The following is a 144179-nucleotide window of genomic DNA, read 5'->3' as shown; positions in this document are numbered from 1 at the left end:
TCCTGACTAATAGGGTCGCCAGTTCGCAATTGTGACAAATAGAGACATGACACAAACGTGACAAGCAGAATACCGGCATAAGCAGTGCCACCGCTAGCTTTTAAGTATGCCCAGGCGTATAAGCAATTGTTGTTTTGCTTTTGCAAAGCTGTAAGCAAAATCCACGCTGAATATTTCCACTTTACGCTATGGCCGAGAGGAGATTAAATGACTGGCGTGTTATGATATGCGTAAAGACATTTGCATGCAAATACTCGTGTCAATACAAGCGTGCCTAGTAGGAAAACTCGAGCGCTAATCTGTGTGTGTGTATCTGTCCGTAAGGGATTTGTGTAGAATTGTGGCGATGGTGGTATACGAACATATTTACATCCATACATATGTATACATGTATGTAAATGCATCAATATATGATTTGAGATATTTTGAAAAGAAAATTATTTAAAACAAGATTCACCAAATTCGTACTAAATTTCTAAAAAATCTCTGAATTTGGGGTCGCTGATTCCGAATCCGAGGTCCATTTAACCCCATCAGATCTGAGTTTTGACATAACCAAAGACAACCAATATGGCGGACAGAGTTTTTAAAATTCATCAGATTCGCTTGAAACTCGCTACTCGAGGGTTTTCCTGGTCACGGCGAATTTTTAAAATTGGTTCACATCTTGAATTTTTAAAAAGTGACAAGTAAACAGCATCCCCGAGAACCCCCGAGTAACGAGTTTCAAGGGTTTCCGATAAAATTTTCAAAAAAGCGTCCACCATATTGGATCCGCCATTTAGAATTTTGAAAAACCGATACGGGATTCGTAATTCGTGACCCCTAAAACCCCCAAGTGCTATCCGCCATATTTGTTTTCTAGGGTTATGTCAAAACCCTGATCTGATGGGGTCCTCGGATTCGGATTCAGCGACTCCAAAAACATATGACATATATAGTAAGACCACCAGGTCATAAGAAAAAAAAACAAGTATGAAAAAACTTGAAGTTTCAAAATATTCTCCTCGTTTTGCATAGAGGTGTATTTTTCAGATATATCGATCGGTCCATACAACCTTAAAAAATTAAGGAAACTATAAATATTTAAAATTCTAAAATAAAAAATAATAAAGACAACCATTACTACGTATTACTAACACCATCCTGGGTCCAATTGAGTTGAAGACCGCCTATTTCTTGATATGATATACAAGATCGAAAAGCAAATGAAAATTAAAAACAAGTAAGGAAGGGCTAAGTTCGGGTGTAACCGAACATTTCATACTCTCGCAATTTATATATTTAACTTTATTTATATTATATAATACACAATTTGATCCACATATTCGTCATATATATTGTTTAAAGTCCATTGAAAGTTGGAAACCATAATATTAGGTTAGAAGCACCGAGGTCCTCGTGTTCGATATATGGGGCCTTAAAAACCTATGGTCCGATTTCGGCGATTTTTAGAATGGGGCTGCCACACGTATTTGTGCAAAATTCTGCACTGATATCTTCACTAGTGCTTACTTTATATATTGTAAAGTAAACGATTCAGACCGTCTTCAAGGTTCTGGTATATAGGAAGTAGGCGCGGTTGTGAAGCGATTTGGCCTATTTTCACAACATATCATTGGGATGCAAGGAAACTATTACAAACCAAGTTTCATTGAAATCGGTCGAGTAGTTCCTGAGATATGGTTTTTGACCCATAAGTGGGCGACGCCACGCCCATTTTCCATTTTGTAAAAAAATCTGAGTGCAGCTTTCATCTGCCATTTCTTATGTGAAATTTAGTGTTTCTGACGTTTTTGGTTAGTGAGCTAACCCACTTTAAGTAATTTTCAACCTAACCTTTGTATGGGAGGGGGGCGTGGTTAATATCCGATTTCTGTCATTTTTGGACCGTATTAGGAGGTGGCTAAAAAAAACGACTGCAGAAAGTTTGGTTTACATAGCTCTATTGGTTTGCGAGATATATACAAAAAACTTAGTAGGGGCGGGGCCACGCCCACTTCCCCAAAAAAAGTACATCCAAATATGCCCCTTCATAGTGAGATCCTTCATATCAAATTTTATTTCCATAGCTTTATTTATGGCTTAGTTATGACACTTTATGTGTTTTCGGTTTTCGCCATTTTGTGGGCGTGGCAGTGGACCGATTTTGCTCATTTTCGAAAGCAGCCTTCCTATGGTGCCAAGAAATAAGTGTGCCAAGTTTCATCAAGATATCTTAATTTTTACTCAAGTTACAGCTTGCACAGACGGACGGACGGACGGACGGACGGACAGACAGACATTCGGATTTGAACTCCACTCTTCACCCTGATCACTTTGGTATATATAACCCTATATCTAACTCGTTTAGTTTTGGTTGTTACAAACAACCGTTATGTGAACAAAACTATAATACTCTCTTTAGCAACATTTGTTGCGAGAGTATAAAAATGTCGAGGGAGACAGCAACATCCATTGAACCTAATAGTTAGCAGAGTCAATCATATTTTCCAAGTATTTTACAACCTCACATTTTATTTCGAATTTTGATTTTTCGATGGTCATTTGTAAACATATAAATACATACATACGAGTATGCTTCTCTCTTAATAATTTTGTGGTTTTACAAACAACCGTTATGCGTACAAATATATTACAGTTTCAAGCATCATGTTGCCGACGTATAATGAAATCAATATTTAGCAAATATTTTCCCTTTTTTTTGGTGAATTTGATTGATATGGATATGTTACTCATTCGCAGTGTTGTGCCATGGCAGTATGTGTGGGAATATACTCGTATGTGAAGTGAACCCTTAAGAACTGTTGCTTTTGTGCGAATGATTATTGAATCATGTTTTAAAATTTGTTGAAAACTTGGTGTGGCCAGATTACGCAAATTTGATAAATATTATGGAAAGTGCTACCAAATCGTAAGTAATTTTCAAAACAACATTAGAAAATTTACTTTAAATTAAGTCGAATAAAAGTAGTTAGTAGAAAAAAATCCAAAAAGCAGGTTTTTTTCTTATGAGGCGAAGTTTGCGAAAAACAACTATGTATCAAAATTTGGAAGATCAATAAATATTAAGCTTCTGCTTAGAGCTTTTAAGTATAGATTAAAGGACAACGGATTTGATTTACTTTCTCGGTTTCTGTTTTCTGGTGCCCTACAAATTAAGGTCCTATGATATCAACAAGTTTTAAGCCACTGACGAGACCTTTGTAGACCTTATATATACTGACTAAGGAACCTACCGATTGGTAATCACAACGGTTAGCTTCAATTAAATAAAAAGTGGCAGGCATCCCTTATGTCAGTGGCACCATTTAGACACACAGGCACACATACCTATGTACACAGGTACATAGAACGCTAAACTCATACGAACGCTACAAATTCAATTATTGTTTACAGGCATTCTCCATTGTACGCCGAATAGCAATTTTGTGCTTTATGTATTTTTAATTATCGCTACTGGTATTGATGTTGAAATTGTGAATTGTAATTTGTGTTTGTGCAGCGGCACATTTAACGTGTAGTCTCAACAATTTCGCTAACCTCTACACCATTGACTACTTTTGGGTCTCTCCTCTCTAAATACCAGCTGCCCAAAATTGATGCCGCCGAGTAATCACTGTGAAATGTGCTTGCAACATTATATAAAATCAGCAACATTTCCACAGTGCGCTGGTGTATACTCGCCGGTATTCCGCAAGCATTCATTTGTAAAATTTTGTTATCGTGTGCCTGATTGCTGCATTTGCGTACGTGGAAATTTAATCAATCAGTTGCACATTAGATTTGCGGCCAATTCTGCAACGAAAAATAATCAAATCGGCCAGAGTTAAGTGTTTGCCTCTCTGTTGTAGTATACATGTATGATATATGCAAGTGTGCATGTGAAAACCAATCATGCGTGGAATAATGATTAAAGAATTGCAATTTTTGGCAAATCTCAGCATATAAATTTATCTGTTTATTCCTTTCCTAATTTCGTTGAATGTTTTAATTTCACAAAAATTCTCTGTTTCAGTGCATCTAAATATTGAGAGAGGTCAATAAGAGCTAATAATAATAGATTTAAATTGATACAGTGATTGAATTGAAAGATTAACAAAAAAAAAAAAGATCCACTAATATCTCAATCGTTCGATTCGACTTGCGGAGAAGTGTCTGGATAAAAAATTAGTTACTTGATATCAGCCTGGTTAAGCAATTTTCTGGCTAAATATACTCTGCACGAACTTTAAACTACGTTTTGGTGCCTGACTATCTGAAAATATTTTGTAATCTTATTATGAGTAATTTTAAAGAAAATGGAGATAGCTTTAACTTCTCATAAACCTTTCCGTATGTACGTGTACAAAGTCCATTTGCTACTGTCCGGAAGATTTTAAATCCAACATCCAACAGATTTTACTCTCGAATGTGCCATGAAAAATTCAGATATGCATGGTATATATGTAAGGCAAACAAGGGTATACAAGGAGACTCACACGTGTATTGCATCTTAAATAGTAAAGTCATTTAGACGGAAATATATTTTATTTTAGTGGCTTAAAGTTATAATTTCAATAATATAAAACAAATTAGATTAAGTCTTCAAAATAGTAAAGTCATGTAAGAAAATATATTAGAAATTAATGTTTATGCTCCCGCAACATCACTATTGTAAAGTGTCTAAAACTAAAAGAACAAGATTGCGGAATGTTCGCGGAAATGTTCGTGTCGTGTATTTGGCGCTTTAGTGTTTGTCACTTGTTATGACAAGTTCAAAAAAATAAAATAAAATGAGTTCTTTGAAGAGAAAGTGTTTTTCAATTGAAGAAAAGAGTGCAATATTACACAAATTAGAAGCTGGTGAATCAAACGCGACCCTCGCAAAGTAATTTGGCGTATCTCATTCTTCAATATCAACAATAAAGAAGAATAAATACAAGATCGAGCCGCTATTTAATGCCAATGTTTTGAAAAGCAAACGTGTAAGAACTTCTACTCATGAGCAATTGGATAAGGCATTGTTACAGTGGTTTAAGCGCGACCGGGGAATACCTCTTAATGGACCTCTGCTACAAGAGAAACCAAATTTTTTTGCTAGACAGTTAGACATGCAAAATTTCATATGTTCCATGAGTTGGATAAACCGTTTTAAAGTAAGACACAACATCGTCAGTGGAAAGATTGTTGGCGAATCTTTGTCAGTACAACAGAGTGATGTACACGATTAGTTAGAAAAAGTTTGGCCTACTCTACATGCTCAATTTAGTGATGATGAAATTTTTAATGCAGATGAGACCGGGTTGTTTTATAAATTAACTTCAGACACGACGTTGAAATTTAAAGGTGAAAAATGTACAGGAGGAAAATTATCAAAGGAGCGAATAACAGTGATGGTGGCAGCCAATATGAGTGGCACAGCTAAAAAAAAACTTCTCGTAATCGGCAAATCTCAACGTCCCAGATGTTTTAAAAATGTACGGCATTTGCCAGTGGATTATGAGAGCAATCGAAAAGCCTGGATGACTGGTGACATTTTTACCAAATGGGCACGCGCATGGGATCGTGAACTTATGAAAAAGAATAAGAAAATCCTGCTGTTAGTTAACAACTGTCCTGCACATCCCCATATTGGAGACTTGAAAAGCATAACTCTAGTATTTCTGCCTCCAAACACCACATCAGTGTTGCAACCCATGGATCAAGGGATCATTCGAGCTTTGAAAGCACATTTTCGTAAAAACCTTATTTTAAAAATGATCCAGTTTCTAGATGGCGGATGCAGTAGTGTTGAGTGCACGAAGATCACTGTTCTTGACGCTATTCTAATGATTCAAGATGCCTGGACTCAACTTTAGCAAGGAACAGTTTTTAACTGTTACAAACATGCTGGTTTTTTCCGAAGCAATGTAGAATGTACCATAACTTCAGATGATTTTAACGAAGAAGACGACGTACCGCTGAGCATTTGGACGAAGGCTATTGATAAGCATCAGTTACCCATAACAAATGAGGACTTTGAACAATACGCGCGTGTCGATGATGCTGTCGCCACTTGTGAAGAGCCTTCTGATGAAAACATTGTGGATAATATCATTGCCGACGATGCGAATAGCAAATATAGCGACGGTGATGATGACGAATCAGAGTTTTATCCAACCTTGAGTGTATCTGAAGCTCTGAAGGCTGCGGAAACGCTTAATGTATTTGTTCAGACTAACTTTGATGATGACCATATGAAAACAATGATGTCACGAATTCACAATGCTGTCCGAAGTTCTTACTACCGAACTAAAGTCTGTCAAAAACAAACCCAAATAACAGATTTCCTATGTTAGTGACAGTATTACAGTACAATACATACCTATGTTTGTAATTTGGTATGTACTACTTATTTGTGTAGATATAAGAATAATTAAAATAAACATAAATACCTAAATAGGAAAATCAAACTTGCGCATTTATAATACATAATTACATACATATGTAAATATCCGTTTTATACGTCATCCGGTTAGTACGACATAATACCGCCGGTCCCTTGAAGGTCGTTATATCCGGATTCTACTGTAGTTGATATAAAACACTTATTTCACTAAAAACAAAAATCACGTTAGTCTTAATTAATTTCACAAGTTAAAATAAATGCAGTAGTTTTCCGAAATAACGAACACATTAATTGTCAGGCCTGTTCGCTATATCGAATTTTTCGTTAATTCGAGTACTCACTTAGAGGCATTTTTATCAATAAAAATGAGTTATATATCCGTAAATTGCACTTTAATAAATTGTTTCATTAATTATTTGTTAAAAAAATGAAAAACCATAACAAAACAATTCAAATCCAATAAATTCTTCCAAAATGGACCAATTCTGACACTCATACTTATCAATAATTTTAAGCTTTTTTAAAAAATTCAAAATTTTTTCAATTTGCACATTTCTTTTGAATTTTTTCCAGTTTTATTTTTAATTCTGGTTCGATGTTATTTGATTTTTTCCTCTTTCTTCATATGTCTTCTCCATGTTGTTCGTTAAACCAAGTACTTACAAATCCCCGATGTTCGTTATTTAAGGTACTCAATGTAACAAATTTGCTTGTTCGTTATAAGCGGTTTTCGTTAAAACGAATATTCGTAATTTCGGTAAACTACTGTACCTTCAAAATCCATTAAAAATAATCTTGAAAACCCGGTTTGCAAATAGGAAGTTTGGATAATTAAGAAGATATCTGTATACGTTTTGACAAAAAATCGTGAGATGAATTTTTTGATTTTTGGCCTATAACGGAAAAACTGTGCTGTGGTAAAACTTTTTATAAAAAAATTCATGCAATCTCCAGTAAATGTTAAATAGGAGCTGAAATGAATCTCAGTGTTGAAAATCAAAATAGTCCGACGCTAGAAACTATTATTCGACTTTAATTTAGTTTAAGATTGGCTTTAAATTACACAAAGCTCTTCTGAAGCTTTAAATTATAAAAGGGATCAGTCAGTAACCACATAACAACCTGTCATTATATTCTATGACGTTATTCATATGTGAAATGTATTTGCATACACATTGATGCTTATAAGTACATAAATACATGAATCCTATCAGCTACCTTGGTATTTTTTTGTGTTTTATTGTTATCTCTTGAAACGAAAGTAACCGAAGTAACGCAACTCTAGCGTATGAATATATTAAAAATACAAAGGATGTCAATAAAAATTAATTTCGAGTGTATAAAATGTTCGGTCAAAACCGAACTTAGCACTTCCTTACTTGTTTAAAATAATAAGCTATTCGATCCTATTCAGATCGATCCGATTCAGGATCTGAACTATAACAAGAAGATATCAAAAAGTAGGAATCGGAATCGGAAGAAGAAGGCAATGTGGATTTCGGTCTCTTCGACCGAACAGTTCAACACTAACGATCATATTCAAAACAATATTTTTTTAAAGAAATAGAACAAGATTACTATTCCTTAAGAAAATTAAAGGATTAATATGTTTTACACTTATTACAGACAATATCAGGTAAACATCTAAGTCTCAAAATAAACTGACTACAAAATTAATACTAATGTTATTATGTGGGTTTTTATATAAATAAGATTATCAGCGTCACCTTCACAATATAGTATTACAGAGCATTTATGTATCAGTAAAACATAGACTTATTTTGAAATAAGTGCTCAGGTCAAAATTTTATTATATCTTACTTTTTTTACATACTCGCATGCTTTTTTTCGTTTTTCTGATAAAGGATATGTGTATAGATGTAGCTGTCAGCTTTCCTTGTTGTTGATATTGGCATGTGGAAGTTTTTAGCTTTATTGACATCGCGACCTGTTGCACAGAGTATAATAGTTTTGTTCACATAACGGTTGTTTGTGTCACCAAGAAATATAAGAGTTAGATATGGGGTTATATATACATAAATGATCAGGATGACGAGTGGATTTGAAATCCGAATGTCTGTCTGTCCGTCCGTCCGTCTGTGCAAGCTATAACTTGAGTAAAAATTAAGATATCTTAATGAAACTTGGAACACATGTTCCTTGGCACCCTTGGAGGTTGCTTTCGAAAATGGGCAAAATCGGTAAACTGCCACGCCCACAAAATGGTGGAAACCGAAAACCTATACAGTGTCAAAACTAAGCCATAAATAAAGTTATGAAAATGAAATTTGGAACATAGGCTCCCATTAGGGAGGGACACATTTGGATTTTTTTGGAAAAGTGGGTGTGACCCCACCCCCAAATAGGTTTATTGTATAAGTAAATAGAAACGAAACGTTTATATTTGTTTTAACTTTATTTATTTCCCTACCAAGTAGGGCAGCCGTTCCCGACGATTGAGCACTTAAGACTAATTTTTCGGTGTCTGCACCTAAATGCCTAACACCTACCAAAACTTACTTAGCCAAAGCCTCACGTGGATTGCCTCATGATCTAATTGCTGATTTGGCAATTCCCACGATGTGGACTGCTGGTGTTGACTGCTGGTGTTGTTTACCACTGGCTAAGGTTTCTGACTGTCTGCAACTTGAACCGCGCGTGTTGTTATTATGTGCGCTTCAATCACAGTCATAGCTGCACTTGTGTAGCGCTTTATTGTGATATGTTAACTACTCCCCCGCTAGAAGAGGAGACGTCCACGGATTCCTTAAGAACGTTGCCCAATATTGCAATATTAACTTTGCGTTTTCGGCGCTTGTTGACTATATGCGCTAATACGACAATAACAACAAGGGCAACTGTAGCTGCGTAAACTATGAGACACTGTGATGTTTGTGCTTTCACAAGTCCTCTCAATGATACGATATGTCGCAGGTTTTTTTGGTTAATCTTGTGCAGGTACGGAAGCGATAGGAATGTTGTATGATTAGTCAGGTTCAAAAATTGTGCAGGAGCGGCTTCTGGATAAGCGCGTACCATCTTCCGCCAGTTAGTGTAAGTAGTGCCATTAATAGTAACATTTTCTGTAAATTTTACTACAAACGTTCCATTCAAAATCATTGGATGTGAATTTCCTTCACAAACTTCCACCAATTTATCGTTTATGACTATTAAGCCGTCGTCGATTTCTTCTATCGATTCAATGTGATCCGCGGAAATGGTCTGACAGCTTGTGGGCTGTTGGCTTAGTAAGTTTAGAACGCAAGAACTATTTCTATTTGATATTTCACAAAATGTAGTTGATACAGAATTTTTACAATTAATAAGCTCTTGATATCTATTATTACATTTAGAGACAATACTAGTTTCTAACATAATTACTTTACAATTTTTTATTACAGGCTTTATTCTGATTTTTTTACAAATTTGTTCCACTATTGGATATTTAATTATAAAATAAATGTTGTCATAATTTTGCAAAATTTTTAATTTAGAGACTGTTAATAAATCGCTTATAGTTATGTTTGTAGAGTGCTCATTTGTTAACAATTTATTCACTTCATTACTATTTAACAAAATGGGATTAATTAACTGAACCTTACCCAAAGTGACGGAATATATAGCTGATTCTATTTCATCTATCAATGCTCTGTTTCTAGTTGATATCAAGTCAAACAAATATTCAGTGTCTCGTTCGTGATCTTTTGTTGTGCTAATTATTTTGTTTACGGTGTCAGTCAATTGATTTATTTTTACTTGGAGTTGGCTATTAATATATATCTGTTCGTCATTTGCTTCTAGTAAAGATTCTGTCCGTGTTTGAAGTTGATTGAAGTCGTCAAAATCAGGAGTTCCCGCTATATATTTGAGAGCGGTGCCTATAATATTAATGCTAATGAATGTCGGTGATGAATTCTTAATGAGTCCAATAGTCGTAATATGCGGTCTATGTCCAATTGTAATGTCTTCCTTATATGAGATTTTGGAAAGTTGTCGAGAAGGTCATGCGTTTGTTCGGTGATACTTTCATAGTCGGTTAAATTTAAGTGGTGAATTAAGTGTTTGTATTGGTGGTAAATGGCAACATCTCCCTCCGATACTGGTATATATATTGAATTGGTGTAATTTAAAATTTCCGACTGCGCAAATGCGGTCAGTGTCAAGATCAAGAGCCTAATGAGAGAAAAAAATTACCTTAGATTACTTTTATGGATTTTTTTTGCCGTTAATTAGAACAGTTGTACCCAGATCCTTCTCTACTATTTTTTCAGTGTACAACTTGCTCAATTTGTTGCCCAATCTTCTGTTAGATTTTAGAAAAACTTTTTCACCTGGTTTAAAAATTTTAGTTTGCTTGTTTCTATTATTGTAATTAAGTTCAGAATTTTGTGCTTTTATCAAGCGGTTTTTAATTTCATCCATGTATTCCGATGATGCGGAATGGATTACATCTATAGGTCGTTGCCCTGTTACTGAATGTATTGTCCTGTTATATTTGTAAGCTGCGAGAAGAATAAGGTCGTTTGTGTCGTTGAGACCCTGGCTTAGTTTAATACAACGACCAATCTCGGAAAGAGTTCCATGAAATCTTTCCACCTGTCCATTCGTTGTACTATGATGTGGGGGTGTCGTAAATATTGAAATATTAAAATGATCATAAAGCAAAGTTTTAATCGTTACAGAATTTAGCGACTTTTCATTGTCACAAACGATACTTTTAGTGTCTTTGAAAAAGTTCATAATTCGTATTAAGGGTTCTTTGATGTCGATTATTGACCTTGATGGAATTGATTGAACTATTGAAAATTTGGAAAACTTATCTATACAAGTTAGATAATGTTTACTATCTGTGGAAAAAATATCCACATGCAGAATTTCACCGGGTTTATTAGGTATTGGGGTTTTTCCCATTTCAGGACTTGGTGGGTGACGTTGGTATTTTGCCTCTTGGCAAATCTTACAGTTGAGTATAATTTCTTTTAACATTTTTCGCATATTTGGGAAATAATAATCCCTTAATATTTGCGTAATGTTTTCTTTAAGTGACCGATGAGCTCTATTATGTTCTGTGTGAAGGATTTCTTTTTGATCATTCTCGTTAAAGATGTCAGTGACAAAAATTTTGGTGTGAACGAATTTCACAGCTGGAAAGGTTGTTTTAATTTTATGTTGAATTTTCCCTAACACAGACAAATCGCATAGCAAACCATTTGTAACATTAGGGTTTACAGAGCTCTTTAATAGGTCAATTACTTTGTCAACATTTTGAAAAAATATATGATGCCTGATTCGAGATTTAAAAAGAATTTTTGTTGTTTTTGAATTCGTATCCCCACTTTCGAGAATAATCTGGTTAAAAAATGAATTTATGGGATTTATCACGGTGGATATTACATCTGTGGATGAATTTTCGCTATGAACAGTTTCGTTGTCAGAATTAGACATATCATTGTTTTCTAAATTGTTTATATGTTGCCTGGATAATGCATCTGCGACAACATTTTCCTTGCCGGGTTTGTAGTGGAATTTAGGGGAAAATTCTTCTACGAAGGCTCTCCAACGTTTCAATTTGGCGTTGGGGTTTTTATCAGAAATTGAGAATGTAAGCGGCTGGTGATCTGTGAAGATATTAATGTTGTTTGCTCCATAGAGATAATTTCTGAGTTTCTGAAGAGCCCAAACGATCGCGAGGAGCTCCCTCTCATTTGTTGCATAGTTTTCTTCCGTTTGTGTTAAAGTTCGCGAAATCATAGTTATAGGTCTGCCACCCTGTGAGAGTACTGCCCCCAAGGCATGAGATGACGCATCTGTGGTCAAATCGAAAGGCTTCTCGTAGTCAGGATATAGAAGAAGAATATCTTCTGAAGACAGAATAGCCTTGATTTTTTGGAACGCTTCATGAGCTTCTTTGTCAAATGTAATTTTTATATTCTTGGACATGTTGGTACTGATTGTTCCATTTTCACCCCGTAGATACCTTGTGAGAGGTTTCGCTATCGATGCATAGTCTTTAATAAAGCGTCTGTAGTAGCTAGACAAACCTAAGAAAGAACGCAACGCGCGAAGTGTTTTCGGAACTTCATAGTCGACTATGTCTTTTACCTTATCCTTTGAGGTCTTAATTCCGTCTTTTGAGACAACAAATCCTAGGAATTCAACGTCTGATTTAAAAAATTGGGTTTTTTCTAGGGAAACTCTCATGTTAGCTGAATATAATTTTTCCAAGACTCGGCTGACGTCCTGTAAGTGTGTTTTGTAATCTTTGGAAAATACAATAATGTCATCTATATAAACGTGACATGTATTTCCGATTTCCTCCCTTAGTACGTCATCAATTGCACGTTGAAATATGCTAGGACCATTTTTCAATCCAAATGGTAATCTGCAAAACTCGTATTTCCCGTTGTTCACGGAAAACGCAGTTTTTTCCCTATCTTTTTCTGCAAGCATAATCTGGTGAAATCCAGATTTCAGATCTATTGTGGTAAAAATTGATGATTTTCCTAGATTTGAAAGAATTACGGATGTATCGGGAATTGGATACTTGTCGTTTATAGTTTTTTCGTTTAACTTCTTAAAATCAATTACCATTCGTAATTTTCTTTTTCCTTCATCGTCTGTTCCTTTTTTATTAACAACCCATACAGGACTATTGTATGGCGAGCGAGATGGTCTAATGATTCCATCACGCAGAAGATCATTAACCTCCTTGTTAACAAACTCAGAAGCTGCCATTGGATACGGGTATGATTTAGAATAAACTGGTTCATTGTTAACTGTTCTGACAGTTGCTACAATGTTTGTATTAAACGGTAAAGATTCATTTGGGTCAGAAAATACGGCAGCATATTTCGCTTTTAATCGTTCGATATCTCCTTTAACAATTACGCTATTAACATCGGTACAATGAAAATACATCAATTTTTCAGAACCCCCTGCATAAAATAAAATTCCTTTCTTAATATCTAACTTCGCATCGATTTTGCGTAGAAGGTCATAACCAATGATACCATCAAATGTTTTAAGTGTTGGTAAAATAAAAAAATCAAAATTAGAATTGAAAATATTGACGGTGCATTTTTGGGTAATTTTATCCACACCGTGAATAGAACTTACTAGAAATGTGGAAGGAATATTCTTTATACCCTTCCAGTTTGTTGGTTTTACATAATTCTTTGAAGCACCAGTATCTACCAAAAATTTCAATTGTTTTCCTTGGAATGTCCTGCTAACATACGGTAGCAGGGATCTTCCCCTAAAAAATTAATTTCATCTGAAATTTCATTATTTTTAAAATCACTATTATCATTTACAAAATCATCATATTCATCTTGCTGATAGGAGTAATCGTTCTTGTATCCTTCAGTTGAAGGATATTGATCTAAGTGATTTATACGTTGAACCTTATTATTGAAGCGATCGCTGTCGCGATGTCTTTTCTGCGCTAGCTGACCGGAGCCTCTTGGGTATTGGTTCCCAAAAGCTGTTCTACCAGAGGGAAAAGGTCTGGGATTAAAGGAAGTAGGGTTAGATTGAGTTACCTGCGGCGTGTGATCATTTGATCGATCGTTCCGTTGGGGAACTCGGAATCTGGAGAGACTAGGATCAATATCCATAGGTGTTGGTCGTTGTTGCGGATGTCCGCTTGGTTGCTTAGGGAATGGCACACTGTTTCTAATTAGAGGCATTCTATTCAAATTGCGTGTTTGCATACTATAATCTTGAAATCTGTTATCGGAAAATCTGCAGGCGAACAATGAACGCGCCTGGTTTGACTCTAGCTCCTGTGCTAGTGCTAAAGCTGACGCCATATCCGATGGCCTTGATGAAAACAAAATATCGCAGAGTGGACGATTTAATCCGGATATAAATACTCGTAATGCATCCTGGCGGTACTTTGTGTTTAGTGATTCTAAGACATCCTTATTCTGATAGGACATTAGTGTTTTATTAATAATTGCTGTTAATTTTATTTCGACCTCGTCGTAAAATTCTGTGATTGTCCTCTTTCCTTGGCGGAGAGTGGACATTTCCTGTTCTAATATGTAGACAGGTTTTTTATCTGCATATGTAAAATCAAGTCTGGCTATGATGGCATCAAAATTAAGGATAGTGTTAAAGGAAGACAGGATCGAATCAGCTGATCCCACTATCTTATTCCTAATGATAGCCACCGCCTGATAGTGCTTAGAACTACCTTGAGCATTTTTGAAAATTTTATGAGCAGTATGCGCTGCCTGACGCCACGATACGTATCGCGACTGATCGCCAGTGAATTCCGGTAAGGACTTCACTACGTCCAAGGATTCGTCACACCTAACTGTCGGGTCAATTGTAACTTCGCTATATTGTTCAACTTGAGATGGTCTTTCCATCTGTGTGAGCCTGTCCGTCAGCGAGTCTATTGTCGCTTGAAATTCTCGTCTAGTTTGTTCAGTTGCTGCCCGAACAGCGGCATTCATTAAAGTTCGAATTGTATTTTCTTCCATCTTCGTTAATATTTTTTGATCTAATAAGCTGGTATATTTCTTTCTTGTTCTATATTATCCCTGGTCACTTTGTTACAGTTTACAATCTTTTATTTTTGTATCTTATCACTTTTAATATTCTAGTATTAAGAAGAGCACTCTACTTACAGTTTCATTATTATTATGGTACAATGTGCTGGTTCAAGTTCCTCTGCTAGTTTTGGCTTCCGATGTCTGTCACTGCTTTCTCCGTTGAGGTGGTTAGTGGTGATCCTTCGAATGGTGGAGTTTCAATTATTCTTTCTAATTCACACGAAACTGGACTTGTTCACTTTTAAGTTTTTTTAAGTTTCGATTTAACTTTTGTTTAAGATTTGATTAAAAGCTTTGTATAAGATTCGATTTAAGGTTTTGTTTAAGATTTAATTAAAAGTTTTGTTTAAGATTCGATTTAAGATTTTTTTTAAGATTTGATTAAGAGTTTTGTTTAAGATTCGATTTAAGATTTTGTTTAAGATTTGATTAAAAGTTTTGTTTAAGATTTGATTTAAGGTTTTTTTAAGATTTGATTAAGAGTTTTGTTTAAGATTCGATTTAAGATTTTGTTTAAGATTTGATTAAAAGTTTTGTTTAAGATTTGATTTAAGGTGGGTTCGAACCCATGGCCACTTTAACTAATCCTTTTATAAGGATATTTTCCGTGGCCCCACGTTGGGCGCCAGTAAATAGAAACGAAACGTTTATATTTGTTTTAACTTTATTTATTTCCCTACCAAGTAGGGCAGCCGTTCCCGACGATTGAGCACTTAAGACTAATTTTTCGGTGTCTGCACCTAAATGCCTAACACCTACCAAAACTTACTTAGCCAAAGCCTCACGTGGATTGCCTCATGATCTAATTGCTGATTTGGCAATTCCCACGATGTGGACTGCTGGTGTTGACTGCTGGTGTTGTTTACCACTGGCTAAGGTTTCTGACTGTCTGCAACTTGAACCGCGCGTGTTGTTATTATGTGCGCTTCAATCACAGTCATAGCTGCACTTGTGTAGCGCTTTATTGTGATATGTTAACTTATATAACTCGCAAACCAATAAAGCTATATAAACCAAACTTTCTGCACTGAAAATGAGCGTGGCATCGCCCACTTATGGGTCAAAAACCATATCTCAAGAACTATTCGATCGATTTCAATGAAATTCGGTATATATCACTTTCTTGACACCCTGATGACACGGGTGGAATATGGGCGAAATCGGTTCACACCTACGTCTACTTCCTATATAACTCAATTTTGAATTCTTTTGATTCGTTCACTTTATAATACATATATGCATTACATATTAGCATTAATGAAGATAGCGGAATAAAACATTACACAAATACTGTATTTGAGCTGTGACATCACTTGTGGAAAAATTGTCAAAATGGAACCATAACTTTTCAAAACCCCTGATATCGAACATGAAGAACTCAGTGCCTAAGGGTAATTTTTCACCGAAAATATAGGTAAATCCCTCAGATATTTTTATGTAATTCATTCCCTCTGAATTTTTTTCTTATAACAGTTTCTCTCTGTACCTGAAATGGTAAACATCGGGTCATAACTTCCCCCAGATCCCATATACCTAATTATATGTAATATTAAATTAAGTGAGCGTATAGTCTTCGATACTTTGTATCTTGGTGGTGAAATCGAGTGAAATCGGTTTAGAAATTACCTCAGTCCCCATATACTATTTATGATGATTTTCGTTGTTCTATTGAACTTTATACCGAATATATGGGTCGAATTGTGTTATGTTTATAAAATTACATCAATAAATTGTGAAAGTATAAAATGTTCGGTCACACCCGAACTTAGCCCTTCCTTACTTGTTTAATTTTATTAATATTATATTTATAATACAAAATGGGGGATGGGGTCATATGTAGAAGTTCACGCAAGTGAGGAAAGTTTCTGATTGCCATTCACTTGGGAGTGGCCAGGAACGATTCTTTTGCATATGACTCAAGCAGCTCACGACTTCCGGTTTTAGACCAAGTATCCCCTGGGTAGCTAACAGACATCCGTTTGGAGGCGAACTAAAGTGAGAAGGCGAAGCCCGCTTGTGCGGTTGTGCGTAGGGCTTGGGACCCACCACATAAAAAAAAATCTCCCCAATGAAAACATCGGCTATAATCGCTTAAAGCGGTTCCTACGCCAAATATATATATATATATAATACAAAATTTGACCCACATATTCGTCATATATATTGTATAAAGTCCATTGAAAGTTGGAAACCCTAATATTAGGTTAGAGGCACCGTGGTCCTCATGTACGATATATAGGGGCCTTGAAAACCTATGGTACGATTTCGGCGATTTTTAGAAAGGAACTGTCACACTATAAATGCAGTATTTATGCAGAGTTCTGTTTCGATATCTTCACTAGTGCTTACTTTATATATGGCAAGGTAAGCCATTCAGGTCGACTTCAAAGTTCTGGTATATAGGAAGTAGGCGAGGTTGTGAACCCATTTTACCAGTTTTATATCATAGGAAAGCAAGGAAAATATTACAAACCAAATTTCATTGATACTGGGCGAGTGGTTTTGGAGATATGGTTTTTGAACAATAAGTGGGCGGAGCCACACCCACTTAAAAATGTGTATACCAATTTGGATGGAGCCTTTCTGTACCTTCTTTATAATGAAATTTCAGGTTTCTGGTGTTTTCCCTTACTGAATTAAAGCATTTTTAGTGGTTATCAACATAACCTTTGTATTGGAAGTGGGCTTGGTTATAATCCGATTTTCTCCATTTTGGATTGTATAAGGTAGTACCTAAAAGAAACGACTATACAAAGTTTGGTTGGTATAGCTTTAGTAGTTTGCGAGATATGTACAAAAAACTTATTTGGGGCGGGGCCACGCCCACTTCCCCAAAAAAATTACATTCAAATATGTCCCTTCATAGTGCGATCCTTCATATCAAATTTTATTTCCATAGCTTTATTTATGGCTTAGTTATGGCACTTTATGTGTTTTCGGTTTTCGCCATTTTGTGGGCGTGACAGTGGTCCGATTTTTCTCATTTTCGAAAGCAACCTTCCAATGGTGCCAAGAAATAAGTGTGCCAAGTTTCATCAAGATATCTTAATTTTTACTCAAGTTACAGCTTGCACAGACGGACGGACGGACGGACAGACAGACATTCGGATTTGAACTCCACTCTTCACCCTGATCACTTTGGTATATATAGCCCTATATCTAACTCGTTTAGTTTTAGGTGTTACAAGCAACCGTTATGTGAACAAAACTATAATACTCTCTTTAGAAACATTGTTGCGAGAGTATAAAAATGCATAATCTTGAGGAGATAGATGAGCAGTGCTCAAATATTACAAAAGTCTTTTCTGAAGCACAGAAAATTCCTCTCATTATTTGTTCTCAGAACTCAAGAAATTTCTTAACATATGGGAGTGTATTGAAAGTTATACTCACTCCATTCTAAAAAAGTTATACTCACACACTAAAATTACTTAAATGAAAAACTGTGGAATTCATGCATATTATTTATAAAGAATATTTCCTATGAATGATTGCACTTTAATCCTATTTAGTTATCTTTCTCAAGTACAACAAATAAGCATTCGTTTGTAAAATGCTGTTAATATATATATATACGAATATATGTATTCGTCCGCAGAAGCTAGCGGAATGAATGGTTTATAGCCACCATATTAAATAAACGACTTTTAGAAGCTGTCTTTGACATTTTTATTAAATTTCAACTTCTTCGCCGCAAGTGTACAAAGCAGCGTGTAAGAAGCAATGTCAGAAAGACTTCCGGAAAATGTTTCGCCAGTACTCGCTCAATTTATTGTACTTTTACACAGTTTGTTTGGAGTACACGGTATATATATACTCGTATAGTATGAGTATTTTTGAGAACATATGTATGCAGTGCATACAGAGTACTATTTGAATTGTATCATATATAAAATATATAAATAATTTGTTATTATCGAGTGATCCAAGTATAGGTACTTTTTTTAATAGCCTTTTTTTCAAGCCAAATTCTGTTCAGCCATGAGGCTCATTTCTGGCTCAAACGGGATGTAAACCTTAAGATATTCAAGAGCTGTCATTTCATACAGAAAAAACAAAGGTTTAATGTAGTTTGTGGGCAGGTGGAAACATCGGTCCATATTTCTTCCAAAAAAAATAAACATTCCCCATTAAATTTGAATTTTCTATGATTGTTCTTTAAAAAAGTAGGGACCTCAAAATGGATAATCTTTTATAATCGAAATAATTAAAGGAGAAAAGAAAAGTGTTGCCCTTATGAGGAAAAAAACTTGTATAGGAAATCTTACCTACTTTTCACCAACAGATTTCCCCACAGGGATATACAAACATTATTCATACATCACTCAAGTGCTTTATATATTGTAAAGGGTGATTTTTTAAGAGCTTGATAACTTTAAAAAAAAAAAAAACGCATAAAATTTGCAAAATCTCATCGGTTCTTTATTTGAAACGTTAGATTGGTTCATGACATTTACTTTTTGAAGATAATTTCATTTAAATGTTGACCGCGGCTGCGTCTTAGGTGGTCCATTCGGAAAGTCCAATTTTGGGCAACTTTTTCGAGCATTTCGGCCGGAATAGCCCGAATTTCTTCGGAAATGTTGTCTTCCAAAGCTGGAATAGTTGCTGGCTTATTTCTGTAGACTTTAGACTTGACGTAGCCCCACAAAAAATAGTCTAAAGGCGTTAAATCGCATGATCTTGGTGGCCAACTTACGGGTCCATTTCTTGAGATGAATTGTTCTCCGAAGTTTTCCCTCAAAATGGCCATAGAATCGCGAGCTGTGTGGCATGTAGCGCCATCTTGTTGAAACCACATGTCAACCAAGTTCAGTTCTTCCATTTTTGGCAACAAAAAGTTTGTTAGCATCGAACGATAGCGATCGCCATTCACCGTAACGTTGCGTCCAACAGCATCTTTGAAAAAATACGGTCCAATGATTCCACCAGCGTACAAACCACACCAAACAGTGCATTTTTCGGGATGCATGGGCAGTTCTTGAACGGCTTCTGGTTGCTCTTCACCCCAAATGCGGCAATTTTGCTTATTTACCTAGCCATTCAACCAGAAATGAGCCTCATCGCTGAACAAAATTTGTCGATTTGTCGATTTTTCGATTTGTCGAACCGAACACTGATTTTGGTAATAAAATTCAATGATTTGCAAGCGTTGCTCGTTAGTAAGTCTATTCATGATGAAATGTCAAAGCATACTGAGCATCTTTCTCTTTGACACCATGTCTGAAATCCCACGTGATCTGTCAAATACTAATGCATGAAAATCCTAACCTCAAAAAAATCACCCGTTATATCACATTTGTGTTGAAGTATTGACTTTGATGACAAGACAACCGCACACATTAAATCCATCATTCTACAATCGTTAGGCGAGTGTGTGCGAGCTACTTTATACCGACCAACTTTCATTTCGCGGTAACAAAAATGTTGTAACCGACGCAGAATAGCGCTGTAAATACTCAACTGCTTTTGCTTCGTACAAATCATTTCGTTTTTTCGCACCCACCACTTCACCACCCATGCTCTATTAAAGCAAAAAGAAATTGTAGCAACGACTTATTTTTCTTTTGTGTCTTTCTAACGCATTTTTCTTTTGCCAAAATATTTATATATAAGTAAATAACATAAACAACATGCAATTCCACTGAATGAAATTGACAAATTTGAAGGACAAAAAAAAATAGAAAAAGAAAACATGTAAAAGAAAGAATCTACACACAACGGCACTTTTGTGCCAATGGCAAATAAGAAATGAATTATATAACTAAACAAAAACAACAATAAAAAATACATCTCACTCTGCTAAAGAATGTCTTTAAAGAAGCAGAAGTAGCAAAATCGAAATAGTTACACCGAAAAAGCAACAGGTGTTATAGCATCAAGTAATGATGGCAGTTAACATTTGGCACCAACAGGTATTTAGGTGGCTTTAAAATGAGTAGTGCGTTCGAATAAGTGATGGCTTTGGAGAAATGAAAACCGTTAAATATATGTAATAATAAACATTTATGTTGAAATTATGCAAGGTATATCTAGATATTGGCGGTGTGTTCCAATAAGAATACACTCACCTAGAAATAAAAGAGTTAAATATAGGGTTATATATACAAAAATTATTAAGAAGACGATTAGAGTTGAAATCAGGATGCCTGTCTAACTTATGAGTCAAAGACCATATCTCAGAAACTACTCGACCGATTTCAATGAAATTTGGTACCTAAAATTGGTTCGACATCCAGATGGCACCGATTAAAAGTGGGCGAAATCGGTTCACAACTCAATTTTGAATCCCATCTGATTTCTTCACTTTATAATGTATACATAGGAACCGATGAAGATATCGGAATGAAACTATACACAAATACAGTGTATCGAACGTGAAGAACTCAGTGCCTAAGGGTAATTTTTCATCGAAAATATCGGCAAATCTCTCAGATATTTTAATGGAATTCGGGGGGAATCTTTTTCTTCTAATAGTGCGTCTCTTTAACAAAAATAGTTAAACTCGGGTCATAACTGCCATCAGCTCCCTTACATTGGATAAAGTGTACCTTGGTGGTGAAATTGAGTGAACTATATATGATACTTTTCGTTACTCTAGTGCACTTTTGTTTTTTTTTGCATATCGAATGTAATGAAAATCATACGTTCTTGCCTCGTTATCACGAAGTTTGGAGCTATATCTTGTGGTCAGGTGATTAAAAGTTTCCTCTTTGAATTAATCAAACCAAATAGAAATATGGAAAGAATAATAGAAATCGAACAATATTTATGGTGTACATACATATGTGTACCATACAGCATATTGTACATTAAACAAAGCTGTCGTGGGGTGAGTTTTCACTAGAATAGAAGAAACGTGAAGGTGCAAGAGTAAAGAGCTTGGAACAAATGGACAAAATAAAGTGGACCATAAAAGCATCAGCTTAAGTGGCTCGAAAAAACTAAGAATATAAAAAAACTCAGACAAAATACAGAAATGATTGGCCTAAAAATAGTGGGAAGTGAAATGACTAGAACGAAGGCCAAACGGCGAAGCAGATCAAATCCAAACATTTCCAGTTGTAGTTTGGCACAAGAAGTAGCGGCTGTGGCGAGCGACCATTATCATCATAATTACGTGAGCAGAATAAGCGAGTAAAAACAAACAAAGTTTCTAAAAGCCTCAATCGGAACTATGCGTTAGCGTACGAGCACTTGCGCCGAACTACTTACTACTTGCAACGTGTGTGCTTTGTTGGACCTAACTATAGGTAGCCTTATTGAATGGCTGAATACTAAACACAATAAGTCGGTGTGGTGCTGAAAATGGAGGCGGCCACTGAGATTTGGACGCACCTTGTTAACGACATTGCTACTATAGCAACGAGTATCCGAGTCATATCTACTAGCTGCAGCAATTGAAGGCAGTGACCATGTGCTAATAACAATGGTGTTGACAAAAATGACACTGACAGTGACTGTCCGTCAATCAGGCGCAATCAGTTGGATCCAAAGACAGTGCAGCGCAGTGTGACGTGCAAATGATGATGAAATTGAAATCCATACGAAAAGCGTAGAGTGAAGCGGTGGCATATATGGTTAGATGCACAATAGTGTGTGTATGCCGTCATGCTTGAGTGGTGTTCGAAGTGAATTGAACTTGCTTTGGTTGGGCGGAAACGTGTACTGCATGTGGCCTTGAGTTGAAAAAGTGCTCATAGTTAGTGTTGCTTATAAATGTCAATGCCGTCTTCATACAGACCTGGTTGAATAAATAATTTTCCAAACAATAACACTTCGCGCTAATAACGATTGGCAAAAGAAAATTATAATTGCTATGGATATCGTTATAGTAACTTCTCGCTGCTCACAAGTTGATGCCTTGTCTGTCTTAAAATAGCCATGAACAGTTGTGCATGACAGTTAGCCTTGGTTCAGTTGCTGGAAAATGTTCTTGGAAAGCTCAGCCATTGCTACATTTTCTTCCAAAAATTTCATGCTTAAAGGAGCAATAATTTGTTGTCTGTAGACACTTAGAATTCGATGAAAATTTGTAAGAACTAGGTATTTTCAATTATATATATATATATATATTTGGCGTAGGAACCGCTTTAAGGGATTATAGCCGAATCCACTAGAGCGCGCCACTCATTCCTCCTTTTTGCTTTTTGGCGCCAACTGGAAACACCAAGTGAAGCCAGGTCACTTTGCACTTGGTCTTTCCACCGGAGTGGAGGTCGTCCTCTTCCGCGGCTTCCTCCAGCGGGTACTACATCGAATACTTTCAGAGCTGGAGTGTTTTCTTCCATCCGTACAACATGACCTAGCCAGCGTAGCCGCTGTCTTTTTATTCGCTGAACTATGTCAATGTCGTCGTATAAATCGTACAGCTCATCGTTCCATCGTCTGCGGTATTCGCCGTTGCCAATGTTTAGAGGACCATAAATCTTGCGCAAAACCTTTCGATCGAAAACCCCAAGAGTCGTCTCCTCGGATGTTGTCATCGTCCACGCTTCAGCGCCATACATCAGGACGGGCATAATGAGCGACTTATAGAGTTTGATTTTGGTTCGTCGAGAGAGGACTTTACTTTTCAATTGCCTACTCAGTCCAAAGTAGCACCTGTTCGCAAGAGTGATTCTGTGTTGGATTTCATGGCTGACATTGTTGGTGTTGTTAATGCTGGTTCCCAGATAGACGAAATTATCTACAACTTCAAAGTTATGACTGTCAACAGTGACGTGGGAGCCAAGACGCGAGTGCGCTGACTGTTTGTTTGATGACAGGAGATATTTCGTCTTGTCCTCATTCACCACCAGACCCATACGCTTCACTTCTTTATCTAGTCTGGAAAACGCAGAACAAACGGCGGAGGACGGTTGTTGCTTCCGATGATATCAATATCATCGCCATACGCCAGGAGCTGTACACTCTTGTAGAAGATTGTACCTTCTCTATTTATCTCTGCAGCTCGTATTATTTTTTCCAGTAATAGATTGAAGAAGTCGCACGATAGTGAGTCACCCTGTCTGAAGCCTCGTTTGGTATCAAACGGCTTTTGGTGTTGCTCAACGTCAGTTTACATAGCCGTATTAGTTTTGCAGGGATACCAAATTCAGACACCGCGGCATAAAGGCAGCTCCTTTTCGTGCTATCGAAGGCAGCTTTAAAATCGATGAAAAGATGGCGAGTATCGTTCATTCTCTCTCGGGTCTTTTCCAAGATTTGGCGCATGATGAATATCTGGTCCATTGTCGATTTTCCAGGTCTAAAGCCACACTGATAAGGTCCAATCAGTTCGTTGACGGTGGGCTTTAGTCTTTCACACAATACGCTCGACAAAACCTTATATGCGATAATTGGCGCATATTGTGGGGTCTCCCTTTTTATAGATTGGGCAGAGCACACTGAGATTCCATTCGTCGAGCATGCTTTCCTCCGACCATATTCTACAAAGAAGCTGATGCATGCACCTTATAAATTCTTCGCCGCCGTATTTGAATAGCTCGGCCGGTAGTCCATCGGCCCCCGCCGCTTTGTTGTTATTCAAGCGGGTAATTGCTATTCGAATTTCTTCATGGTCGGGTAATGGAATATCTATTCCATCGTCATCGATTGAGGAATCGGGTTCGCCATCTCCTGGTGTTGTACTTTCACTGCCATTCAGCAGGTCGGAGAAGTGTTCCCTCCATAATCCCAGTATGCTCTGGACATCCGTTACCAGATTACCTCCTCGGTCCCTACATGATAATGCTCCGGTCTTAAAACCTTCTGTAAATCGCCTCATCTTTTCATAAAATTTTCGAGCATTACCCATGTCGGCCAGCTTTTCAAGCTTTTCATACTCACGCATTTCGGCCTCTTTCTTTTTACGTCTGCAAATGCGTCTCGCTTCCCTCTTCAGTTCTCGATATCTATCCCACCCCGAACGTGTTGTGGTCGATCGCAACGTTGCGAGGTAGGCAGTCCGTTTTCTCTCCACTGCAGAACGACAATTCTCATCGTACCAACTGGTTTTTTGGCGTTGCCGGAGACCAATTGTTTCGGCTGCAGCGGTATGCAATGAGTTTGAGATGCCGTTCCGTTCCCTTATATCGAGATGCTGATGAGTGCTCTCAGAGAGCAGGAGTGCAAGTCGAGTAGAAAATCGTTCGGCTGTCGGTTGTGATTGCAGCTTTTCGACGTCGAACCTTCCTTGCTTTGTTGACGGGCGTTCTTTGCTGCACAGAGGCGAGTGCGTATCTTTGCTGCTCCTAGATAATGGTCCGAGTCAATGTTTTGTCCTCGGAGCGTACGCACGTCTAAAACACTGGAGACATGTCTTCCGTCTATCACAACGTGATGAAAAGATTTTAATTGCGCGTGTTTCGATCCGGGGACAGCCAAGTAGCTTGATGAATTTTTTTATGCTGGAATCTGGTACTACAGACGACCATATTTCGGGCCCCAGCGAATTCGATCAGCCTCAGGCCGTTTGGCGATGTTTCGTCATGGAGCCTGAATTTTCCGACTGTTGTGCCAAAGACACCTTCTTTACCCATCCTGGCGTTGAAATCGCCAAGCACGATTTTGACATCGTGGCGGGGGCAGCGCTCATAGGTGCATTCTAGGCGCTCATAGAAAGCATCTTTGGTCACATCGTCCTTCTCTTCCGTTGGGGCGTGGGCGCAAATCAGCGATATGTTGAAGAACCTCGCTTTGATGCGGATTGTGGCAAGACGTTCATCCACCGGGGTGAATGCCAGGACTCGGCGACGTAGTCTCTCTCCCACCACAAATCCAACACCGAATTTGCGCTCCTTTATATGGACGCTGTAGTAGATGTCACAAGGACCCACCTTCTTCCGTCCTTGTCCCGTCCATCGCACTTCTTGGACGGCGGTGATGTCAGCCTTTAGTTGTATGAGGACATCAACCAGCTGGGCAGAGGCACCTTCCCAATTAAGGGTCCGGACATTCCAGGTGCATGCCCTTAAATCATAATCCTTAAAATGTTTGCAGGAGTCGTCATCAGAAGGGCGGTGTCTCATCCGAGGCGCTGTGTTTGTTTTCATTGGGGAGATTTTTTTATGTGGTGGGTCCCAAGACCTACGCACAACCGCAGAAGCGGTCTTCGCCTTGTCACTTTAGCTCGCCTCCAAATGGATGTCTGTTAGCTACCCAGGGGATACTTGGTCTAAAACCGGAAGTCGTGAGCTGCTTGAGTCATATGCAAAAGAATCGTTCCTGGCCACTCCCAAGTGAATGGCAATCAGAAACTTTCCTCACTTGCGTGATATTCTACATATGACCCCATCCCCCATTCTTACAACTGTAAGAACCTAAATAAAAGCCAAGCAACAAATATCGAAAATTTAGTTCTCATCGAGCGTCCAACAGTCTTTCGTAGGCAGCTTGTTCATGTTAAAAATTCCCTCGAATGTTTTGAAAATATGAAAACTCTCTTTTGGATGATGAAGTCCCAGTGCTTGTGGTAATTATCAAACATGCAATCCATCCGGCCATCTCTTTTATCTCTCACTTGAGTCCCGTATAATAATTTCTATAAGTCTACGGGTATTACATTTTTTCGGTATTGATATAGCTAGTGTTTGTGTATCAAATATATTTAAAATATCTAATATAAACACACATAATCCTAGTCATTTTCTGGTTGGCGTGTTCATTGGCCACACCGTATTTACGAACTTTGTGAGCATTTAATTTAAAATATATACGCAAATATTGTAAATGTATTGCTATTTATTGTTGTTTCGAAAAATTATATCTACTAAATACACGTTTACAAATATGAATGTGCAATAGCGTTTAGTGGGTGTTAAAACAATTTGGTTTTCAATATTTAAAGGATTTCGCGCTTATGCAAGCTTAAGCCACCGCCCGTGTGTTGTTTTTGGTTATTTTGAGCGACCGAAATTTGCATATTTTTTCAAATTTGTTTAACTGAATTACTACGTAATGATTTACCCACACAATTTACACGCTCATTATCTACTAACTCGACGCTCATGGCTCATAAATTTCCCTTTCAGTGTTTGCCCATTTACCGTGCAGAGGGTTGCCACACATAATTATGCCGGGCGTAATGTTTCTAAATGAAATTGAACAGCATTAAAAGCTCGTGACACCAACGAAAAGTAAACTAAAATTTATTACCTTCCTTTAATGTAGCTTTCGAAGAAAAATTTATGGAATGAGTTAATAGTGAGATAGTTTATGCCCAAGTGTCTAACTGAGTGGGTTGTCTCTATAAATTGAGTATAGTCTCCCAAACAGAAACCAATACAAAATTTTATTGTTTGTTGGACTGGTTATTTCTTTGCAAAGACGAAATTATAAGAAATGAATTCAGTTGCAAAATTGGCATCTGAAGAGCTTAAATCACTTAAACTTACAAGTTTGGCTGAGATGCTACTAGTTCTCTCCCAGAAACCCGGAAGCCTAGTGAGCGATGCAACGTAATGTCTATATCTATTCACTTGTACTGTGGGGCCTGTTTTGTTTTGAGTGTTCTTCAGAATACGATCAGGCATTATGATAGATTCTCTTGCCTGATTTCTCCTCAAAATATCAAAACTATCATCTTTGCAGACGAAATTCACTAAAAATCAGTTTTTAATAATAACACTTGACTACGGGAAATACCTAAATATTACATATAACTATAAAATCAATTTTTGAACAAGGGTTTAACTAAATATAAGCTGGTATAAAAACAAGATATGTCTCCGGCGCAGAGATTCAGTCTCAGGCTCAGTTAAGAGATTTCTATTTGATTCTAGCGTTCAATTCAGAACAAATTATTGAAATCAAAGCATGAGTTCGAGCTTTGTTCTAAACCATTCCTAATAATATTTGTGTTTTTATTTTATTGCAGATTGACTCGCTGATACTTTTATGTTATGAACTAGAAAAGCTGAACAAAAATCAACATTTGTTAAACATTAAAATCGAATTCAAAAATTACAAGACGGTTGAAAACATATCTCTATTTTTGAAGATTAAAGTAAATTTATTAATATGTTCCAAATCATACCAAAATACAGCCAAAATTTAGTGCAAATATATATATTTTACTAATAAAGATTTACTTGATTGTGTATTTATAAAGCATTTGCACCCAGAATTTATCAGCAATTTATTGTTCAACTGAAATTAATAATCCCAATTAAATTTAAATGCATTTATGAATATTTTTATAACAAAGGTATCACACTGTAGCAACCAAGGAACGCTTAATATCGGTTGAAACCAAATTTTATAATATCAGCGGTTTATATGCCATTTGTATCCAGCATTGTCAATTTTGAAACTTGTAGTTTTATATTCCCCCAGAATATTATATGTATATAGCTTTTGTAATTTTTTAACCGTAAAGGAAATGGTTTCCTAAAGGATGCGCACATCAGAAGTAACATCGGCTGTGGTGATTTATTCAGCAAAAAATATCATTAAAATCAAGTTTTAAAATAATTTTAAATATTTTTTAATGCTGTTCGTAATTAAAAATTGCAAAATGAAAGTTAGTCTGAATTTCGTTCAGAATGATGTAGTAACATCCAATCGTTTGTTCAGATCTCAGCTTATAGTATATACAATTTGCAGTTGTGCAGTTAACAATAAGTTGCAAGCAAAGTGGATAGTGAGAATCTGTCAGATCCTTATAAAAAACCATTAGGGCAATCTAACTAAGCTACCCCAGTGCAACAAGTGTTGTTTGGGTATAAATTAATGTGCGATTTTGAGATTTTTCAAAATAATTAATGCACATAAAATTATTGAAAACCGTCAATACATACATACAACATATGTGCCAAACAAATAAGTAGTATTAATTATGAATAATAATAATAAGTAGCAATAACGGTGCGAACACGACGTGTGTTCAAAAAATAACGGTAGTTTTCGTTAAAAAAGAATACCCATTCAATATTTACTTGTAAAACGATGGCCCTTTTGAGGTTCTCTTTGTTTTTGGAATTAGGAAATAATCACATTGAGTCATGCCCGGCGAATATGGAGACTAGGGCATTGTTATAGTATGGATTTCGGTAAAGTATTTATGATCAAGCAACGAACTATAAGATTTTACGAAAAAGGCAAACTCATTTTTGGCGCCAATTGGAGTGGAGGCTCTTCCTCGGCTTCCACGCGGGTATTGCATCGAACACTTTCAAAGTTGGAGTGCTTTAGTTCGGACAACATGACCTAGCCAGCGCATCCGCTGTCTTTTTATTCGCTGGATTAGGTCAATGTAGTGGTATATCTCATACAGCTCGAAGATTAATCGTCTGCGGTATTCGCCGCTGCCATTGTTCAAAGGATCATAAATCTTCCGCAAAACATTTTTTTTTTTAGAACTCCGAGAGCTGTCTCTTTGGATGTTGACATTATCCGCACTTCTGTATTATAAAGCTTACGGAGCTTTTGATGTTGCTCCATGTCAATTTACACAGCCGACAATTTTATCAAATTCAGACATATCAGCATAGAGGAAGCTCCTTGTCGTGCTGTCGAAAGCTGCTTTACAATCGTCAAATGATGATGTGTATCGATTCTTCTCTCATGCCTTTTCTAAGATTTTGCGCATGGTAAATATTTGGTGAGTTGTAGATTTTCCAGGTCTAAAGCCACACTGCTAAAGTCCAATCAGTTTGTTGACGGTGGGTAATTGCTATTCGGACTTCTTCGATTTCAATTTATCATACTTCAGGGGCATCTATATCAACGTAATAAAATTTTGGGAATTGAACTCTCAAAACCCGTAAAATTTAAAAGTTTACAATTCCCGTTATTTTTTGAACACACCACGCGTGTATGTGTAAAAATAATTAAATGCGATTTAACGCACACATACCAATAAAGAAGCTGAAATGTTATTAATTTAATGCATTTTAATTACGCGTTCTATGCTTTTATTTATTTATTTGTATTTCTACTACGCGAACAATTTGATGAATTGAAACTATTTTTCTTCACTTGTTGGTTTACCCGCGCAGTCACAAAGATGGCAACGACAACAACAATTTCAACGAAAATTGTAAATAGTAATTGCATTCAGGTACAAAATAAAAAAAAGAGATTTAAATTTTCACACACAAAAATACATATGTATATATGTATATAAACATCTATATGTATGTAAAAGCTGTCATTTTGTATTGCTTACCGCATTTATTTGCAATTAAATGTTTCACGGTGCAACAACACCAGCAATAATATACTTTTGTTGCACACAAATTTTAATTCTATGCAACAAAGGCAAATACAATGGTGGTAAAGTACAGTTTGTTGTTTAGTTTTTTTTACGTCCGTCTTCCACTGGTTGCCGAGCGCAAAATATATAAAAACCTCTGTTCTTCCGCCACATCCACTTGTTGCCTGCCCATGCTGCCACTGCTGAACAATGTCAAACTTTCGTAATTAAATTATTTAAGTGCGACGGTGCATTATGCAATTTCGCTGCGACGAGTTAGTGGCCAGTGCAACAGGTGGTTGCGAGGGTAACGTGCATATGTACTATGTATTTACGAGAACAGTGCTGCGAAATAATGAAGCTTTTAAAAGCAAAAAAACACAAACGTTAAATATTATTAAAATATCAGTACTGAAACTTTTATGCTCTCGAACTTTTCGGTGGATAAATTAAAATTTTTGCTAGACAAGAAGAAAAGTATGCCAGAACTATTTCTAAATAAGTTAATACCATCACATCGAACAAAAAGTAGCGTTTATAAGCACTTTTCGAAAGAAAGCTTGACCAGCTGTCAATAGAAGAAGAAACAAATCAGGAAGGAGAACTACAATTTTATAAAATAAACTGATTTCTTGTTAGTTAGAGATGTTTAAAGAATGAAGCTGTTATTACCAACCTGGCTGGTCTTATTTAAGGGCAAACAAATTTCAAATAATAATCATAAAATTGGTAGAAAACAAGGCTGCATAGGAATTACTTGTCACAAGTGAGCTCTTCTCACCTGTCTAGTAAGATGGATGTTAGGGAACTGAGTGATTGTCTTATCTGCTGTAACTGATGTGATATGAGACGGAATGTTGACTTTGTCTCGAAACGATTCTCCACCTGAACTTTCCAGCTTAGTAACCTCCACTACTCTGCCTCGGCTTCCACCAGCGGGTACTGCATCGAACACTTTCAAAGCTGCAGTGCTTTCATCCATACGGACAACATGAGCTGACTAGCGTAACCGCTGTCTTTTTATTTGCTGAACTATGTCAATGTTATCGAATAACTTATACAGTTCGTTCCATCGTTAAAATAACCAAAAATCGTCCGCATAACCTTTGTATCGAAAACTCCTAGTGTCGTCAAGTCGCGAATGCGATTGCCTCTCATCCGAGGCTGTTGCTTCTCTTTCATTGGGAAGGGATTTTATATGTGGTGGGTCGCAAACCCTACGCACAACCGCAGAAGCGGATTCGCCTTTTCACTTTAGCTCGCCTCCAAACGGCTGTTTGTTGGCTACCCAGAGTATACTTAGCCTAAAAACGGAAGTCGTGAGTTGTTTGAGCCCCATGTAAAAGAATCGTTCCTGGCCAGTCCCAAGTGAATGGCACTCCTATCATAGTTTGGAAGAAATTGACGACATAGACGTGCATATTATGTATGCCACGCCTACAAAACCCAATTGAATTTATGTAATAGATTTAGTGTTCAGTTTGAGTATCGGACGAAAATTACTAACTGTGGTCACGTAATCTCTACATAAGTTCCCTTTTTATTTTTCATTTTTTTTTTATCTGAGCTGGCAATGCTTTTAGAAAGCTTGGAGATCTTCTACTGAAATTTAAATTTAAATCATTCTTAATGATATATGAACATATGTATGCACTCGTATACTCCACATGCTTAGGTTGTCCGTCGTCGCTAACAATTAGTGACAATGTAAATGGAAAACGCTTTCAAGCTTGTTGAGCAATTAGACCTCTAATTAAAATTAATATGTAAATTATGGTTGACACGGAAAATAAATTATCGATAGATTGCAAACATGGTCGCAACTGCCTAATAAAACAGAGCGTGGTTAGAAGTTAAGTGTCGAGAGGTTAGGTTAGGCATTGCAACAATAGCGAACCGCTGAATCAACATTTGAATGTGTGCTAATATGAGCAATTATGGGTTAAAGTGGCGAAATAAAAGCATTCAAAATAAACAAATTATCTAATGCGCGGAAGCGTTTGCAGAAGGCGGCTTATGTACGTGCACACATCCACAACATACAGTCACCCTACTCACACACACAGGACCTTGCAGCAGGCCGAGCAGGGTTATGTCGCAGCAGCAGCAAATGTCAGTACGCTGGCAATTTGCATTCACCAAATTCGTTCAAGTCGAAACAAAATAAAGCTTTTGGCGTGCTACTCGACTACCAACGACCGACTGTGGGCCGGGAAAAATGTGTCACATTGGCAAAACACTCTATGCAGTGCAACATATGCACACAGCGTGCAAAGAAACAAAAATAAAGCAAATAGAAAAACAAGAAGCTCACAAAAATAAAACAAAAAGTAGAAAAAAACGTGTGATTCTCTCTCTCTTTCTGTGTGTGTAGTAAAACAACATCCACTTTGTGTTCTCTGTGTGTGTGTTAGTTCGTGTGAAGGATGTCGCAGACATTTGCATTTTAGTCTGTACAGCATTGCAGCAGTCCTTGCCGTTCTGTGCGCTTTTGTGGCTTGATTATTATCCGCCGCCTAAACGCCAGCTTTGTTGCCTCAACGGCGCGCAGGAAGTGGCGTTTTCGTTTGCGTATTGTCCTTACTTCCTTTGTACGCAGTTGGAAGGGTGTGAGGCGTCTACCTTTAGTGCACGGGTTAGCTGAACCGTCGCTGGATTAATGCACATATTTAATTTGTATATTTAAGTTGTCATTAGTCGGCACTGATACCATTCAAGCGGAACTTAAATCTATTGTTGTGTATTTTCGATTTTTGTTTTGCAGAAATTGCATATGGAAGGAAATCCTGCTTGGGTGTTTTATAGGAAATATTGAAAATTTAACCGAAATATATTGTTTAAAATATAGGAGCAGAGGACAAACGAGATTTTATAAATGAAGTGATTTGTAAACTATGATTATACCAAAAACAATTATTAAATATTGCCACGCCCACTTCTTTAATATCGGTTAATTCCAAGTCGTTCTTTCTGAGATTTATACTAACGCGTAAATAAAAGTTCTAACAAGCTTTGGAGTAAGCCTATCAGAAAGATATATTACCTATTTTTAGCATGACGTGAAGAATAGGGTGATCCATTTCGAGGTTTTCTAATTTTTTAAAGAAAAAACATAGAAAATTCAAATTTAATGGAAATTTTTTTGAATGTTGGCCGCGGCTACGATTCATATGGTTCATCGTTCGAGCTTTTCGACAGGTAACTAGCGAATATCATGCGTGACGGGTTGCTCCAAGACCTGAATCGAGGTGGGATTGTCCGATAGGAAACGTGAAATTATCTGTTCACCGATATGTTTTCTCAATAATCTCACCATAGTCGTAAGTGCTTCTGGCGATAATTGCCAACAACATACGTTCCAAGTGAATGGATTAGGTCAGAAGGTAGGTATCACAATCGTTACAAGGAACGGCTTTGCATTGTTATTCCTTACCTACGTGGAATTCTCAATAAACCGCCATGCTATACCGCCATTTTGTTGGCGGTTTATTCTAAAATGCATTCTAATTAGGAAATGATTTCACTTCTCATTTTAATGTGAATTATTTATGCGGAAAAGCTTTGAATGAATGCGTTCATCTCCCAAGCGAAGCAGCTAAAGTTAAATGAGCTCTCTTGAGTTGTGTACTTTGTTGTGCCATTCTGCAGATGTCAGAAATGCTGGTTTAGGGACAACTATGACGCTCAGCCGACACTCGTTCTTTAAAATGAAATTATTTCAGTAGAGAATATAGAAAAAGGTTGCCGCCGATATATAAAGTCCTTGACTGTGATAGTTCTTCCAATCGAAATCTGTCGGCTTAAAGTCCCAACAAATTTCAACCGTCTTCTGAGTTTTACCATCTGCCATTAGTATGTTATATCGAAATATATGTCAACTTGATTGGATCTTATACATGTACAGTTCCGAACTCAGAATATATACCATATTGGAGTCTGCTGAATGATAATTCTTGTCTTTTCTAACTTTTACTGTTTTATTTCATTTCATTCCGTTGAGAATGATCTTGCTATTTGCTGATGTGGTGAGGATAGAATTACTTATCAGTAAGCACTTACCAGATCTGGCTTTGAAGCTTGTGGTAAATAATTAATTAATTCCACTCACAAGATATGGGAGGCATGACTGCTTGTTTACTTAACTGGATACCAAATGTGAAAATTTTTTCGCTTTCTGTGACCTTGATCTTTCAGTTAAGTTATTGCTTTTTTAGGTCAAATACACTTATTTAAGCCTTCTCTTATTCCCCCCAACCTTTTTCGGAGTTTGCATAACGGGTAAATAGCTACATACCTAAAAAACTTGTTTAGGCTTTCGATATAAGATAACTCTTCACTTTCACACCCTGAGCTATGTAATTATAATACAAAAAGCATTAACAATACGGTTGACAACTCTATTAGTCGCCATTGAAAGCATTTATGTGTCCAAATAGTAGATATTATACTCTCGGCTAAATACACACCCACCCGCTAGCCTCAAGGAATCCCCACAACTGTCCGTTACACCCACTTAGTATTTCTTGATAGGTTCGCAGTGTCGTTTGTCACGTCAAGCCCGAGCGTGCATTCGTGCATGAGTCGGTGCATGTGTGAGTGCTTAAAATGATGGGCCATGCACGATTGAATGTTGCGGTAGAGTGCCACCGCAGGAGCTGCAAACAACAAACACTGCGCACTTTCATATGTAGTACAATCAAAAGCAATCACAGGACAGCAGTGGAATTACCTGTTTCCAAGAAACGTTCGTTATGTCATTGTAACAGAGCAGAGTGGAATTATGCCTGAGGGCCGGTTGCTCAGTGTGTTAAAGTAGTTAAATATGCTTAAATGGCATAAGCAAATAAAATTGTATTTAAATTTTTGTTTTGAAAAATGTTTTAATGTCCTTGGGAGAATTTAATTAACTTCACAGGGGTTTGTTAAAATATCGCTAAAGAAGGTGCCGCACACAGGAGGAGAGAATGCAGTACTTAAAAATATAATATTATAGTTAAAAGCCAAAGGACTCAGGAGGGATCTCTCTAACCTAAAATATTATACTCTGTCCAAATTTTACACCTCTAAAATCCGCACAGTGTCACTGTCCCAGTCAGTTCTATGTTTATTTACACCATTTCTCTCGGCCTCAACACTTTCTTAACTGTTTTTGTTCACACTATTTGTTGCGTGTCCCGCACATCTGGTACAGTTTCACTGTTGACACGTTGTTGCGTTTCTCTAATGCTGGCCGTCGCTGCTGCGCTTGAAAAGTTGAAGAACTCTGATGGAATAATGAAATTCTGTGTAAAAAAAAAGTGATATAAAGTGAAGATGATATATTAAGATGGAATAGAAAAATAAAAGGCTACATAGATCGCACTACGCAGTGCGTACTGTAGTACATATACCAACAGTACTCATATTTGTTTTTAAGCGTTTTACACTTTATTTTACTCTCTCATACTCTTCGCCTTTTTAAGATTTTATTATTCATTACTTTCTCGTATTTCAAAGTGTTTTGTGTTATGGAAGCTCACTTTAATGCCAGCTTAATTGGCGTTCCCTTTTTCCTCTCATGTAAATTCGTAGCGCGAAATCTGTGGAGATCTAAGAAATGCGTGTTAAATGTTGACCATTATTTCTTTTTTGAAGACAGTATAGCTTGGAATTACATACTATTATATTACATATTAACTTTTCATTTGAACCATAATTTGTCCATGATTATGGATTATTGACCAGTTGGAAGTGCAGCAGGTCGCTCTCCTTCTTATTCTTCTGCTTCGACCGGCCGGTACTGCCGGTATCGAACACTTTCAAAGCTGGAGTGTTTTTGTCCATTCGCACAACATGACCTAGCCAGCGCAGCCGCTGTCTAGACGGTATACTTCAATGTAATATGTCAAGGATCAATCATATCTCAAGAACTACTCGAAAGATTTCAATGAAATTTGGTACATATTAATTTTGACAACCTCATATTACGCATGGAAGGTGGGCGAAACTCAATTTTGAACTCCACTTGTTTCGTTCACTTTGCAATAGAAAAATTAATATGCAATAAAGATGCCGGAATATCTTTTTGTAAACACTGCATTTGACGTGTGGACACTGAATTTAAAAAATTGTTGAAATCGGACAATAAATTTTCACGGTCCCAGATATCGAACATCGTGACCTTAGTTCTTGCCGAAAATATTGGTAAAATTCTCGGCTAGTTTAAAGAAATTCAAAGGAGATGTGTTTCTTATAATAGTTTGCCTCTGTACTAGGCAAAATTAGGCCTAGAGGTAGTAAGCCACATATACCTCATATTATGATTTTTGAACTTCCGGTAAGCTTTATAACTTTATTATATCTTCCCAAAATTAAGTGAGTTTATAATCTTTGGATATAATGTTGCTTAGTATTAAAGGAGCAAAGAGCTCTATTCCCTTTTGTAATTTGTATAGCGATGGATATCCTTTCGAGCTTTTGTCACATAATTCAAATTTCCGTGAATCCGAATATTGAATCAGCCGGAGTGTCTTTGTTAAAAGCTTCAACCCAAGAAGCTCTGGTTCTCTCACGCCACTTTGGAAAATAGTTTAAAGACTTAAAAGATACCTAACTGAACTCTGTAGAAATGGCTTACTAAAATTTCATGTATTTTAATTGTGTCTGGAGACTGCCGGCGTGTTGCTCCTCAGTGTATGCTCGATTCTCGCTACATTCTGTGTATGCAATGCAAGCCTGCACAAACGCAGTTAAATATATAATAGTTTTGCAAGGGAATTTAGAAAACTCTGCGATATCTCAACTACCAGAAGGCATCATTGGATGAGGAACATTGTTCTTATGACTACAACAGCAGCCAAGGTATGTAGGTATGTATGTGATTGGCGTTCAACCGTTTAGCCGGTTATAGCCGAATCGCTGAGAGCGCGCCACTCCTCTCTTTCCTTCGCAGTTCGGCGCCAGTTAGAGATTCCAAGTGTAACCAGGTCGCCCTCCACCTGGTCCCTCCAACGGAGTGGAGGCCTTCCCCTTAATCGGCTTCCTCCGGCGGGTACTGCATCGAACACTTTCAGGGCTGGAGTGTTTTCGTCCATCCGGACAACATGACCTAGCCAGCGTAGCACTGTCTTTTTATTCGCTGAACTATGTCAATTTCGTCGTATAACTCGTACAGCTCATCGTTCCATCGTCTGCGGTATTTGCCGTTGCCAATGTTCTGAGGTCCGTAAATCTTGCGCAAAATTTTCCTCTCGAAAACTCCTAGTGTAGTCTTATCTGATGTTGACATCGTCCAAGCTTCTGCACCATAAAGCAGGACGGAAATGATAAGCGACTTGTAGAGTTTGATTTTGGTTCGTCGAGAAAGGACTTTACTGTTCAATTGCCTACTCAGTCCAAAATAGCACCTGTTGGCAAGAGTGATTCTGCGCTGGATTTCGAGGCTGACATTGTTGGTGTTGTTGATACTGGTTCCCAGGCATACGAAATTATCTACAACTTCGAAGTTATGACTGTCAACAGTGACGTGGGAGCCAAGACCCGAGTGCGCCGACTGTTTGCTTGATGACAGGAGATATTTCGTCTTGTCCTCATTCACCTCCAGACCCATTAGCTTCGCCTCTTTATCCATGAGGGAAAAAGCAGAACAAACGGCGCGGTTGTTGCTTCCGATGATATCAATATTATCGGCGTACGCCAGCAGCTGTACACTCTTGTAGAAGATTGTACCTTCTCTATTTAGTTCTGCAGCTCGTATTATTTTTTCCAACATCAAGTTAAAGAAGTCGCACGATAGTGAGTCACCTTGTCTGAAACCTCGTTTGGTATCGAACGGTTCGGAGAGGTCCTTCCCAATCATGACGGAGCTTTTGGTGTTGCTCAACGTGGTGTGTGTCGATCCTCTTTTCACGAGTCTTCTCCAAGATTTGGCGCATTGTGAATATCTGGCCCATGGTGGATTTTCCAGGTCTAAAGCCACACTGATAAGGTCCAATCAGTTTGTTGACGGTGGGCTTAAGTCTTTCACACAGTACGCTCGATAGAATCTTATAGGCGATATTTAGGGGGCTTATCCCACGGTAATTGGCGCAGATTGTGGGATCTCCCTTTTTATGGATTGGGCAGAGCACACTGAGATTCTAATCGTCAGGCATGCTTTCTTCCGACCATATTTTGCAAAGAAGCTGATGCATGCACCTTATCAGTTCTTCGCCGCCGTATTTGAATAGCTCAGCCGGTAATCTATCGGCCCCTGCCGCTTTGTTGTTCTTCAGGTGGGTAATTGCTATTCGAATTTCTTCATGGTCGGGTAATGGAACATCTATTCCATCGTCATCGATTGGGGAATCGGGTTCGCCAACTCCTGGTGTTGTATGAGTTTGAGATGCCGTCCCACAGTTAGGTATATAGGTATGCTGAAGAGGTAAATAGTTATGCGTCTTCTAGTTGCAGGAGCACCAGTTGGAACCACCAACGGTGTACAAGTTCTATGGCTGGGTAAATATATCTTATAAGGCTGATAGTGACGTTGCTGGCATACAAGGCACAGCACGTAGTCGCAATTTGAATTTCTTTACAAATATTCTTGACTGCATACAAATGAATAATGCATACATACATACATTTGTAATCGCTTGTGGGTATACTAGGAAATGCACGCTCTCGCTGGATCTAAGCTCTAAACTGTGGCCATCCAGCAGTATTTTTGTTCCAACCCGCCGCTTGACTATTGTTGCAACATATTTGTTGGCTGTCGTCAGTGTTTTGTACTGCTTGTTATTGTATTTTTTTCTTGCTGTTTTTTTTTTTGGCTTGAATCCGTAATATTTGGCTTCAACCCAAACGAAGCCCGAACGCGCTCGACAGTGCCGGTGTACATACATACATACGTGTCCATACATCCATCCATAAAGCCAGATACGGCGACAGTCTGTCTACTTGCTGTGCGACTTCCTCTCCTTCCGTGGTTGTCTTCTCTTCTTCACTTTGTCTTGTTTATTATTTGTCTGCTCAGTGGCTTTGGGTTACTCATCTCTGTATATAGTACTGTAATGTTCAAAGTGTTGCCAAAAATGGGACAAAGGGAAATATATAACACAATAATACTAATAACACCACGTACCGAAGCAATAAAACAAAAAAAATATCGAAAGGAAATAGTTCAGCAGCAACTTTCTTTCGCTGGCAATATTAGCAAATAGTATGACTTTGTTTGTGCCAGTGCACAGTGGTTGCGCCCATAGGACAAAATTCAAAAATTTCATAACAACAAAAATTTGCGAAAAGTTACCAAATTGTCTCTAAAATGTCCAAGCTTCTTCATGGCAAACCGGTTTTTATTGCAAATCTAACGGGACATTCCTAAAATAGAAGGCAAAGCGTGATCAACTGTTCAATTTTGCAGCGAAACTGCGCTAAGTTAGCTTTTCGTGAAAACAAAATTGAATTTCAAAGTGGTCAAACGTTTGCTAGAGAGGTCCGAATTTAATTATTTAAAATGAATTTTACTGTTGCAGGTATTTACTTTAATAAATTCATCTTGTGAAATTAATTTTATTGATTTATTATTTGTTGTGTATTTTTGATTGATTATACATTTTTTGGGTATTTTTTTGACCTAATTTTCATGTTTAAATAGACATTTAGTTATGTTACCCCACGATCCCCCCTTTATGAGTGGTATCAGTGTATTTGTCAATGTTTTAAGGTAATACAAATGTTAGGTGTAGCTGCCGATATTTGCCCATATGTGTATATTCCTGAATAAACTTAAGCTGTCGTCTTACTGTTGCTCAAATTTGGTTTGGTAGAACAAAGCATTAAAAACAAAGGCTACGCAGTAGAGATGAGAAAACTTAACATTTGTATTAGTTACATTTGAAAAAAAAATTATTGCTTATTGGACTAAATACAATCGTTGTAAGATTTCAATTGTTCAGTGGTTCTGCCGTAGGCCAAAAATCAAAAAATCCATCTCTCTATTTTTTGACAAAATGTAAACCGATGGCCTCTAAATTGTCCAAACTTCTTATTTTGAAACCGGGTTTTCCCAAAAATCTAACGGTACTTTCTAAAAATAGAGTTTAACGCTTGAACAACTGTATTTTTTTAAAGCACATCAGACATTTTTTTTTAAATTCGCAGCAACAACGCACTTCAAATTGTTCTGGCAGTGGCGAACGCAGGCAAAAAATTTGGTGGGGGGGGGGGGGGGATTTAGGTAAAAAGACAATGTTTCATTATTTTATTTACAAATTGAAGTCTAATCTTCTTTTATTTTGGGCCATAACATTTTAAATCTCTTCATCCGTCACGTTTATATCTCTATGGATATTCAAGAGAGTCATTCCGTTCAGGCGCGTTTCTCCAGTTTTATTCTTAAATTAAAATTATGGTTTAAGCCTGCGAAGTGAGGAAAACGAGTGTTCACTTGAAGCGACAGATATAGGGATTGTTGCTCCAATCTTTAAAAAACGATGCACTGTTTTGAAAATTTTCATTTGAAAAACAAATAATAAGTAAAGTTGTGTATCTAATTCAGACCAGTTTTTTGTGGTTGTTTTTATTAAAAATATAGACATTTTAGTTAAGGCACTCAAGTATTTTTTTGCAAATAGCATAATTTTTTTTAATTTAAATTTATTTCACAACAGTTTGCTCATGGAACGAAAACTCAAAGTCATAATAAATGAGTTTTTAGTTTTCTTGTGATATGATTAACAATAAACTCTAAAAATAATAATAGAAACCTTATTGGTGACTTTTCAGTTCAGAACTAATTTTCAAAAGAAGTCCATTTTCGACACACAATTCCCCTTAAATCTAAAAAAATCCACTTCAGCAGCCACAAAGTTATAAGGCAAACTCATTACTTTGAAGCAAATTAAAAAAATGTCACTGTCCAGTTTATATTTTTCTGGGTTTTTTAATTGGCCTACATTCCCACAACTTTTTAATACCATCCAGATACAATAGGTTTGTTTTTAGTTTAACATTTTCATAGTTTCAAAAAATTAAATTCTATCAGCAGAAAAGTATCAAAATAGGCCGTTTGTGAACAAAAAAATTATCAAATCACAAAATTTAGAAAAAAAAGTATCAAAAAAGATACAAATCAAATCAAATGTATCAAAACGGCAACGCTGTTAGTGACTAATGTATTCATTTATTTTACATATTCATACATCGTCGGCAGAAAGATTGCTTTGAAAACAACAAATTACAATTTTTCAAATGATTATGTAGAATTAAATTCTATTATTTAAAAATTCAATTACTGCGTTCGCCCCTGTTGTTCAGGTTAACGAATCAAGATTATTTTTAATGGCTTTTGAAGCTAAAGGTATTTATTTTAACTTGTGAAATTAATTAAGACAAACGTGATTTGTATTTTTTGTGAAATTAGTGTTTTATATCACCTATTTTTTGAACCTTTTTTCTGCGTCTTCAATGTGTTTACATAAAGTTTTTGTTGTGTTCCCCCGTTAGATTTATTTTACATTGCCTTTACAAGAGTCTTAAGGTAATAAAAGTGTTAAAGTTAGGTGCGGAAATTTGCAGATGTAGAAGTAATCGTCAAAATAATAATGGCCTTCGAATTAACTATTTTTAAGTTCAAACTCATTATAATTGGACTAAAAAAGCTTGTAAAGAAGGATAAACCATCTTTATTTCAATATATGTACGGTTTACTAGAGGATGCATTATAAGTTTTTGTTCTAATTATAATGGCTGTAGAATGGCAGTGAAAAAATGAACTGTATTAAATTGGTTGATAATTTGCTTTTTTCCTATATGATTTGTTTATATAATATTATTCTTACAGGTTGAATGTGGAGGTTGGATGGGGGAAAACGACAAATCATGTTCAGCTTGTTTATCGCTTTCTTAAATGTTTTTACAAAGCCTTACTGAAAGTTTTGACGCTCCGACCATGACCATGCGAAGTATTTTTGTGCATCATTGCCATATAATGGCAATTTCTGTTCTATGTGAGCTATAGGACCTAGTAGTCCGATGGGGCCAATTTTTTTACTATATATTTAAAATAATTTTCTAGATTTTTGGCTTGTATGAAGGTGGTATTTATGACCGCACCTTCATACAAGCCGAACCACTGTGCAGTGTGGCGGATGTGTGTCTAGTGTTGGTAAGCGCCAAAACCACGTTGTTCTTATAAAATTTCATAAAACAGAAAGAATAAAGCAATATGGTTGAGAGGGGGATGCAGCAATTGAATTGAAGAGGAAGTGCAGTGGAGCTGTTGCAATGTAATGAAAGCAGAGATATTCATATAATTGAAAAATGTATTATGAAAGGATGCAGCCGTATCTGTAGCAGCAATAGCAGCCGCAGCAGTATTATATGCGTCAGTATAAATTATTTGGAGACAATAAAATGCACTTTAGCTCATAAATGTGCACACAAGTTGCGGTACTTACATTTTTTTAGAAACGAGGTTGCCTAATTTGAAAGTGATCACTGGTTTGTCAGTATTACTTGCAAGTAACTTAAACTAACGACGATGCTTTTGTTGTAATATTGCATTCATGAAGTCGACGTGTGCTGCCGCGAACGGAAACTGAGAAGGCAGGTTAGTCTTTGCGCTATTTGTAAGTTTACGCCGATTCGAAGTTCCTAAAAACTTCAACTTCTTCAACTAATAATCAATGGCATATCGCTGAAGATCTCCATTATTTTTCGCGAGTTTTTGAAGTTCTTGATAATATCGTCTATCTTGGAACCAGCATTAATACGAACAACAATGTCAGCCTTGAAATCCAACGCTACATCACTCTTGCCAACAGGTTCTACTTTGTACTAAGTTAAGTCATCTCTTGAAAAGTTAAGTCATCTCTTGACGAACAAAGACCAAACTCTACAAGTCGGTCATCATACTAGTCCTGGTTTATGGTACCGAGACGTGGATGATGTCGACACCCGATGTGACGGCACTAGGAGCTAACTATACACGTAGTTCTCAGGAGGGACTTTAAATCTCAATTAAAATATATGTATGTGATACACCTTCGATAGCCTCTTATGAGTGAATATAGACTCTCCATTCCACGCCACTTCCTTTACTCTACCAATGTGCATATATTACTTCTTGTTGGTATTCGTAATTTATGCATGTTACGCTCGCTTGCTCCAAAGTGCAGCTGTGACCCGGGTTTACTATCAGTAAATCGATTTATTGCTTAATGTAATTAAACTTCCACACACATACATATATAACAGCATCAACACACTATTTACATGTAGATATGTATGTGTGTGTGTATATTTGTGCGCTTGGTAACTAACACTTTCAATGGTCCCAATGAACACGGAGCAACACGTCAACATTTGAGTATAATGTCCTTAGCACTGGTTACGTTTGTTGTTGTAAATTGTTTGCCTACAACTACATACATACATAGGTACTTATTGTCGGATAAACATTTTCAGGCTCGACAGCAATGCAATGCACAAATCTTGATTTAAACCACTTAAGCCGATAGCCAAGAGACATTCAAATACCTTACTCGGCCCTGTTGAATGCTCTAAACGAAAATATTTAGATAGTGTGAGTGTGTATGAGTGTATTAGAGCATTCCTGGTGTTCATTGACTATTTTCCTATGTGACTTACGGGCGTAACACAGCTAAAAGCCTAAAAGATTGCATTGCGACTAGTAAAACTGCCTATTTAGTGTCTATTAAGTGTTCAATGTTGTTGTCCGGGAGGTATGGTTATCTGAGAAACTGGTTCGTATTTCCACATTGCGATCGGGGTATCTGAAAGGGAGCTTTCTTATAGCCTTGTCGTACAGCCTAATAAAGGGTGATTTTTTAAGAGCTTGATAACTTTTTTAAAAAAAAAAACGCATAAAATTTGCAAAATCTCATCTTTATTTGAAACGTTAGATTGGTTCATGACATTTACTTTTTGAAGATAATTTCATTTAAATGTTGACCGCGGCTGCGTCTTAGGTGGTCCATTCGGAAAGTCCAATTTTGGGCAACTTTTTCGAGCATTTCGGCCGGAATAGCCCGAATTTCTTCGGAAATGTTGTCTTCCAAAGCTGGAATAGTTGCTGGCTTATTTCTGTAGACTTTAGACTTGACGTAGCCCCACAAAAAATAGTCTAAAGGCGTTAAATCGCATGATCTTGGTGGCCAACTTACGGGTCCATTTCTTGAGATGAATTGTTCTCCGAAGTTTTCCCTCAAAATGGCCATAGAATCGCGAGCTGTGTGGCATGTAGCGCCATCTTGTTGAAACCACATGTCAACCAAGTTCAGTTCTTCCATTTTTGGCAACAAAAAGTTTGTTAGCATCGAACGATAGCGATCGCCATTCACCGTAACGTTGCGTCCAACAGCATCTTTGAAAAAATACGGTCCAATGATTCCACCAGCGTACAAACCACACCAAACAGTGCATTTTTCGGGATGCATGGGCAGTTCTTGAACGGCTTCTGGTTGCTCTTCACCCCAAATGCGGCAATTTTGCTTATTTACGTAGCCATTCAACCAGAAATGAGCCTCATCGCTGAACAAAATTTGTCGATAAAAAAGCGGAACACCGAACACTGATTTTGGTAATAAAATTCAATGATTTGCAAGCGTTGCTCGTTAGTAAGTCTATTCATGATGAAATGTCAAAGCATACTGAGCATCTTTCTCTTTGACACCATGTCTGAAATCCCACGTGATCTGTCAAATACTAATGCATGAAAATCCTAACCTCAAAAAAATCACCCGTTAAATTTAGAACAATAAGATTATAATTGAGAAACCAATGTTTTTCTTTCGCACTGCCAGCTACTCGATTAACTATCAGCTGTTATACATTTTTGAGTTTGCTGTTCCAAACCAAACCACAATCACCAGTTAATGTAGTAAAATGTGATTTTTCTTTTCTATGGTAAATCGATCTAATTCAACGCTTTAATCGAGCAAAACCGGGTGAATTTATCAATTAAATTAGCTGAAAAGACTATTAAACAGCAAAGATGTGTTTAAACAAGTGAGGAAGGGCTAAGTTCGGGTGTAACCGAACATTTTATACTCTCGCAATTTATTTAACTTTATTTATATTATATAATACACAATTTGACCCACATATGCGTCATATATATTGTATAAAGTCCATTGAAAGTTGGAAACCCTAATATTAGGTTAGAAGCGCCGAGGTCCTCATGTTCGATTTATGGAAAACCCATGGTCCGATTTCGGCGATTTTTAGAATGGGGCTGCCACACTACAAACATAGCATTTGTGCAAAGTTCTGCACCAATATCTTCACTAGTGCTTACTTTATATATTGTAAAGTAAACGATTCAGATCGTCTTCAAAGTTCTGGTATATAGGAAGTTGGCGTGGTTGTGAAGCGATTTGGCCTATTTTCACAACATATCATTGGGATGTAAGGAAACTATTACAAACCAAGTTTCATTGAAATCGGTCGAGTAGTTCCTGAGATATGGTTTTCGACCCATAAGTGGGCGACGCCACGCCCATTTTCCATTTTGTAAAAAAATTTCTGACGTTTTTCGTTAGTGAATTAACCCACTTTTAGTAATTTTCAACCTAACTTTTGTATGGGAGGTGGGCGTGGTTATGATCCGATTTCTTTCATTTTTGGACCGTATTAGGAAGTGGCTAAAAAAACGACTGCAGAAAGTTGGGTTTATATAGCTCTATTGGTTTGCGAGATATGTACAAAAAACTTAGTAGGGGGCGGGGCCACGCCCACTTCCCCAAAAAAATTACATCCCAATATGCCCCTTCATAGTGCGATCCTTCATACCAAATTTTATTTCCATAGCTTTATTTATGGTTTAGTTATGGCACTTTATGTGTTTTCGGTTTTCGCCATTTTGTGGGCTTAGCAGTGGTCTGATTTTGCTCATTTTTGAAAGCAACCTTCCTATGGTGCCAAGAAATAAGTGTGCCAAGTTGAAAATCTGGCCGACATGGGTAATGGTCGAAAATTTTACGAAAAGATGAGGCGATTTACAGAAGGTTTCAAGACCGGAGCATTATCATGTAGGGACCGAGGAGGTAGTCTGGTAACGGATGTCCAGAGCATACTGGGATTATGGAGGGAACACTTCTCCGACCTGCTGAATGGCAGTGAAAGTACAACACCAGGAGATGGCGAACCCGAGTCCTCAATCGATGACAATGGAATAGATATTCCATTACCCGACCATGAAGAAATTCGAATAGCAATTACCCGCTTGAATAACAACAAAGCGGCGGGGGCCGATGGACTACCGGCCGAGCTATTCAAATACGGCGGCGAAGAGCTGATAAGGTGCATGCATCAGCTTCTTTGCAGAATATGGTCGGAAGAAAGCATGCCTGACGATTGGAATCTCAGTGTGCTCTGCCCAATCCATAAAAAGGGAGATCCCACAATCTGCGCCAATTACCGTGGGATCAGCCTCCTAAATATCGCATACAAGGTTCTATCGAGCGTATTGTGTGAAAGACTAAAGCCCACCGTCAACGAACTGATTGGACCTTATCAGTGTGGCTTTAGACCTGGAAAATCTACAATGGACCAGATATTCACCATGCGCCAAATCTTGGAAAAGACCCGAGAGAGAAGAATCGATACTCACCATCTTTTTATTGATTTTAAAGCTGCCTTCGATAGCACGAAAAGGAGCTGCCTTTATGCCGCGATGTCTGAATTTGGTATCCCTGCAAAACTAATACGGCTATGTAAGCTGACGTTGAGCAACACCAAAAGCTCCGTCAGGATCGGGAAGGACCTCTCCGAGCCGTTCGATACCAAACGAGGCTTCAGACAGGGTGACTCACTATCGTGCGACTTCTTCTTCAATCTATTGCTGGAAAAAATAATACGAGCTGCAGAACTAAATAGAGAGGGTACAATCTTCTACAAGAGTGTACAGCTCCTGGCGTATGCCGATGATATTGATATCATCGGAAGCAACAACCGCGCCGTTTGTTCTGCGTTTTCCAGACTAGATAAAGAAGCGAAGCGCATGGGTCTGGTGGTGAATCAGGACAAGACGAAATATCTCCTGTCATCAAACAAACAGTCAGCGCACTCGCGTATTGGCTCCCACGTCACTGTTGACAGTCATAACTTTGAAGTTGTAGATAATTTCGTTTATCTGGGAACCAGCATTAACAACACCAACAATGTCAGCCTTGAAATCCAACACAGAATCACTCTTGCCAACAGGTGCTACTTTGGACTGAGTAGGCAATTGAAAAGTAAAGTCCTCTCTCGACGAACCAAAATCAAACTCTATAAGTCGCTCATTATGCCCGTCCTGATGTATGGCGCTGAAGCGTGGACGATGACAACATCCGATGAGACGACTCTTGGGGTTTTCGAGAGAAAGGTTTTGCGCAAGATTTATGGTCCTCTAAACATTGGCAACGGCGAATACCGCAGACGATGGAACGATGAGCTGTACGATTTATACGACGACATTGACATAGTTTAGCGAATAAAAAGACAGCGGATACGCTGGCTAGGTCATGTTGTACGGATGGAAGAAAACACTCCAGCTCTGAAAGTATTCGATGCGTATTTTATGCGTTTTTTTTTTTTAAAAAGTTATCAAGCTCTTAAAAAATCACCCTTTAGTATGAATACCCGGATATTCGTGTAGGTGAATGAATATTAGACGGTTATCCTTAAGGTTCAATTAACCGGATAGCTTTAATGATTATATAAATATTATTAATTAGCCTTACTATCGGAAGTTTATTCAGAATTTCTTATATGCATTATATGCATGACATTTAATCTTAATATATAAAAATCACGTGTCACATTGTTTGTTTTCGATGGACTCCTAAACTACTGAACCGATTTTAATGAAATTTTTAACACTGTGTGCAGTTTGGTCCAACTTGAAAGATAGGATAGTTTATAACTCTCCTTATAGTCGCATTATTTATTTATTGCAAATTATTTGTTTATTATTAGCAAAGAGCTATCCCCCAGTTGGTGGCGCTAAGTACGCTATGTAACAGTAGATGGCGCTATATTTCTTTTTAAATGTTCATGGATTTAGGCTGTCATAACAAAAGCTGCCACTTGCGTTTTAACTATTTCAAATAAAAATTGGGCGGGGCGAAGTTCGCCGGGTCAGCTAGTATATATATATATTCTTAAATATATGAACATTAAGAAAATGAAATAAAAAAAATCGATTTTTTGAAAATTCTAACTGTATATAACCCCTTAACTCACTAACGAGAAACGTCAGAACACCAAATTTTGCATAAGAAATGGCAGAAGGAAGCTGTACTGAGATTTCTTTACAAAATGGAAAATGGGCATGGTGTCGGTGTTCGATCGATTTCAATGAAATTCGGTATATAATATTTTCTTGACACCCTGATGACACGGGTGGAAAATGGGCGAAATCGGTTCACACCTACGTCTACTTCCCATATAACTCAATTTTGAATTCTTTTGATTCGTTCACTTTATAATACATATATGCATTACATATTAGCATTAATGAAGATAGCGGAATAAAACATTACACAAATACTGTATTTGAGCTGTGACATCACTTGTGGAAAAATTGTCAAAATCGGACCATGACTTTTCAAGGCCCCTGATATCGAACATGAAGAACTCAGTGCCTAAGGTTAATTTTTCACCGAAAATATAGGTAAATCTCTCAGATATTTTAATGTAATTCATTCCCTCTGAATTTTTTTCTTATAACAGTTTCTCTCTGTACCTGAAATGGTAAAAATCGGGTCATAACTTCCCCCAGATCCCATATACCTAATTATAAGTAATATTAAATTAACTGAGCGTATAGTCATACATTGTATCTTGGTGGTGAAAACGAGTGAAATCGGTTTAGAAATTACCTCAGTCCCCATATACTATTTATGATGATTTTCGTTATTCTATTGAACTTTACACCGAATATACATCAATAAATTGCGAGAGTATACCCGAACTAAGCCCTTCCTTACTTGTTCTTACTTCTCTCGTTCTCTACCAGCACACTGACAAAGGCTTTTTCTGTGTTGTGACAATTGATAACTACTCATCAATGGTGAATGTTGAGGGGTTTGACGATAGTTGGTCGAAATTCAATGGAGAGTCGAGTGGGTATATACTATGTGTGCACCATAGTTAGATGACTTGTAGGCAACTGTTTGCTGTTGTTGTAGTTGGTGTTGGTGTTGCTTTAATTGTTATGTTGGGGGTTGCCACCAACTGGACATTTGGTATGTCGTAGGGTTTTCACACTAATTGCCATGTTTTTGGGAAATTAACTTTTCGATGACTACGCTCAACAACAGCAGGAACAACAATAATAATAATAAAAAGAAAACAAAAACAAAGTTCAGAAAATACTGCATACTCTGTATACCACAACAAAGTGCTTGCATTTACAGCATAATATTGCGTTCTGGGTTGTGGATTGGTGTGATGTCGAGAGAGAGAGAGGGATGTGGGTGAGACAAATTTTTGCTGGTATATACGTATATACTTGCCTTCAATTATTTCATATTCAGAAATTTAACAAGGCCAAAAGTCTTGTACTTCACAGTCACATCCACGAACACACACATGATCCAGTAGCTTCGTGGTCGGTATATTGAAGTTGCCCCACAACCCACCCCACTTTATCCTGTCTATCCTGGTTGGTTAAAGTTTCGACCTACACCTCACAGTTTGTGAGTTGGTTAGTTAGTTAGTTTGCTGCTGGTGCTGAGTTGAGTTTGTTATTTGGTGCTGTTGCACGTTTACCGGCAGCATTGGTATTTCCACGTTGCTGTTGTTGCCAAAAGTACGCAAAATGCCAAACTCGTCGACAGTCGCCGCTGCTATTGCTGAACTTACTTCATAAGCACTAGCCACGCATCTGCCTGCTTGTCTGCCTACCGAAGTGTTCGTGTTTGTGTGTGTTAAAAGCTTCAACAATTTGTGGCATCGTCTGTGGTCCTTTGTTGTAAGCGTTTTAAGTATCCATTGCTGCGGTCCAAAATTAGCACCAGCTTCTTCTCGGTGCCCACATTTCAAATTCTGAATCTCTACACTTTATATTATGCGTCAATTTTATTTAAAAGCTTTAACTTAATTTTTCTCATTAAAAGTTTTGGCGTTTAAGGTTAAAGTCACGCAATTTTTGGAAGGTGAGACACGCAAAAAATTACATTTTACGATTTTTGTTTTCATATTTTATTTGTCACAAATCCATAGTTTGTGGGAATAATTTTTGCAGAATTATTAATATGACGAAATAATTCTACTGAATTAATTTTTTTTTCTAAAAAACAGGTGGCAACCATAATTTTCAAAATTTCTAAAAAATTTAAAAACTTTTGAATGGACTTCAGTAACACGGAAAATCGGAAAATTAAAATTTAATGCGGAATGTTTATTATCATTCGAAAGAACATTCTTTGGCATTTATTTTATAAAGATTCAGAGATAATCACACGATCTTGGTGTCCAATCGACTAGGCCAAAAGGTTAAATTATATGCTCACTGAAATGTTCTCTCAATAAATCCATTGATTGATGCGGTGAGTGGGAAGTGGCGCCGTCATGTTCAAGCCAAATGTCGCTGAGATTACGAGCGGCAATTTCAGGCATCAAATAAACGCTTAGTCGGTCGCCATTGACGGTTACGCACCCCACGGTCTTCGTGTACACTCTCAGCTACGACTGCTATATTTTCTTCACTGAGTGCTGGACGCGGTCTAACCGGTCGAATAATTAATGCTGGGCCTCAAGATTGGTGTTGGTGTTTCGAATAGTACGCCCAGTAGGCCGATTATGTTGACCATAAATTGAACGAAGAACGCGAAACACCTTCTATACAGAAAGCTAATTTCCGTAATAAACTTGAACAATTTGTAAACGTTGTTCAGGCGTAAGTCTTTCTATGATGAAATGCCAATAACACAAAACAAAAAAAGCTTGACAGCTAGACACGACTCACGTGTGATCTTTGAAAAAAATACCACTACTTGGATCACCCGTTATATGAGTCTAAGATGCATTCCAAGCGGTTGGCATGGACGCTTTGTAAGTAATTATTTATGTAAATCGATTTGGATCTTCGCAAGCTGAATAAGATGTACTCTCTTTCAGAAGCTTGTTGTTAAGATACCTTCGGCTTCGTTGATGTAAAATTTCGATAAACCAATACTGTTCCGGTATGATTTGATATTGAGAAGATAAGAGAAGTCATTGCGATTTTCATAAAACCTTTATTTGACCAATACATTTGCAAGGGTCGGGATGTTAAAGAAGGCATATTATAATAACAGATACAAAGTTGTGGAAAGACTATACTTTATCTATGATTCATAGTCTCAATATTTACTCACAACGAGTTCAGAGCAGCAGAGTCTTTCACATTGAGCTCAAGTGTGTCGGATTTTTCGTTAAATCCAGAGTTCGCTGAATCTTGTTAACATACCTCTACTCTATGTGAAACATTATAGAACTTTTTAGGGAAGCCAGCTACCTTCCTTCCTCTCTGCAACTAGCTTCAGCTGCCTTCTGCAATTCAAAGTAGAATAGATCTGCGGTAGACGGAAACCCGCTACAAATCCCTCCAAGTGTAAAAATGTCACAAATTCTGTACATCACTGTACAAAATTATGAGTTTGTTGCATGGCTAAACCTTGTAGGATATCTTACATTACTCCTATAAATTATGCCTCTACATGCATACACAGAAGGTTTGTCTTTTTCGGTAAATGTATGCATGCTAATTCTTTCCTGTGCTTCCCCAAATTTGACACTATTTTTCTTTTATTTTCCGTGCTTAGTTCCATAATTTCTTGAATGTCACCAAAACGCTCATAAATTTTGTGTAATAGACTTTTGTCATATCAGCTGACTGCACATAACGATAAATGTGAGCAAAAAAAGTAAAATAATGCAAGTAATACCCGATGACTTACAAACGAAATTAAACCAAAATTTGACAACGGGAAAATATTGCATAGTCTACATTTAATGTTGGAGTGTAGTTATGTGTGATTTTATATCCATATCTAATGCACTATTTAGGTGGAAATAACGGTTAATTTCCATAACTTTGTAATAAAGTTGGACTAAAATATTTCGGTCGTGGGCTGAGATGAAGCAGGGTGGCTGACTGGTATAAGTGTAGTTAAATATTCAGGTTTTATAGGTGAATTCAATGGAGTAAAGTTCGCTGTGATAATGCCAATTTTATTTTATCTGATTCACTGGACATTTCTCAAAGCAGTTTGGTATTTCCTTGCTTGAAGCAGCTTTTGTATATCTTAAAAGCTCAGGTATAAGTTTATTGCAAATCATTATTAAATTAACTCCGCTTTTTCTATTTTTCTGATAAAAAATCTTATTTTCTCTTTTATTTCAGCATACAAGTTTTATGCCCGTTGAGTTAAACTAAAACTTTCATATGAATTCGTTTTATAACATTTAAAACAACACAAGTACATACATAAGCCAGTTAATTAAAGGTAAGTGAATTTTATTCTGTTCATTCTTTTTATTTTGAAAAAAAACTGCTTTTGAAATCAAATCTTCTTCACATATTCTCAATTAGTATTTATATAATATCATGAGATATCAATGGATATCTATCAATAATCTCCTCTCTAAAATATTCTAAGATATTCTTTTACGGCACAGCAAAGTTAATGTAATACATTAAGATTGTAATTGGGAAACCGGTTTCTGCCCTTCACACTGATGTCTACTCGATTAACTATTAGGTTAAACATTTTTGTTTTTGCAGTTGCATTCCATTTTCATCTCGATTCGTATTTGGTAAAAAATTAATATAGAACAAGTAAGGAAAGGCTAAGTTCGGGTGCAACCGAACATTTTATACTCTCGCAAAATATTGAAGAAACTTACAAACATACAAAATTTACCAATAAATTCGGCATAAAGTTTAATAGAATAACGAAAATCGTAATATATACTATATGAGGGCTGAGGTAATTCTTTCATTTTCACCAGAAAGCTACACTATATCCAAGACTATACGCTTATTTAATTTTGCTAATATATCTCACATATTAACCAATACATATATGCGGAATAAAGCCCACCGTATTTTTGAAAAACCTATAATTCGGTATATGGGAGCTAGGAGATGACCCGATTTTAATAATTTTTTTAACAGAACACTATTAGAAAAAAACAATTTCCTCTGAATTACATTAAATTATCTGAGAGATTTACCCAAATTTTCGGTTAAAATTTACTCTTAGGCGCTGAGTTCAACATGTTCGATATCTGGGGCCTTGAAAGGTTATAGTACGTTTTTGACAATTTTTTCACAAGTGAAGTCAGAGATGATATGTACTATTTGTGTAAAGTTTTATTCCGCTATCTTCAATGGTTCCTTCTGTGTACATGATAAAGTGAAGGCATCAGATGGAATTCAAATTTGAGTTATAAGGCAAGTAGTCGTGGTTGTGAACCGATTTCGCCCATTTTTTATCCGTGTTATCAGGGTGTAAAGAAAATATTATATACCGAATTTCATTGAAATCTGTCGAATACTTCATGAGATATGGTTTTTGACTCATAAGTGGGCGATGCCACGCCCATTTTTTCATTTTATAAAAAAATCTGAGTGCAGCTTCCTTCTACTATTATTTCTGTAAAATTTAGTGTTTCTGTCGTTTTTCGTTAGTAATTTTCAACCTATCCGTGTTATCAGGGTGTAAAGAAAATATTATATACCGAATTTCATTGAAATCTGTCGAATACTTCCTGAGATATGGTTTTTGACCCATAAGTGGGCGATGCCACGCCCATTTTTTCATTTTATAAAAAAAATCTGAGTGCAGCTTCCTTCTACTATTATTTCTGTGAAATTTAGTGTTTCTGTCGTTTTTCGTTAGTAATTTTCAACCTAACATTTGTATGGGAGGTGGGCGTGGTCATTATCCGATTTCAACTATTTTTATGGTGGGGTATGTAAGAGAACTGAGTGTAGAAAGTTTGGTTTATGTAGCTGTATTGGTTTACGAGTTATATATAAATAAACGATTTGTTGGCGGGGCCCACAAACAGCTTGCACAGACGCTTGCACAGACGGATAGACGGACAGACATCCGGATTTCAAATCTACTCGTCACCCTGATCACTTTGGTGTATATAACCCTAAATCTAACTCGTTTAGTTTTAGGACTTACAAACAACCGTTATGTGGACAAAACTATTATACTCTCGTAGCAACTTTGTTGCGAGAGTATAAAAATGAAATTTTTTTATTTTATATGGTAAATCGATATAAATCAGCGCGTTAATCGATCAATTGATCAATTAACTCCTTTGCGAAAAGGCCATAACAAACAATAAAACTTTGAATAAGAATTGTAATTAAAGCAAATTCAATTATAAATTGTTCCAAAGGTCATAAGATAAACAACACTTTTTTGTTTCAGAACTCACAAAAGATGACAAACGACCTCAAAACATTTTCTAATTTACCTAAAAATCACTCGTAGAGATTACCGAATATCTCCTGATCAATACACATTCATCAACTTAGACAAATTTTCTTCCATCTTTATGAATACCTCAAAGAGAAAGAAATTTAAAAAAATGTTTGAAAAAAATACTATTCATTGCACTATAACTTTGCATAGCGTACATTGGAAAATACAACCATAAACAGGTTATGTACTCCAAATTATTATGGCTCTCATAAAATAAAATTTTACTCTAAAACTATAAATTTTATAGTTTTTCTATTTCATTGAACACCCTCGTTATTGTGTGACACTCCTTGTGTGGCACTACCTTCACTCGCGGCTATTAAATATCTTAAATAGCATATTTTCACTATTATTGCGAATTTGCGATGATTCGAACGATGTATTTTCTAAACTGAAGTATCACAAAAAACCACTTTTGGAACCAACTCGCTTAGAGCTGCAAGTGTTCATGCTAGGGTGGGGCACAAAGTAGTCGAATTAAGGAATCTTGTGCCGAAAGACGTTTTTTTAGTTTAGGAGAATTGGCGCTTTAACATTAGAACAGATCTCAAGAAGTCTATTTGTCGTATTTTAATATTTTAGATTTAATCTTTTATCTGCACTTAAAAGAAAATAAAATAAAAGAATTTAAAATAAAATTTTAAGAAATGCTAAAAGCTGCATTTAGAGTTGAAAATCTCGTCAATTTCTATTTTTCGCCATCACGTCAACCCACTACTTCTTAACTACTTACGTACTTAAGTCATTTTTCATTCTCTTGCCACATTTTTACGGGCGAAGCTTAGATTGAATAAACGTGGTAAAGTTCGTAAGAGTTCTCAAATTAAAGTGGGAAAAATTAGAGGAATTATTTTGGCTTAGACAAAAGCGCCAAAAAAGAGCGAAAAAAGAGGCATGCCAACGTGGCATACAATTCGAAGTGTATACTAACAGCCGGTTTCACGAAACAAATTTAAGTGAAAAAAAAATAATTAATTTCAGTTTCACCATTGGACTTAATTTTTATTTAAATGGTCACGCTTTGCCATTTAAATATTATTTAAATACTGTCACATGTAACCATGGTTACGCTTTTCTACAAGCTGAATTCCCATTTGTTTACCATTTTGACAAAGAAATACAATTTATTTGTTTACATAAATCAGCTGTTATTCTTTTTGTATGCCAAATGTCATTAATGGTGAAACGCAGGATACTTAAGTGCAAAGTTAAATAAAAATAAAAATTAAATGGAACTTAATTTTCAATTAAAAATTTTCGTGAAACCGGCTGTAAGTGTGTGAGTTGGTGTTGTATAGTAGAAATATATATGTATTTGTACAGTTAGCCAAAGGAAGCAAGCGGTGTAGAGCAAACAGCGCTAACTCTCAGCTGACTTCCAGAATGGTAAGCAAATATGTAGCTTAGAACTGAGAGAACACAGAGCTGCAAATGAAAATATAAAAAGAAAATCTTTACATAAACTAGTCGATACCACTTGTGTGTGTCCAAAGACAATGCGCCAAGTCCCATTGCTCAAGTCATATCGTTTTTTTTATTCATTTTCTGATGGCCTTATTTGTCGCGCACATGGCAACACATTCTTTCTTTGACACTATGCAGGTGATGTCTCAAACATCGGCGCCAACTGGTCTCCGGAGCTATGAAAGAATTTGCAAAGCACAAATAAAAGACAAACATACATATTCACACGTGTTTACTCATACTACATATGCAAGTATTAATCAACACATAAATCTTTCCATGTCCACAATTAGTGGGGGGTCTGGTGTATTTCCCAGCATAAGTTAGTTAAAGTTAGGTTAGGTTAGGTTAGTTTGACCGGTAATTTGTCACATTCATCCGAGGTATTCTGATTTTTTATTGGTGTTTTATTTTACGTAGACATAGTCGGGAAACGGATTTTATTCGGAAACGTTTTTTTTTATATAGAACCTCTTGCTCTAATGCAGACCCTCGCTGGCAACAGATTGGCGATTTTTTTTAATTTTTATCTGTGTTTGTAGATCCTTAAACCAAATATTTCGGAGCATGCTCTCCAATGTTCTATTTTTTCCTGCTTTAATGGAAGTTTCGATATGAGTTAGTTAACATATTGCATTTTGCAGATTTGGTGCTCGTCCTGATTACCTCTAACGGACGAATAATCAATTTAAACCCCAGTGTTTTCTTATTTTGGCGATTTGACAATGACAATCATGAAATTCGACAGAGTTATCTACCTCAGTATTTGAACTGTCCTGTCAATAAAAAATGAGCAGACATTACGACATAATTTTCTTCGACAGCGTTTAATCCAAATCCACCTCCCTAGGTTTTGTTAGGTTATATAATACTTCGTCTGCCTTTTGTATTACTTCCCGTTAACTGACGAAATTTAGTTGATATCCCTGTGTGTAGGTGAGTAGTATGAGTATTGTCTAAAGTTCAAATCTTGACATACATACTCGTACACATACTTATCAACAAATATTTGCAAATTCATATAGGTGATTCCCGCAAGCGACACTTTGTTAAAGAGCAGTTTTCAAAGGATAAGACCACAGCAACAGCTACACTGAAAAAAAAACTAGTAAAACCAAAGTATTCTGCATTTGCCACAAATACTTTTTACATTAGAAACGTGCCCAAATACTTTGAGTATTTGTTTTAGAAGTGCGAGCACTGTTGAAGTAAATGCGTCAAGTATTTAAATTAACAGTGGAACACTTTTGATCGAAATACGGGGCACTGTTGTAGTAAATACTTATACATTTATGTTAACAGTAGAAGTATTTGAGATTAACAGTAATTGCTCTTGATTCAAATGTAATCGTATTTGTTTTAAACCTCTCCCACCTCTCTCCGCCCACTTCCCTATGTACAGTCAAAATTTCAATATCAATTTACTTTTTTCATAAAAAATATATTTTATTTGAGAATATACAGAGTAAAGTTTACAAAAGTGACAACTACTATGCATGTATGTACACATATACATACATATATTTTTATTTTAATAAATATTACACAAAGTTTAAAGCTTTAATGTAAATTGGTATAAAATATATAAATATATAAAATATTACCATCCACTTGGTTTTGATCACAAGGTAATGTGTATATTTGTTAAAAAAATCGTACAACTTTTTTGCCGTCATTTAAAGTATACAATTTTGAAGGTACTGATTTGAGATCGATTTTTTTTAAATAATATGCGTTATTGGTACCTAAAACTTCGTGAGACTGAAATTTTTCCGAAAAAGAAGTTTTGCACTCCTGACAAATCAAAAAAATTTCATTATGTAAATCAAAAAATATTTTTAAAATAAGCAGTACTGTATTCTTTGATTTAACATAGTAATTCTTTTCATCTTCATCTTCTTTTGTATCTCATACTTAAAACTTCATTTCCGATTGTAAATTTGGTACATAAATTCTGATAAAATTCATGTTTTGAAAGATCTATTGGTGAAAAATTTTTGCAATCCACAAGATCATTTTGGAAAAAACTATTTTCAAATAAATAAGAACAGAATTGGAAACAGTACTTAGTAGCTAAAGTAAGGGGAATATTTTTTCGGGATGTTATATTATTTGCGTATTTCGTGAATTTAATATCACGTATTAAGTAATTATCCACAATAATGCGAACTATTGCAGATTGGTCACTTTCTTGGAGGCAACCACAGTTTTCGTACTTCTTTATTATGTCGTTATCTGCTACTGTTTCTTTTAAAACCTCTTCGACGTTGGGTTCGTTGTTTGGGGATGTTGAAGGTGTGCTTGCAGAGCTCAGCCAGCTTCGAATGGATGAAAGGTTTGTTATAGTTCTATCACCACTACAGCACGTGAGCATATCGAACTAGAAAGACATTAATATAAATAATTTATAAGCGTGTTATAAATGTGTGCGAAACCCTCAATGTGAAAATTTAAACGGAAGTTACGCCGAATTTTTAAAATGATTTGCTTACATTATTTTCTAAACGCCATTTGTAATTTGCAAGTTGTACCGGAACTTAATTTTGTCCGCAATTAGTTCTCTGGCATTAAAAATTTCGTCAATGTTGTGGGAATGGATCATCTGCAAAATTGCTACACTCTTTAAACCACATCTATTGAACTGTATCAATGCATTTGACGACAAATCCCACGAACACAATAAATTAATTAACTGTTCATCACTATCCAAAATTACTACGGACTCATTGTCGACATTTTTCGTTGTAGGGGACTCATCTCCCAACGCACATTGCTCGGCAAATAACGACACCTCAGTTGATGGTATCAACTCCTCACTCATAGTGTAAACTAAAATGCACAAAAAATGTTTTTAAACACATATTTTTGTTGAAATAAATGTGTATATAAACCATAACATACCTGCAGAGTAGACTTTTCGCGAATGTCGTCTTTTATATATAAAAAAAATCACTGTGGAAGTCCCTTTTAAACAGCCTCCGTAAGCAGCGGGCGATGCGGCAGGCACACTAATGCAAATGCAAACTATGTAAGCTCCTTTTGCGCAGCTTCACTAAACGCGAATTGTCTTGAAGTAATCACTTTCACTTAAATTAATACTTTCAGCACATATATTTACCTATAAAACCCAAATTAAAGTATTTGCGCACGCAACACGTGATTCTGTTAGAATGATCGATGGAAAAATGTAAGCGTCAACTTCCCTGTCATCGTATGGAGAAACAGTAAAATTAAATTCGAAATGGTTGTGACAAATACTTTTACATTTAAAAAATTGTAATCAAAAGAAAATTAAATACGAAACCTTTAAAACAACTATTTTTATATTAAATTTTAATAAGATGATTTTTAAAGGCACAGCCGCTTTTGATTCAAAAGTGCCACATTTAAAAAAAGTATTTGAATCAAGAGCAAAGTATTTCCGTCAAGAGTTTTGCTGTTGAAACAAATACTTTTGTTTTACTGTACTTTAACTGCAAAAAGTATTTGATTTAACTGCGGGGAGTGTAACATGCATTTTTGTGCATACACCCTGTAGGCATACTCAAAATTGAGCAACGATGGAAGCGATAAAAGCAAGTAGAAGAGAACCAAGCATACCCGACAGACTTTGTAGAAGAAATAGCACTAGCATGAAATGGAAGTATACATAGTAGTTCAATTAAGAGTATTTGTGGGCAGTAGAAATGGTTTCAGACGAATTTCGAATATTTTCATGATAGTTCGGTATTTCAATTCGATGAAAATTTGAAAGATGTTCCATTGCAGGAGAGTCTCTATATTTTAACATTAGGGTTTTTGAGACCCTCATGTTGGATCGTTCTTTCAATATTGATCTCTTAAAAGGAGTCGAACCTTCTCTGGCAAAAAGGTCTAGTTATTCCAATTCTGAGAAATAATCTTTAAAATGGATATTAACATATCTCAATTTTTTTTTAATTTCTGCCCTTATTAGCCTGCTAATGGTGCTTCCATTAACTTGGTCGACTCGGTTCAAATCTGTGTCAGATTGGTTTATGAACACAGCCTTTACTAAGATAACAATTTTAATGATCAATCTATGATTAACTATGGATATTCTTGGAACCAATCAACGAATTCCATGTTGCTTGATATACACAATAGATTTCACTCAGTACATGCAAATCTCAAAAAGTCTACTGTCTTGACTACCTTTTGGGATCAAGCTGATATCCTTAGATATTTACTGGGAATGTAATTGAGAGTCACCGAAGTCTCCTTAATGTAATTACACTGTTACCTTCACCACATCGATAAATCTATATAAACGGAGTTTGATAAGTGGAACTTATTCTGTTCAAAATTATGGTATTCAGACAGTGAATCCGAATGAACTATAAGTAGTCTTTTTAAGCTACATATATTGAAGATCATAGTATTCATGAAACATTTAATTAGTATATCGAAAAGAAAGATCGACAATAACTAGAGCTTAAATGAAAGAAATTTAATTAAGTGATAAGTATCACTTGTAAAACCTAAAAACACAATTTGATTCTGCATCTGAGATTCTTTCTTGATTAAAAAATTTCTTGGAATCCCTAAATTCCTGAATATATTAAAAAGCGCTAAACTCTCTTCACTTCAACACATTCTCTCCATAACATTTACAACAACATCTTATTGAAGTCTAACTGGATACTATTCTATCAAATATTTTAAGTCCATAAGTAAGCCCACAACATAATTAAGGTCAATGAGATTTTATAATATGTATATGAGTCGTAACCGCCTATCAGCTGCGGTGTGGCGGGAAATGAAAACAAATTTCATTAATCAAATTAACATCAACAGATGGTTACCTAAGGAATCGTAACCAATTTGCTTTTTTGCTTTTATAACTAAAACTCACATACACAGCATAATATTTTCTCAGCACATGCCTCCTCGTATTATTGTTATGATATACGTACAGATGAACTTGTGGAACATATGCGACGGTTCAAAATTGCGCGCACATTTTATTACGCATTTGTAGGCGAAATTGTATAAGAATAAAATCTGTTGAAAAAATCTTGAAATTACAGCATTACATTGTGAGCTGTAAAAGAGGAAGAAGTGAGTTGTGTAAATCAAGACTAATGTTAAGTAAAATGACGCTAGCATTGCTAAACTAATAAGATTATGTGCATTTATATAACGAATGGGAAGTAGCACACGGTGCAGAATTGTGCACGGGTGCACAGCGAAGGATTGTTAGATAATAATGGCTCTGGGATGACGCTCGAAAGTTTTCGAGGCTATAAAGGACTTGACAGCCAATGTGAGTATGGAAGTAGAGACTTCAGAAGTTTTTCCACAGAGAAATGCAAATTATACACTGGTAACTTTTGAGTGTCTGTCTGAAACAAAACTTATCACTCGTCATTGGTAAAAGATGGGTCTCGGATAAAGCTTTGAAAGTTGCTTTAGCATCAAGCAGAGAGCATTGATCTCTTAAATCCTTTAAGGTTCATGGACGTTCTTAAGACTATCTTCTAAAATTTCGTAAGGTTTACTTAGGGTATTTCGAAGTATGGACAAATTGAGGTCTGGAGGAAACCCAAGGCAGTTTACAGTGCTCCAAACCTACCAAATCATCAATCGCACATTTGAAAATCTCTACTCTTACACAAAGTTGCAAGGCACACGGGCAAAGTAAAAATCATTGATTTAACAGCAAGCAAAGAAAAATCGAGCAGTTAAATTTACATTGCATTCAACATATTGCAATATTGAAAGTCAACTGCAAATTGGCATAGTTTTGCAATGCTCTTGATTGTGAAGTACCAACGCTGAATGTGGAAAATAGCAAATATAACAAGCTCCAAAGGGACGAAAGGAAAGAACGAACTCAGTGCCTCTTGATATGCAAGATTTGTTAGTATTGCACATTCGATATGCCTGCCACGCAAGTTGACGCACAAAAGCGCTGTATTAAGTGCGAAAGCGGGTAGAAGAGTGTAAAATTGTGGTTGCAACGTGATGCAATGCAATATTAGAGACTATTTATATACATTCACATACACATTTACGCCGGTTGCGTGTGACATTGAAAAATTATGAACAAATTGCAGCAAAAGAGCTTGAATAATATATAACTTGCTTACACACACACATAACATAACATAAATACCTACTTACTACTCATATTATATTATGGCTATAATGTAACAGATAGAAAAAGAAATTACAACAATAACAAAGCGGATAATTGAGCGATCGTATTAACATAAATGCAGAAAATGCGTTTTGCAGTTATTATTGTTAGACACAGGCATTACTTGTTTTTATTACCACTCTGGCTTTTTTTTGATTTTTTTCTGCTTATTATTGTTATTATTATTATTTTATTATTACATTCACCAACTGTTAGCACATTTTACTGCACAATCGCCTATTTCACGCTCATCACTTTTTGTATGTCTGCTTGGTTGTACAATATATTTTTTGTGCTTTTGTTGCTGTTTTATTATTGTGACATTAAATGAGCAACACAAGTGGAATTTGAGTGGTTTTCGCCACTTGCAGTCACTTGAATGGGCCACAAGAAAAGCGAAATTAAAAAGCGAAGAAGAAGATGCAGAAGTGAAAAGAAAACAACTTGGCAACCCAGCCATTACCCAATGCATTCGCCCACGAACCGTTAGACAAGTATTGAGCTAATATAATCAAGTGAGGATGAGCGACAACTTTGGTTTGAAGGCAGAAGTGGTGATTATTTTCCATGACCCAGCACCCTATAGCAAGCATAAAGCTATGGTAATTTAAGATAAAGGAAAGTGAAATACCACACAAACTAACTTCCTGGTCTTCACCCCACTCAAAGTGCTTGACGACATATTCCAAATTAGAGTTTTTATAGACAAAGTCCCTAGAGAGAGTCCCTCTATGAGAGAGAAAAGCGCTTACTGGAAGACAAAAAAAAGATAACCATTTCAACGACTCGTCTATGAGTCGGTTTTCATCTATACCGCCGAGTTAGAAGGTTAGCTATAGCTATACATATAGTCAACAATTACCCATAAATGGGCAGCTTTTGACAATAAAAAAGGAGTTATGTTCCAGCTTTGGGCAATAAGAGACGAAGTGTATTCCATTAGCACAACGCCAAGAAAGCACACACATTGATAGCACAACCACACAAAAAATCCTTGATTCTGACCTAGAGGCCTTACTATATGTACCTATCGTGCTTGGCGATTTTAACGCCAGGGTGGGTGAAGAAGGTGTCTTTGGCACAACAGTCGGAAAATTCAGGCTCCATGACGAAACATCGCCAAACGGCCTGAGGCTGATCGACTTCGCTGGGGCCCGAAATATGGTTGTCTGTAGTACCAGATTCCAGCATAAAAAAAATCATCAAGCAACGTGGCTGTCCCCTGATCGAAACACGCGCAATCAAATCGATCACGTTGTGATAGACGGAAGACATGTCTCCAGTGTTTTAGACGTGCGTACGCTCCGAGGACAAAACATTGACTCGGACCATTATCTAGTAGCAACAAAGATACGCACTCGCCTCTGTGCAGCAAAGAACGCCCGTCAACAAACACAAGGAAGGTTCGACGTCGAAAAGCTGCAATCACAACCGACAGCCGAACGATTTTCTAATCGAATTGCACTCCTGCTCTCTGAGAGCACTCATCAGCATCTCGATATAAGGGAGCTGAGGAACGGCATCTCAAACTCATTGTATACCGCTGCAGCCGAAACAATTGGTCTCCGGCAACACCAAAAAACCAGTTGGAGAATTGTCGTTCCGCAGTGGAGAGAAAACAGACTGCCTACCTCGCAACGTTGCGATCGACCACAACACGTTCGGGGTGGGATAGATATCGAGAACTGAAGAGGGAAGCGAGACGCATTTGCAGACGTAAAAAGAAAGAGGCCGAAATGCGTGAGTATGAAAAGCTTGGAAAGCTGGCCGACATGGGTAATGCTCGAAAATTTTATGAAAAGATGAGGCGATTTACAGAAGGTTTCAAGACCGGAGCATTATCATGTAGGGACCAAGGAGGTAATCTGGTAACGGATGTCCACCATATTTCTAGCTATTCTAGCCAAACTAAATTCATTCGCTCAGGAATAGATCAAGGTTTACAACAACATAGCATTTTGTTACCCTGCAACAACAACAAGCAATAGCTTTTTGTGTGAAACTTTTAAAAAACGATCGATGTTTAAATAATTTTAGCTACCTCCGTATATATAAAAATACCTTAACAGCTTCTTAAAAAAAACTAATCTCAATATCTCTAAAATTTCAGAAAAATTATATTGTTGAGAATATTGTAAAGTGATTCGTTCGCCTATGTTTCAAATTCTTTCAAAATAAATTTAAAATTATGAGAAAAGTGTTTTGAGAAGGACTGTGACCCTTAAGCAGTGTTTATTCTCATAAGATATAGGTAAATAAGTTTTCAAAGACTTACTCTTTCTTGTGTAAGAGAACTTCACTTTTTGGTAGACGAACACAGACAATCGCATCTAGAAAATAAAAAAAAACATTTTTCGTTTTCTTTCAAAGCATTTTCAAAAATAGTTTCTTATTAATTCCCACCAAATTGAATATAGAATAGCTCCACTAAAATGTAATACGGTACAAGAGACACTGATTCAGTAAACTCTCTTGGTCTCCTTCACCGTTAAACAGGAGGAATGTAATTAATGTATCTTGTTTGATCTCTCTTTCTATTCCAAATTAATCGGACTTTTTTGCTATTTCCACTGTTTCACTTTTTTTACATGAAAAACTGTCTCATGAGTCTTATCACATATGTATTAGTCTTTGTTACAAAAACATTTTGTTCTCTCAAGTTTTGTGCGCGTGTCAGATTTATTCAACGCTGCGCTAAGTGCCAAAGTTGGCTAAGAGAGGAATAACTGAAATGGTTCAGTAGGAATTCAGGTAACATTTTATACATACATACATACATATATGAAGTTTAAAGTTATTGCCGTGAACATGTCGTTTATTTACTTGAATAGTTTCATAACTCAACAAATAAGGAAAGCTAAGTTCGGGTGTAACCGAACATTTTATACTCTCGCAATTTATTTATTTAACTTTATTAATATTATATAATACACAATTTGACCCACATATTCGTCATATATATTGTATAAAATCCATTGAAAGTTGGAAACCATAATATTATGTTAGAAGCACCGAGGTCCTCATGTTCGATATATGGGGCCTTGAAAACCTATGGTCCGATTTCGGCGATTTTTAGAATGGGGCTGCCACACTATAAACGTAGTATTTGTGCAAAGTTCTGCACCGATATCTTCACTAGTGCTTACTTTATATATTGTAATGTAAACGATTCAGATCGTTTTCAAAGTTTTGGTATATAGGAGGTAGGCGTCGTTGTGAAGCGATTTGGCCTATTTTCATTGGGATCTAAGGAAACTATTACAAACCAAGTTTCATTGAAATCGGTCGAGTAGTTCCTGAGATATGGTTTTTGACTCATAAGTATGCGATGCCACGCCCATTTTCCATTTTGTAAAAAAATCTGAATGCAGCTTCCATCTGCCATTTCTTATGTGAAATTTAATGTTTCTGGCGTTTTTCGTTAGTGAGTTAACCCACTTTTTGTAGTTTTCAACATAACCTTTGTATGGGAGGTGGGCGTGGTTATAATCCGATTTCCTCCATTTTTGGACTGTATAAGGTAGTACCTAAAAGAACCGACTCTAGAAAGTTTCCTTGATATACCTTTAGTAGTTTGCGATATATGTACAAAAAACTTAGTGGGGGGCGGGGCCACGCCCACTTCCCCAAAAAAATTACATCCACATATGCCCCTTCATAGTGCTATCCTTCATACCAAATTTTATCCATAGCTTTATTTATAGCTTAGTCATGGCACTTTAAGTGTTTTCGGTTTTCGACATTTTGTGGGAGTGGCAGTAATCCGATTACGCCCATTTTCGAACTTAACCTTCTTATGGTGCCAAGAAATACGTCTTCCAAGTTTCATCAAGATATCTCATTTTTTACTCAAGTTACAGCTTGCACGGACGGACGGACAGACAGACATCCGGATTTCGTCACCCTGATCACTTTGGTATATATAACCCTATATCTAACTCGTTTAGTTTTAGGACTTACAACCAACCGTTATGTGGACAAAACTATAATACTCTCGTAGCAACTTCGTTGCGAGAGTATAAAAAGTTAGACTAAACAGTACCACTTTTACAATTAACTGTTGGAACAACGCGATTTGTTAAGACTAACGAAAATATAGAGAGCTTGCCTTTGGTTTGACTTAGAAGCTAACCTGACATTTTCCTACACAACCTAGCGGCAATTTAAGTTCAGTTTCGACCAACGATTGTTAATTCAGCTCGAAGTTTCCAAGAAAGAATGAGTGCAACTTTACAATCTCCATAGAAATTAACCTTAGAGAAAGAGATCATACTTTGACGGGCTAATCTTAAATTCTACTTTAAAATTAACAGAACATAACAATATTAAAATAATTTTCATGTGAGCATCAGAGTATATTTTAGCTGTCATCGACTACATTTAAGACCTCGATTAAAGGTATGATATCTATTAGAATTCGGCTTAATGGAATTTAACCAGTATTTACTTCAATCATTTGCCTAATAACTTGACATGAGGCTCTGTGTATTTTTTTGTTTTTTCTTCGTTTTTTCCTTCAAATAATAAAAATAAATGACATGAATAATGGTTTCTAGTCACGAATAAAGATTCACTTTCTTCACAATTAATGCCGAAATTCCCGAAATTTTTAATTGAAACAGATTTTTAACTCTGCCATACAAATATTATATATTATATATATGAATGTATTACCTACTATATACATGGTCAAATTTATTCATAACTAAGTATATTTGTCTATTTATAAAAAAACATAATTTTACTATTATTATGAATAATTACTAGTTTCATTTGCATACACATATGTACATATACTCACGGACATAGTAAAAAGTGCATTTGAATGTGGGTCTGATACGTGTTTCAACAATATATGTATACAAATATTTATAATCAAGTGAGTGTCAAAATGAATGAATATTTATTATATTGTTTATTGAAGTTAATTGCTTTGTGAATGCGGTTTATGTTTATTAGAATTGTTTTATGAATATCTGAATTTCAATGATTGATAAAGGTTTGGATTATTGTTTTATATTGATAATTTACATATATTGATATTAAATTGTGGTTGAGATCAATATCAATTAAAATAATTCAATTAACTTTTAACACTCTGTGATTGCAAATATATTGGTAACCATGCTAATCAATTTTTTTTTAATTAAAATATGTATATTACTTAAATTTATATGGCTTATGTATACAATATTAGCCAATTTTTTGCAGATTGTTTAAATATTGGTTTATAACGCTAAATGAACAGAAGCTGTCAATCTCCCTCTTTCTATTTCAACTGTAACATTATCTAACAAACCGGCGACTTCCACCCACCATAACTTTACATAACGTGACTTCACAATCCATACCTATTTATCATGTCGATTGAAATAATAATTCTTATAAGAAAAGGGTACTGAAAAAGCTGCACTCAGATTTAAAAAAATGGAAAGTGGGTGTGGCGTCGCCCACTTATAGGTCAAAAACCATATCTCAAAAACTACTCAACCGATTTCAATAAAATTTATTACATAATATTTTCTTAACACCCTGATGACACGGGCGGAATACCGGTTCGCAACCACACCTACTTCTCATATAACTGAATTTTGAATTCCATCTGATTTTTTCACTTAATAATATATACATTAGCAACAAATGAAGATAGCGGATTAAAACATAACAGAAATACTGTATTTGATCTGTGACATCACTTGTCAAAAAATTGTCGAGATCGGACTTTAGCTTTTCAAGTTCCCGGATATCGAACATGTAATTTTTTACCGAAAATATCGGTAAATCTCTAAATAAATTGCGAGAGCATAAAATGTTCGGTTGCACCCGAAATTAGTCCTTCCTGACTTGTTTTAATTTGAAAAATCTCAAAATTTTGCTCATGCATAAACGCGAAATATGGTTGTCTGTAGTACCAGATTCCAGCATAAAAAAATTCATCAAGCAACGTGGCTGTCCCCTGATCGAAACTCGCGCAATCAAATCGATCACGTTGTGATAGACGGAAGACATGTCTCCAGTGTTTTAGACGTGCGTACGCTCCGAGGACCAAACATTGACTCGGACCATTATCTAGTAGCAGCAAAGATACGCACTCGCCTCTGTGCAGCAAAGAACGCCCGTCAACAAACACAAGGAAGGTTTGACGTCGAAAAGCTGCAATCACAACCGACAGCCGAACGATTTTCTACTCGACTTGCACTCCTGCTCTCTGAGAGCACTCATCAGCATCTCGATATAAGGGAGCTGTGGAACGGCATCTCAAACTCATTGTATACCGCTGCAGCCGAAACAATTGGTCTCCGGCAACGCCAAAAAACCAGTTGCTACGATGAGAATTGTCGTTTCGCAGTGGAGAGAAAACAGACTGCCTACCTCGCAATGTTGCGATCGACCACAACACGTTCGGGGTGGGATAGATATCGAGAACTGAAGAGGGAAGCGAGACGCATTTGCAGACGTAAAAAGAAAGAGGCCGAAATGCGTGAGTATGAAAAGCTTGAAAAGCTGGCCAAAATGGGTAAGGCTCGAAAATTTTATGAAAAGATGCGGCGATTAACAGAAGGTTTCAAGACCGGAGCATTATCATGTAGGGACCGAGAAGGTAATCTGGTAACGGATGTCCAGAGCACACTGGGATTATGGAGGGAACACTTCTCCGACCTGCTCAATGGCAGTGAAAGTACAACACCAGGAGATGGCGAACCCGATTCCCCAATCGATGACGATGGAATAGATGTTCCATTACCCGACCATGAATAAATTCGAATAGCAATTACCCGCTTGAAGAACAACAAAGCGGCGGGGGCCGATGGATTACCGGCCGAGCTATTCAAATACGGCGGCGAAGTACTGATAAGGTGCATGCATCAACTTATTTGTAGAATATGGTCGGAAGAAAGCATGCCTGACGATTGGAATCTTAGTGTGCTCTGCCCAATCCATAAGAAGGGAGACCCCACAATCTGCGCCAACTACCGTGGTATAAGTCTCTTCAATATCGCATATAAGGTTTTGTCGAGCGTATTGTGTGAAAGACTAAAGCCCACCGTCAACGAACTGATTGGACCTTATCAGTGTGGCTTTAGACCTGGAAAATCCACAATGGACCAGATATTCACCATGCGCCAAATCTTGGAAAAGACCCGAGAGAGAAGAATCGATACTCACCATCTTTTTATCGATTTTAAAGCTGCCTTCGATAGCACGAAAAGGAGCTGCCTTTATGCCGCGATGTCTGAATTTGGTATCCCTGCAAAACTAATACGGCTATGTAAGCTGACGTTAAGCAACACCAGAAGCTCCGTCAGGATCGGGAAGGACCTCTCCGAGCCGTTCGATACCAAACGAGGCTTCAGACAGGGTGACTCACTATCGTGCGACTTCTTCAATCTATTGCTGGAAAAAATAATACGAGCTGCAGAACTAAATAGGGAGGGTACAATCTTCTACAAGAGTGTACAGCTCCTGGCGTATGCCGATGATATTGATATCATCGGAAGCAACAACCGCGCCGTTTGTTCTGCGTTTTCCAGACTAGATAAAGAAGCGAAGCGTATGGGTCTGGTGGTGAATGAGCACAAGACGAAATATCTCCTGTCATCAAACAAACAGTCAGCGCACTCGCGTCTTGGCTCCCACGTCACTGTTGACAGTCATAACTTTGAAGTTGTAGATAATTTCGTTTATCTGGGAACCAGCATTAACAACACCAACAATGTCAGCCTTGAAATCCAACGCAGAATCACTCTTGCCAACAGGTGCTACTTTGGACTGAGTAGGCAATTGAAAAGTAAAAAGTCGATGAACCAAAATCAAACTCTATAAGTCGCTCATTATTCCCGTCCTGATGTATGGCGCTGAAGCGTGGACGATGACAACATCCGATGAGACGACTCTTGGGGTTTTCGAGAGAAAGGTTTTGCGCAAGATTTATGGTCCTCTAAACATTGGCAACGGCGAATACCGCAGACGATGGAACGATGAGCTGTACGATTTATACTACGACATTGACATAGTTCAGCGAATAAAAAGACAGCGGCTACGCTGGCTAGGTCATGTTGTACGGATGGAAGAAAACACTCCAGCTCTGAAACTATTCGATGCAGTACCCGCTGGAGGAAGCCGCGGAAGAGGACGACCTCCACTCCGGTGGAAAGACCAAGTGCAAAGTGACCTGGCTTCACTTGGTGTTTCCAGTTGGCGCCAAAAAGCAAAAAGGAGGAATGAGTGGCGCGCTCTGGTGGATTCGGCTATAATCGCTTAAAGCGGTTCCTACGCCAAATATATATATATATATATATATAAACGCAAAATACAATTCAATTATATAAATTGCCAACGTTTTTTGTACATTTTACAACTAAGGAATGAACGAATATTTGATGCAACGAACACGTTGACAATGCAAAAATTGCTAATAAAATTCGTTTCGTTTTACCATAGCAAACTCTAAAACGTATTTTCATGCTACATAAATAGAAGTATGTACACAAATATCGTTTAAAATTGGAATTATAAAACACTTAATACCACTTAAAAATCAATAATATAAGGAAGAATAACAATAGACAGGAATATCGATATGCTTGCTTATCGATTAATCGAAATTTTTTAAGTCGACGATATTTTTTGAAAATCGTAAAATTATCAGTCAAACAAAAAATCGAAAACTATTATAAAACGATATATTAAATTTTTTATATATCGCAAACCGATAGGATACCAATATAATTTTGCTAGTAGTGTTGCTAATAATTGATCAGTTTTTTTATTAATTATTTTATAATTTTTGGTGCTCATAGAAACAAGTTAAAGAAGTATTAATTTATTTAATAGATTATTAATATATAAATCACGGATAATTATCGATGATTTTTGAAATAACTGTATCCATAAACTCTCCACACTCTAATCTCAATCAATTTTTATACTCTCGCAACAAGAGTTGCTAAGAGAGTATTATAGTTTTGTCCACATAACGGTTGTATGTAAGTCCTAAAACTAAACGAGTTAGATATAGGGTTATATATACCAAAGTGATCAGGGTGACGAATAAAGTTCAAATCCGGATGTCTGTCTGTCCGTCCGTCCGTGCAATCTGGAACTTGTGTAAAAATTGAGATATCTTGATGAAACTTGGAAGACGTATTTCCTGGCACCATAAGAAGGTTAAGTTCGAAAATGGGCGTAATCGGACCACTGCCACGCCCACAAAATGGCGAAAACCGAAAACACTTAAAGTGCCATAACTCAGATATAAATAAAGCTATGGAAGTAATATTTGGTACGAAGGGGCATATGTGGATGTAATTTTTTTGGGGAAGTGGGCGTGGCCCCGCGCCCTAGTACTTTTTTTGTACATATCTCGCAAACTACTAAAGGTATATCGAGAAAACTTTCTAGAGTCGTTTCTTTTAGGTACTACCTTATACAGTCCAAAAATGGAGGAAATCGGATTGTAACCACACCCACCTCCCATACAAACGTTATGTTGAAAACTACTCAAAGTGGGTTAACTCAATAACGAAAAACGCCAGAAAGACTAAATTTCACATAAGAAATGGCAGATGGAAGCTGCACTCAGATTTTTTTACAAAATGGAAAATGGGCGTGGCATCGCGCACTTATGGGTCAAAAACCATATTTCAGGAACTATTCGAGCGATTTCAATGAAATTTGGTTTGTAATAGTTTCCTTACATCCCAATGATATATTGTGAAAATAGGCCAAATCGCTTCACAACCACGCCTACTTCCTATATACCAGAATTTTAAGACGATCTGAATCGTTTACTTTACAATATATAAAGTAAGCACTAGTAAAGATATCGATGCAGAACTTTGCACAAATACTATGTTTATAGTGTGGCAGCCCCATTCTAAAAACTTCCTTACTTGTTTGTATATATCTTGCAAACCAATAAAGCTATATAAACCAAACTTTCTGCAGTCGTTTCTTTTAGCCGTTTCCTTACACAGCCCAAAAATGAAAGAAATCGGATATTAACCACGCCCACCTCCTATACGAAAGTTAGGTTGAAAATTACTAAAAGTGCGTTAACTCAATAACGATAAACGTCAGAAACACCAAGTTTTACATAAGAAATGGCAGAAGGAAGCTTCACTCAAATTTTTTTACAAAATGAAAAATGGGCGTGGCATCGCCCACTTATGGGTTAAAAACCATATCTCAGGAAGTACTGGACAGATTTCAATGAAAATTAGTATATAATATTTTCTTGACACCCTGACAACACGGTTAAAAAATTAGCGAAATTGGTTCATTACCACGACTAATTTCCTTATAACTCAATTTTGAATTCCATCTGAATCCTTCACTTTATAATATATACATTAGGAACCAATGAAGATAGCGAAATAAAACTTTACTGTATATGATCCACTTGTGAAAAAATTGTCGAAAACGGACTATAACTTTTCAAGACCCCAGATATCGAACATGTTGAACTCAGGGCCTTAGGTTAAATTTTAACCGAAAATATGGGTAAATCTCTCAGATAATTTAATGTAATTCAGAGGAAATTGTTTTCTTTCAATAGTGTGTCTGTGTTCCAAAAATTATTAAAATCGGGTCACAACATCTCCTAGCTCCCATATACCTAATTACAGGTTTTTCAAAAGCACGGTGGGCTTTATTCCGCATATATGTATTTGTTAATACGTGATATATCTTAGCAAAATTAAGTGAGCGTATAGTATTGGATATAGTGTACCTTGCTGATGAAATTGAATGAAATCGGTTCAGGAATTACCTCAGCCCTCATATCTATATATGACGATTTTCGTTATTCTATTAAACTTTATGCCGAATTTATGGGTAAAGTTGTGTGTTATTTAAATAAAATTTCTTCAATAAATAGCAAGAGTATAAAATGTTCTCTCCAAATGTCTTAAACAATTAACACAAATATTTGCTAACAAAAACACTGATAAACTCCCAATAGTATGAAAACCTATTTATTTCGACATTTTGGCCATGGAGATGTGCACATACATACTTATGTTTGTTGTTACTTATATATGTATGTATGTACATGGATCGTTATCCATAGTTTAACAGAAAAGAATTGTGTATGCTTTCGCAATTTCGCCAAATAAAATTGTCATTTATTTATGCAGTATATTAGTGGATTGCGCAAAAATCACGTTTATTTATCTGTTATGAATTGCTTGGACAATAGAAATTTATGTCTGTATATTGGTGTGGAACTAAGTAGTCGTATTTGTCATAGTCGCATCGCACAGGAAAGTTCTGTCAGCAAAACGCAAACTTGATTTTATGCTGTCACACCAATCTATACATTTGTGTGTGTGTAACTGTGAATGCGGTTCATTGTTTTCAGAATACTAATAAAGGTATAAAACAATGTAATAGACCAACTAGCAAAAAATTATATATTTCTAACAAAAATCTGCTTTATTACGATAGAGATCAAGTGACTCTGGCTCGTTCTGTCTTCTGCCATATAAGTTTGAACAACAAATGTTATACACCATTGATATATTTAAGAAGAAAATGTAGATTATATCCATAATTTTAATTAATAACTATACAACTGTAATTAATAATAATTTTTTCAAAATTCGAAATTTCTTCGAAACGGGTAGAAATTATATATTTACATATTGAATCTAAGATCTACATATATAAAATATCAAAGATGGTATCAATATTCCAATTAAATCAGTATATTTTTCTCAATCTTATATGATTTCAATACCACTCTTTCGCCTGCTCAATATTGATTTTTTTTTAATTTTCTTTATTTTGTCCAATTGTCAATTGGGTAATTCTGAACTCCTCATACAAATGGCAACCCAAGTGTCATCTAATCACATATGTAACTTCACTCATTTAATCAATAACTCAATCATTCTCATCTGCCATCGCTCAATATTTAATTCGAATTTGTAGAATCTAATTTATTTCAAGATTCGCATTGCAACTTATACAGTTGCAGGCACAAAATGCCAGTTGCATGCAACATTATGCAATGTATTTACATATAAATCTCAAATGTGGTTGTGTAAATTATGTGCAAGTTAATTTATAACGTTTACCACAGCGTTAACCGAAACAACAATGAACCGAATATTTGTGTGCAACAAAGTACATTTGTGTGTGACTGTCTGTAAGTAAATGTGTATTATGCGGTCAAAATAGCAGATAAGAAACAACATTTGTACTTAATGCAACTATCAGTCCCATCGGCAATACACCGAACTAAACAATTCATTGAATAAATAAATTTTTAAGCTTCGACGCACAAAAAAGCACGGACATTTATTTGCATAAACATAATATGTTAATTATGTACATAAGTATGTACAGTCATGGTCACGCAAATAGCACAAAGAATGGGACAACCGAAAAAATTAATTTTTTTTGCGAAAACACGAACTTTTCATTAACTTTTTGTGTTTATTGTTTTACTCAATCTATCTAGTTATAATAACCATTCAATAAATCCCGTTATCTTTCAGCATATATTTTTTATATCAGATTAATTGAATATTGCTCAGTTTTAAGGTGGTCACCCAAATAGGACATTTTTAGAAAGTGAAGATTTTTTTAATCCAATACTCATCAGGTTAATTTTTTTTACTAACTAAGGCATTTTTTTAAATGTATTCAATTTGAGTTAATATGGGCCGCTAAAAGCATTGTAGTGTTTAAAAAAAGACTCATTATACACAATATGGAGGAATCTGGAGAAATCGTTCCAAAATTTGTTTTTTATTGAATTGTTCTCAGAAAATCCCCTTTAAATAATAAACACCGACGAGACCTACATATTTGAATAAAAACATAAAATAGCGAAAAACAAAATTTTCTGAAAATAGAGCCATTTCTGAAAAGGCGAGATAGATCCTTTTAAGTCTGGAGAGCAAAAAAATTTAAAAAATAATTAATATTTTGGGCTAAATATATCACGGGAGACTGAAGGAAGACGTTTCTATAGGCCACAACTTTTTAGAAACCTGAGTTGAAAAAAGCCACGCCTGTCAAAAAAGCACATCCAAGATCGTCTACACTTCGCGAGGGGACATAAGAATTTTAAGAAATTTTTTGGAAAAATGCGCTGTGAATTGATTAATTGCAAATTAATAGAATGAGTTCTGATAGAAAATGTACTGTTTATCGTTTTAAAGGTCAATTATCGAATCCCAGGTACACAAAAACGACAATAAAATATACAGACGGAAATTTTATGAAATGGGGTCCTCTTTTGCCTGGCACAGAGTGGGTCCAATTTTTCGAATAAATGGTAGAATCGATTGGTTTTGATATTTAGACATATTAAGAAACGAAATGGAATCATTTGTTTTTATTTGATTGCCACTCCGCTGGACTTTTATGCAGAATAACGACCTCAAGCATACACTAACGGACACAAAGTATTGGCTTATGACGTAATAAATAATGGTTTTGGATTGACCAATGCGTAGCTCTGACCATAATCCAATAGAAAACTTATGAAGCGATGTAAAACTTAAAATTTCTGCTGGAATTACAAGAATTTTTAGAATTTATGAGGACGTGTTAAGGAAACTTTGATATCCATTCCACTGGAGAGATAATGAAAGTTTGCGGAAATCATAATAGGCTTTATTTGAAAATTGCGGGTCCAGTATAAAGTACTGAAAACGTACTTTTATTGTGACACCAAATAACTAAATATTTTTTTAGTCTTACACTTTTTTTTTAATTTTTGAAAATTGTGCTATTTGTGTGACCACCTTAAAGCCGAGCAATATTCAATTAAACTAATTAAACTGAAAATATATGCTGAAAGATAACGGGATTTATTGAATGGTTATTTTAGTGTTATTTGCTAGTCTTGAGTAGAATTTGGTTTACTAAACTCTTTTGAGGGCTGAAGTAGTATTTCGCTTTGAAAACCTCATCTTGATCAACGATCTACTCTCGTTGGTTTGGTTCTGAAACTGAATAGATCTCATTTGAGCCTATGAATACACATGAACGAGGGATTATTTTTCCATCAAAAAACTTCCCATATTCGACTTCTGAATTGCTGGCTAACTTTGGCTGCTGAGAAGTTTATAATTGATTTAAGGGATTAGGTGGATTTAAATAAGGTTATTTTTTAATATATACAATCATTCAGCATATCAAAGTTACATATTTAAAAAATATTTTGTGAAAATTTTATTAACAAAAAGGTCTTGCAGTGGACATCATACCTCATTATTGGTTCATCAATAAACCAAATATAGTTCCATAGTAAATGGATAAATCTAGTTAATAAAATCCTGAAACTCCTATTCTTTTAGGATTTATATGAAGGTCAAAGACTAAAAGTTTATTAGAAGAATTTTTATCAAATTTATTATTAAATTTTCGATATAATGCTTTGATAAATGAATGAAAAAAAGTCAAAGACAAGAAAAACAATTTAAAACACTTAAATTCGTGTATTTGTAAGGTGAATCCGGTCAGGTACTCCAAAGGCTGAATATTCGCAAACAAAGTAGCGTCTGTCGGCAAAAATAGTTTGTCTTGAGATCAATCAAAGAGGTCGATGGAAGCAGATCTAGTGGCCAACTTGATTTAAATTTTTTAAATGTCAATTGAAACATGTGTCCCGGAAGCACTGAGCCATTTTAGTAATTTTTACCAACTTCGTAAAACTTCCGCGCATGCAACTACCGCCTACAACTTTTTCAACTCGTATTCGGAACAGGAATCAAGAGCCAGTCTATTTTTAGTTTCCCACAGAGTGCCTCAAACTGGTATCTAGAAATGTACACGCTGGTACTCGTATACATGTATACACACACTTTGTGGACTTGGATCCACAAGCTGCTAACAACTACCGACAATAATATGGCTTAAAATTTCGCGGGCGGTTGAGTGGGAGCACAAATCCAGTTGCTGTAGCAACATTGTCACAACGTCACGACAGCACAAATTTGTAATCGTAATTGCTCGTTGCCGATATTGGAATCAATGAACAGCAGAAAAACCCGGAAGCGCAGAGACCACAAATGCATGTTGCATAACAACCCAACATATACGCAACGGTAGATAGATACGTACTACAGATATGCAAGGGGGAATTTACACAGCCGCAAGTAAAGGAAATAGCTAAGTGATGAAAAAGGAATTTTCTGTGGTTGACAGCTGCTGCTCGAACTTCTGCCGCCAATGCTCATTGCTATTGCTCGGCTCGTTTCCGCATATGCAAGAGAACATTTGCACATTTGCGTCGCGCATGCAGTCGAACTGCTGAACAATAGAAAATTTGATTTTGGAAACCACAAACCACTTACTAGTCAGTTGGCGCACACGCATTTCCGCGCTGAGTTCCGTTCACTTCACTCTCCAGTCCATTTGAACTCGGCACATCAGCGATTTGGAGCTCGATGGATATTAGCCATACGTTGATTGTTGTTGAGCGCTACTTGTCTATGGTTAGAGGTCAACCAAAAGCACAGCTCGTATGCAATCATACATACATATCTTTATATGCATAGTTTTGGCCTTCGATAATGGGATAACGGGATGGTTACCAAAGTTTCGGGAACTTCAGAGTGTGTCGAAAGTGTTCAAGTACAAGGAATTGATTTGTGGTGATGAAACAGACGAAGAGGCGGCGAAAGAAGGTCAAACATATGCTTGAGGTTGAATGTTTATAGACCAGAGTCGACAAGGAACACGAAGGAATAATTATTACTTAAATATATAAGTATCTATTTATTACATTAAGTATTTATTTATAAAAAAAATAGAAGAAATTTGTTATTAAAACTCGAGTTCTACACCGCACTGTATAGGTAAATGATTCATAACACACATAGATTTAATACTATTGGATCTATAACTTATTAAAAAATCCTTTTTTATAAAAAAAATAAGCATGAAGTAATATTATTAAACGGCGTGAAAGCAATAATTCAAATTGGCTAACCTACCATTATTTGGGTCTCGTGCGAGTTTAACGTTGGCTGGGCGATTGTCAGCACTTGCGCCTTCGAAAGGTCGTTCTCCATTGAGAGGAATTGTAAAAGATCTAGAGATCGTCATGAACATGAGTAGAATGCATTTTTATCAAGCAACACATTTACTTTGCCACTTTTCAATTGATGTTATAGAGTAAGACTGAATATTTTATGTGATCTCTACCGACAAGGACGTAGAGTGGCAATTGTCCTAGCATATCTTGACTATCTCAAAATTATAAGATTAAAGTTAGTTACTTTAGCGGCCTTAAATAGTACTCATGTTGAGGATTCTAAAATATTAAATTCAAAAAACTGACGTTCACTGATTTACAAAAGAGTAATTTCTGTGGAGTTTCTTTTAGTTTTAACAACTGCATGGCGGAGGAAGTATTAGATTAGTAGATTTCTACAGATTGACAAAGTAATACAAAATACTTTACTCCTCAATCATTATATATACTAGAATATATAAAACAATTATTATCTCCAGAAAATTTATAATTCTTTGCTATTCACAACATTTAAAATTTTTCCAAACTCATAACTCCAAAATATTTATTGAATTATGTGCTGTATGTTGGCAACTTAAACAATTTGTATATTAATTTGCCAAACAGCGCAAAACATTTCCTTCAACACCCATACATCTGTTCGTATATTTGTTTCTAGGGAATGTCTAGTCACTTTTTCCTTTGACTGATATTGTCAGCCAACATAACCATGTCTTAGCTTCAACGCAATGTTTTTAACTCGCAAATACTATATGTCACCCAACTAAGAGACTCGCTTTAATGCAACTAATTGCCTTTTAGAATTTTCAAAAACTTTTATAATTTCGTTAGTATCGGTCGGACTCTTTACAAAGCTGTAATTCGCCAACGAAGTGCTTTTACTTTAACCCTTGTGGGAGTGTTGATGGGTAGGTTATACCTTTTTTGTGTTTGGAAGTGGAATATGGAATGATGCGCAAAGAGGGCTCTTACAATTAGATATTTTTGAATAGAAGATTTTTTAAATGAGAGACAAGCTATTCAAATTTAAATTTGACGTTCTGATGCAAATGATTTTATATTGCAGTGATTAAGCTTCATTCAGCTTAAAGTTTACGAAATATATTTCATACTCTGCTGCTCAAAAATAACACTATAGGTTTGAAGGTCTAAAATCGCACAAAAAACATGCTAGAAAGCCTCATGCGCTTGAACTAGGGGTTAATCAGCATGTAACATTCGGTTGCAATTCGAAAAGTTGCCGCTGACAATTAGCTGAAAAGTTTGTGCAACATCTGTGCGCGCAGCAACAAAGTCAGCCATTGATGGTTTTATCTGTTTTCTATGTTTTTTTTTTTGTTGGTAACGCTTTCCTTTCATTTTTACTTACTTTTTTGTAAACAACACTAATGAATTCTCAATATTTTTCTTTCTCACACTTTTCAGCATTTCACAGTTAGGCGAGTACGACGGTTGATGTAATGAGTGAAGGCGAAATTTCTAACTGTGAATTAGCGAATGGATGTTTACTTTTATGTTTAGAGACGTACATATACGAGGGCTGCTATATATATTTCTGGCCTAATAATGAAAATAGGAATATTTATCAACGAAAATGGTTTTATTGTTTTTCAAAATATTCTCCATCAAGATTTATATACTTTTGCATGCGCTCAAACCAATTTTCGAAGCACTTTTTATGAGCCTTTTTTTGAGCGATTGAAAAATTGTGCGGGATCCAACGAGAACAGACCTGTTTTACGGCCAGGTGTTCATGCAATATCGAATGTATGCTGGTGGGAGAAATGCATAGGCATGCCTCTATCTGAAGGTATGTTACATAACGGTCTTGCATTATCAATTCACGTACGGCATCGACAACGGCTGTTTTTGGACGACCTTCACGGAATTCGTCTTTGAGCGAGCGTCGGCCACGATTTAATTCGTTGTACCAGTTTTTCACAGTGCTATAGGATGGTGCTTCATAGCCATACAAAGATTTTAGTTCATCGATGCACTCTTGTCGCGATAATCCACGTCGAAAGTTGTGAAAAATGATCGCACGAAAATGTTCACGAGTTAATTCCATTTTTTGGCCGAGATGAATTTTTTAATTCCCTGCAAATAAAACAATTTACGATTAAATGACAAAACGTTCTGGGTGATGTTATGCTAAAAAATGTCAAACTTTCCAATGGAAATGTCAGATTGCACCTGGTAATACTTAGTGTTGCCTAGGCTAGAAATATATATAGCAGCCCTCGTATATTTACATATGTATATACACAGGTAAATTGTGTGTTAGACAATTATACGTATTTTAGTTAAATGTAGTAGGCTTTCAAAAGCCGAATAAAAGATTATTGATTATTTAATTATCAAAAAGTTCGCACTTCGTTAAACAGTGTAAAAATTGTGTGCTTTTTATGAGGAATTAAATAACAAAATAAGAATCGGCTTTTCAATTCTCTATTTTAAAAATAAAATCCATAGTAAGGCTACCAAAAAATCACCACCTACCCCAATGGTTAGTTGCTAGCACCATTTGTTATTGAACTATTGTAGTTCACAGAACATTTCGGCATACTTTTCAACAACACTGTAAACACATGCAGTCAAACCCGAGGGATACGTCCACAAAGTTAGATTCGTAAATAGTCGACGTCGTCAGTGGACACAACTTCACATTCTAACTAACTGTAATTAATTTGCGCACTCGGATTCGGCAGGTTTTGGCTCAAATGCGCCTAGGAAATTAATGGAAGAAAGGGAAGCTTGTTGCTTCTCCAAAGGCTTTACAGTTCAACAATTTTGCATTTTAATTCTGCAAAAAATATTGCATGTATGTAAGTGAGTGTGTCTATTTCAGGTGCAACTTTAAGAAAACTTGGTGTTATTCTGAATTAATTCAAACTGCGTACAATTCTATGCTTATATTCGTAACCTGGGACCGGGTCCGTTGAAACCTAAAAATGGCAAGTCGGATATAAAGCAGGAATACATATGCAGTTGGCGCCAAGAAGAAAGTGGTAGGGGGAGAATGACATTGCAAAAGTTCGTTCGCGGCAAGTAGAGCAAGCCCGACAGCCAGACGTTCCCCGACCAACTAGCTTGGGAGGGTAACTAGAGAAAATATGTCTGTATGTCTGTATATTGTCACTACTACTCTAGAGTGCAAAATTTAGCTTTCACCACACACACTCACATTTTAACTTTCTTCAAGAAAATTCCGAATTAACTGACATTAAGTGAATTTATAGCATTAGTTTCAAGTTGGTGGCGGTATAAACACAAGTTTGCGAAGAAAATATACGGCAAGTATATTTGTTGAAAGAAAAGTGAAATAATTCATTGGCCCAACGGTCAATTATTTCCTAGAGAAATATATATATGTCGGTATGTGGTCTTAAACAATTTTATAGTGTTTGAGACCCTAAATACGAGGGTAGTCGTTGACTTTTAGAAAAGATTTTTTAATTTAGAAACCATAATGTTACTCAAGGTGTTCTTCAGTGACAAAATATTCAATTAACATAAATAAATAGTTCCAGGAGCAATCTCATCAGTATTGCAAGCGGAATTGAAGTCCTTCGGGCTAATAAAGATGATTTATCTCCTAAGATGCAGATCTGTATTAGAATTTAGGCTATACTCTACCTAATTTTTGTTTCCTCGTGTATATAATCTCAGTTATGTTTATCAATATCGAATGCTTCCTAAACTTTGTAATCATAAGACTAGGCCGTTAAGAACGTATGTTAATAGCTTCATTTAGCAAGTAGCTGCATTTTAATTGCTCACCACTGTGATACACATATTTCAAAAGAAATTTGATTTATTTGCAAGCACAGTGCTGAAAAAGTAAATATATAAAAAAAGATTAACACAAAAATAGCGATAATTTAATGCTGTTAGCACGTCTTTAAGCGACTAACTGTTAATAAAAGCTTTTGCGCGAGACCAGGAACAGATTGCTGCCGATTGATTCGAATTCAGAATAGCTCACGTATACACCTGGAACATGTACTTCTGTATAATGGTGTGTGGTATATGTCTGTATGTTTATATGTAGCTACACACATATGTATGGAATGGATGGGTGAGTTTTTGTGAGATAATCTCACAGTGTTTGCCGTGCGAGCATTTAGCGTCAAAACTAAAACGTGGGCAAATACCGCTTTTTTTTGAACGCAGACTTTCTATTTTGTGTGGATTTTATTGAGCACACGGCTGTGCATATGTAGGTATGTGTGTGTGGATTTTTTTCTAAACTTGAACTGGGCCATTACATGGATCAATTGAACTAGGCAGATGGGCATACAAAGTGCAGACACTTACTTCTACATACTTTAATTCACATGTATGGTTGTATGGGTGTATAGATAAAAGCAAACATGCCACACATGTGAATTTTGTGAAATGAGTCCAAATGCAACTGCAACTGATGTGGTACTGCAAGAACTATGCTTTCTTTAGCTATATAATATACATACATACAATTGTTAGACGACATGTATGTTTGTACATATTTACAAATCACAATTCCGAGGTGTTATGATTCCACTGCACTCTTATTCACATGTTTTATTTACTTTTGACTTTTTACTGTGTTGTTTTTAGATTTGCTAGTAGTGTTCTTTGCCACATTTTCGTTTGTATAGAGTCATTATTGCAGAATAAGACTCTGGCCCTTGCAGTGATAAATGTGGGAAATTTGTTTTTTTTTTATTATTTGTCAGGTTTTTGCTAGAAAATAGAGCTGTTGTTAAGATTTACTAAAGTGTTGAGCTCGCATACACACATAAACCCATACATATAAGCCGTGCTATTAGTAGATAAAAATCTAGAGTGATTTGGATATGCGTATATCCCAATAGTAATAGATCAAAGTTAAGCCACTGAGCTTCACTGCTCTATGCGCGGCTAATGGTTTTAGGTACTGACTCTCATAATTATTTTCCCATTTTTCCAATTTTAATTACTTTTTATTACAATGTATTTAAATTTCTTCCATTACCATTTGAACTTCTTTTTTGAAAATATCTGAAAATGGGTACTCACATCTAGGGGAATTAAAGCATGTTCTTGTCTAGTTACCATCCTTATCACCTGACCATGTTGTTCAACCCGAGTTCTAGATTGTTGAGTCCATTATACTTAAAGGAAGTTGAGTAGAGTTCATATGACGGAACATTTCATGCGTATCGCGAGATTTGATGCGGTGAACACAGAGGAATCCGAGAACGTAAAGATAAACCAACTAACGAGAAGGTGGAGTTATAGAGTAACTCACTCTTCTGGCTGTCCAAAACCAAAACTACATACGTACATACATATTTATGTGATTCACAGAGTCCCTTCAATTGAGTGAAATTCTTCTTTACTCTTCATAGGCTAGAAGATTAATTGACAAGTAGGAACCGCTACTGGCTGCGCTTGCAGGGCCTTCGCCACTCCAAACTGTTTCTCGGGGGGTACCACCGGAAAAGATTTAAACAACTGTAATTTTGAAACAAAATTTATTTGTATTTCTCATATTTTATCACAAAGTTTATTGGGAGTGGTTGAAAATTGTCGATATCCACATCATCTACAGAACATACAAAATTTTTAATACAAACAATATTTATGAATTTCATTGATTATAGATAACGACCAAGTATTCTATGATAGAATTCGAGGAATTTTTTATGGAACCTCGGGTTTAGGGTTTTATCAAAGGGATGAGGACTTGGGTTTGCCTGATATTTCGAATTGACTTATAATTTAAAAAGCGATCGGTGAATTATCGCTTATCAAACCAAATAATTTTGGGTCCATATAACTTTTATTTGTGTGGGATAGGTGAATTATTGCTTCTCATGACTTTGGATGAATATAATTTTTTTGTGCCCAACATATAATTTATTCTTAAAAAGATATTTAATAACCAATACTATGATGATTAAGATAATGTCGCTTGCAGGTGAAGAGGATTGGTAAAAAATGAAATGGAAACCGTAAAGTATTTTATAACTCAAAGTGATTACCTTGAAGAACATAAAAAAACTTCAAATTGATAAAAAAAACTTAAATTAAAAAAGTATATTTAAAAATATAATTCATTAATATCCATTTTAATATAAAATTCGATACATAAACAAATGTACAAATATCTGTAAGTTAATACCACCATCAATATATTTTAATAGACAAATATGTCCGATGTCCTTGGCACAGTGACTATTAAGGATCGAGGGTCACGCATAAACATTTTCAAGTGGACATTTGTCACATACTTTAGAATGTTAGAAGAGCCTTAACACTTACCACCTGTGGTGCGTCTCAAGTGGAACATATGTTTATAAGATGAATATTAGATTGTAAGAGTATTTGTATTTAGTCTTAAGGATTAGAATATGTATAAAAAGAAGCTAAAATAAAGAATAGTTAGTCAGTCCTTTGGATGACTCAAAGCGGGTCAGTCCTTTGGATAAGTTTCTACTACACGACATTCCGGTCGAGTTCGGGAAGTTAATTGGTAATTCTGCCAAGAGACTTCCCCGAACAAAGCACGAATGATTAATTTAAATATTTTTTCCATGACAATTTTAGCAAACATATATAACAATGTCTAATAAAATCCACAAATTTAATACAAAGGAGCATATACATACATACAAACAGAAGCATACTTGAAAGTAATGCAATCTTTACACATTTAAATTTCCAAGTAAAACGAACAATAGCAATAACAAGCAAGGGAAATTTTTAATTGGCGAAACAATAAAATCAATCAACTGCAATTGTCAACCTAAACCTAATTGAATTACAAAATTTTTCATTATACTCCCGTTAGTCATTATTAGACACAACTTGTAAAACAAAACTCATACTTTTGCTTTTACATGATGCTTGCATATTTAGTATTATTTTTGTGTTTAAATTGCTCAAAACTGGATAACCAAGGCATGACCACAGGATATAAATAATTAATTTTATATAAATAAATAATAAATACTTTTTATACTATGTATGTGCATTTTTGAGTCTAAAGCAAAACATATATATATACTAGCTGACCCGGCGAACTTCGCCCTGCCCAATTTTTATTTGAAATAGTTAAAACGCTTTTTGAACTCTGTTCAAGGCCATTTATTTGTATGGAATGTTAATATATTCAGGGAATAATCTGATCAATATAAATATTTTTGGCGAAGTTCGTTCTTTGTTTTGTTGTGTAGCGTGTAAACAAATAAAGAAGATGGCTCTCCAACACGCTAACATGACACATACATACCTATGTATGTACATATGAAACTGTAACATTTTGAACTTAAACGATAAATCGGTTTGAATCATTCGAATTTCCTCACTTGGAGATTTGCTGTGTTGTAGTAAACTATTCACTACAGTGAAATTATTATTTATGAATAAAGACGGAAACCTTAGTATATACATACATATCTGGTATAAAAATCCACGGGATTGAGATTTGAACTTGAGGTCAAAATTTTTAAAATTATTGATGAAAATTTTCGTAGAGTTGATAATAAGCACAAATTTTCATAAAATAGTTCATTTTTGATTTTATATTCAATTTTTTAACAAATAAGTTAATTACAAAATTGTTAGTTGATAACATGTAATATTTAATTTTATAATCTTAGGAAAGATAATTCTTAATTTTTAATAGTAGTATTTATTTTTTTTTGAATTATAAACGTTTTAAATTAACTTAGCACTAATTGGTGCACAATATTTTTGGTTAACCTGTCTCGAGCTAACACAAATAGATTTGATGGTTTTCCCACACGTGAGCATGCAACATATAATTGCCCATGGGAAAAACATGGATTATCCAAATCTAACCCACAAATGGACATTGTTTGGCCTTGAGACTTATTAATGGACATGGCAAAAGCTAAACGAATAGGAAACTGTAGTCTGTGCATTATTGAGGTTCGATTTTTTGGTGGCATTTTATTGAAAATATTACTTCAAAGTTCAAAATAAGATTTGATAAATAAAATGAAAAGCAAGCTAATAATACTTACTTTTATTTAATTCGTTTAAAGAGTTTTAAATAATAAAAAGAAAGCAAAGCGTTGCCGAGTCTGATAAATTTTAAACACACGTTTTACGTTTAATAAATGGTAAATTTTAAACACACGTTTTACGTTTAATAAATTTTAGCTAAAATAAACGTTTGGACTTTTAATATAACAGCATCTGCTTCTATAGCGCCATCTAGCCTAATACAGCGCACTTATTCAATTACCTTACAACGTCAGCCGTTAGTATCACAAATAAGTGTCAATAAATGTATTCTCATGTAGCGCCATCTACTGCAATATCACATATAGCTCTAAATTTAACTCCAAATGTACTCCATACTTATGTTCTGCTTAAGATAAAACAGGAAAATAGTGTTTTACAGTTCACACTTAGGTTATGCTTAACTGAAAATGGGAGGCTTAAGCAATGCTTAAATAACAGCTGATTTTTGTTTTGAATTTGCTTTGAATTTTCAGCGACATCTTTCGTAGCGTAGGGCAAGTGTCCGTTCGTTTGCACTCAATAACAGCTTATACTTTTCCTTCAGTTCCCATAGGTGCTCCGACTCGCTAGTGATGAAATTTGGGGTTCTTTTGTTGTTTTCATCAATTTTTGATATAATTTTCCTCGCAAATTTATGTATTGTCTGTTATAATTTAAATATTTCAAACATATTTTTATGAATGACATTAGTAAAACATATGTTGCCCATAACGTTGCCATATATCATAATAAAATTTTATAGAAATTAAGCATTGACTGTGAAACGCAAACGACTACTCAGTTTGCAACAATACTTAGCTAAGATTTTATTTAGGCACAACTTAAGTATGGACTCTGAAACCGGGCATTAGCCATACAAAATTCTATACCTAAATGCAAATAAATGAAATTTTTTTTGCATTTAGGAAATACATGCAGAAATCAACTCTGCGATTTCCTAAATTTCTCTGAAATCTCCCAAATTCGAGGAAGATTTACTGGAAAAGAGTGGCAGCATTGCTTATTTGTCTGACCATACATATGTACATAACTTTATTTATTTCACGGATTGTATGTGATTTTTTCTTAAATTTAGAATATTGGAAGTCATAGATTCGTATAACTTTACCACAAATAATATAAACTTCAAACAACGCATTTTCATTTAATGTTTTTAGCAAGTGGCAGCTTTTGTTATGACAGCCTAAATCCATGAAAATTTAGAAAGAAATGTAGCGCCATCTACTGTAACATAGCGCACTTAGCGCTATCAACTGGTGGATAGCTCTTTGCTAATAATAAACAAATAATTTGCAATAAATAAATAATGCGTCTATAAGGAGAGTTATAAACTATCCTATCTTTCAAGTTGGACCAAACTGCACACAGTGTTAAAAATTTCATTAAAATCGGTTCAGTAGTTTAGGAGTCCATCGAAAACAAACAACGTGACACGTGATTTTTATATATTAAGATTAAATGTCATGCATATAATGCATATAAGAAATTTTGAATAAACTTCCGATAGTAAGGCTAATTAATAATATGGATATAATCATTAAAGCTATCCGGTTAATTGAACCTTAAGGATAACCGTCTAATATTCATTCACCTACACGAATATCCGGGTATTCATACTATTTATCCATTGATACAGATAAATTTCCGATAAAGGTATCTGGATAATATTTTGTTTCATTTATTCAAATTTTCATACATCCGGATATTATCCTGTGATGGATAAAATCGACATAAAATGGATATACGTATAATACCAACTTATGCACTAATTCAAAGATCCAAATATTCACTAGAGCAAATATTCGAATATCCGTTCGAGTATCCATTCGAAATATGTATAAAGGCCTCACTTATTTAATTAATACTTTTGGAATATAAATAAACGCAATATTGGTATATTATTTTTGAAATTATTTCTACAAAGATCATTAAAATTATTAATTAATAATAATTAGATTTTATTTTTAATCTTGCGACAAAGATAGGTTACTTAAAAAATTAAGACAAAACGTGTCTAAAAACGTTCGAAACAATTTCAGATTAAATTTTAAGCCAAAAATCTTTAGTTTCATGGAACATATTATAAGCAAATTTGTCTCATATGTTAATTTACAAAGTTTCATTTTCGCATGAATTTTTTTTTTTTTTGTTGACTAACACTGCAGCTTAGAGGCAAACGATAAAAATGCCAGAATTTACTTAAAATCTGCTTGCTGCTCTCATATGAGCAATTACTCATTTGTGACCTAATTATGCAGAGCTTGGAATGTTTGTCTTTTATACCGTAGAATTTTGATTTGCTTCTTTAGGTTGGTAGTTAAGTAAAACTCTATGTTGATGCGCTGTTTAAACATAAACTTCGTTTACGGTGACTATACGACTAATCTATGCTATAGCCCATCTCAGAATCAAAATAAGAATATCTGCCCCATTTCACTGCGGATTAGTAGGTGTGTTATTAAAACATTGAAAATATGTGCATTGGCATAAAACACACATACATATGCATGTAAATGTAATGAACATATACACACACAGCCATACATATTCACGACTCCAACAAATAGCAACACATCAAGAGCTGATTAGATGAGGTCACAAAGTAAACAAAAAGACACAAAAGAGCAGAATTGAGGGAAACCCAAGGAAGAAAGAAAACGAAAAAAACTACAACACCGAGTTGTTGATTGTGCAACTTCTCTCAGCGCAATAATATTTTCTTTTGAATTCGATCACTGCACGAAATCTGCCACGAAGTCACACCAAAGCTAAGAATGTATAATAATATAATTATAATTATATAATTATTATACATTCTTTGCTGGTACTGCTCGTTTAAACATACTGTTACGACTGTTAACAGCAGCAAGTGAAGTACATGCAAAGATCCTTTTTGTTGGGCGCCAGTTAAATAAGTGAAACAATTCCTATTATTTTGTTTGTTTATTATACTCTCGCAACATGTTGCACAGAGTATTATAGTTTTGTTCACATAACGGTTGTTTGTGTCACCAAGAAATAAAAGAGCTAGATATGGGGTTATATATATATATAAATGATCAGGATGACGAGTGGATTTGAAATCCGGATGTCTGTCCGTCCGTGCAAGCGATAACTTGAGTAAAAATTAAGATATCGTAATGAAACTTGGAACACATATTCCTTGACACCCTGAGGAGGTTGCTTTCACAAATGGTCCACTGCCACGCCCACAAAATGGCGGAAACCGAAAACTTATACAGTGTCATAACTAAGCCATAAATAAAGCTATGGAAATAAAATTTGGTATGAAGGATCGCACTATGATCGCACATATTTCGATGTAATTTTTTTGGGGAAGTAGGCGTGCCCCGCCCCTACTAAGTTTTTTGTACATACCTCGCAAACCAATAGAGCTATATAAACCAAACCTTATGCAGTCGTTTTTCTTAGCCACTTCTTAATACAGTCCAAAAATGAAAGAAATCAGATAATAATCACGCCCACCTCCCATACAAAGGTTAGGTTGAAAATTACTAAAACTGGGTTAACTCACTAACGAAAAACGTCAGAAACACTAAATTTCACATAAGAAATGGCAGATGGAAGCTGCACTCAGATTTGTTTACAAAATGGAAAATGGGCGTGGCGTCGCCCACTTATGGGTCAAAATCCATATCTCAGGAACTACTAGTGCGATTTCAATGAAACTTGGTTTGTAATAGTTTCCTTAGATCCCAATGACATGTTGTGAAAATAGGCCAAATCGCTTCACAACGACGCCTACTTCCTATATACCAAAACTTTGAAAACGATGTGAATCGTTTACATTACAATATATAAAGTAAGCACTAGTGAAGATATCGGTGCAGACCTTTGCACAAATACTATGTTTATAGTGTTGCAGCCCCATTCTAAAAATCGCCGAAATCGGACCATAGGGTTTAGGTTTAAGGCCCCATATATCGAACACGAGGACCTCGGTGCTTCTAACCTAATATTATGGTTTCCAACTTTCAATGCACTTTATACAATATATGTGAAGAATATGTGGGTCAAAGTTGGTATTATATAAATAAAGTTAAATAAATAAATTGCGAGAGTATAAAATGTTCGGTTACACCCGAACTTAGCCCTTCCTTACTTATTTAATAACAAAATTAATGATATTAATATGACAATAATAACGATTTTTTTTTTCAAATTATGAATTGGAAAGTACAGAAGTCAATTTAACTTTGGATAATATTTGGGCATGCGGACATAAAAGCGTTGTGACAACTTCAACCGTAATGCTAAATTAGAAAAGTTAAGACCCTTATAGGGAAACAACTTTATATTAATACTTATGTATATAGGAATTATTACCTATTACCAGCTTTCCACCAACAGGTTTGCTCACAGGGATACACAAACATATTCATACATCACTCAAGTGTGGTTACATTATTGTATAACACATTTGTGTTGAAGTAGTATTGACTTTGATGACAAGACACCCCTCACATTAAAACCATCATTCTACAACCGTTAGGAGAGTGTGTGCGAGTTACTTTATGCCGTTACTTTGAATATTTTTCATGTTCTCTATTAATGAGGTGTAGTTTGTCGTGTTCCCTCATAAAGTGGTGGAAAAATTGCGTAGAGAAGTATATATCGCTTGTGTTGTAACTATATCACAATAAATGCGTTGGTTTTAAAGTTAACTTTGGTGCTGTGTACTTAGCAACCCAACATTTTTCAACTCCAAATATATTGTTCGAGTTCAAATCTTATATGAAATATGAATATATTTTTTGTTTTTTTATTATATGTTATTTTATTTCCAATTAATTATTATTTATTTGATCATTGGTAATTTCGTCCTATAATTATTTTTTTTTTGCAATTTATTTCTATTTAAAATATGATAATTATTTACATCAGTTTTTTTATTTTAATTTTAATATTTTCTCTATTTATAATTATATTATATTTATAAAAATAAAAATACAAACATATACACATATACCATAAGCTCAGTCATATATTCATATGTATCAATCGTACATATGTAGCATCTTACACGTACTTCGAAATACATTCATTCATAAGTATATCTGCATATAGGCATAACCAGGGGATTCCTTCATTTGCAAACTTATAGGTATAAATGAGCATTTGTATGTATGTATAAGCATATAAGTATATAATATCTGTATATTCGCGATCGCATAAAAAACCTACCACGTACATGATATTTCTATATATGTATGTATCTACTACATTCATTCATAAATATATTTGTATGTAAGCATAAAAAGGGAATTCGCGAATGACCTACAAACTTACAATTGTACGTATATATGTATATAGAATATTACGAATTGGCAACCGTCATACGAACAACAACGCCATTCCTTCATATGCGTAACAGCAAACGTACCAATTAGAATATGTGAATGTGAATGACCGACAAAAAACAAACCAACGCATACATATACAAACATACATACATGTGTAGCTCACGACGAAAAAATATGATCCTCAAGAAGCAGAAACAACATTACGCCATCTCTTTTCCCCTCTGCAAACGTCGCTGTCCACAAACTGCCTCCTCGCGACGATGGCAAAAGCTAAAATCATATTTCGACGTTGATGCTGAAGTCAAAGCGAAAAGTGGCAATAGTGGAAGCACCTTGACAAAAACTACAAAAGAATATTTGTCATCAATTGTGCCAGAAATATAAAATATGCGAAAAATGAGAATATGCTGCCAGGATTTGAACCCGAGCACCGTCTAAAAACCGAATGCGGCGTGCGTACCACCCGCACTAATAGAGCTGTTGAAAATTAATCAGCTTAATTGATATTTCATAATCCATAGGACAGATGCTAGTTCTAATAGAAATATGAATATGATTCTCGGCCACTGCCAGTTTTCTCTTCTGAAGGAAATATCAGAAATTGTTTTAATTTGTAATTTTTAGCATCCTCAGACAAACCGCTTTTAGGCAGGGCATGCGCGGAGATGTGCGCGACGCTTGCGCTTATGAATGAAATCCACTTGCTTTGTTGTTGATACGCATGCGTTTTTTATTTTTGTTGTAGGCGAGTAGTTTTTTCTGAAGATGTGTCATATGCGAGGAATGTAGATTTGTATGATCATATACATTGAAATAAAAATATTTGAACATATACATTGTTATGAAATTTGCCGACGGCAAATCAATGATTGCTCGAGACCACAATGATATTATAGATTATTATATAGTTTATTTAAATAATTAAAGCATAAGATAGAATTTTTAATTAGATATGAATAAAAAGTAACTTAAAAAATTAAAAAAAAATATATAAAATAAAAATGAAATGAAAAATAGATAGAAAATTAAATTAAATAAAACTATTTATGAATAATATATAAATATAATAAAACATGACTATCAGAATGGCCTACCATCAATCGGCGAATTCTCACACAATCTATTCAGTGAATTATCATACATACATCACACCTACTTTGCATGTCCATCAAATTCCCTAGGTTCGACGCTCATCATAAAAATATATTTTTTTTTATTTATTTTATATTTGAGTCAAAATGTATTTTTAATTATTAATTATATTAATGTGGGTTTGTGGATTTGTTTATTTAAAACGTAAAGGTTTATTACCACATTTCTTTTAAAAGTTAAGAATAGTTCATTACAACGTTTATTTTAAAAGTTAAGAATAGTTTATTACAACGTTTATTTTAAAAATAGTTCATTACAACGTTTATTTTAAAAGTTAAGAATAGTTTATTACAACGTTTGTTTTAAAAATAGTTCATTACAACGTTTATTTTAAAAGTTAAGAATATCCGTTTAACAAGTCAAAAAGGTTACCAGTGCCGTGTGTTCGCGTCCGCGTCTATTCCAACTCTGAGATCGTTCGTTTTATCCTACCCGCTTGTTCTCGCTACTCTTCTCTACTCGTTATCTTTCAGAGTTGCATGTTATTGTACTACTCTACTCGCTATCTTTCAGGGCTGTATGTTGTTGTATGTGCGTCCACTTCTAGTAATGGGTCGCACTACCGTTCCCACACTCGGCCGTCCTGACATTCGTTCGTCCTCGAACGACACGCACCATTTTTTCATGAATTCGGCTACTGTTGTCGTTCGATTCGGTCCTTCATGTTCACCTACCTTCTCGACATCATACCGACCGTGGTTCAGCTTTTTAATAATTTTATACGGACCTAAGAACTTTTTCTTAATCTTTAATGTGGGACCGTATTGTGTACGCTTTATAGCTACTAATTCATTTTCTTCATACGTTTGTTCGGCTTTTCTAGTCGCATTATAGTTTTTCCGATTTTCTTCCTGTATTGCTTTAATATTTCTCTTAGCAGTCTCTCTAATCTGTTCACGTTCGGTTTCTAGCTCTTTTATTACTTCGTTTTCAATGTATTCGCTCAAGTCTACCTGATTTTCTAAACGCATGTTAAGTCCAGTTAATAGTTTAAATGGGGACACCTTTGTGCTACGATTTGGATAATTGTTTAAACATTTTTGTACATTGTCGACGTTTTTATACCATTGATCTGGATTGTTCAAAGACAGTTTCGTCAATATTGGGATTACCGTTCGGTGGATGCGCTCCACCTGTCCGTTTCCCCTCGGCACACCCGTCGCAATACATAGATGTTGTATTCCTTGCTCACTACAATAGTTTTTAAAAACTTGGGAGGTAAAGGCTGCACCTCTGTCCGTTATTATTCTTCTTGGGTTTCCAAAAATGGCTGCTTGTTTACCTAACCTATCAATCACTGCTAATGCACCAGTATCTTTTGTTGGGTACAACCAGACAAATTTAGAGAACGCATCTACAACTGATAAAATGTGGTTATAACGTTTTGCAGTAGCCGTCAAAGGTCCTAAGTGGTCTAAGTGGTAAGTGCCTAACGGTTGATCATCTTTAGGAATCGGGGTAAGGAACCCTTCTTTCTTACCCATTTTTGCATTTGCTACAATGCACTCTATACAACTGGCTACTATTCGAACAATCTTCTGTCCTAGCTGTGGAATATAATAAGATTTCTCTACTAACTCTTGTGTTTTACGTGCAGCAAAGTGATTCTGTCTATGCACTGTCCTTATTATGTCCTCTTCCATTGAACAAGGTACAACTACTAGTTCTTTAGAAGGATCTTTGCATAAAATTCCATGAGAGATATAGAAATCTTCAAAGTGACCCTTTTCCAATATTGTCCTAACAGCTTTCGTCCAATCATCATTCAACTGAGCTTGTAACAATCGATGTCTTAAAGTCTCTTCCATCTGTAGGCAATACATTCTGCTTAAAGCATCTACATGCCTCATCTGAGATCCGGACCTATGTACAATTTGGTAGTCAAATTCTTGTAAAAATAGAGCCCATCTTGCGACTCTGGGGGGTACGTCTTCTTTACGCATCGTAAGCGCGAAAGCGTTACAATCTGTAATTATTGTGAACTTTACTCCTTTTAGATAGATTCGCCATTTTTTTAACGCTGTAATGACTGCTAAGACTTCTAACTCATATGAGCTATAGTTTTCTTCTGTCTGACTTGTTTTTCTGCTTAAAAACTGTACTGGATGAAAATTCTGATCTTCACTACACTTTTGCATAAAAATTGCCCCATATCCAAATTTTGATGCATCTGTGTGGATCTCGGTTTCACCATGAGGGTTGTACAACCGAAGAACCGGTGATGTGGTTAAGGCATTCTTTAAAGTTTGAAAAGATGCTACCTGTTCTTTTCCTATTTTAAAAGTGCTGTCCTTCTTAAGTAAATCTGTTAAAGGCTTTGCTAGTGATGCGTACCCACTCACAAATCGTCTAAAGTAAGAAGTTAACCCGATAAATCGTTCAACAGTCTTTCTGTTACTTGGTATTGGGTAATTTTGAATAGCCTGAATCTTTTCTTTAGAAGGTTTAATTGTTCCCGCCTCAATAATGTATCCAAGGAAGTTAACCTTTCTCTCCAAAAATTGACACTTTTTCCATTTGATACGCACACCGTATCGTGATCCTATTTCTAAAACTCGTTTCAGTTTCATTATCCCTTCATCGTCGTCTTTGGAAGGAATAATGATGTCGTCCATATATATAGAAATCGTTCCGTCTTTTATGAGGTCTCTAAAAACATAGTTTATGAACCTACAAAATACAGCTGGCGAGTTACATATACCGAATGGAACGTATTTAAATTCGTAATGCCCATCTGGGGTCACGAATGCTGTATATTTTATCGAATCTTCGGCTACAGGTACATGGAAGAATCCATCTTCCAAGTCCAACGTTGTGAATATTTTTGCTTGCTGCAACCTATCTAAAACATCGTCGATCTGTGCCATCGGAAAATTATCTCGAATGATTTTCTTATTTAACAACCTGTAGTCACAACACAACCTTTTTGACCCATCTTTTTTGTTTACTATAACAATCGGAGATGCGTAATTTGAAAAACTTGGCTGTATGATGTCAGCTTCTAACCACGTTTCTACTTGCTGGTTTACGAAATTTTTGTCTTCTAAAGATAGTCTTCGTGGACGTTGAAATACAGGTACTTCGTCGCTTAAAACGATTTTCATTTTAGTTAGAAATTTTTCAATACATTGGGGCTTATAACTATTTACCAATTCCCGAATAACTACGTTATCGCTATATTCTTCTACATTCAAACATAACTCCTCAAACTCATGTAGTAATTCCATTCTGTTTTCTTTACTTTTTCCTTCTACCTCTGGTTTAATATTGTTTCTCTTTACAAATTTCGCTCCTTCTGGCTTTATATTAATGTTGACTTTATCTAATACTGATGTGCCTATGAATACCGAATATGGAATAGCAGTTTCGCTGGTGATGTGAAACTGCTGTAAGAATTTTAAATCATCAACTTCCAATTCTGTAACGAAACTACCATACGTTGAAAATTCTTTTGCGCAGGCGCCATACAAAGTTCTTTTGTCATCGGTCACTTCACCATCAAAATTAATTTTATCGAAAACATCACGCCGAATTAAACACAAACAACATCCGGTATCAACCAGTGCATCAATTTTTAGCCCACCTACTTTCACTATTTTTACAGGTAAACTTATTTTTCCGGTAACATTTACAACATTAATTTTATCTGATTCCTTCTTTACTTTTATACTTTCAGCACTTTTGCACTCGAAAGACTTGTGTCCTATGCCATTACATTTGAAACATTTTGTTTGCTGACTGCTGCAGTCACGAATGAGATGTGTAGAGCTTCCACACTTAAAACACGATTTTGTATGTTTTTGATTGTAAGGAATATTGCCGGTATTCTGTATTGACCTAACTGGTTTACAATGAATTTTTTCGTAAATTTTAATTTTTTCTTTTAATTCTTCAATTGTTTTTGCTTCGTACAAAACCGCTTTGTTTAGTTTCGTGTCTGTTATACCTTCAATGAAATATGCTATTAAGCTCTCCGTATCAATGCTTAATGGTTTGCTAATTTCAGTAAGAACATACAAATACTCGCGAAATGTTTCGTTTACCCTCTTCTTACGACTTCTTAACTGATTATGTACTTCTGACGACGATAATTTTTTCCCAAATTCACTGATCAGTTCTTGCTTAAGGAGTTCCCAGCTCACTAAGCCTCGTTGGCTTCTAATGAATAATTTGGCGGCTCCCTTTAACAGTTGTTTGCTATAAATGAATTTTTGCACATTATTCCACCCTACTACTACTGCGCTTTCCTCAAATTCGCTTATCCATTGTCGGATATCAATATTATCATCTCCACTAAATTGTGTTAAACTTTCTTTTATATCGTTGAACGTAAAGGTGGATCTATTAATCGGTGTCACCGCGGTCGTAAAATTTGTGTCTTGTACATCTTCATAGGAACTAACTGATTCGTCATTTCTGTCGTCCGTAATTGTCTCATGTCCGTAGTGCAACAATAGTCTTTTTTGCAACTCCGCTTTACGTCCAGTAACGGAAATGTCTAGTTCACGGAGTGCTTGTTGCAGTTCCCTGACGTTAAACGTCAGTATCGTTTGTCTGTCCATATTTTGGGCACCACACAGTAATATTACGGTATCTGAATATTTCTGAACAAACTACTTTTGAATGGAATGTTTCTAAACAAATTACTCTTATAACGATATTTCTAAACAAATTACTCTTATTACAATGTTTCTAAACAAACTACTTCTGAATGAAATGTTTCTCGCTGCTGCAAATACCTTTGCTTTTCCTTAAATCGCCGTTCTGCTCATTCATCACACATAAGCTTTGTACTTGTATTTTCGCCGAAACGCCTTCACGTTGTACACTCGCTCCGCTTTTGTTTCAGCTTGTGCTTTCTAGTTGATTTCGCCTTTCTGCTTACTCACCGCCGCTCACCAGCTGGCCTTCCTCAACGCACGTTCTGCTTATTCACTGACACCGACCAATATGTTCTTACTAGCTCACTCTCACCCGCAGCTTGAGTGATCTGCTAGCCTTCTTCAACGCACGCTCTGCTTATTCATTGACACCAACCAATATGTTCTTACTAGCTCACTCTCACCCGCAGCTTGAGTGATCTGCTAGTCTTCTTCAACGCACGTTCTGCTTATTCACTGACACCAACCAATATGTTCTTACTAGCTCACTCTCACCCGCAGCTTGAGTGACCTGCTAGTCTTCTTCAACGCACGTTCTGCTTATTCACTGACACCAACCAATATGTTCTTACTAGCTCACTCTCACCCGCAGCTTGAGTGATCTGCTAGTCTTCTCCAACGCACGTTCTGCTTATTCACTGACACCAACCAATATGTTCTTACTAGCTCACTCTCGCCCGCAGCTTGAGTGATTTGCTAGTCTTCTTCAATGAAAGTTAACGGAAAAAAAATGTTGGGATATCGACGCTTACGGACGCTTTTACCGCTTCATGTACAGTCACCGATAAGTAAAACACGCATTAAAATTTTATCCACAATTTTTCCACGGTATGAGCCCCCAATTTGTGGGTTTGTGGATTTGTTTATTTAAAACGTAAAGGTTTATTACCACATTTCTTTTAAAAGTTAAGAATAGTTCATTACAACGTTTATTTTAAAAGTTAAGAATAGTTTATTACAACGTTTATTTTAAAAATAGTTCATTACAACGTTTATTTTAAAAGTTAAGAATAGTTTATTACAACGTTTGTTTTAAAAATAGTTCATTACAACGTTTATTTTAAAAGTTAAGAATATCCGTTTAACAAGTCAAAAAGGTTACCAGTGCCGTGTGTTCGCGTCCGCGTCTATTCCAACTCTGAGATCGTTCGTTTTATCCTACCCGCTTGTTCTCGCTACTCTTCTCTACTCGTTATCTTTCAGAGTTGCATGTTATTGTACTACTCTACTCGCTATCTTTCAGGGCTGTATGTTGTTGTATGTGCGTCCACTTCTAGTAATGGGTCGCACTACCGTTCCCACATTAATTTAAAAATTTCTATAAAAAAACTTGAAATATAAAATAAATTGCAAATGTAAATCTATATAAGCAAACACATGGATAATTGATGTGAGAACACCTATTTCCCCTTTGTGTCTAATGATCTCAGTTCTTTCATGCTGTGGTGTACTATTTTTCTTTCGAAGTGGCAAGTTTTCGATGTTCCCTTATAATTTAGCACACATAAAGCTGCGAGTTAACATTTGCTCCTTCTTATTATTATACGTTCTTTGGCACAGCTACTGGCGTACGCCGACGATATCGATATCATTGGAAACAACACCCGCGCCGTTAGTTCTGCTTTTTCCAGACTGGATAAGGAATCGAAGCGTATGGGTCTGGTGGTGAACGAGGACAAGACGAAATATCTCCTGTCGTCAAACAAACATTTCGTCTACCTCGGAACGAGCATTAACAGCAATAACAATGTCAGCCTGGAAATCCAACGCAGAATCACTTTTGCCAACAGGTGCTACTATGGACTAAGCAGGCAATTGAAAAGTAAAGTCCTCTCTCGACGAACAAAAACCAAACTCTACAAGTCTCTCATCATTCCCGTCCTACTTTACGGTGCAGAAGCGTGGACAATGTCAACATCCGATGAGACGGCACTAGGAGTTTTCCAGAGAAAGGTTTTGCGGAATTATGGTCCCTTAAACATTGGCAACGGCGAATACCGCAGACGATGGAACGATGAGCTGTATGTGTTATTCAACGACATAGACATAGTCCAGAGATTAAAAAACAGCGGCTACGGTGGCTAGGTCATGTTGTTCGAATGGATGAAAATGCTCCAGCTCTGAAAGTTCCCCTTCCCGCTGGTGGAAGCCCAGGAAGAGGGAGACATCACCAAACTGCCAGAAGGAGGGATACGTGGCGCGCTGTTTTAGATTCGGCTATAACCGCGTAGGCTGTGTCAACGCCAGTCAAGAAGAAGAAGATATGTTTATCTACCACTTGAAAGCTGAAGAGATGTCTGAATAATGTTCTTACATATCTGCGAAAGCAAAAATCCTTTCCGCTCGACCGTATAATGTTATGTAGCTCGAACAGTAAGGGAAAAATTGCGGAAATGAATTGTTCTGGGATCAAGAGTCAATACATAAACATAGAATGACAATTTTGTACGAACTTTTACTATAAGCATTAACTTCGACCATATCATTGACTTATCTTTCTTTGGAACTGCTGCTGGGAAGTTCTTTTAGGCTTTAGGTGTATTCAAAAAATAACGGGAATTGTAATGTTAAAAATGTTACGGATTTGAAGAGTCCAATTCTCAAACTTTTATTATTTTTTATTATGTTGATATACATGCCCCCGACGAATGACACAATTTTCAGCTGTATTCATTGCTTATATTTTATGAGCTTTATGAGCAATTTTCGTTTGTTAAAAGCTCAAACTTCATGCATAATGTTTCTGTTTATGGTTTCTGTAGTACGATGTATACTACAATAAAAGCTCAAGAAACCATATACCAGCATAGTGACACACATGTAGTATATTGTACTATGTTTACATTCATCAGCTGATACAAATAAATTCAATCAAAATGTAATTATGAATAACAGACAGGAAAATTGATCCTGACTTAGTTATAACTTCAAGCAATCTTAAAATAGTATTGCCTAATATAATTATTACATATTACGTATTATTACATACATATTACATATTTTTCACATATTTTTTTTTTCAAATTTTGTTTTTTGATTTCAATTTATTTTGAATTTAATTTATTTTCTATATGTCAAAATGTCAGAAAACATATGATTGTGGCAGAAGAGCTTAAAGCTTTCGGTGTGTTTAATGAAATCCATTGTAGTACATTTCACAACAACACAAAATTTCAATGGTTTCTAGAACTGTATTGTAGTACGGAACACCATTTGCTTTCAAACAAAATTCGGAAAACCCGTGACACACATATGGTTTCTGAAGCATACTACAATGTATACTACATGTCTGTCTCAGGTATTAAAGACGATAACACTATACGAATGAGTAAATATTTTTTCAGAAAACGAAAATTTCCGTTATTTTTTGTGTGTAAACAATTGTCACGCCATAAACTAAAAGCATTATTTGACCGAGAGGAACATTATGGTATTTTATGACAAAATCTCGAATTAATATCCAACATTTGTTATTATACAGTTTTTCAGATGAAATATTTTACAGCCTTTAATTATTAATTGGAGAGTATCCAATGTTCGGTCGCGACCTAACTTAAAACTTTCATAAATATGAAAAATATCCCATATTAGTTATTTGCAAATCATTTACAATTTTCCCAATGATGTCAAAAACAAAAATGAATACTAAGCACACATGTATGTATGAATATATTATATTTTTTCAATTATTCCTAACATACAGTACCCGACAAAATTATGTATACCCTATGAATGTAAACACAAAACTGATTATATCTTTTAAGCAGTGAAATTTATCGCTTTGAGGGTTTTTCTATTTTGCTATTTGTTGCAAAACACGCGAAAATCATCATCATCTGAAAAAGACAAATATTTAAGAAAAACAAAAGTATGGATACCCCTATATATGATAAGGTTAGATTTAGAAGCTGCAATATTTAGTGTTGATACCTTTAGCTTTAATTACAGCCAAAAGACTGTGAGACATGCTGTCTATTTAAAATGTCTCATTTATTGGGATGACAAGAATATCGGACGAGCTTATCAGTCAAATGTTGTTATAAATACTTAATAGGATTTATGTCAGATGTTTTGGCAGGCCATTTTAGGAGCTCTATCGATGTTTGGTCGAAATATTCTTTCGTAACCCGACTTGTATGTTTTTGCTCATTGTCTTGCTGGTATATAGAGTTATCTTCTAAGTCCATTTTTTGTGCTGAGGGCTCCAAATTTCAGCATCTAATTCTCAGCATCACTCACCAGATTTGATATACCACTGTAGCTACAGCAACCTCAAACTAAAGGCATTTCCACCTCCGAACCTAATGGTGTCCTAGATGTGCTTACTTTGGATCCTCTCATGACTCATTCGTAAAACTTTTTGACTGCCTTTCGTATTTTTTAATTAAAGCTTGCTCCCATTACTCCAAATTAGTATTTTACAAAAACTTGCCTGCATTTGATAACACTTTTTGGCAAATTCAAATCAAGAAGTATTCAAATAATAGTAAAAAATGTGGTGGGGTCTCCATTATTTTGTCGAATACTGTAAATTAAAGTAAAAAAATGTCATTAACAAATTATGTAGTGACAAATTGAGCATTTTCGTTGCATCTCGCCCACGTTTTATATTCATAAAAACTTATGTACATATATGTGTGATTGCCTGTGTTTAAGTAGGTAGTTCTCAATGAACACGTTTAATTAAATCGTTTATTTTGAGGTTAAAGGGTTGTAAATAATTGCACATAGATATTTTTATTTTTGCAAAGTATGCAAGAGAGAACTTTTGTAAAATAAAATTATTGTTACGGTTATGGCTGGGGGGGTACGTACATACTCGCATGTATCATCATCACTTTAGCGATTTTAATTTACAATTTTCAATACTACCATATACGAATGCCTGCATGTATGTTAATATGTTTACTTATGCCTACATAAACGCATATCGAGGCGTCGTAAAGACTTGTGATGACTTTTTATCAAAGTGTTTGAAGCTTATCGGTTATTGAAGTGAATAAAATATTGATGTAATGGCGCACAGATTTAATTGAACGCTTTGATTTAGAATGCAAATACAGATTAAGCAAGTAAACGCGCCTTCTTTCATACAATTTGAAATACATTTTGTTGATGCATGCCGGTTATTACAAAAGCAGTATGTATAAATTAATGAAAATTTTTTCCGGTATAACTCTGGATGAGTGGTTCTTAAGTTAAGAACGCATTATGTATTGAATTTTTTGTAATAGCAAATCTAGTGAAGTATTTTTTAGAAAATGCAGCCAAACTTTGTACACAGATCGATCGATATATGCTCTCCCAAGAGTCGACGCTATTTAACCTGAAAGGGCTCGGTTTTATACCCGCTAAAGGACTGCGATCTCGGCAGCTTTTCTGATTATTTTCTATATTTCAAGGTAATGTATTTTTTCAGAAAAACGATGCTGTTAATTAAGAATTTCCAATACCTAACAAAAAATTGTTTACTAATACAATCGCGTTTTTTATTCATAATTAAGAGTACATAAAAACTATATTCTGAATATTACTTTAAATGAATTTGAGCGCTTTTGGCTAAGCGCAGCATTTTTTTAGTGATAATACATTTAAAACCAATAAAAGGTGTAAAATCGGACTATAACTTTTCAATGCCCTGGTTATCGAATATGAAGAACTCTGTGCCTTATGGTAATTTTTCAACGTTCGGTAAATCTCTCAGATATCTTAATTTAATTCAGAGGAAATCTTTTTCTTCTAATAGTGTGTCTCTGGATAGGATTTTCAAAAATACGATGGGCTTAATAGATTATAAATCGGATACTATATGAAATATCTTAGCCAAATTAAATGAGCATATAATCTTAGATAAAATGTATGTCGGTGATGAAAATGAGTTTAATCGGTTCAGGAATTACCTCAGCTCTTATATACCATATATGATAATTTTCGTTTTTCTTTTGGACTTTATACCGAATATATGGGCCAAATTGCGCGTTATCTTAATAAAACAAGTACGGAAGGGCTATGTTCAGGGGTCACCGAACATTTTATACTATCGCAATTTATGTATTTAAATTTATTAATATAACCCACAATTTGACTCACATATTCGGCATATATACGGTATAAAGTCCATTGAAAGTTTGAAACCTCTAACATTAGGCATAAGGGAACTAGGGGAAGTTATGGCCCGATTTCACTTTTGGCACGGAGACATATTATTAAAAGAAAAATTTTCCCTCTGAGTTTCTTTAAAATATAAAGTTCTGGTATATAGGAAGTAGGCGTGTTGTGTGGTTGTTGGACCGATGAAACTCCAGCTCACAAACCACATCAAACCGTTTTTTGGGATGAAATGACAGCTTTTGAATCTCTTCAGGTTGCTCTTCGTCCCAAACGCGGCAATTTTGGTGATGTTGTTGCGAATAGTATGCTCAGTAGACCGATTATGTTGAGCGAAACACATTCTTTACAGAACTTTCGTAATAAAATTGAACAATTTGTAAACGTCGTTCAGGTAAGTCTTTCCATGATGAAATGCCAAATAATACTTAACAAAAATAACATGACGTCTTGACACGACTCACGCGTGGTTTGCCTTGTTTTTAATTCTGTTGTCAACTTTGTATTGTTCATTTATACATATTTTCAAGTATGTAAATATCTCCCCTTCGCTTTTTCAATGATTTATAAAAAGTGTTACAGTGATCGGATTTAGTTCAAATATGCGCCGTTTCGTTCGATAATCTGTTTTCATCTAGGCGGCAACTTCATAATACCCACTCGTAGAAGCCCCCCCCTTATTTGCGAAGAACTCCGACAGCCACTTTTCACAAGCTTCTTTTGAGTTCAACTTTACACCACCAAGGGCGTTCGCCATGGACAGGAACAGATGGTAATCACTTGGTGCTTTGTCCGGGCTATATGGTGGATGCGGTAAAGCCTCCTATCCGACCTCCCGTAGCTTCTATCATCAATGAAGTGTGTGGTCTGGCGTTGTCCTGGTGGAACACTACACCCTTCTTGTTGGCCAATTCTGGACGCATATCCCAGGCATTGATTCGGTCCAGAAGGTTTTTTGCGTCAAATCAAGCGGCACCCAAACATCAAGCTTTTTTGTGCATCTATCCTTTTGAAGATGGTTTAAAATGGTTTGGTAACTAACTCCCATCTCCTGGGCGATGTCACGAGATGTGTGCCGGTCTAACTCGATGTTTTCCATTATTTGATCGGTATTCGTCGTCACAGGTCTTCCGCCGGCTGTCTTATCCATGGTGTCGTTTTCGCCCACTCTGAATTGTCGAAACCATTCTTCCGCAGTTCGAAGTGATAGAGTACCATCCCCCAAAACACTATTAATCTCACGGAACGTTTCTCTAGCGGATTTGCCTTTAACGAACCAAAGCTACGAGCTCTTTAGCGATGTGTAAAGCGAAATGCCGCGAAACTCAAAAGACAAAAAGGCGGAAGGGAGGTATTTGCCAACCTAATATTTCCACTGGTAAGTAAATATATGTTTTCAGGTTGTCGATTTCACTGGCCCGTAAGACGAAATGCTAACAATGCATGATAAAGATATATATAAAATAGTAAATTTGAAAAGCAGCAACACAACATGCATACATATGCAGATATGCTATGTAAATCGGATATACATATTAGTTGTATGCTCATAACTTGTCGCTTACATCAATATTTGAGTATGTAGGTATCAGAGAGCAGCTTCGGGTATGTTCGAGTGTGTTCAATCACACTAGCTTAAATTCGGTACGAGTGTGTCGTAACACTCTTCAAACACGTGTTCGATCACAAATAACGCAAACGAACAATCAAGACGGTCCTATCTTCGAGTGCAAGCAGCAAACTCGGATTTTATGTATATTATATTTTCGGGTGTGTCGTGCACGTGTTGACTGTGATCGACACACTCGAGTGGCACTCGAAGACCAAAAAATAATAGATAAACATACGTACACACATATGTATGTATGTTGGCGTCGGGATGACGCGTTCTGTCTTAGCTTTTTTGGTTGAATAATTTGAATATTAGACGTACATAGTACATATTATAAAAGAATAATTCAATTTAAGAATAGAATTCACTCAAAACTTATTTTATTTATTAATTCATAAATCATAAATAAAAAACATTTCATTGCACTTAAATATTTTAATTTTTTTTAAATCACAAATTTCAGGTGTAGACCAGATAAGGTGTTTGTGCCATTGGAAATGTTCTCACAACCCGAATTTTCTATCGTTGTCATTATGAATTATAAAAAGTAAACAAAACAAACAAAACCAATAATCGTTGACAATCACTACGCAATAATAGCATGACTGCCAATTACATACATACATATTCTGAAATTTTGTGCACACTCGTGTGTGACTCGATCACATTCAATACGATCGGATTAGAGTTCCAGCTCGTTCACAAACGAGTGTCAACTCGGCACTCTGTTAAAACAAGCATATATGCTTGTGTTTCGAGTGTCGCGAAAGGCTCGTTCGTTTTGAGCATGTCTCCAAGCGATCAATACGTGTATTCATACCGAAAAGTTTGATCAAACAAAATCAGAGTGGACATTCGAGTGTGCACGAAAATGATATACCCGTTGCAGCTCTCTGGTAGGTATGTGTGTCAGCACGTATGTTTCACATATTTAATATTCACGTAGATGTGTTTGTCTGCTTGTATATGCGAAATTGCAAACTCGCCGCCTCCTACTCGTTTGCTCATCAGAACGCATAATTTGTTGGCACACAACGAGTGAAACATAAGCTTGCTTGCGTTGAGTATGTACATGGCGTATGAGTTACGTGCTTCAATGTTTGTTCTAGTTTTAATTTGGTCGACAATTCAACGCTATATTCTTGGAAATTTAATGCCGAAAATGATAATTGATAAATTAACAAGTAAGGAAAGGCTAAGTTCGGGTGCAACCGATCATTTTATACTTTCGCAATTTATTTATTTAATTTTATTAAGATAACACTCAATTTGACCCAAATAAAGTCAACAGTTTAGCGCAAATTATCACATATAGCATATGAAAGCTGAGGTAATTCGTGAACTAGGGCTTATTTGAGCTTGGCAATATTGCGCAAACATCATATTCAATATAAAAATGTGGCAACTCGTGCAAAAGTCAGACGTTCGAGCGAGTAAATATTTGACACTTGATGCGTGCCAAAGTCATCATTTTGCATCAAAACTTTTGTACTGCGCGCCAATAATGGAAGAAGAGAGGTAAGTAAAAGTGGTATTTATTGAATTTAATAATACATATTAATTATTATATGCACTTGAATATTTAAAAATACATTATCGTATTTTATATTTTCAGTGAAAAATTAAATTCACCGGTTACTCAACTGCTAGTAAGGTCCCGGCTTGACCTGGAGCCCGAGTTTGCTGGCGGGAGGAGGAAAAAGTCCGTCCTAGGGGGTAAGGTCGTCGAAAATATGCGTTTAATAAATCCCGAAGTGTCCCAAACAAAGGAGTTTATGCAAAGGAAATTTTTAAATTTGTTTGCGACGTATAAGAGGATTAAAAAACGTAACGACGCGACAGGTCGAGGTGCCACGACATGGGAATATTTTAAAGATTTTGACAGCGTTTTTGGAAATAGGCACTCCATTGAGCCTCCCATAAGAAACCTCCAGAGCTCACTTCAATCTTTAGTCGAAAGTGGAGTGAGTGAGGAGGAAAGGTGCGCGGAAGAAAGCGAGGCAGAAGGTGTCAGCCGAAGAAAACGACCAAAAACAATTGCATCTGAGACATTGGATTTTTTTAAAGAAGAAGCGCGGAAGGAGCAGATTCGGCACGAAGAAACTATGCTGATCGAAAAGGAAAAATTACTAGTTGACAAGGAGAGGATAAAAGCAATGTTGGATTTGCGGCAAGTTTTAGAGGGATTGTGTCAAAAATAAAAAGTGTTCATTTTTTAATAAACTTTATGTTTATATTCATGTAATATATATTATTATTCCATATAATTCTAAAAAGAAGTTCCTATTTTCAATAAAATAAATATTTATTAATTAATTAATGTTTTATTTAAAAAAGTTTAGTATTCTAGTACATATAAACAAAATGTACATATAAACAAAATTATTATCACTGCTTTCAAAATTATCTATCGCTATATTTATTAAAAAATTCATGGTTAAACGTTCAAATTGTTTAAGTATCAGCTGAGCATCTGCAACAGTGTTGCAAATTGAGTATCAGGGCTGCAATATTGTCGCAGTTATGGAGTGCCTCGAATAAGCCCCTAATTTCACTCATTTTCACCACCATGGTACATTATATCCAGACTATACCCTCGCTACGTTTTGGTACAGAGACACACCATTAGAAGAAAAATATTCTCTCTGAGAGATTTATAGAAATTTTCGATGAAAAATAGTCATCGAGTTCTTGATGTTCAATATCTGGGGCCTTGAAAAGTTATAGACTGATATCGACAATTTTTCCACAAGTGATGCCACACCCCTAATACAGTATTTCTTTATTGGCTCCAGATGTATATATTATAAAGTGAACGAATCAGATGTAATTCAAAATTTTACTATATGGGAAGTAGGCGTTTTTATGAACGGATTTCGCCAATTTTCCACGGATAATATCAGGATGTCAGAAAAACATTATGTAGCGAATTTCATTTAAATGAATGGAGCAGTTCCTGAAATATGGTTTTTCACCCATAAGTAGGCGGCGCTCCACCCATTTTTTTTTAATTTAAAAAAAAGAGCTAAGTGCAGCTTCTTTCTGCCATTTCTTCTGTATGTCATGTTTCTGACATTTTTCGTTAGTGAGTTAACGCCCTTTTAGTAATTTTCAACATAACCTTTGTATGGGGCGTTGGCGAGGTTATTATCCGATTTCACCTAATATTATGGTGTGTTATGAGGTACGTAAGGGTTTATATAATTTTAGTGGTTTGCGAAATATATACAAAAAATCTAGTTGGGAGCGGAGCTACGCCATTGATTTCATATATATTTATCATATTAAGGCTAATAAAGTTTCGCAACTTTTTAACGAATTCTCTATAACTTGGCGTAATCCAAATAGTTTGCCCACCTCATCGGCAACCTTGACTACTCACTTCATTTTAATGAGAATATATGAGTATTGTGCAACAAACACTACGAATAAAATTAATGCAATCCTTTCCGCCTTTACCACCACCACACCAATTTGATCATATTTCCACATTGCCGCACAGTCACTTGGTTAGAAACAAAACATATTCAGACAGAAAAAACAAAAGAAGAAAGCGAAATCCAAAATGAGCATTAATGCTGTAGCCAACAGAATTAAGAATGGCTCATCAGAAGCAGTAAAGTGTGACATTAACTATCTTAGACCGGCGTCATGAATGCTGGCAAGATGGCAGGATCGCAGGAATTGCGTAAAATGGCGAAGCGTAGTAAAATAGACAGACTAGCAGACGGGCAGCGTGAAAATTAGTCGTAGACCAAGGCGAGTACTGCAGATATCAGCACAAACACAAACAGAGAACTCATCGCACTGTACTCGAGCACTGAGACATTTGGGCCGCGGAATTAATTGTTTAAAAGCAGACATGGTAACAGAAATTTTCTTTATAGGCGACGACTGTAATTGAAAAGCAGTCGCCAGCCGTTGAATGGTTTGGTAAGAAATTATTACACTGAAATACCTAGTGGCTGGAAAATCAGAGCAGTCCTCGGGAGGAGTGAAATTCATTTATAAAATTCTTGGATTTTAACAAATATGAAGATGCGCATGGGTGTTGTATGTATGTATAGTATATGGTGTTTAGGATGCACAATTATTTATTACATAATGCAATGCAAGTTGATAGCAGGAAAATTATCAATTTGAGGTTATTTCCTGGGAGACCAACTTGAAGTGAATTTCCACATTGCAAAAACTAATCGACCAATAAAAATTAGTGCGTGAGCTAAATCGGATTACAACCCCGCCCACTTTACAATATATCTAAATCAAACGCGAATGGAAAAATTGTAGAAAACAGCAATATTAAATCTGATTCTAATATTATTGATTTTAGAATTTCAGATTGACATAAACATCGGCAAAATCCACAATGACATTGGTGATTATCTTCCTAGGAACGCAGAACTTTGTTTGAATTAAACCTACAGTAAAATTGGCTGTTTGGGGACCACATTTCAACATTTCAGTTCACATTTCGAATTTATTTATTGCAATAATTTTTATAACTTAATAAAAATGTAGTTGTACAAATTTAGTGTGTCACTCGCCATATTATGAAGAGCAAAAAAGCTCAACAACCATATATCGATTCCTATTAAGGCATCATTATTTTTTGAACTCTTTCAATTTGATTACAAACCACAGATGACGCTACCATGGGGCTCCTACCTTAACGAGCCATAAGCGACAACTCGATTTAATGGCGGCAACTCGCACAACTGAAGAATGCCGAGAACTCAAACAAAAAATAATAAAATCGCACCAACTAAAACAACAACAACAGCAGTGAGTATATTACTTTTGAATCCCCGCCAATTTGCTACCGTTTAACACTTACTAACTACTGCTGACGAAAGCCGCAACGCATTCCCCAACAGACACAACCACACGCATCTAATGGTACACGCGCCCAGAGAGACACAGGCACACTCGTACTATTCATGGCCCACATATGCTTTTTACTTATGGCACTACTAATATTTTATCCCATTTTCCACTTTCATTTGCTTTTATATGCAGATTTTTTCGGGAGTTTTTGCCGGAATGGAAATACGCATATGTTGAAACGAGGAAACTAGGGAACAGGGGGAACCAAAGAAACTTCAAAAATAAAAAAAATTGCGTAACAGTTGGAAAAAATTGTGATAACTGTAGATGAAATTGGGTTGGAAACCGTACAACAACACTCGACCAAACTCCGTGACAAAGCGAGTATAAAAGCGCATGGTCGCAGATAAAATTTTGCGCAATTTTCCACATAGTAAAGCTGCTGCCAGTCAATGCAGCGAGGTGGTGAATATGTACGAAATGCTAAAGCTAATTCTACTTCCGCGCGGTTACAGCGAAAGTTTGTTTTTGATTGAAGTTAAATGTGCATAAATTGGACGGTGTTTTCATCGAGATCTTGTTAGATAGTCAACTGAACTTTTATTATTTTGGATTAAATTAGTTATAAAAGGACAAAAAAATGGTAATTTTGTCCTTGTCCTTGTCCTTGTGTGTTCAAAAAATAACGGGAACTTTATTTTTTATTAATTTCGCCACTGAATTAGGATAAAGTCTGCTGTAGTCCTTGCCGCTAAGTTTAGACGTGTTTTTATGTGCCCCAGTCGCCATATTCGCCAGACATGTCTCCGTGTGACTTTGTCCTATTTCGAAAAATAAAGAGAACCTCAAAGGACCTTCGTTTTACAAGCATATGAGAAATCACTGAAAGAGCCAGAGGCTATCCCAAAAATCGAGTTGGAGAAGTGTTTCGAATATTGGAAGAAGCGCTGGCATAAGTGCGTAATATCGTAGAGGGATTATTTTAAAATCCAATTGGATCCAAGTAGCAGTAATAGGGAGTGGAACAGTACTTTCAATAACTACTTGAAAAAGTACAAAATAAACATCTCAAGAACTTAAATCGTGACAATTTAAAAAAAAAGTATTTTCATACAATTTTTTACCAAAATCTTCTAATTATTGTATTGCTTTGCTTATATCTTACTATTTCACGACATTTTCCAAACAGTTTTTATTTCTTGCCACTGTCAATATTTTTAAATTTACCATTGCCATTTGCTTATATCCTATTTTTCAGTATTTTACAAAGCACATTTGATGTCAAGCCGATTTCTATGTTTCTAAATTGAATGCATGTAAAGCAATCAAAAAATGTCAATCAATAATACTAAAATACATATTACATCAGCAATATAAATGACGGCAATAACAAACAGTTTTGACATACAGTAATACAAAACCTCTTCCACGAGCACAATAGGAAAATAAAATTAGTGGTATAGAGTTTGATTTCGCTAAAACCATCAGCTTATTTTGAGAACTGTATTTCTTGTTTAAAAGAATGAAATAAAAAAATCTGTGGAAATACGCAACTTAGTTTAAAACTTACTGTCACATCACATATATATAAACTGCACCATAGAACTTTACTATAATGACGATATTGAATCCAAAAAAAATATTGTAACAATACCATACTTATTTACGTATGAGTCTAAATAATAATTTACAAGCATTAATTCGCATATAAAGGGTGATTTTTTAAGAGCTTGATAACTTTTTAAAAAAAAAAAACGCATAAAATGTTGACCGCGGCTGCGTCTTAGGTGGTCCATTCGGAAAGTCCAATTTTGGGCAACTTTTTCGAGCATTTCGGCCGGAATAGCCCGAATTTCTTCGGAAATGTTGTCTTCCAAAGCTGGAATAGTTGCTGGCTTATTTCTGTAGACTTTAGACTTGACGTAGCCCCACAAAAAATAGTCTAAAGGCGTTAAATCGCATGATCTTGGTGGCCAACTTACGGGTCCATTTCTTGAGATGAATTGTTCTCCGAAGTTTTCCCTCAAAATGGCCATAGAATCGCGAGCTGTGTGGCATGTAGCGCCATCTTGTTGAAACCACATGTCAACCAAGTTCAGTTCTTCCATTTTTGGCAACAAAAAGTTTGTTAGCATCGAACGATAGCGATCGCCATTCACCGTAACGTTGCGTCCAACAGCATCTTTGAAAAAATACGGTCCAATGATTCCACCAGCGTACAAACCACACCAAACAGTGCATTTTTCGGGATGCATGGGCAGTTCTTGAACGGCTTCTGGTTGCTCTTCACCCCAAATGCGGCAATTTTGCTTATTTACGTAGCCATTCAACCAGAAATGAGCCTCATCGCTGAACAAAATTTGTCGATAAACACATTTCGAACCGAACACTGATTTTGGTAATAAAATTCAATGATTTGCAAGCGTTGCTCGTTAGTAAGTCTATTCATGATGAAATGTCAAAGCATACTGAGCATCTTTCTCTTTGACACCATGTCTGAAATCCCACGTGATCTGTCAAATACTAATGCATGAAAATCCTAACCTCAAAAAAATCACCCGTTATATCTCCACAGATTCATATTTACATTCGCACAGCACACTAACCTTATACAGCACGAGTTAACCTTACAAATCTTAATATTTTAGAATATTAAAACAAAATAATATTTATACCTCTATTATTTGCTAGAAATACCTAAGTACATGCGTATTAATTAAAACTAATTGCTTACAAAATGTTCACATGACATGTTCATATGGCCTTGCGACATCAACCACGCATCACATCACATTACATCATATCACATCTCAACACAACAGATACAACCCACACCACTACACACGCACGCATTATACACAGAATCTAACACCGCTCATCGTACGACACAACAACCACACGATCATCAACGAGTCGAGTGTGGTATTCACCACCCAAATCATTAAAAGGGATTGATCCCAACGGGATCACTCTCATTCGATTTCATCCGTGAACCAGAAGGTTTGGTAACTTTTCGAGTTCGACATCCTTTACGTTTCTACATATCGTGTTACCAACTCGCAGTCGTAGTCCTACCTGGAGCAATCTTTTCGCGCGCTGTGTGTGTGTGTGGTTAACCATCCCAACATTTACTTATTCATTTTAAAATTGTAATAAACGAATTATCCTCCATCAAGGAGAAGTGCAACTTATTAAATTTAAGAATAAAATTTTATAACGTTTTCGAAATATTCTGTGTTTGCCCTTTTTAAAGTCTGGTGATAATTCCATAAGTAAGTATACCAGTGCTTCAACTGAACAAGTGTGCTTCAACTAACACAAAAGTTTAAAAGGATTTGCATGTTTTTATACAGAGAGAGAGCAATTAAAGTTGTGTTGCTTATACGCACTCGTATGTTATATACTATTTCCTAACTAGTGCAGCTATGTACAACAGTGCGTATGAGCAACACAACATTAATTGCAGTTTTATTAAACAGCAAAAAATAAGATTTTTTCCTCTAGAAGAAATACAAATAAAAGTAGTTTACGCCGAACGAAAAAAAAAAAATAATTTGTATATAAATATATATTTAGTGCGAAGAATTATAAAATATAACTTTTGAGCCTATATGCGAAACTAACCTCTGCTGTTCAATTTCGAAGTAATTGCTAATGATTGACAGCAATTTATATATAAATCATTGATGAACAACTCCATTTGATTGATTTTTCTAAAATCAATTTATTACAATTTTTTCGTTTATATTATTTTTAATGTTAATAACAATTGCCGCATATAAAATAATCAATCACTTCGACTATGTTAAATTAACGTATTAGGTGCATTTGTTTCATCACCTCTCTTAAAGGGAATAAGGGGTTTTGAGTACCTTATCCTTTATCTAATCGCTTATCATATTTAACTTCGAATATTCTTCTTCTGTAGAAATGATTGTTGTTTCATTATACCAATTGACCAGCATAACTGCTTATAAGACCTTAAATGCAAATTGCATATAATGTTTACAAGAAACATAATTTATTATATCCATAAATTAATAAGAACAACAATAATTAAGTACGAGTAAAATACGCGTTGCAATTGTAATGGCAACAACATAACATAACAAACAAACTAAATATACATTTCACCAATTTATGTACTTGAATGTTAAACATCACTTATTCACAAAGCACTTACATTTAAACACTTACTCACACAAATTCGCTGCCTGCGCAGAGCACTCACAAGCGCTTCTTGGTGAAATGTTTAAGTAAAACACAAGCTATGCAAATATTTTCACTCAAAACACTCACGCCAACAATATTTAACACAAATACTAAATTTTTTCCGGTAATTTATTGTAAAAACTAAAAAGTTTGCCGAATGTGGTGTTCACAATATGAAGTATAAATTGGATTGATTTAAAAATAATTAAATGATATAATTATTCATCAAAATATAAAAAATTTAAAAATAAAATATGAATATAATAAATAAAAAATTTATTGATTTTCTTGAAATAATGTTAGAGATAAAATTTATAAATATTTTTACAGATTAAATGTGATGGTTTATTAATTCTAAGTTTGTTTTACTTTTAATGTGTATAGAGTAATTATAATTAATTTTTCTGTGATCCGTTTAAAGATTTAAGAAAACTATATTTGCTAAGATACCAATACATATATGCGTAATAAAGCCCAACGAATTTTTGAAAAACCTATAATTAGGTATATGGGAGCTAGGGGATGATATTTTTGAAAAACCTATAATTATGTATATGGGAGCTGGAGATGTTGTGATCCGATTTTAATAATTTTTGGAATAGAGACTCACTATTGGAAGAAAACAATTTCCTCTGAATTACATTAAATTAGCTGAGAGATTTACCCATATTTTCGGTTAAAATTTAACCTTAGGCGCTGAGTTCAACATGTTCGATATCTGGGGCCTTGAAAAGTTATAGTCCGTTTTCGACAATTTTTTTACAAGTGATGCCACAGATCATTGTATTTGTCTCTCACTGTCATCACTGTATTTGTGTAAAGTTTTATTTCGCTATCATCATTGGTTCCTAATGTATATATTATAAAGTGAAGGATTCAGATGGAATTCAAAATTGAGTTATAAAGAAAGTAGTCGTGGTTGTGAACCGATTTCATCCATTTTCCACACATGTCATCAGGGGGTCAATAAAATATTATATACCGAATTTCATTGAAATCTGTCGAGTAGTTCCTGAGATATGGTTTTTGACCCATAAGTGGGCGATGCCACGCCCATTTTCCAATTTGTAAAAAGATCTGAGTGCAGCTTCCTTCTGCTATCATTTCTGTGAAATTTTGTGTTTCTGACGTTTCTCGTTAGTGAGTTAACGTACTTTTAGTAATTTTTCACCTAACCTTTGTATGGGAGGGGGGCGTGGTTATTATCCGCTTTCTTTCATTTTTGGACTGTATATGGAAACGGCTAAAAGAAACGACTGCAGAACGTTTGGTTTATATAGCTTTATTGGTTTGCAAGATATATACAAAAAACATATTTGGGGGCGGGGTCACGCCCACTTTTCCAAAAAAATTACATTCAAATGTGCCCCTTCCTAATGCGATCCTATGTTCCAAATTTTATTTTCATAACTTTATTTATGGCTTAGTTATTGCTCTTTATGTGTTTTTGGTTATCGCCATTTTGTGGGCGTGGCAGTGGTCCGATTCCGCCCATCTTCGAACTTAACCTTCTTATGGTGCCAAGGAACACGTGTTCCAAGTTTCATTAAGATATCTCAATTTTTACTCAAGTTACAGCTTGCACGGACGGACAGACGGACAGACGGACGGACGGACAGACAGACATCCGGATATGAACTTTACTCGTCACCCTGATCACTTTGGTATACATAACCCTATATCTAACTCGTTTAGTTTTAGGACTTACAAACAACCGTTATGTGGACAAAACTGTAATACTCTCTTTAGCAACTTTTGTTGCGAGAGTATAAAAATAAAGAAATAGATTGCTTGCTTGATTTTTTGCTACTAAACCGATTACTTACACAAGAACAAATAACTTTTCCATATATAAGTTTTTAATCCTTTAAGTAGTCCTTAGCGAAAGACAAAACAGCAGATAGCTAAAGATATAACTATATATGTAAGTCGATAATAAGCAATTTTGAGAAAATCACTTTCTGACGTGATTCTAAAGGCTAAAATTACGTAATTTAAATGAAGTACGGTAAACATTATACTTTACTCTTCTTACTCTTTAAGAAAATTTACCAAATATTTTCATAAACGGCGTGCATATATTATATATATTCGCAGCAGTTATTAGTTTATCGTCATGACATCAGCTGTTTTGTCTTATGACCACAATTATAACCGCACGTACATACATTCATATTAATTTGCATTTGGCTAGTGGCAACCTTACGTATGTACACATACATATCACTTATAAGAAGCTGCTGAATAGCACTATTAATACTCACGTTAAGAAGGAAAATTCAAATGCAATACTCGTGTGTATACACGAAACCATTTCGACTGGATGATATTCGCTGTTATTGGATTCCAATAAAAACAGACATGTTTCCATAGCAAGCAGAGAAGCAGAAAAACATGCGGACGAATGGAGAAGGAAAAGGAATTTTAAATATCCCATTCATAAAATGCATTCAAGCAGGTGTGAATTGGCTGATTGAACTTTTACGGAGAAAGGGCAGCGGGCGATATAAATATGCGTGCAAACGACACCATTGCATTTGTGTGTGCGAGTAGCCTGTAGGAAAAATATGAACTTGTGAAACAGTGAGGTAATGTAACGGTTACATGGTGCTGAACTTGTGAAACACTATTAATAACAACTAAGGAAGGGCTAAGTTCGGGTGTAACCGAACATTTTATACTCTCGCAATTTATTTATTTAATTTTATTAAGATAACAAACAATTTGACCCACATATTCGGCATATATATGGTATAAAGTTCATTGAAAGTTTGAAATTCCTAATATTAAGTATAAGGGAGTTAGGTGAAGTTATGACCCGATTTCACGTATTTTAGGCACGGAGACTTTTTATTAGAAGAAAAATATTCCCTCTAAATTTATTCAAAATATCTGAGAGATTCACCTATATTTTCGTTAAAAAATTTATTCGAAGCTCTAAAGTCCTCATATTCGATGTATGAGGCATTGAATACTTATAGTCCGATTTTGGCGGGTTTTAGAAAAGCGATGCCACACTATAAATGCAGTATTTGTGCAAAGTTCTATTCCGATATCTGCACTGGTGCTTCCTTTATATATTGTAAAGTAAACGATTCAGATTGGCTTCAAACTTCTAGTATATGGGAAGTAGGCGTGGTTGTGAACCGATTTGGGCTATTTTCACAACATTTAATTGAGATGCAAGGGAAATATTTCAAACCGAATTTCATTGAAATTGGTCGAGTAGTTCCTGAGATATGGTTTTTGACCCATAAGTGGGCGACGAAACGCCCATTTTCCATTTTGTAAAAAAATCTGAGTGCAGCTTCCATCTGCCACTTCTTATGTAAAATTTTGTGTTTCTGACGTTTTTCGTTAGTGAGTTAACGTACTTTTAGTCATTTTGAACCTAACCTTTGTATGAGAGGTGGGCGTGGTTATTATCCGATTTCTTTAACTTTTGGACTGTATAAGGAAATGGCTAAAATAAACGACTGCTGAGAGTTTGGTTTATATAGCTTTATTGGTTTGCAAGATATTTACAAAAAGCATATTTGGGGGCGGGGTCACACCCACTTTTCCAAAAAAATTACATTCAAATGTGCCCCTCCCTAATACGATCCTATGTTCCAAATTTTATTTTCATAACTTTATTTATGGCTTAGTTATAGCTCTTTATGTGTTTTTGGTTATCGCCATTTTGTGGGCGTGGCAGTGGACCGATTCCGCCCATCTTCGAACTTAACCTTCTTATGGTGCCAAGGAACACGTGTTCCAAGTTTCATTAAGATATCTGAATTTTTACTCAAGTTACAGCTTGCACGGACGGACAGACGGACAGACAGATATCCGGATTTGAACTTTACTCGTCACCCTGATCACTTTGGTATACATAACCCTATATCTAACTCGTTTAGTTTTAGGACTTACAAACAACCGTTATGTGGACAAAACTATAATACTCTCTTTAGCAACATTTGCTGCGAGAGTATAAAAATATGAAAATAGGTCAAATCGTTTACTTTACAATAGATAAAGTAAGTACTAGTGAAGATATCGGTACAGAACTTTGCACAAATACTATGTTAATAGTGTGGTAGCCCCATTCTAAAAATCGCCGAAATCGGACCATAGGTTTATAAGGCCCCATATATCGAACACGAGGACCTCGGTGCTTCTAACCAAATATTATGGTTTCCAACTTTCAATGGACTTTATCCACTATATATGACGAGTATGTGGGTCAAATTGTGTATTATATAATATAAATAAAGTTAAATAAATAAATTGCGAGAGTATAAAATGTTCGGTTACACCCGAACTTAGCCCTTCCTTACTTGTTAATTAATAAAAGTAGCAAATTTATTGTTAGCAGCAACTTTTCAATTAATAATTACCATTGGTGCTTCTTTCTTAGCAATTAAACTTTTTATTACAACAAAATGAGATAGAGGATGTTATCAGAACACTGCATATTCTGAAGCTCCTAAAACTTGTGGAATCCGCTTTTCCAATAATGTTATCAAGGTTCATACCAAAACATCAACATAATGGATGTCCCGAACTTCCACGAAAAAAAATTCGCACCTTTTCGGACAACTATAAGTACATACTTATGTCCAACCGGCACTCTCTGCTCCATGTTTTTGGTGTTTGGTGTTTGGTTTCACCGTTAACATATTTGTAAGTCAATGCCTGCAACAGCCAATAAGTAAGGAAGTAAACGCATATTTCTACTTTTACATCTCCACATAAAGTTATTTACATGCATACATAGGTACTTATATACAAACACATGTGCTCGTGTATTTAAATGCACATTTGACAAAAGAAAGAATCGAAAACAAAAACTGCGACCATTTAAAAACATAAGCCTGGAGGATTAAACACTTGTGCGAGTACATATGCATGTAAGTGTGTGCCAATGTAGCTTTCAATATTTCCAACTACAGTGTCTGTTGTGAAAATTCTTACAGGTTAATATTAGCATATTGTTAATTTGTTGCTGGGTCCTGTTGATACTACGGAATGGAAACGAAGCCATATTACTCAAAGACGAGGTTAAATTAAGTACTTTATTATATATTTGGTTTTTCAACTCTGAATTCACCTCCCATTGACCACCTGACAATTTCAGTTCGTTGGAATAAATCATACGACGTTTGTAAGTATTATTATTGCTTTAAGAAAAGCTACCATAACTTTAATGATATACAAATTTATGAAAGAATGTTTTAGTCAGACCGTGAAAAATGCTCAATTATTTCAAGATCTCCAAGACAGCTGAGCATATATAACTCATTCATCTATCAATTTCCCAAACAATAATAATTCTCTCCAGAATACCACCAGAATAGCCTTGAAACCTAAGATAAGAGCTAAAGTTTGTCAAAGCATTCTCATATTCGAATAAAAATCACATTAGAGAACGCTATTCAACTTGTCAGTCCAAATATATGGTTATAAAGCAGCTCAACTCACGTGAAATATATTTCCGGTCCATTCCGCAAATCTTCTGTCCTCGAAACAAGGGCCTCACAGATTATGTTACCATTGAATATATAAATCTACAAGCAAAAGCAGGATTTTTATTTCCGCTATCCTCATTTAATTTTAGAGATTTTTAGTTTATTTTTAATACCACTGTTTGTTCATAAGCCCTCATATGTCGGTACTATACATACATATATTACATCATATTTGTTCGCAATATGCGCTGCTCATATAGACTTATGAATATACGATGTATAAAATACATACATGTGAGTATAACAAAAACAAACATTTGTAACATATTGGCAGGCCATAGAAGATGCATTGTTGTTTTCCATTTTATATTTTTCATTTTAAATTATTTTATATTATTGGAATATTTATGCGAATGAAGATTTATTTAAAAAAAATGCTCAAAATATTGTTAGGAGTAGAGATCACCACCACAGTTTAAAGAGATTTAGAAAAGCGAAATTTAGAAAAAATAAATCTGATTTATAATAGAAAATGTACGCTGTCCAACAATCTGTTCAAATTAAATAATTGCTCGAAGTCCACGAATTTTAGTTTTTTTGTAAAGATTATTTGTTGCTAAACTGTACTCATGTAACAAAAAAATATTTTAACTCGCCATTATTCACTAAAATTTTAACACACGATTTACAATTTTCGTTAAAATTTTAATTAAAAAAAGTCAAACTTTCTTAAACACTCCAATTAGAACATTTTAGCCAAATTACATTTCGATCAGTTTAGGCTAATTTCGCTTTGATCTACATATTTCCACTTTCATCTTTCTTTACATCATTTGCAAGATATTTTTTGGTGACATTGCCCAGGTGATATCTGAGTGTCGGATTACAGATCTTCGTCACGATGATCAGTTTTAAACCCTAACCTTACATAGTAGCACTGTATAATTTCATAGAGTTTTCTAACATTTAGTACCCAAATTTGCAAGTCTATTACCATTAGAGAGTTTAGTTTTACATTATTGGGAATGTGTTACTGAAACTTTCGATTAAATCTTTAAAGTTCGATACAGGAAACTTAATAGCATGTCAGACAAGGTTACAGTGAAATAGATTTGCGAAAATATTTTAAAGCTCAAAGCGCTATCCCTAGGTTTTGAAAGCATCCTTGAGCCGTCTCCGAAAACGATCATTTTTTTATATTTTTTTCAGATTAGAAATATCTTTAAAGGTTCAGCATCCCCCATTGAGACCATCATATTCAATTTAATACTCAATTTACTTTGTTAATTAAATAACTTGAATATATAAAGTTGGAAAAAATTTGCAATTTTAAATTCGACAATCTTTTTTACTGATTTTCATTCAATTCGCAAATACAAATCATATTACATGCATGTTAGAGATATATATTTTCGACAAATTCAAATGCATAGCATATTCGTTAACTTCCACTTGATTCATAAACACTCGCAAATTTACTTTTGTCTAGTCAATTTATAACTGCTGCTGAAATTGAAATCATACGCGTATTTTCTCCATTTCCCAAAAGAAATAAAAATGATCCACCGAAATAAAGTTAAAAAATCATAAACCATTGCCAATAAATTGTAAAATGTGGTAATAGAGAAATCGTAAAAAAATATGTATTTTGTAGTTGAAAGGGCATCTATTGGTAGTACATATTTACCGTTTTTCTAACTCGTAAATAACACTCGAATTGAATAAATATTTAGTGCAGTGGCAAATAGACAGCCTAACTGGAGTGCCACGTAGTAGCGGGGCTTTGCTTTGTGCATACAGTTGTCCACAAAAAAATAGGAGTGCTCTCATGAAAAAATCGTAAACGTAATAAACATTTTTTATCGCGACTTTTGTTAAAGAAACTAAAAAACTAGTTCCACAAAAAAATAAGAGTATTCCATGTAATACGAGATAATTTTAAAATTTTAATGTAAAACACTTTCAAAGGTTTATAGAATAATAAAATAATTAATATTTCATTGAATAGCTTCAATTTTTTAATAGAGGTTGCCCCATCTAGGGAATATAGTCTTATACGATCCTGCCAACGTTTGAATGATCGCCCTTCCCAAACCTCCTTCACTACCAGCGACAAATCTTACAAATTTATTGGTTTCCGTTAAGTAACACTGTTTTTGATATCGGTCCTCATGTGTTCAATTAAGTTGAGATCAGGAGACTAAATATTCCAGCCCGTAAACTCAACTCCGTGGACACCTAACCACTTATCTGCTCACTCTTTGGTATGTTTAGCAGTGGCGGATTAAGTATCTTGCCGCCCTAGGCCCTGTCTGAATAGCCGCCCTTTTTAAATGATGAAATTTTATTTCTTTGAGTCCGTTCATATTATTAAGATATAATATTTATTTCATAAAAGTATAATTGTTAAACAATACAAATAAATATTAACAACATAAAAAGGAGTCAGTTTCGTAAACTATAATGTATAACTTAATTTTTAAATATCTTCTTTCTGGCTTTTGTCTGAGCAAAATCATCAATTATGTCGTTGTAATCAATTTCTTGAACTAGTTGGGATTCAATTGACAGTGGTGCTAAAGTATTGAGTCTCTCTTGGCCCATACTTGCACGTAAATACGTTTTGATTCTTTCAAGGTGGAAAAAGATCTTTCTCCTAACAGTTCGTAGCCGGAATACTCAAAAAATACGTAGAGCAATGGCTACATTTGGATAAACACCTTGAAGATTTTCAGAATGCAAAAAAATTGTATATTCCTTGCGCGGAACGAATATCTATTGAGTTCATTAGAGAATCTTTGAGTTGACAGTGCAAATGAATACATTCATTCGCGAAAGTATCTTCCAAATAATGAGAATACTTAGTAACTAATTCATCTGCGCGAATTTTTAATTCATTGGTATATATTTCATAGAAATTGTCAAAAAAATTAAATTTTTCGTAAAGATTATGATAAGCTTTTACGTCCTGTCAATTGTACACTTAAAGTATCTAAAATTAAATAGTAAACGTTGGTTCGAAAATTTTCTTCTCCAGATAAAACTGTTCCTTTATTTTCCCGTGACTCGTCAGCCTGAAGTTTTCGGGTTTTTTACGACGAGTGTCATAGTGGTAATAATTTTGAACTTCAGTTAGTGTTTTGGCTTTTTTTTCATAATCAGAAAATTGTTTATCTCTCATATCTTGGAGAAATAATGCCAAAGAATTAATAATTCACAATATTGCGAAAATGAAACATCAATGTTATAAAATTTTTATTTTCTTCAAATTGTTTATATTTTTCAAAAAAATGGCTATGAAATGAATGTATTCATTTATTTGAATCTATAGAAATCATTTTTAAGAATAAAAATATTTTTATATACAAACAAAAAGATGAATTCTAAATGAATACTTTTATCAATTCGTATATGAAACAACGGAATCATTGAAAATAAAATAAGAAAACATTGTGCAATTTTAGAAGCGGCTCACTTGTAAGATTAACTTTACTAAAGATACAACAAGTCAACAGAGCTTTGAAAATTCGTCAGAAAAAGCTTATCAGATTTAAAAATTGACATTCTGAAAAATTTGCCGCCCCCCAAATTGTGCCGCCCTAGGCCCGGGCCTCCGCTATTTTAAAAGCTTCTCGATATAATTTTGGCGCCACCTCGTGTGATAGAATTTGCTGTAAATTGGGGATATTATTTCGTGTTATACATATGAACCTCTAACAATGTTTCTTAAAACTTCCCAGCAGATTTAAAAGCGAGATCTCCTGAAAGGAGGAATAAAGGAGTCCTCCTATTGACCTCTTTTAGGAGCAGTAAGGGAGATTTTTCTCCTCCTTTTGTCATCTTTTAGGAGCAAAAAAGGAGATTTTATACTTCTATTGTGATTTTTTTTTACTTCATTTCAGTATTGATTTCCTTTTGTCCTCCTTTAGGAGCAATAAAGGAGATTTTTTAATTTTTCGTAGCTTAAAAATCGTACTTTTGATTCAAAAATTGCAATTTGACGGGAAATAATAACTGTTAATTTTTGTCATTTGTCAATTGTTCATTTCAACTGTGTTTTTTAAAGCGTGCAGACGTAAGTGTTTTATATCTATTGAGTATTAAATATTTTAAATTGATTATTAAATGTACTGTAAAAGGCATTTAAAACGCTTAGTGAATAAAAAATTAAATAATTTATATAAAAGACAAAATAATAATACACAAAATGAAAATGATGTGGAAAGAAAGAAAATGGAACAAAGAATATGGAAGCTAGAGGAAATATCGGCGCAGAACACTATACTCGTGGAGCGGATTATTGACATATTTCCACCGATGAAGATTGAATTAATGATATTTCCTACTAAAAACATGAATGATTTAGCATCTACAGAATCCTTGCTTTTGAATAAGCCTGAGGCAGAAATTGTGAGTATGATAAAATACAATTGATAAGATGTTACTAAACAATTTGAGTTTATTATAGGTGGCGTATCTGAAGCAAAAATTTTTAAAGAGACCCCTATCAACAATTTTGGATGAAGTGATTGCGGAGTCCCTGCTCTTAAAAGTGAATTGGGATGGAGCCAAAAAAAAGTTGCATTTAAGAATTATGCACTTTTCAATAAATTTCTTTACGGTAATACATAATTTTAATTCATGTCATCTATTTTTTTAACAAGTTTAATTTTTAGAGGCCTTAAAAGATGATTACTCATACCCTGATTTTGAGGAAAAGATCAAAAAGGCGTTTCTCAAATGTAAGGCTCAGTTCTACAGGAACACTTATAATATAAAAAAAAATAATAGATTTCATGTACATTCATTTAATTAAAAAACTTTAATAAAAAATAAAATTATAAAAATTTGTTTTTGTTAAAATAATTGCAGTTTGAAAATAATATAGGATTTATCATAGAGATCTCCTACAGTAGTAATCTTAGAGATATCCTTTGGGATTAATCATAGAGATATCCTATAGTAGTAATCATAGAGATCTCCTATATCAGTAATCATAGAAATCTCTTTTGGGATTAATCATAGAGATCTCCTATAGCAGTAATCATAGAGATCTCCATTAGGAGGTTAAAAGGAGTACTCGCGTTCCAATGACATGCAATGTTAAAAACGAGTATACAATTTTACGTGTATTTACACACGAGTATTAGGAGTAATAGGGAGTATAGGATATCTCCTAAAGGATTAATCCAGGAGGTCTCAAACGATCATCCTAAAATCTGTTGGGTTAGTACAGGTTACAGCATAAATAATTCAATTTTGTATTAATTTTAATACAATATGTGTCGCCATTTACTCTCTGGCTGGGAGTAGTTTTTTTTTGCAAATTGTTTACGGAGTTCTATGTGTTTATTTTGTAGTAGTGATGCTTTTCTCGGATTTTTTGTTCTGTGGCAACAGAATACGAACATTTTAAGTAATAATTGACAAATTTGGTTCGTCCTGGATGCTCCTAGCTAATGCAAAGGGATACATTTCGCGGTAATATCCTATAGTGTGATCATCTGTATTGCATTTTTTGCACTTATGTTCACGTATTTCATATTTATTATTATAATTTAATGTATTTGCTACTATTTGAGCAGATTATTTTGCGATTTTCTGCAACTCCTTACACGTTTTCAGAAATTTTCTTAATTTTTTTGATAACTTCTCGAATTTATCGGTCTAGTGCTATCCTATACCCAGAGAAGAAAAACATATTGATTAAATTAACCTTAATTAATTAAAATTGCTGCTAGATTATGGAACTTACTTTCTTTTCAAATTTTGTTAATATTTTTTATGTTATACATAGTTCATTTTTTAAAGGAAATGTCTAACACTCCTATTTTTTTGTGGAATGCAAAACCAAGTACTTCTGAGAATTTTCAAAACTGCATTAAAATAACTTAATAGAAGAAAACTTTGACTGGTATTATAAAGCCAGTATCCCGTTATACATACCGTTTTTTTATCCCATCAATTTCTTGTGATCCTAAAGAGTTCTGCACCCAAATACATTTTTCGTATTGGCAACTGTATGTATTAGTCTTTGTTACAAAAACGTTTTGTAAAGTTTGGTGTGCGTGTCAGAATTATTCAACGCTGCGCTAATTGCCAAAGTTGGCTAAGGGAGAAACAACTGAAATAGTTCAGTAGAAATTCAGGAAGCGTTTTATACATATATGTATGCAGTTTAAAGTAATTTCCGTGAATATGTGTTAGAATGTAGATTGAAGAATATATCTCCGAATATTTTTTAATACCCAAAACTAGAAGTACTTCAATAATTTGCTAAAGCTAGTTTTAATAATGTGGTTTCTAACATTGTTAACATTTTTCGGATAGTTTTGGGTAGTTCTGCAGTGCCGTGACAGTGCTTGATGAGTAATTATGACATTATAATGAGGAACGCTATTAAAAATTTCGGCATCGGTGATTCAAAGTCCTCTTGACCGATCTAATATACTAATAGTCAAAATTTTCAAAGAAGAATTTCTACATTAGTGCGAGTTCCATTAGAAAAAATATGTTTAGTAAACCAAAGAATTTGATGTCAAATTTTGATAATCAGGAACTCTAAAATGAAATCTCCGACAAATCTCATATATGCGTCATTTTCAACCATATACATAAATATGAAAGATATCTCAAAACAATCCTAAATCTCTTTAAAATATTAATGGAATTGTATGGTGTTCAAACTGTAAGAACATGAAAATTAATTCGACATTTGTCGATTAGTGAATTCAAATGTAGCGCTTGTCGGTATTCTAGTGGATTCAACTAAAGATAAATACTCCATAGAATTTAAGCATTTCAGTAGAGAAACCGACGCAATCAGCTATTTTGATTCAATTGAGACTTGTGACAGTAAGAAATTCGTGAGATTTGTAAAAACCTTGAAACGCAAAACCTTGCATTCATAACCACATTCTTGATATACTTTTATATAAAACCCTTCAAATAATAGCAGTAATTCATATTCTTTGTAGACACATTTTAATATTTACATAAATTAACACTGTTCTTCTATCTGAGTAACTTACCTCCCCAACTACCACAAACTAAATGTGCTGTCAAGCCCAGTGGTTAAGCAATTAATCACACCTTGAATGTGTTTGGATAGAAGATGTGCTGCCATTGTATTTCATTTATTTATGACAATTCAGTTATGTAAACCCAAATTACAAAGAAACTCCCTAAATTTAAAAACAATACACAAAATGACTATTAAAGCTTAAAGATAAATATTATGTCAAGGCTTTGTTCGAATATACTTACACATATATATATTTTAATTTTTAATTTTGTCGCTTAGATTCAGTATTTTATTAGAATTTATACAATTCGCCCAATTAATTACTGTTTTATTACAATTTTTCAATTTTTTTTTCAATTTTTAATAGCAATTTACTCATGTGCAATGGAACATAAATGGAAATAAAATCTGAAATTTAAAAAATTATTGAAGCAATCATGCGTTCAAGCATTTTTTCATACAATCATGAGCAGGAACATCGTATTTCGTGTAAAAGTATATCTACTGGGGGTGTTTTATTTATTTATGTGAAAGAGTTAGCAGACAGATCCAGTGTCGTTTAGTAGAACCAACAACTAGGGCCAATTGTTGGTATTAGCCTTCATTTGTTGTATTCATAGATAAAGACTTGTAGGATAAATAAAAACCTGAGTTCCAAAAGTAACGCTTTCAGAGGTAGTAACGCTTTCAGAGGTATATAAAACTCCAAAAAATATAGATATCATATTTTAATTAATCATACATACGCTTCCAGTCCTGCTTTGGAGAATTCAACCAAAAGTATAAAACAGACTGCTTGAAGAATATTGTTTAAAAACTTGCTTCTTATCATTTTAAAAACCAAACAAATGATGAAAGTCTTAACATTATCTAAAATTTCAAATTGGCTGCGGAACTGCAATAACTTAAATCATGTTTCTATTATTATTAATTCCATTGCAATTTATTATTATTATTTTCCTCTGTCTGCTTCTTCTGTCCGTTCTACTGGAGAATTAGACACATAATGGAGATAAGGACAATATTTTTATTTACTAATAGCAGCGAAATTTCTACACCTGTGTTTTTTAATAAAAAATTTCAATTGAATTAAAAATAAATAATATTCTATACTTGTAACATACATATATTGGAGTCATTTCTAAGTATGAAAACTACTTAATATCTTCAAAAGTAAATTTCTACACCTTTTATTTTATATATTAAATAAAAATTAATTGCGTCTAAGCACTTACCTGTATATCGGACATTAAAAAAAATCGTGACCCAAACCCCCCATTTAATTCAAAAGCAAAAGATTTTTTAGTCAATTGTTTTATTATTACAATATTAGCAAATAATTCAAAGTTTAAATACAATAATGTATATGTATATGGAACTGTTTAATTACAGAAATAAAGCATTTTATGAGGCAAAGTATAATAAAACGCTAAATACTCATACTTACATATGTCAAGTACACTGTGCATAAATACTATAATATTTCAGCTTTAAGCGTATAGGTTAACAATAGTTAACTGAATCAGTCTAGTGCAATCCAACATCTTGCCCAAGCATTGCAGTCAACTAAAATTAGTGCAGCGGCGTTAACAGAAGCAGCGACGCTACTAATGCTAAGTTACGAATGAGTTATTAATTGTAGTTGGCAACCCTTGCCCACATACATATGTAAGTTAACACATAATGCCCAATTTCCAGTTGGGTACAAATGTGGTGAGGCCAATACAAAGTCTTGCCTCATCAGCAGATTGTGTGGGCAACGACCGCCACTAAAGCAACCACATATCAGATTACATAAACAGTGTCAATAGCCGATTGCGTAAACAGTTGACCAGCGATCGTTGCAGCAGAGTAAGCACGACGCAGACGTCAAAGCCGGCAGCGTCGACTACTGAATATGCGTTCTTAGGGTTTAATGGTTAAGTTAGGTATGGGGCTAGTTTAGATTTAAGTTGAGCTTAAGCCGGAGCACACGTTCCTGGCCAATAAAGAGTACTTGCAAACATATAACTTGTATAATTATTGCCGCGTCCGACGACCGGCTCATACAGTGACTACAGCGTACATCTTTTACTTGTATCTATACGGTAAATGCAGATGCCTTTGTGAAAAATATGCTACCGCACATCACTTTTAAGGGCATTGAAAAAACTCATTAGTGAAATAAATCAATTTATACGGCGTTACTCCTTAAATAATTCACCGGTAATCGACAACACCAACGCTACCACATATCCGTGAATTTGAAATTCATTAAGTTCACCGAAAGTTACATTTGACGAGTTAGATGATCCAGCAGCAAGAAAAGCTACACCAACGGGAGGCAGGACTAAGAAAAAATATCTTATACATGCATAAAACAAATAAATTGTTTCACCATTTTGCAATAAGCTATGTGGGTAATTAATGAAATTTGTGTTAAACTTTTATAATGAGTACATACATTTTGGAAGAAGGAAAACGTTTTATAAAAGTAATCTAAAGAAGTGAAAATATGTATACATAAAGAAGAAATATGAAAAATCTTAAAATTAATAAGAAGAAGGAAAACGTTTTATAAAAGTAATCTAAATAATTGAAAATATGTATACTTCAAGAAGAAATAAGAAACATTTTCAAATTAAGAAGAAGAAACGAAACGAAGTGAAAATATACTTAAAGAAGGAAAAAAGAAATAAGAAACATTTCAAATTAAGAAGAAGAAACAAAACGAATTTGTAAAGAAAAGAAATAGAAGTATTTGTAAAAGACAAATAAGAAGTGGATATTATAAAAAGAAATAAAAGATAACAAAAATTTACGGAAGAGAACAAAATAAGAAGTTAAGCATTGTAAAAGTGTAAAGAATTTGCAAAGAAGAGAAGAAATTTGGCAAGAAAAGAAGTTTGTTAAGAAAAGAAATAGAAGTAGTAGTATTTGATTTAAAGAAATGATTAAAGAAATGGAGAATATACCTGTTTGGTATACACTTCAAAATTGTGACAGATTGTAATGCGTTTACAATTACTCATGAGGAAAATTGGAACCTTCAAAAATAAAATGGAAAGTCTAAGTTTAGAATTAACGATAATGATTCATCAAATAAAATATTTGGAATCAATATACAATGATATTGAGAATATGAAAAACAATTTTGATTTCAATGAAGAAATTGAAGTATTATACGAAAAAGTACGTGAAGAATGTTATGAAGGGCTGCCAAATTATGAAAGAAAACTACAAAAAGAGCAGCCTAACATTTATTACCGCCCTAACTTGGAATTAGACAAATTAAAGATTCCAGCCTTCTATGGCGATATCAAAGAATGGCAAAACTCTTATAACGTGTTCCAAGATATGGTACATAAAAACATGCAGTTATCAAGCTCAGAAAAAATGCTACGTCTTCGTCTTTCGTTAAAAGGCAAAGCTGCGCGATTAATACAACATCTGCAAGTTTCAAAAAGGAATTATGAAGCAGCATGGAGTCTACTTAAGCAAAGGTATGACAATAAAAGAATTCTGTTCACAATACAGTGGGACAGAATATAGGACCGAATATAAATAGTGACAATGCCGAAAGCGTAAGACAATTACTAGATACTACGAATGAGTGTCTTAACGCAATAGAGTCACTAGGAATAAGTACTGAAGAAGCTGATCCCTATATATTGCACGTATTATTGTCCGTAAATTAGACAAAGAAGGACTAAAATTGTACGAGCAAACAGTAAAAAAGACGCGAGAAATTCAACAATTATCCGATATAAGAGATTTTTTGGATCAACACTTTCAAACATTGAAAGCAGTAGCTGATAAAGAACAAGTTTACAGCCATCGTAAACAGCATATGTTCAAGGCCAACGATACAGTGACTTACCCAAGACAACAAACAAGCAGATATGTGCCTATTGTAAAATTGTTGGTCACACATTAGCGCAATGCAAAAGATTTAGAAGTATATCAACTAATGATAGGCTTAAATATGTAAAAGATAACAAAATCTGCTACAGGTGCCTAAATCATTAATGGGCAGAAATTTGCTACAGCAAAATCAATTGCAAGAGATGTTCTAGAAATCATCATGACATTTTACATATCGAAACCGAAGAGAGCAAGCGGTTATTCTAGCCACAGCCCAAATAAGAGCAATGACAGAAGGTGGAGATTATATATTGCTACGCGCTCTTATAGATCAAGGATCGCAAATAACCACAATATCCGAAGAAGCAGCACAGATATTAAAGTTGCCGAGGATGAAAACAAAAACAAAACTATATGGTTTAAGTGACGCTGAAGTGGGCGAATCAAAAGCTACAATTGAGGTTGAAACTAAACCAAGATTTTTTAGTAATCATAAAGAAAAGGTAAATGCCGTAGTTTAACCAATTTTAACCAGTGCAAAACCGGATCTCTCATTTAATTACAACTTCAAAATATGGGAAAAATATACGCTTGCTGATCCGTCATTCAACAAATCAGACAGAATTGATATGGTAATTGGCGGAGATATATTTAGCAGTATAATTGAAAGCGGAATTAAAAAAGATCACGGTGTTCTTGGCCAAGCGACAAAATTCGGCTGGATATTATCTGGCATAATAAAGGAAAAAGTTACCGGCAAAATAACGACAGCGGTAACAAATTTGGAACGATTTGGGGAACTCGAAGACATATCAACTTGTGAAGATGGAAAGGAAGAGACTACTGAACATACTCCTAAGGAAAAACCAATTAATGTGGTTGAAACCTCAGATGTAGGCATACATAAAATTAGAAATGAGAAAGCTGAAACTGGAGGTCAAGAAGTCGAAAACAATATGCTCGCCAATGAGCAAATAACCTGGAATTTTTCTCCTCCGGCAGATCCACATTTAGAAGAAATGTGGAAGGCTAGAGTTAGACATACGCACACTTATACATTTCAAGATGCAGTAGTAAACAAACTTTCCAAGAAGACGAATAATTACTTAAAGAAAATGGGGAAAATTTATCCATTTACAACCATTTGGGAATTCCTTATACCATGGCAGACTGGGATAGATCGACCAACCTGAGAACTTTCACACAAAATTTTATTTTAACATATCTAATTCGCGAGTGTTGAGCGATATATTAGTAATTATTTGGGAATTGGTAAATAGTTATAAACCCCAATGTATTGACTAAATGTAACTAAAATAAAAATCGTTTTATGCGATGAAGTACCTGTATTTTAACGTCCACGAAGAATGTCTTTAGAGGACAAAAATTTCGTAAACCAGCAAGTAGAAAATTGGTTAGAAGCTGACATCATACAGCCAAGTTTTGAAAAGGATTTAATTTACAATTATTTAAAGTGAAACTAAAGTATTTACTTATCCATGCAGTCTTTCTTTCGTGATGTATGAAGTTGAAGAAATTCGTTAAAATTTCAAATTTTTGACACATTCCAAGTTTATTTCACACTTTCAATTATCACTTTATTTTCTCATTTTATCTACATTGATCACACGGTTGCCATTCATAGCTATTTAAACAATAGTAGTTAGTATGTATAGCAAGAAAGTAAGTATGCAATCTTAAGCGAAACAATTTTAAGATAAACTTTCAAGGTACATACATATGTGTGTGCATCTGATAAAAATATTGCCTAGTTTAGTTGTTGTTTTTTCGCGATATTGTAATTTTATTATAACGGGAGTAGCGATATATATTGATCATATAAACATAGTGATTTATAAAAACAAGTACAATAAAAAATAAAACCTTCTTTAAACTGAAAAGTGTGTGTCAGCATTTGAAGAAAAACCCCGAATTCAGCATTAATATATATACATATGTATGCACGTGCTAAGAAAGGGACACTCCGGATTAATAATGTGTAGTGTTTAACTGCCACACACTTAGCCTTTTATATTTTGAAGAGTACGAAAACAGTTTGTACTCAACAATCAAGTGTTTATTCAATACTATTATTCACACAACAGCAATTGAGTTGCATGCTAACAACTTGTATGAGTTATCACGGGAAACGCAGTTGGGTTTAGAATTCCACCAAATGTTGGGAGTGGCCTGACTCAGCAGGTTCCACGCAACAAGTAGCGGACGAAAAACAAATATTCGAATTACAAAGTTGCGAGTGCACTTAATGAGCACTTCTGCGTTCTCACTATTTAGCGACTGCACTGGCTGCAACAGCGTTTTGATAGCTTGAAGGATAGGCTAAATGGTTACAATTTTGTATTTCATTCGTTTAGAATCCATTGGAATTCTCACCAATTCGGTCGAACTGCGAAATAATTTACGACCAGGTAGAAAAAGTTACCGTCACTCGCTAATAATACCAAAATGTCTCATGAAGCGAATATTGCAGAAGCAATAAATCAGAAGTATCGAGAAAATGCTTTGAGGGTTTTTATTTCTGGGCTCAGGAAGTCGTTATGTGATATACTTTTTGGAAACCTGCCATCGGCGTTGGACCTCAAGAGGTGGATGCGAATAACGAAAAATACAGACAGTTTTGAGAATAGGTCAACTGAAGTCATAAAGAAATCGGAAAACAAAGGGGTGGCAGGACAACAATAATAAAGCAATAAGGCAAACGCTGAAGACCAGTAAAACCCTCATTTCAGGAGACAATATAGAAATAATCGGCAAACAAATTTCAATCAGTATCAAAAGGGGGGAAATTCGAAATTTACAACCACAGCAGGAACTGATGGATGTGGACCCCTCTTCATCACGCCTACGACAAGTTACTAATTTCACATTTACTAATAATGTGAACGAAAATGAAGATAAGGATTCTTTTTCAAAAACATACGAACGTCGGATATAGTTGTCGAGGACTTAGAATCAGAAGAAAAAAATGGTTTAGGGAAAGGTCTCTCCTACCCTGAATTTTGAAAACACCCGGTAAGAATGAAGGACGACTTCCACGATATGAGCGTGGGGGGTCTGGGGTTTTTGCAGACCCGAATGATAAAAAAAAATTAAAATTTATAGTACAAATATTTTGACTACAATTCGCACCAGAAATAATGAACCTAATTACGCAAAGTTTTATTCATATCCTCTGGGATTGGCGATTTGGTAAAAAGGGAGATTGCAGATCTCATCAAACTGGCATTATACGAAGTACACGATCACCTTATAACAATCCCATTTGGGTGGTGGACAGAAAGGGCCTCGACGAAAACGGTAAAAAAGAAAAGATTATTATTTGATTTCCGTAAACTGAACGGAAAAACAGTTGAGGACTCATACCCCATCTCAAATGTAGGACTAATACTCTGAAACTTGAGCAAAGTCCAACTCTTTACAACCCTGGCTATGAAGTCCGGGTTTGATCAAATCGAACTCGATGAATTTCAAATAACAATCACATACTTACTTCCCAACTTGTAAACACGAGTGTGGGACAACAATAACAATAGCAACAATATGGGAAACACAATAAATATAACAACAATAGCAACAACAAGAACGCGTGCTGAACGTGTCACTCACTTTGTATGATAGAAAGTACGTAGTCTCCGTTTCGTTGTCGAGGCACGTACGCGGCACATCACCTCGTACGCCCAACTCTACTTGTATATTGTATGGCGATGCCAGGCGGACCGTGGTTACTGCGATAGGTTCCAAGAGTGGAGGCAAGTGGGTGGGCACTGCGACTGGTGCCGCTGTAGCTGCTGCTGTTTCGCTAATGACAACGGTAATGCTGCTGCGTGCTTCCGATTGTGTAACGACTTTTTACTCCACCGTTGGTTCTGTATTGATATCGAGCGCATTAAAAAGTTTAGCACTGGGCTGTTCATTATCTTCCTCCTCTGTCGACGATTTGACGGATGACAGCAAATGACTGTAGTCATCCATATTGGCGAGCGGTAACAGCGCTGCGTAATCGGCCGTGTCGGTTTGCGTGTGCAACTGACGTCGCTGACGGTCAGCGCGAGCTTCTGTACCGACAGCGGTCGTTTCATGTCAACCGGCTAATGTTATTACACTAGTTTGTTCATTACCGTGAAAGAGTTCAGCACCGGTGACCGAAAGACTATAACGTATACCCGCATCACCATATTGGCCCGAATATACATCTTTCGGTGTGACGTTGGTAACGTATTGAGCGTACGCAGCCGCTTCCGATATACTCGACGAATATGATTCATTGGACATTGACTTAATATCGTTGCCATCCCATACAGTAATGTTAATGGTTTCGTATCTGTCTCCTAGGCAATGACGATCACAATGAAGTTAGGTTGATTGGGATTTTCATAGTCCAGTGTGCTGTTCACGATCTTTCATATTCATGTCGAGCGGGTGCTGTGTTCTCTTGCAGTGAAACTTCATATTCTTTCTTATTGAAGGTGGGTGGTGAATCGTTCACATCCCGTATGGTTATGGTAGCCTGTCCGGTGGTGGTCGTAAGTGCGTCACTGCTGGCATTGCCGTTGACAAGTTCACGGGCCTGAAAGTACAAAAAAATATATGCTTATATGAGACTGGTGGCCCTCCGAATTCATATCAGTGATATATGTATATATAGTTATATCGAAAGATTTCTATACATTGATTTGTATGTAAGAGTAGTGAGGAAGGGAAGGCTCAATATTCTGTTCGATCTGCTTTATAGACTATTTTATCAGAAGAGACTGTTGACAATGGTATTACGGTGGATTGATCCCTAAAATTATAATCGAATCTAATTTTAAGTGACTTCTCCAAAGTTAGGTCGACCTCGAAAGATTTTTTTTTTTTAATTTTAGTCGGGTCCAATTACCTTTGGCCAAGATTTGTTTGTACTATCAATGGATAACAATTTTGCAATTGGGACATACAATTAATACATTTTTGTTGCATGTGTTCTAAAATAAGGCAATGTTTCATCAAGTAAGGAAGAGCTAAGTTCGGGCGTAACCAAACATTCAATGCTCTCGCAATTTATTTATTTAATTTTATTAAGAGAACATACAATTTTACTCATATATTCGAAATATAGTCCACTTGAATAAAAAATCATTATATGTAGTATATGGGGACTGGGGTAATTTATGGGTCGATTTCAACTATTATATTTTTGGTATCAAGCTATATTATATCCAAGTTCATTTTACGTTTACTTAATTTTGTTAAAATATCTCACATATTAATCGATATATACAGTATAAAGTCCACCGGAAGTTTGATTCTTCGCATTTTTGGCACAGATGCACATTATTAGAAGGAACACATCTCCTTTGAAGTACTTTAGAGTAGAGATTTACCGATATTTTCCATAAAAAAAATTAGCCGTCAACATCGAGGTCCTCATGTTCGATTCGATGGCCTATAAAGTTATAGTCCGATTTCGATGATTTTTATACGGTCTATGCCTCACTAGAAATAAAGTATTTGTGTAAAGTTTTGTTCCGATATCTTCTTAACTTTAACATAGGAATGCCAAGGAGATGTTATGAATCGATGTTTTTTACACATAAATGGGCGGAGTCACGCCCATTTAAAATTCTGTATTGAAATTTGAGTGTAGTCTTTCTGTTTCAGGTATTTTTCGTTACTTAATTAAAGTTTTGTGTAGTTTTCAACTTAACCTTTTTATGGGAAGGTTATAATACGATTTCGTTCATTTTAGACTATATAAGCAAGTACCTAAAGGAAACGACTCTAGAAAGTAGCTAGCTTTAGTAGTTTACGAGATATGTACAAAAAACGTAGTAGGGGACGGGGCAATGCCTACTTTCCAAAAAAAAAGTACATCCAAATATGCCCCTTCTTAGTGCGATCCTGTGTGCCAAATTTTGCCTTTAGGCTTAGTTATGACCCTCCACTCTTCACCCCGATCACTTTGGTATATATAACTCTATATCTAACTCGTTTAGTTTTATGTGTTACATACAACCGTTATGTGAACAAAACTGTATTACTATATTTGTAACATGTTGGATAATATAAAAATACAACTTACCCCGACAGTGAGTGTAATTAAGCCTGTACTATCGGGAAGTGCTTCACGATCTAACAGTTTGGCTGTGTGTAATTCACCACTTTTCTCATTCCATTAAAAAATAGTCCATGGGATCTAAAAATGGTTATATCAAAGATTCGAATTTCAGTAAATTTTACAGCAATTAAGTAATTAAAAAGGCATTTATAGACAAGAACATAAATATATATCATTTAAATATAGTCGACATAACGGTTTTGTTAAAGGCAAAGGTGTCAGTGATAGTTAAAGGTACTTCATTAATAAATTAGTAATTGAAGACATTTATTAAATACAGTAGATATCTAACTCGTGTTAAAAACAAATCACACCTTCGAACTTCACAGTGTTTCTATTATTTCGACGAGATGTGTATGTAGACAAATAATTTATAAACGCGTAATTCTTCTCATAAATGAGCAATCGTCCGCACTTGTATCCTTTTATTACATTACTTATATGTAAGTATGTATGTATGTACGCGTGTCCGTAAATCAATCTCCCTTTCAGCGCTCAATAACTTTTCAAATAATTGCGTAAAATGCCGTCACCATTAATCTACTTAATTATTACACTTACTCGTTAACAAATCGTAAACGATTTTCCTCGGTTCGCCTGTGTCGACTATCCTCATCGACTCTGTGGGACTATCCTCATCGATGACCGACGACATGGAGCCCTGAAATACAGGCGGCTTATCCTGTACATCCTTGACGCGTACTTCGAAATTCGTTTGTGATTTATGTACGCCATCCTAAAGAAGGCCGAAGAACAGAAGTAAAGAAATTTCAAAAAAGGAAAAGAAAAAAATCAACAACAAAGCAATTCTATGATAAATAAGCAGATAAGTCAAAATGACAACCACAAGGGGAAGTAAAGTGTAGTTGCCAAGAAGAAGAACAACTTAATTGCATATTAAAAAGTCACCAATTGGTAATTGTATAAAGCCACCCGCTATGTTAAGCGCCTACCAACTAGCTCGCGTTCCCTTGCGCCCTGCACTTACCGTCGCTTCAATTTGAAAGTGATAAATAATGCGTTGATTATAATTCAACGTATCATTCAGCACAACGGCCGCCTTTAATACGGTTGACACACGCGATAATGGCTCCAAACAGAATCTGAAGAGAAGACATTTAAGTAGTACAAAGTGATTGTTGAATTTTATTAAAAGTAAACAAGACGTTAAGGCATTTAAGTGTAATATTTACTTTAGTACGAATACTTACTTGTTGCACGCCTCTGGACTTTGCTCTTGTGGCAGGCATTTCAGGTCGAGACTCTCGCCGATGGTATCGCGGTCTGTTACGATTATTTGATTGAATACGGTTGTGCTGACGGCAGCGTCCTCATTCACATCCGTTTCGTAGGGTGTCTAGAGGGAAGAGAAAAAGAAATGAAAAAAATATATGGTTAACTGGAATTCTATGGAATCACTCTGTATAAAAAGCGGAGAGTATAAAATAGTTGGTCCTAGTACATCTTAACCACTGAAGACATTCTTTTCACGGGACTTATAGAAGCTATTTCATCAATCTATTGTATACTATAGATAACTATATTCTGAGCTCCAGTAAATTAGCCCCAAAACTTCGGGAAATCTTTACAGTAGAATTTGATTTTAGGGACCTTGGGACATTGTATAGAACAGATCTACATCCCTTCATTCCTTCCAAGTTCGTACATTTCGGTCAATTACATTTTTCATTCACCGAAAAGTGGTTCCGAAGTAACGGGAAATCCGAAACTCATTTTACGAAAATATCAACTTTAAGGTCAAGTCATTGAGGCCCCTTTATGATGAATTGTATTGTATTAATTAATTGTATATTCTTTTGAAATTCTCAATGAAACAGTTAATAAGTTTTAGAAGACAACCAAACTAATAGAGTTATTTAGACTTTAATCGATCGAAACTTATTAAAACTTTTTTTTTTTAATGTGAACTCTGAATGCATAGTCCATTCAATGGATTCAGAACAGAAATATATGTAGATTTAGAAGTAAGATGAGAAAAGACTAAGCAATTGAGGACTTTAGGACTAATGTTTTCGTAGTCATCACCGGTAAACCTCGTTCCACAAATTTTGTTTACCACTCTTTTATACTAGGTATGTTCTACTTACGTTCTGAAATTCTGGTGGATTATCATTTTCATCCAATACAATAATGGTGATTGGCACATGTACGATATTATCCTGTTCGGATTCGCCATCGGGGCTGACACGATCACGTATTGTGACATAAAACAACAGACTGTCTTTCCCTTCGCGATCCAACGGCTTTATCAATTTTATAACACCCGTAATGGGGTCCACTTCGAAGTGCTCTGAACCGGTGGCACCTCCGGATCGTAGCCTTCAACTGCGCAACTACGGTACCAATTTTCGCATTCTCTTCATTATGCGAAAAAGATAACGCGAGAAAGAGAGTTAAATGATTGTAAATATGTACAGCCTAATATATGATCTAGGTAAATGAATGAGTGGTGGTTTTTATGATGCCTAGTGTATATTTTACTTACAGCTGATTAACGGTACAATGCTGATAAACGCAAACGCAAATAGCTAATAGTGTGTGTGCAACAATTTATGTCTTGACATTGTGTTGGTGCTGTAAAAGAGAGGACGTGACAGTTGGTTAATTAGTGAGCAAAACAAAAATATAAAATTAAATACATATATTTGTTAAAGATAATGCAGAAATTTAAGAAAAACTGAATTCATTTTAAAGGGTTACTTTTGACTAATGAAATTTGCTTTAAGTGATTCAAAAGATATTACGAAAGATATATGCTGCTGAAATCGAGAACTTTCATGTTCCGAAAATGTAATATGCCCTCTATATGAATTAAAGAATTTCTCTAATATTAAGTTTTAAATGCAGATTTTCTTCCATATTCTCTTTAAGAGATCTTTTGAAAACCAAATGAAATGAACGACTAAATTCATGATCAGAAGAACATTAATAGAGGTCTTATATAGTTCGTGAAATGATTGGGAGGAAAATTTTCTAATAACCTTTACTTGAAGGTACAAATCATTTTCAACAGTTTTTAGTGTACTTTCCATCATTCGTACTTTCCATAGCCAATTATGTACTAAGAGTAAACTTAGCTAAAGCCTTCTAAGCTATTTCTAAAGCCCACAATCCCTCACTCCTGCCGTCTTCCTTCCGTTCCATTTCTCATGGGCCTTCATATTATCTGATGGATGGAGTGACCTATAAATGTTGAAACTACTCCAAGAATGGTTGTTGAAAAATCAACCAGTTGCTGATGGAAATGGTGTAATTGTTTATGGTACATGGCTGTCTTAGGCTTACAGCTTTTTAAGTCCATCGTCGATAGTAAAAAAAATTGCGGTTTATGGGCCATACTTCTTCAGTGATGATCAAGACCGGCACGTTATTGCGTATGGGAATCGCTACCGCTCAACGATAACCTAATATTTTTGGCTCAAATTGGATGATATGGACTTGGACAATATGTGGTTCCAATAGGACGGCGCCACAAGCCACATACCGAATGTCACAATCGATTACTAAAAAACCAAGTTGCTGAACATAATGACATCGAGTGTACTTTCAAAGGAATACAAAATTTCATTGCTTTCCCAAAAGTTTTTGTTTTATTTTGCAGCGCTCTTATTGAAAACCTTATTTGCTGATCGAACTGATCGTGTCAAATTCGTTATAATTGCTTATGGCGTAGTATATGAGACGCCAAAGCCTCTCTGTGCCTACTCGTATAATATTCATACTTTATTAATTTTAGGAAATTCTAGAAAGTGCATACCAACTGCTACATACTAGAGCTTAGAAAAGTTCATTTTGGTTAAGCAAAATTTTTACCAACGTTAAAAAGTTAATGTATGTAAATGGAAAATGTCAATAAGCCACAAAAAATGCAAAAACAACAACTAAAATTAAGAGCAAACTCGCACATCACATACACACTCACACTCTCTCATACAAATACATATTTATTTAAAAGGTAGTATATTCGCATATTCGCATATGTGCTGAGTGTTTGCTCGTAAACCGAACACATTGGCGCCAAGGAACTTTATGCGAAGCCATCAGCAACCACTGAATTTTTGCATTCATAAAACCACTTAAACCTCGTGCCGCACCCTTAACAAGCAGCGCCCCACTTGATTGCAGCCACGTTCACGCAACTTTGCACGACATTAATTAAAGCAATTTGTGCGGCATGGATAGGAAGTGGGAGAGAGAGAGAGAGATAGAGAGAGAAGGAGGAGTAGAGAGAAAAACAGAAGGTGGCGCCCACCTGCTATCTCTCACTTCAACTCGCTCCAAGCTAACTCATTTCTTGTAACGCGCGGATTTGAAAAGCAAACACAACACAAATATTCCCAAAAAATGCAAAATAGTTTTTCGGCTTTTCTGATTTTAAGTAAACGAAGTGTATGTGGTCGCGGGGATGTGAATGTGGGGTGCGTTGTGCGGGATGCGCGCTAATTAATCCCACAGGGCAAAAGGCAGCGTCACATTTTGCATTCGCTGGTTTTTAACCGACCGCCCGAGCAACACCGCGCGTTCACCTCGCCCTTCCCCGCTGACTTTATTGCCATGCTTGCGGCACACAGTAGTAATAGTAAGTGCAACAGCCACACTAGCGCGCTGCTGATGCTGCTGCATCGCAGGAGCTAGCAAAGAAATGTTGGCAACAACAACAACAATAAAAAATGCAAAAAGCCAGGAAAAAATCATAAGTAAAACGGCTGACGAACTAAAACATCCGCATCGTTAAAGCTTCGAATGGCACAAAAAGAGGTAACGTAAACACCGCTAGCTGCAACAACAACAGAGGCAGCTGTAGCAATAACTTCATCAGCAGCGACAGGAAGTCAACTTTTGACGCACTTAAATCAAAACATCAATACTGCAAGCGCCATCAACGGCAGTTGAATGAAAGCTAAGTGGTGGGAGGGTCGAATCAGTGTAGGGTGTTGAGTGTTGGGTGCTGAAAGACATAAAGCGTGAAATGCGCCTGCGAGCAAGTAAGCATATAAATACACTTCAGGATATGCAGCGTCGTGCAGCAGTGTTGTGAGTGAAGATCAACAGCTGTTGCAACAACAACAACAGTGAGGAGAAAAGAGGTGACGATTGGAGCGACAATGAGTAGTTGTGGCAATAGCTCGCACTTGCAGTTGTCAAGTCGAGTGTGGCTGGCAGCTTTTGAAGCGCGTGTTGCATGTACCAAAAAGTAATGTTTACTTCAACATTACTGCCAGCGGCAGTCAACACCCCACTTCAACAACACCACCAAGCAACCCAGCCAATTAAGTCATCCCACAGTCGCTTGGGTGTTGATGTGGCATCCATAGGCGCATTGTGGCATGCAACAAGCGTTTACTGTCTGTTGTTTTATGCTTTTAGCTTTTGACTTTTTCCACATAAGTTTTTGCTTCGCAGCTGTTTTCCGCTTTTTACGCTTATCTGCATTTAAGTTTTTACTTTCGTGATCATTGCGCTTTTACAAACCACACGCCGTTTATGTTGACTACGTAATTTAGTAGAAAGGAAAGCAGTCAGTATTTTTCAAGGAAATTTCTTAATGTGAACATAATCTAAAAATATGCATTTTGGGTGCTTCAAAATCGTTTAGTTTGCAGATGAGTAAGACTTGTGGAGGTTCAATATCTTTTTGAGGTTATGTGTATAAATCGAAAGCAACAATATTTTTTTTTTTTTGTAATTTTCTCATTAACAACATTAAGACCAAAGGAAAAATTAAAGGTGGTGTAATTGGGTGTTGTCACGCTTTAGGGTATGCAGTTATTGCGCCCACGTCGCGCACCCTTGAAACGTCAGCAACGCTTGTAAAAGATGCAGTAACCAACCCGCGTGAAATTTGGGTCACGGCTGAAAGAGAAGAAGTTTCAGTGGGGTTACTCCGACATATTTGGTTTAATAGTTAACTGAAGTCAAATAGAAGGGTATTTTCACCAGAGGTAGTCTTGCGAGGGGGGGAGAAGGCGGTCTTGGATCAGCTCGCTATATAAATGTGCACAAACAGAAAACAGAATATGGTCTGACAAAAGCGTACCCGATGAATCGAACCTAAGTGTACTATGGCCTTTCCCAAAAAGTGAGACACCACAATCTGCCCCAATTACTGTGGGATAAGCCTCATCGTGGTGTGTGACTAAGACTAAAGTCCACCGTCAGCAAACTTATTGGACCTTATGAGTGTGGCTTTAAACCAGGAAAATCTACAACTGGCCAGATGCCACCACTATGCGACAAATCCTGGAAAATGAACGTAAAAGGTTCGATACCCACCACCACGAAAACGAACTGCATCTCTATCGCCATGTCTGTATTGAACATCCCCTCAAAACTAATACGACTGTGTAAACTGACGTTGAGCAATACCAAAAGCTCCGTCAAGATTGGGAAGGACCTCTCCGAACCAGGACTCACAAAAACTAATACGAGCTGCAAAGCTAAATAGAGAAGGTACAATCTTCTATAAGAGTGTACAGCTTTTTCAAGACTGGATAAGAAAGCGAATCGAATGGGTCTGGTGTTACAAAAAGCACTGATTAATCAAAAAGAAAAGTTCAGTGAGCTACACCCGTAAAGTGATTTTTTAACATTGAACTGTGATTACCGAAATAATAACGGTTGAAAATTCAGCGAAAATAACGGATTTTTACAAAAAATCCCTATCAATTTCCAAGTGCTGCCGCATCAAATGTGTGCGCGGCAGGCCAATTCACAAATTTGTAAAACGAAAATGCCGAAATGTTGAAATGTTAAATGAATGTCACATTTCTGCTACTCAATATGCGAACTTTGTAAATGCCAACGGCATTTTAAGCCGCGTACAACGAGCCTTCAACAAAAAACATGAAGTTTAATTTTCCCGCCAAAATTCAATTAGTTGACAACGTAAATGACAACAACAACATAACTTTTTAACAAAAGCCAAATTCGCCACTAGTCACTACAAGTAGTGCTAAAAACAACAACAATGCACTATGGGGAATTTGCCCGATTTCATGGTATTTAGTCATTTTATCAAAGTTTAAATATTTGGGTTTTTTTTATGTAAACATATTAAAAACACATGGCTCCATATGACTCCATACCAAAAATGTTAATTAACAGTGCGCTAATAAGGCTATGCACTGTTAAAGTCAGCTGTTGCAGCCCAAAAGCACGTGGTTGAGAAGAGGCAGTTTTAGGTTAGCTATTTTGAAAGTGCGATACTTAAAAGTTAAACAAGTTATTAATTCAATTTATGATGGAAAACAGTCATACTGGTTTGTATTATATGTTGTGTGTACTAATATTTTGATATGTGCCTGTCTTACTAATATTTAGCCAATTTTAAAACAAGTCTAAAAGGTAATTTTTTGGAAAAAAAATTAACTTTACGTAGACTTACAAAAAATACATATCGTTGTAACAGTGTAAGTTTAGTATATGTCGTAGAGCCATTAATTATGAATAAAAGGCAATTTGTCTCAATGTGCACAAATGCGCACAATCTGCGTAATTTCGTTTTTTGTCAGGTATCTTCGAGTTTTCGAACGCGGAGCTTTTTGAAGTATGGCGTAAGGAGACGGAGAACTCAAACCAAGAAAGATCAATTCTTGATTTTCTTTCGAGCAAAATAAGTAG

At 35.5% G+C, this 144179-nt stretch overlaps 1 long non-coding RNA gene across 1 annotated transcript; it reads right to left on the bottom strand.

The window, feature by feature from the left end:
* Window positions 1–57542: 57542 nt before the first annotated feature.
* LOC128922494 (uncharacterized) lies at window positions 57543–59467 on the bottom strand. Its single transcript, XR_008471712.1, has 4 exons — window positions 59150–59467; window positions 58933–59083; window positions 58524–58860; window positions 57543–58411 (listed from the first exon to the last, which is right to left on the bottom strand). It is a non-coding gene; the product is annotated as an uncharacterized LOC128922494 (long non-coding RNA).
* Between the last annotated feature and the right edge of the window lie 84712 nt (window positions 59468–144179).

This window comes from Zeugodacus cucurbitae, chromosome 2 (assembly GCF_028554725.1).
Source record: "Zeugodacus cucurbitae isolate PBARC_wt_2022May chromosome 2, idZeuCucr1.2, whole genome shotgun sequence".
NCBI classification, from domain to species: domain Eukaryota; kingdom Metazoa; phylum Arthropoda; class Insecta; order Diptera; family Tephritidae; genus Zeugodacus; species Zeugodacus cucurbitae.
The sequence above is the reverse complement of the archived record's forward strand: the minus strand, read 5'-3'. Positions and strand labels throughout refer to the sequence as shown.